Consider the following 143,265-nt stretch of genomic DNA (forward strand, 5'->3'; position numbering starts at 1 on the left):
GGAGTGCGCAGGCACCCATATCAGCTCCACTTGGCGGGGCGGGGGTGCATCGGGCGAGTCCAGTATGCCAAAAGCAGGGACATGAACTCGGCCTCGAGCGAAATTTAGAATCGCAGTTTTAGAGTCAATTAAAATATACCGGGCTTCCGTGCGGGTTATAGCAAGTGCAATGGCGGCTTCCTCTGCAGCCTCTGGGGACGTATCTGGAGGGAGAGGTAGTGTGAGGAGGGTGGATGAAGAGGAGTCCACCGCAGCTGCTGTCGCTTCATCACCCGTGCAGGCAGCGTCCACCCATACGGCGTCCGGCTGGGGGCCGTACGCTCGATGGAGTGCCTTCGCACGGGCTCTGCGGCGCTGCTCATGGTGGGACGGGTGCATATTCCTCGGGAGCGGCCTGATGAGAAGCTCTCGGTGAAGGGATCGTGGGATGGCGAGAAGGGTTGGGTCGTTGGCCGGTATTAAGGCGGAAGCCTTTAATGCCTCATCGTTGTAAGCAGGAGTTGTCGACAGAAAATGTCACGCTTTTCAATTGGTCGAAATGCTCGTGACGTCACAGTGCGCGAATTTCAAATGGGGCCAATTGTACTTTGGCTAGTAACCATGCAACCAATCAAAGGGATCGTATAGTGATGCTCCAGGTAAGTGGGACTGAGTTTAGTTAATTGCTTAATTAATCAATTAGCCTAATTAAGATAGAGGAGAATGAAGAGGTCAGAAGAGAGAGGAAAAGAAAAGAACGACGCGCGTCGCAGCGACAACAGCGTCCGCGGAAGGACACGCTGCTGAAAAAAACAGATAAGCACGATGTTTAGAAAAAATTTATTTACATATGTACACATGCCAAGGTTACAAGATACAATCACATTAACAAAAACACATGACATTAAGCATGTAAGGTGAGCCAATTAAACAGGTACCGTAAACATTTCTAAGTAACTAACAGGAATGGGCAATGTAAAATAAGAATGCACATATACCGATTGACAGAAGAGCGAAAAGTCGATAATTAGTCATTGAAACATTGAAAAGTTGACCTTAGCGCCAGTTTGGCCTAAAAACCAAGACAAGACGACCGTTATTAACAGAAATAAATGGGCATGACCATTGTCGGAGAAACTCTTCCTCACCCAAGAAAAAGAGTTCCTCGGACAAAAAACTAATCAGCTCCCGTCGGAGACGGCCGAGAATTGGCCACACAGCGCGGCGTCGAAAGCCACTAGCGACCGCGGCGCATCGACTGCGCCATAAACTAAAAAGACCTGCAACTAATAACAGGCGAGCAAAACGGCCGCTGGGGAAGCGGCCGCGGGAGACGAAGCACGAAATGCCCTGCCCACGAAATCCCGCATGAACCGCGCGCCAAAAGACACGCGCTACAACACAGGTGACTGTAGCGTGGCGATTAGATTCCGGGAGCGGGCAATTCGGACAGATACTGGAGCGTAACACACCCCACCGCTCTAACCGGTCACAAGTAGGGAGCACTGCCCAGCCAAGTTTCCAGACAAAGTCACGTAGATGATCTGGGAGAGGTGTCGACGCTAAACGCGCCCACTGAACGCGGCGCATAGGTGAGCGGCGAGACGCCGGCACAACAGGTAACAATAGTGTGCCCATAATGTCCACCACACGGTCTGCAACGATGTTGACAGCAGGTGCTACTGCTCTTACATGCCTGTAAAAGGCCACTGATGAAGCGTAGAAAGCGGTAGGTTGCTCTGACTGGGGTCCATGATTAACAGGGGCCGCCGGATCCAAAAAGCGTAAAGAAGGGCCCACAAAGTACCGAGCCAGGATTCGCGCCGGAGACGCGTTTCCTAGCAGGATACGCAAAATACTCTTCAACGCTAACAGCGAGGACGTGACGGACAAATTTGGAAAGGCAAACCCTCCTCTCTCCCGTGGTTGTCCAAGAACAGCACGGGCTACAAGCTCGGTTCCGCCTGACCAAAAGAACGAAAAAACTGTAGTCTGCACTCGCCTTATGACACGGAGGGGTGGTTTAACAGTGTAGCAGAGGTACCAGAAGGCACCAAGTATGACGGACTGAACCAGGTAGCGCCTCTCAAGCAGAGGCAACTCGAATGTCTGCGCCCTTCGCACACGAGCTGTAATGTCTTCGACGACCGAAGACCACACACCATTCCATATTCCAGCGCAGTCGTAGGTCACACCTAAAATGCGCATCTGCGCGCACCACTGCAAAGGTATTGAAGATGTAATACGAGTCTGGGAAGACCCCACAAAAAAGTAACAACTCTTCGAGTAATTAAGAGCAGCCCCAGACAAGGAGGCGTACTCACGGAAAACATTTAAAGTTTCAAGCAGGCTGCGTTCATCAGCTAAGTACAGAGTGATGTCGTCTGCATAAGCAGTGACGCGTACCGCTTCGCTGCCTGGCAAAGCCAGACCTCTAATAAAGGAGTGGCGATTGACTGCCAAGAGGAAAGGCTCTAATGCTAAGACAAACAAAAGGGGGGAGAGCGGACAACCTTGACGGACGCCGCGGCGAACATCAAATGCGGTACTTTCCCGGCCATCGAGGAACAGAGTGCTTGAAATATCTCTGTACACCTCTTTAATGAGAAGCACGAATGAAGGTGGGAAGCCGAAAGCATCCAGCATCCCGTAAAGGTACTCGTGCTCTAAGAAGTCGAACGCCTTTTCCTGATCAAGGGAAACAAGAAGACCCTGTGCGCGCCGTCGTAAAGTATACGCTAGGATGTCTCGCGTTACAGAATATAAACTGTGTATTTCACGGTCTGGGATGGAGCAAACCTGGTGGCAGGAAATAAGTGACGGGAGGAGAGCTCGTAGACGACGAACGAGTAATTTTGCTAATACTTTGTAATCTGAATTTAGCAGGGTGATAGGGCGCCAATCTGCCGGGCATGTCGACATAGGAGACTTTTTAGGAATAAGGACAATGCGGCCTCTTTTGAATGATTCAGGAAATACGTGCTCAGTAAAGCATATTTTTAATACTTCCGAGAAAATAGGGCCCACAATATCCCAAAATTCTAAATAGAACTCCACAGGAAGGCCGTCTGGACCAGGCGCTGAGCCTCGTTTCATGGAGTCCAACGCCTCCTTGATTTCATCTGTTGTTGGCACAGCCATAAGGCCGTCATGGAGTTCAGTTGAAACCTGCGGCAAGCCTGCTAAAAATGGGGCTGCGGAAACGACATTGCGATCAACTAGAATGACCGACTGAGCAATACCCCTGAAATAGCTAAAAAACGCACTGAAATTCCTGCCACCTGGTTGGGACGTAGCCCCGGCGGAAGATGTAAACGCAGGGGCACCTTGAGTGTACAACAGCTCTTGGCGGGCCAACCGAAGCACCTCAGGATGAGCAGTTGGACTGCGTCGACAACGCCATGCAGCCGCTGTCAAAGAGGAGGCACGTAAAAGACGCTGTAGGCGCTCCGAAAGCTCCTCTTTCCATGCGCACATAAGCGACGAAGGCGACGGGGTGCGTTGAGCAATACGTAGCTTCGCCGTCACCACACGCACCTCATCTGACACGCGAGCCCTAAGGGCTCGACCAGATGCGGCGCAATGGTGACGCCACTGCTCCTTCAGACGGTCCCAGTCACCAGGCACCGCCCCAACAACCGAAAAACGCAAGACCCGTGTGAGCCCCTCTTTAGTGCTGGCGTCGTGAAGTATGCGTACATCCAACCGCCATGGTCTATGGGGTGATACTGCAGGCGCCGGAACCGTGAGTGATAGAAGAAAAGGGCGGTGGTCTGATATGTGCACCGGCGAGGATGGCAGCGTAAGTACATTAGCTACACACACTGACCGCGAAAGGCTCGCCGGAACGTACGCCCTGTCTAGCCTACTCGACGATAACCCGCGACGCCAAGTCCACACAAAGACGTTGCCATAGAGGAGCTCATACGCGTCCGTGAGCATGAAATGATTCACTAAGCGGCGCAACTCACGCGCATTCCAGCCTGGCCTACCCCTACCAGGGCCTTGCACATCGGCGACCGTATCGAGCACGCAGTTGAAATCGCCCAACATCACAACATTACGCCCTCCAAGAAAATACACATCTAAATCTTTAAAGAATGCGTTTACCAAATTGGAATGCGCAGGCGCATAAATACAAAAAATTCTCAGGTGAAGTGCGTTAAACGTGCAGTCGAACGCCAACACGCGTCCAAGCGCATCGTAGGTAACATGATGATCGCGCAACAGTGAGCGGTTCAAAACAAGAACGCCAACGCCGCTAGAACGCGTGCTGGCGTACGAAAAGAAGGCATCGACGCCAAACCTACGCTTGAATTTCAACACGTCACTGAGACGAAAAAAATTGGTTTCTTGCAGGCAGACGATATCGCAACCCGAGGAACGAGCGAATGCGACCACCGTTGCCTGCTTCAAAACACTGCGGAACCCCTGCACGTTAAGAGTAATAATTTGAAGGTTAGTCATTTTGGAAATGAAAAATGAAACCTGAACAGTCGTGATGTTTAGGCAATACAAAGCGCGCCGCGAACGGCGCTAAACCACCTCACTTTTTGCGGAGGGTCGGACCAGAGGAGGCACGAGGCCTCCTTGGCCGACCGGCAGAATAGTCCGAGTCCGTAGTCGACGCATGTGGACGCTTTAAGCTCGAACTTAAAGCGACCATCTCAATATCCGACGACTCTTCGCTAGAAGTGCTAGCGCTGATCCTCGATGTTGAAGAGGACGGCGACTGCACAGGGTCAGCGTCTGGAGATGATCTTGGCTCTCGTACAAGCGATGACGAAGACGACGATGGCGGCGTCGGGTCCTCCTCAGGCGTGATGGCAGTCTCGTCAATGACGAGGTTGACTGAAGAGGCCGAGGACGTCAAGCTGCTGTCGTCACCGTCGACCTCAGCTATGTCGGCGTCCCTGCTCAAAACCGCAACGCTGGCCGCGGGCTCTAGCGCGGGCTCCGAGGGTGGCACGTTCTCAGCCTCAGATTTTTCCAGGGACACAGTAGGCTCGGCCCCTGTCTCATCAGGGACGCTCGGAGAGACTGAGGCTGACGCAGCAGGAACCTTTACTGTCTGCTCGCTTGGTGCAGCACTGGACGCATCAACAGCAGACTCCGGCTCTTCCACGCAGCGACGCTGAGACGCAGTGGAAGCACCCGTAACGGCGGCGGTGTTGGATCCGCCGGTCTCCTTGATGGCTTCAACCGCTCCCTGAGCGGCCTGCGGGGGCGCAGGGCGGGCCGCAGCCTCCGAGTACGAGGGCTTGATAGCGCACGCCACAGTAGCGTGCGGATCACCACAACGACGACATGGCAGCACGCAACCCTGGCCTTGGTGCCCAAAGACCCCACAGCGGGCGCAGAAAGGAGCCGTGCACTGTGCCCTGAAGTGCGCAGTGGACCCGCAACGCCGGCAAACGCGCTGCATGCCCTTGTAGTCGCACGTCACGCGGTGGCCCGCGACCTTGATGTAGTTGGGTACGGGTGACTCTGGTTTCATTTCAATCCGCACGTAGCGGGTCCCGGTGGTGACAGTGGGACGCGATCCCATGACGCCGCGACTAATGTGCAGCACCTTGCCAAAAGGGGAGAGAGCCTTGGCAAGGGCGTCACTGGGTACACGTGCGGGCAGAAAAAGAACAGTCACCTGGGTCACCTGCGGGCTCAGGGGAACGATGGCGACGCGTTCCTTGCCGATGGTGAGGCAGGAAGCTTCAACGATTTTAGCCATGGCGGCTTCACTTTTCACAGTGACTTGGTAGTTGCGTCCACCGAAGTGCTGGACGCAGTACACTTCCTCCAATCCAACTACGGAGGCTGTCGCATCGACGACATCCTCCGGACTAGCCCCCTCAGGGACGACAACATCAAAGGCCAGAGCCTTTGTAGGTGGCTGGCTCACCATAATGAGGCGCCCGCCAGCCGAAGGACACCTTAACAAAACACGTCGAAAGGTCACACACCGGCCACCGACGCAAGCCGGCGGCCGGAACACACACCGAAGCGTCCACCAGCACAGCTACTCGGACAACGAAGCCGCGTTCCCTCCACCACCACGCACTAAGCCGCGTTCGCTCCACCACCACGCACTTCCCCACTCAGTTCGACGTTGCTCGTTTCATATACGTTGTGTCGAACATCCTAGACAGTTCCAACATTTGACAGGTGAATGACAGAACAAGATGGATAGAAATACAATAACATAAATATGAAATAGCCTAATTAACCTTTCTAGTTAGACCGCATAAATCAATAAAACCGAGAACGAAATTGGTCGAGTTGGGGAATCGAACCAGGGTCTCCGGAGTGCGATACGAGCACGCTAGCCACTCCGTAATGCCAGCTGAATGGTTTTGGAATGAACAAAGGCGCGTCTAGCTAATACGGCATCTTCGTTCACTCCCATCTTCCCCCTTTCCCTTACGGCGAGGTGCAGGTGTCCACCCAGATATGCGAGAGAGATACATTTCCTTTCCTCAAAAAATAAATTTACCGTCCAGCAAGGCGTACAGCCGAATTGGCGATGGCGTTCTGTGGACTCCCTGGCAGCGTTGCAAGACGCTGTCGCGTTCCACTCTTACAGGCGAAGCTTAACATGTTAACCACACATCAGTAACACACGCAGACAGCCAATGGACGCGTCATTCGCTGGCAGCACTTGAATCATCATTCACAACCACATTCGTGGCAGAATGCTGTACTGAGGCTTTCGCCTTGCACCACTTTAGTCGCCAAAGTGATTCCTAATTTTTTTTTGATTCCCAGGGAGTCCAGGATATACCGACCTGTGGAAGTTTTTGTGAGCCTGATGTATTGGGCCTGTCGGTGGGCCTCCACCAGTTCCCCGATCGTGTTGTGGAGGCCCAGGCCTAGTAATCTGTCTGTGGGTGTGTTGAGGGGAAGATGAAGTGCTACCTTGAATGCCTTGCGAATCAAAGCATCCAAATCACAACATTCTACAAACTCCTCCGCATGACACTGCCACCACCCCACAGTACCTTGTCGCCCTCATCCAGCGCCCCATGGCGACAATTACAGACAGGCTGTTTTATTTCACCCCACCGTCTCTCATGCTTTCACCCCATCTTTCCTCCTGAATGTACCACCTGTGGCGTGCCCAAATCCACACTTTTCCACTACCTTTGGGAATGTCCTTCCCCAAAGGCAGTAACCCCCATCCCACTCATTCTTTCTGGGAGGCTGCTTTACGAACCGCTCAGCGAATACCTCATAGAAAGACTTCTTTTTAGGAGGTATTGGCTCAGCCCGCCGGCCAGAAATGGCTGGTGGATCGGGCTTCACGTGAAGCACGAGACCGTGGACTCCTGGACCAGTAGGGGACCACCCTGGAAGATTTTTTTTTTGTGCGTAATAAAGTTGTTTCCATCCATCCAGCCACCCTGGCAGGTGGCAGTTAATGGTTTATCGCGAGAGTCCGCACACCGCCGTCAGCGCTAATGCATACGGCTAGCCCACATCTCTCCATCATCACCCCACGTACCTATAAGCGCGATTCAGGCGTCCACTGACCCAGCGAGCGCGCTTCCTTTCCTTAAAATGATCGGAGTGTAAAACGTTGCCAGCGCCAATAAACACAACGAACGCCGAAGGGATATGGCTTCAGCGCCGCGTTTCTGGCACAACGTTATCAATGCGAACGCATGCAGCACACATTTGTTACTACCGCCACGCAGCTTAAAGCACAATTGAGGTGTCCACTGTTCCAAGAGGGTAGTTATGCGCCTTCCCTCTGGCTCAGGTGTCCACCGAGATGTGTGAAACAGATAGTGCGCCATTTCCTTTCCTCAAAAACCGATTTACCTAGTTTGCCCTCTGCTTTCCAAGCTCCCGATCCATTGGTTTCGCAGCTTAAAGCGCGACTAAGGTGTCCACTGCTGGTTACAACGGACAACCGCGACGGCGACGGACAACGATGACGGCGACGCCACGAAACGCAGGAACCGGCGCCAAAGAGCATCACTCCAAAAAAAAAAAAAATTGGCGGGGGATTAGCTTTGGTTAAGCCTGGTAGGTTGCGAAAGCAGGTGTTTTATAATACATATGCAGCGCCTCTAGTGGCCAGAACAGCAGCTTGAGCTTGTTGGTGATCCATCTCGAAGTAACAGCGCAAAAACATAGACAGGACACATAGAATACGAAGACACCACGAGCGCTGACTTACAAGTTTATTTCGGGGTAACCATTGCCTGATATACTGCCTACACTCAGCTCGTAACACTGATACGTGACTTCTGCCGCCCGTGTCATCACTTCCCCCTAGTCGTCGCGCGTACAACAGCTCCAGTTCTTTTGTTAAAAGTTCAGATGGCGCCCTAAAATTGGTAACTATTCCCCACCTGAAGCACACTCTTTATGCCGACGATATCAACCTGTGGACCACCCACGGCAGTGACCACACTCACCCAAAATTATGCACGGACCATCGGACTGTCTTGCTCCCCAGAGAAGTCCGAACTGCTCCTCATCCGTCCTAAGAACCACCGCTGTCCCCGCTCCCCCATTGTCATTGAACTGAATGGTGACCCGGTACCTGAGGTTGGCACCCTCCGTGTATTGGGCCTGCACATCCAGAACGATGGCAAAAACACCACCACCCTCAAGAAACTCAAGCAGGTTGTAGGCGCGATATCGCACCTCATCCGAAGGGTTTCGGGACATCACAGAGGCATGAAGGAGCGCGACCTATGTCGCCTCATTCATGCCTTTGTCCTCAGCCGTGTGCTGTACACTACCCCATACTTACAACTATCCAAACATGACATAAATGCTTTGGATGTTTTGACTCGCAAGGGATTCAAGGTAGCACTTAATCTTCCCCTCAACACACCCACAGACAGATTACTAGGCCTGGGCCTCCACAACACGATCGAGGAACTGGTGGAGGCCCACCGACAGGCCCAATACATCAGGCTCACACAAACCTCCACAGGTCGGTATATCCTGGACTCCCTCGGAATCAGAATACCGGCCAACGACCCAACCCTCCTCGCCATCCCACGACCCCTTCACCAGGAGCTCCTCCTCAGGCCGCCCCCGAGGAATATGCACCCGTCCCACCATGAGCAGCGCCGCAGAGCCCGTGCGAAGGCACTCCATCGAGCCTACGGCCCCGAGCCGGACGCCGTATGGGTGGACGCTGCCTGCACGGGTGATGAAGCGACAGCAGCTGTGGTGGACTCCTCTTTATCCGCCCTTCTCACACTACCTCTCCCTCCAAACACCTCCCCAGAAGCTGCAGAGGAAGCCGTCATTGCACTTTCTATCACCCGCACGGAAGCCCGGTACATTTTAAGTAATTCTAAAACTGCGATTCTAAATTTTGCTCGAGGCCGAGTCCATGTCCCTGCTTTTGGCATACTAGACTCGCACCGATGCACCCCCGCCCCGCCAAGTGGAGCTGATATGGGTGCGCGCGCACTCCGGGAATCCCGGAAACGAGGCCGCCAACCTTTTATCCCGAGGTTCTTTAAACCGGGCTCAGGTGCCCTCGGATCGGGGATTCACGAAGGAGCGCATGCACTCATTCAGCGATCTGACGCAGGCCTACAGAGCCTCACACCAGCTCTGACCCCGCCCCACCCCTCCCTAGATAACAAACACGCAACGCTCTGGCGCAGACTACAGACACACTCTCTTCCCTCACCCCTTATCCTAGCCCACTATCATCCCTCCTAGCCCACTATCATCCCTCCTTCCCCACTCCGGCATGCGCCCTATGCCCAGCACCCTTCGCCTCTTCCCTCCACATCCTTTCCCTCTGCCGGGCGGACCCTCCCCCGCGGGACCTAGAGAACCTCAAGACCTGGGAGGACTGGGAGACCCTGCTGCGCTCGGAGGACCCGGCCGTGCAGACCATCGCAACCGGCCGGGCTGCCAGTGTTATGGACCAGGAACATAAACACTTGAGTGCAGTGGGCTCGTGCGGGGACCCTGGGGCGTGCCCCGAATTCCTTGTGCAATAAAGTTTTTTTTCTCTCTCTCTTGCTGATACAGTCGTCTCCAAGCTTCATTATCTCGGCTGCCTCAATTATCTTGCGAACGAGCTGATCGGTGTGCTTTTCTATCACATTGCACTGTGCATACTCAGCCGAGCAGGTTTTTGATGGGCAATCCCTTACATGAATTCGAATGTGCCTGAGTGCTTGTTCGACGTTAATTTAATGTTCTTTCAGCCTATCGTTGGTGCATCTGCCTGTCTGGCCTATGTACTTCTTCGCACATTTCACCGTAAGGGAATAAACAACGCCTTCCGCTCATTCCACGAAGCGGGTCTGGTGGTTTTTGGTGCACCCGCGCAGTTTTTCGGGCTCTTCACCTGCACATGACTGGACAGTTTTCACCGACTCTAAAGCAGCCCTTCAAGGCCTGCAAACTGCACTACGCCGTGGGTCACACGAACAACTCGTTGCCAAAATCCGCAAGCTCTATACCATGACGCCACATTGAAAGGACATAACATAATTTTCCAGTGGCTGCCGGGCCACTGCGGCATTCATGGCAATCACCAGGCTGACGAAGCTGCCCGTTCTGCCCACAATGACGGCATCCCCGTTAAAATCCCTGTAACGAGAGCTGACGCAGCGTGTGGGCTTCGTTCCTTGAGGCTGGAGCTCACACTTTCAGCGTGGAACTCTGGTGAGTTGTGCAACCGTCGCCTCAGGACTTTGGACCCTGGACTGCGCCTCCGTCTTCCGTGTAATGTAGCGCGTCGTGAAGCAACACTACTGTGTCGTCTATGGCTCGGTGTTGCCTTCACGAATAAGTATGCTTTCCGGATCGCGATGGCCGACAGCCCTTCTTGTGTGAACTGCGCCTGTGATGAGACAATCACCCATATCTTGTGTTAGTGCCCTGCCTTTGTAGCCGAAAGACATAAGCTGCGATGTGCTCTGGACCGCCTGGACCCTCGCCCTTTCACAGAGGCCAAGATCCTCGGTCCGTGGCCACAACAGTCAACTGCCATCAATGCTTACAAGGCACTCTTTCGCTTAATTGACTGCCTTAATTGACAGACTGTGATTATTTCCCTTTACTTTTCTCTCTCCTCTTTAATTCCCCTCATTCCCTTCCCCTGTGCAGGGTAGCCAACCGGAATCCTTTCTGGTTAACATCCCTGCCTTTCCCTCTCTCTCTCTCTCTCGCCGCTCACGCGCCGGCAAAGGCTTTTTAGTTTTCTCGGGGCTGTGAGCACGACATTAGCACCAGCTCTTCGGAAAATCTTTTTGAGGTGGTGGGAGATGTTGTGGATGTAAGGGAGGGCCACAATTTTTCGTTTGTTTTTAGGCCTCCTACAGCTATCACGCAGTTTAAGTTTCTTGCTTAATCGTTCCGCGACGGACACCAGTAGGTGTGAGGGGTACCCTGCTACCAAAAGGCGTTCTATGTGACGACGAAAGCACGCTTCCAACGTGTGGATGCACGACTTCTTGAGCGCGTTTAACAAACATAGTTTTGCAATGGCCCTTTTTACCAGCTTGGAGGGCGCCGATTGCAAAGGCAGTGGTGCCTTATCACCTCTTGGTTCATAGGCCCAGCACACGTTCCCCTTGTGAAATGCAGTCTCAGATCAAGGAATCTCAACGACCCTTGTACAGGAAACTCGTGTGTAACTGTTAATGGCTGAAGAGCACGACAAAAGCAGGCTACAGCCTCTGAGGTCACGTCAAGGGTGTTCGTGCTGATGCCATCGCAAAGCACTAAGTAGTCGTCCACATATCTGAACACCTTCTGCACACTGCTTTCCGTGAGGGTGTTGAAAAGATACCTGTCTTTTTGTGCCAGGTATAAATCACTGAGGATAGGAGCGATGTATGACCCAGCGCTCGTGGTGTCTTCTTATTCTATGTGTCCTGTATATGGTTTTTCGCTATTACTTCGAGGCCGAGCCTCTAGTGGGAAGAGCGCGGTGCGCCGTGCCAAGCGGCCGCCGTTACCCGATGAGCCGAGTTGGTAGCCCGTCTCTCGCTCCTGGTATGACGTCACGCCAAACGTCACTAGCGCCTGCCTCTAGCGGGAGGTGGTGGTGGTGGTGAAAACTTTTATTTTGTGAAAAAGAGTTTGGAAGCCACAGAGTGGCCCCGCTACATGGTCGGCGTCCCTATTCCGGGACACCGCATGACGAGGCCCCGTCTCTCGCCCGTTTCACCAGAGCCCTTTGGGACTCAAGCGAGGAGCAGTTGAGGAGGAGCGCGGCGCGCCGTGCCGAGCGGCCGCCGTTACCCGACGAGCCGAGTTGGTAGCCCGTCTTTCGCTCCTGGTATGACATCACGCCATAACGTCACTAGCGCCTCTAGCAGGAGGAGCGCGGCGCGCCCTATCAAGCAGCCGCCGTTACCCGACGAGCCGAGTTGGTAGCCCGTCTTTCGCTCCTGGTATGACGTCACGCCATAACGTCACTAGCGCCTCTAGCAGGAGGAGCGCGGCGCGCCCTATCAAGCAGCCGCCGTTACCCGACGAGCCGAGTTGGAAGCCCGTCTTTCGCTCCTGGTATGACGTCACGCCATAACGTCACTAGCGCCTCTAGCAGGAGGAGCGCGGCGCGCCGTGCCAAGCGGCCGCCGTTACCCGACGAGCCGAGTTGGAAGCCCGTCTTTCGCTCCTGGTATGACGTCACGCCATAACGTCACTAGCGCCTCTAGCGGGAGGAGCGCGGCGCGCCGTGCCAAGCGGCCGCCGTTACCCGACGAGCCGAGTTGGAAGCCCGTCTTTCGCTCCTGGTATGACGTCACGCCATAACGTCACTACCGCCTCTAGCGGGAGGAGCGCGGCGCGCCGTATCAAGCAGCCGCCGTTACCCGACGAGCCGAGTTGGAAGCCCGTCTTTCGCTCCTGGTATGACGTCACGCCATAACGTCACCACCGCCTCCAGGGGGAGGAGCGCGGCGCGCCGTGCCAAGCGGCCGCCGTTACCCGACGAGCGGAGTTGGTAGCCGTCTTTCGCTCCTGATATGACGTCACGCCATAACGTCACTACCGCCTCTAGCGGGAGGAGCCAATCTTTCTAGGAGGTATTGGAGGAGCGCGGCGCGCCGTGCCTAGCAGCCGCCGTTACCCGACGAGCGGAGTTGGTAGCCCGTCTCTCGCTCCTGGTATGACGTCACGCCCTAACGTCACTAGGCATGGTATGACGTCAGGGGTCATTCTAAAGGTGAAACGTGGCAAGTGGCCGCCGCTACGCGAAAAGCCGTTCTTGAGAGTAGTTTTGCTTTCGCAATAAAATTTGATCGTTTATGTCTCGAAAGCAATGAATGGGCTATGAGGGACGACATAAAAAAGGTAAAGTGGTTTTTGAGGAAAGGAAATGGCGTAGTATCTGTCTCACACATCTCGGCAGACACCTGAATCGCGCCGTAAAGGAAGGTCGGAAAGTGGGAGTGAAAGAGGAACGAGAGAAAGAGGTGCCGTAGTGGAGTTTTCCGGAATAATTTCGACCGCCTGGGGATCTTTAACGCGCACTGACAGCGCCCAGCACACGGGCACCTTTCGCGTTTTACGAATTGGAAAAACAGCGCAATCAAAGACGAGACACAAGAGAACGACAAGATTGCGCTGTTTTTCCAATTCGTAAAACATGTACTATCGCGCTCAATATGAGTTGCAACGCGCGGTCATCGACCGGGGCTCGTTCCGTGGTGTGCCTCCTCCAAACAGTCACTCGGAATTCTGGGAGAAACTGCTGTTCCAGGAAACAACAGCACCCCCGCTCAGGAAAAAATTTCTCCCAGAATTCCGAGCGACTGTTTGGAGGAGGCGCACCACGGAACGAACACCGGTCGATGACCGCGCGTTGCAACTCATTGAGCGCGATAGTACCTACCAGCCCGTATTTGCCCTCTTCTGGAATACCTTTCGCGTTCCGCCTCCATCGAAACGCGGCCGCCGCGGTCGGATTCTAACCCGGGTACTGCGGCTCGGTAGACGAGCGCCTTAACCAGTGAGCCACCGCGGTGGGCCGTAAAAGATGGCAGCGGATTAATTTAGACCACTCCGGGTTCTTTTACGTGGAGATTGAACAGCACTCGAGCGCCTTCCGCATTCTGCCTCCATCGAAACGCGGTCGCCGGGTGGAGGACTGATGCGACAATACACGAACTGGATTTGACACGTAGACGTTCATGCAACCAGTAAGCCGAGCCCAGAGACCGAGCTAGATGGCTTAGTAATGGCGCACTGTTACTGAGCCGCAGGATCCAGGTTCGTTTTCCCGGCCGCTGCGGTCGCGTTTCGATGGAGGCGAAAAGCAAGAAAGCGCGTGTAGAGGGCTGCGTTAGCGCCCGGGTACATAACCCCAGGTGGTCTAAATTGATCCGGAGGCCACCACACTGGCGTCCCTCATAGTGCGGCCTCGGGACGTTAAACACAATTTACTATGTTTCGAGTACTGAGGGCAAAAGCCGGCAGACAATATTCACAGGGCAGTTTGACTGCCTGAAGTGCGTAGAGGCGAAAGCGTTTCCCGCACCACTTTGACTGCCTCTGTGGCACTGGTGACGTCACCACTGCATGACGTCACACAATTATTTGGCTAATTACATTTGATTACTAATTAATGTCTAATCACCAAATATTAATGACTACTTACTAATTAATACCGCTTAAGCTTCGCCTTTAGGAGTGGAACGCGACAGCATGTTGCAGCGCTGCCATGGAGTCCACAGAACGCCATCGCCCGTTCGGCGCGATGCCTTGTCGGTACCTTTGAACGCAACGCATATTTTAAGAAAGGAAATGGCGCAGTAATTCTCTGTCATCTCGGTGGACACCCGAACCGCGCCGTAAAGGAAGGGAGGAAGAGGGAATGAAAGAGAAAGAGGTGCCGCAGTGAAGAAAATAATTGTATTTGAGGAAAGGAAATGACGCAGTAACCCCACGCTCACGCAAGAGCAAGCAACCACTCTCAGGTAGCTCCGAACGCACACATTCCCATGCCCCGCAATGCTAGCCAAAATTCATCCAGATATATACTCTGCACAATGCAAAAGCTGCGGAGAGTATGCTAACCACATCACGTGGGCCTGTAGTAAGAACCCTTTCAGCCGAATAACCACAGAGGAGCAGTGGGAGACTGCGCTGCGCAGCTCGGACCTGTGGCAACAAAAGTTGCTCACAGAGAGAGGTGACCAGGTCGCCGAGATTCAAGAAATCAAGGCCACCAAGCGACAGTAGCCGACCTGCGCCAGAAAAGAGCCTTCCTCTTCAAAGACTCAAATGAAGTGTATACTCTCTTCGTCTCACACATCTCGATGGACACCCGTCATCCGTTTGATTGACAGTTATATTGTGACAGAATTTTGGCCGACAGTTTAAGCCATATTAAAGGCTTTCACTTTAGAAGCTTTAAAAAAAACACGGCGTAACGGACGCTGAGTGACAGAAACCGAGGAAAGAACGAACAAGCGAGACCGGGCGCTCTCATCTCCGCGGCTCGTCCAAGTTCAAATGTCTGGCGAAGGCCTGGCACGTGAGGGCGGCCAATGAGCGCGGCCCACGACGGGCTCGGGTCTCTCCTCCTCTTTGGCGCCGCAGGGTTGGCGCCTACTCCTCCTCTCCCGGCTCGCGCAGCCGAGAAGCCAACCAGAGCAAGAAGCGAGCGCCGCCGCCGCCGCCGCCACAACGGTTTTCGCCCGTCGCCTTGTGTTCTTGTGGCTTCCCGCTGACACGGTCGTGGTCGTCTTGTTTGCGCTGTTTGTGGAATACGTGCTGCCGGTCATGGCCTCTGGCACAAAGCTGCACGACGCCGTCCGCCACGACAGGTGCCGACTCATAGCGCGGCTCGTCGCCGAAGGTAAGCAGTCGGGAAGCGCGTGTGTGTCGTTGCTCAGCGCGATCTTTCTTTACTCGGTGACCGTTCGTGTGTGGCTTTGTCTCGCACATTTTTTGCGCTGTTTGAGAGGTCAGTAAGGCATGTTGACGGGCTAGTTGGTTTTGCATCTTGAACTTGGAAAAAACCGAGTGGAACGCTTGCGAAACGCGCAGCGCCTTGTGTTCGCGTGTATGTGTGTGTGTGCGGTCCCAACGTTCGAGTTAACGTTCGCGGTGGTCGTGTTTGTTGGCCAGGTTGGAACTTGCACTGCTGCTTGTCGGCTTAGCTTTTAATGATGCGTTTCATAGTAGTAGCCGGAGTTTCCGCGTCTGGCCGGCCATGCGTTATTATAGCGGTCGTATGCAAACAGCGTAGACTTCGCGTTGAACTCGTGAGGTCGCCGTCGGCCAGGGTTAACGGAACCGCACGTGTGTCCTTTCCTCGGTCACGCTTCACAACTGTGCCTTTGTTTTTGGCCGTCTTTTTCTACTTAGAGTTGCGTCGCTCAGAACAAAAATTGCAAGAATTTTCGCGCCCAGTACTCTGCATTGTTCTCGCTCATATTTAGCAGAAGGTAGGCATTTAATGTAAGTTTGTGTAAATGTTTTGCGTCGGGCTAGTGCGTGCCTGAATTGGTGAAAGTCGATGGAATGTCTGCATCATGTGCGACAATGCGGGACCGAAAATTATGGCTTTGTAACCAACGTTCTAGTAACGTAGTTTGTAACAGCTGTACAGGCAGCGCCAGCTGTTGTCGACGGCAGAAAGACAAAAGCAAACGTCCGCGGGTCGCAAAACGGAAAGTGATTTCGGGGGCGAGAGATGGCGCTGCTGCTAGAACTGTTGAGAGAATGCGGGGCAGTTACAACGGCGATTCGCGTGCTCCTGGTCAAGCGCGCGGTGCCGAGACGTTTCTGCGTGTGAAGCAGCGGCCGATTGCGAGCTTGGAGTTGATGACTAAGGGCACGTTTAGTTGTTTGGTGCTTTTCGCCTCGTGTTTTGTTTCTGTCTAGAAGCAGCGAGCCACATAGCTTATCCGTGCTCGCTCTTTGCTTTGTGGCCTTTGTCCACAGGCAACTTTTCAAGGCTTCACAGGTGTGGAAACTTAGGCAAGCTTCACTTATTGTTTTCACAGATTGCCACCTTACGCAGCCTGACTTATTTCCCGCGCTACGACTCTTTCTGTACTGCTGAGCATCACTGCATGGTTTATTCGCCCCCTTTTGTCAGTAGTGCACTGCCGTCGCTGTTGTAAAGCAGTTGCTTTTTTTTTTTCTCTGGCGTGCGCTGTTAGTTTTTTTCGGAGTGGATGGATCGTGCGTTTGGCCATGGCATGAATTGAAGCGCGAAGGAATCACATAAGCCTGCACGAACAGGCCAAGCACTTGTTTTTTCCCCTGTCCGTGTAGGTGCACAACAAATCGCAGCTGCACGTGTTATTTGTTTTGGGGGACTTTCACGCTGGGGTGTCCAAAGTGGGGCATTCCGTTTGACAAGCTGTGGCCCGCCTTCTGAAGCACTACTGCAACGTTTTCCGGCTCGGTTGTCGCCGTCTTGATACATGTCTTCACGAGTCTATTGAAGCTCGGCCGGGGTGGCGACAGCTTTTTGCGAACGCATCCCGCAACGGAAGCGCCGTCATTGCTTACGGGACATCTTGTGGCAGTACTGTTGCCTCCTACGCCTTGTTGTTGTTGTTTAGGACTTTATTTGTGCGCAAATTTAAGAGGGAAGGGTGATGGGATCAGGCACACGGGAGCCCTTGAGCCCCGGCGGCCTCCGCAGCCCACTCGCATGCCGCCACTTGGACGGCTGGGTCCGAGCTGCGCATCAATGCCTCCCACTGCTCCATATTTCAAATGTTGCTATGTCGTTTGGAAAGCAACCCCACATTATATGCGTGAGGTTGGCTGGCTGAGGCCAGAATTTACCGTGTACTTGCCTGGTTAAATGTGCGAGTAAATTGTGGGGTGAGGGTACGTATTTGTCTGTAAGCGGCGCCAGGTGTTCTCTTGGGCTTTAGTTAGGGTTTTGTGGCCGGCAGGATATGGTTTGCGGACCAGACTACTGCGGAAGAGGCGGCCATAGCCTTGCCCCTCCTACGCCTTTCAACGGGCCTTTCTTTCGTGACGTCAAATGTGTTCGTGACCTCAGTCATGACGATATCAACATGGCCCCTGACGTTCCTCCGCCTCGGCCGAGACGCAAGAACCGCCAGCTACCGAGCAGTCCCTTAATAGTGCATCGTCATTCGTCGGTCCGCCTTTTGTGCCGTGGGCGTCGGGGGTGTCTATGCAGACAAGTTCCCTCCACGCCTCATCCCCGACGGCATTGGGAGCAAAGGACCGAATGAAACGTCACAAAATAGGGGGCCATATTTTATGTATGAGCTGTCCTCTCTCGTCATTGGTCACTGTGGGACATACCCGCGGCCGTGGGAAGCGGCCATTGGGGCAGGGGTAGGTGTCCGGTCGCCTGCTGCTGACACAAGCACTGCGATGCACCTCGCCAACGGGCAATGGTGAGGTCCGGTCGCCGTGCCGCTTCTCACGCACACTTGAAAGCCGCCGCGGGTGATAGAGGACCAGACAGCCCCTTCTCGTTTCCGCTTGGCAGTTGATTATCAAGCGAGTTTTTACGGTCCAAGGGTCCGGCTACCAGGCAGGGACTGCGCTCAGCACCTTCGCAAACGCAACTCGCGACCTGGTGCCCCACAGCACAATCTCATTGTAGCCACCATGGCAGTTTCGTCCCGCCGTTCGACCCCACCACATTTTCCTCGCTCAATTGCTACTGCTCCCGGTTGATTGTGCACTGTTCCTTCTCCTCCCTTTTTCCAGGCGGTATAGATCTGGAAGTTCTCGTTTTCCACTGTCCCGGCCGCGGAGGTCGTATCTCGATGGAGGCGAAGTGCTAGAGACCACCCGTGTGTTGTGCGATGTCAGTGCACGTTAAAGAACCCCAGGTGGTGGAAATTTCCGGAGCCCCCCACTACGGTGCTTCTCACAGCCTGAGTCGCTTCGGGACGTTAAACCCCAATAAACCAACCATTTCCAGCTGATACTGCTGAAGCTTAAACTGGGGACAGCGCACTTAGCTATGCTAAAAATAACGCCACATGTAACATTAAGAAACAGGAAGAGGGCAGAGTGTTACGCGAGTTAATGACATACTAGTTAAAATCAAATGGACAGGGCAAGTTGGTCCCTTAACCCCTAGCGGATTTGGAGAAGCTAGGCTCAGCTATAAGCCGACTGTCATTTCTGGCTGAGCCCGGCTTGTCGTGTGTTTTCTGAGGCTCTGTGTCGTCTTGAGTAGGCCTGGTTCGGAGCATTTCTTTGGTGTGCGGACAAGCGGTAGCACCATTTTCGATAAAGGTGCCCGTTAGGGCTTAAGGTAGAGGAGTGGATTCCAACTGGGAGCGTCAAGGGGGCCGATGAGACTACCGCGGGAATAAGGCAGGGAATAAACAGCCACAAGTCGAGCCTGTACCGATGAAGGTGCATCCGGAACATGAGTACAGGAGGAGGGCTAGAGCTAAAGCAATCCAAAAACACTTCTCTCAACCTAGCGTAGTAAGCGTTGATGCTGCAGCATATTGCAACTTTCTCTAAAGCGCTAGTCGATCACTCAGGAAAACGGGTGAACGACTCCTCAAATAGGAATACGAGCCACCCATCAGAAGCAGAAGGGGCCATAGCTATGCTATTTTGGCAACCGGGTCCAAAATTTTATTATAATGAGCGACTGTAAAACAGGAATACGGAGCTTTGCGAAAAGCTTCATAGGAAGTTTCTGGTTCCAGCTAACCCCAGCAGTAAGAGAAACGAAAAGGTCAAGACCGAGAATTCGTCGGTCTTCTAAAGAAAGAATGGTCTTGTGCACTTCCCACTACAGGAACAGTAGACTTAAATTCCCTCTCCCTCACCTTTCTCTCAACAGAAGGCAAGTATTAGTCTGGAGGCAGTTAAAAGCCGGAACCTTTATTAATCCCTACTTTTATTGCGAATTCGCCCCGGACTAATTCAGACCGGACTGCGCAAGGTGCGGGACGCCCAAAGGCACACTCAAGCACGTTCTTTTATTGCGAAACCAATACTACGCTCATGAACGGCCTTCCGCGTAGCGGCGGCCGGTAGCCACGTTTGACGTTTAGAATGACCTCTGACGTCATACCAGGGCGAGAGAAGGGCTGCGGCTACCAAGTCGAGTCGTCGCGTAGCGGCGGCCGGTAGCCACGCGGGACATTGAGAATGAACTATGACGTCATGCCATGCCTAGTGACGTCATAGCGTGACGTCATGCCAGGGCGAGAGATGGGCTACCAAGTCGAGTCGCGCAGCGGCGGCCGGTAGCCACGCGCGACCTGTAGACGCGGCTGCACTGCGTTCCTTCTGTTGGAGGCGCTGCGCTTTTGCTTTCGCAACCTGCCAGGCTTAACCAATGCTAAGCCCCCGCCAATTTCTACAATTTTCGGCGCTGAGGGAAGATCACCTCAACTTAGTTATGATCCTTGCGAGGGTCGCAGGGTTTCAGGTCAGCGACATGCACCAGACTGGCAGTTGTGCTTTTTTTTTAATGTCCATGCTGACAGACCCCCGGAGAATGTGCGACTCTAGCCTAGTGCATGGGAGACTGCATTGTCCAGCTCGGACACGGGCCGTAGAGGTCGCTCTGCAAGGCTGTGCTGTGCAGGGTGCCTGGGTGCCCGCTCGCCTCTGCTTTCAGGGTGAGGACACCCTTTGCACCACCCCGCGGCGCTGCTTCCTCCTCGAGGGCCAGCGCCGCTTTCAGTGTGAGGACACCGTTCTCGGCGGCGGAGGCATGTTGGGTCCCACTCTCCCGTTCGGGTGCAGTGCGTCGGCAAGAAGTTTCGAACAGAAGACTGCCTCTGCCGCGTGAAATTCAGCAAATTTGGTGTCTTCCCAAGACAGGCTGGTGCCATGGATGGTTTAAAGCGTGAATCAAAGTTAATTACGCATAAATATATCTTTTTCTCGCAGCTAATCTGCCTCGAAACTCGGCGCCTTGTGAACTGCCGTTACATTCTCACAACGGGCGTTGTGAGAATCTGTTAATCCGGAGGAATCCAGTGGAATCTGTTAACCCGGATGGTTTACATTAGTTTACTGTACCTACACGACCTGACAACAAACACGTTCCCCAGTAAGCTTGCCACCCATATTAATTACGCGCGCTCTCGCTGGTAAGCGAGTGTGTGGGCTTTCATCAAGAATTTAGTTCAATTTGTTTATCTTTATGTCACGAAGGCATTCAACCCCCTCCCCCGTCTACTTTGCGCCAGCTCACTACGAATATTCTGGCGGCGTACCGACATTCTGGGCGCCAGTAAGCAAAGAAGTTGCGACTGCGTGACGCCAACGAAAGGAGCCGTTTTTTTTTCTCCATTACAACGAAGAAAGGCTCCTTTCGTTGGCCACGTCAGTAAAATTCGCCACACGTGTTTCTGGGCAGGCGTTTCCTGGAGTTTACGTATTGACGTCCAGTTTGGCAGAGAGCCCACCGTGAACTTTGCGATTCCCTTCGTCGCACTTCGACTTATGTTTGAGGGAGTATTCTCGACGACCTGGTGTTCATACTGGCCTCTCCACGGTGGCGCGATTGTGGTTGATACTCACGGTGTCCCTCCGTGCGCTGGAATCGTGCCCACTGTGGCCTCTCCTCCGCGCAGCGGCGCAACCTCCTCCCCTCCTTAGCAACCGGCGCGCCAGTGGGGGGCGCAGCTGCGCATACCTACCGTGACGTCACACAGTAGCGGTAGAACGAGCGCGCGCGCGTCGGCGGTGGCAGCTGCACAGCCGCTCCTTCGCCAGACGTCTCGTTGCAATGAGACCAGTCATGGGCAGTATCGAAGATACATGTATCTTCGATACTATCTTTCGATACATTTTGTGTATCGGTATTAGGTATCGCGTGCCGAAAACTAGAGTATCGGAGTATCGGTATCGAAAATACATTTTTAGTGTATCGTGTATTTTACGATACTGGATACAAAAAAAAAAAAACCTGTAAAAGCGCTCGCTCAGGCGGTAGTACAAGACGGGCGGCAGCATCTTCGCTGCTTTTTAGCTAACTCCCAAGCTACCACTTCTGGATCATCAGCGTTTCTCGGAGTTAGGAATGGATTCACCCGCAGGTTTGACCATCTTTTGAAGATGAAACCGAGTGCAGAAGAGGCAACAGTTGCTGCTGTTCTACACCCCTATTTCAAGTTGCTGTGGTTGCGAGCAGAAATGGAAGACTTCCGCCGTCATGCTCAGAAGCTTACAGAAGAAGCTTTTGTCGACTATGTCAGCACAACACAAGCCGCGCATTCTTCCGCACGCGAGGCAGTGGGATCATCGGCGCCAGCAGCATCAAATGCGTCAGCTGACGCATTCTTTTCATTTGAAGAGACAAGCGGTATAACCAGCCGTAGCTCTCAGAAGGCGTTAGTGAAGCTTCAGTTTCTCAATTATTTACAAGATCCTCAAGTTGATGTGGCTATGCTTCATTCTTATCCACTGACAAGAGGCGCCTTCGTCAAGTATAATACTGCGACATGCTCTTCTGCTCCTGTAGAGAGGCTTTTTTCATTTTCCTCCCTTATAGCGCGCCCACATCGCGGGACTCTTTCGGACCGGCGGTTCGAGCAAATGTTGTTACTTAAGACCTTCAAGTAAACGTAACGAATATCTTTAGCCTAATAAAAACGTTCAGCCATTTTACTTGTTGTTGTTTTAATTCCAGCTTTTCAAGAATAGTTTCAGCTTCAGAAGTTTGTTATCGCAGTACTGGCAAACTAACTGTTCGGTTCCCAAGCGCACGGAGCTTGCATCATTTAGTTTGATCAAAGGCACAAGCCATCGGGTAATTGCTCTATAGTATCGAACCGAAAACAGAAAACGTTTCAGGTTTATTCATATAGCCAAGTGCTCACAGATTGGTTCGTATGAGGAACTTTGGGTTAAATGATTTTTCGTTAGGCTGCTTACAGAAGCGATCACTTCAACATATACCGGGTGTCCCAGCTAAATGTAACCAAACTTTTAAAAAAGGCGAAGTGTCCTAGTCCAGTGAAACCAACTGAGGGTTGTTCATAGTCGCGTGGCCTAGTCCTTAGTATTTTTCCCCTCTTAAAAGTTAACTAATTAGTTAAGTTCAATTAGCTAACTTTTTAATTATTGACTTCAGGAAAAAAGTGTCAATGAAAAAGTTTTAGATCACTTCGAAAAACCGTTAGTAGTGCTGTTTCCGTCAAGTTACGATTTACGTAGCTTCATTTATTGCCCTTAAAAGAAAGTTGTCACGTGAACAGCTGCTCGCTGACTTCTCTGCCCCAATGTGCACCCAAAGTCTCATCGAGGAGAGGACTTCAGAAAAAAAGGATTTTATTCTCTAAGGCGCGTCTTGGGACGTTGAAGTGGCACAGTTGTCATGTGGAAGCTTTTTCTTATTGTGCGGGTTATGGTTAAAAGCGCGGTAAAAAAACTACTTTACGTAAATATTAATTTGCTGCAAAAGTCTCAGTAACCTGTTTCTCGAAGCGATCTACAACTTTTCCATTGACACTTTGTTCCTACAACTTTTCCATTGGCACTTTGTTCCTGAAGTCAATAAATAAAAAGTTAGTTAATTAAGCTTAACTAATTACTCAACCTTGAAGAATGAAAAAAATACTGCAGACTAGGTCACGGGACTGTAAGCAACCCTCATTTGGTTTCAGATGGCTAGGACACCCCGTGTTTTTTAAAAGCTTGGTTACATTTAGCTGGGACACCTGGTATATGGCTTTAGTCCAAATTAAAGTTCTAACAAGGCCAACTGCGCAGACAGCGGAGCTTCAACAGATCCATGCTGTCGGATTCATTTATAAGTCCTTTCAGGAAAAGTGCTTCATAGATATACACTAAAGGTTACAGAAACCACGCGTACATTTCCTAAGTTCTCCAATTATATTACCGGAATTATTACACAGTGATTTCAGTTATGTAAACTTTGTTAGTCGTAATATAACCTGTATAATATTTGATATTTTAGTGATGTATTGAAGTATCGAAGATACAGTATCGAGTATATGTATCGAAAATTGACTTCGGTACTGTATCTTGTATCGGTATCGGAGATACAATTTTCAAAGGTATCGAGTATCGTATCGAAGATACTATTTGAAGTATCTTGCCCAGCCCTGAATGAGACACACGGCTCCGAAGCGGCCCAGTGATTCCGCGCCAAGCGGTTTGGGGAAGCGGCAGTGGGCTCACCACAAGGCTTTCGACAAGCACACTTGAGACTTTCCAAACTGTCTTGGGTATTTTTTTAGCATTGCCATTGAATAGCGGCGCTTTGCAGTGGATGAAAGCACCCGCCAGTTATTCTGGCTGCTGGGCACGAACTGCTTCAAATTATGAAATATTGCACAGCTAAGTAACGGCGGTGGCCTCCGCCGCTTGAACCCGCACTTGAAGAGTTTCCCCGCATCGGCCTCTTTATTATCGCGTGTCGGTTGCAAGAAGAAGCGATAAGCCACCGTGGGGGCAGCTCTGGGCTGCTCTGTCGGAAATGCGAAAGTGAACTTGACCGCGAGGTGCTGGCGGACCGTAGAAGACTCCACGCCTATGGTCTCCGGCACTGCGCGGTAGTTGCCCAAGCGCCCGAGAGGGGCGCTGCGCGGAGCCTGGTTCAGGCTAGAAGTGGACGACCGTGTTAGTACGTTTGTGGCGCCAGACGCTCGCTAATTTTCTTTGTGTCACTCTTTCGTCCCGTTCTTGCTTCGCTGTGAGCAAAATCATGAATACTTACCAACTCGCCCAAATTTCCGCCTTGCTGAATTCGGGTCTCGTAGCGGTCAATTCGAACGGGCCCCCGAAGGGCGGCTGACGCCGTAGGACGAGGAACGTCAATAAAAACGGACTCGACACACTGCTGTGTGACTCCAGCTCGGACGGCCCGGGTCTTACTGACTGCATTAAGTTGCTTCGACGTATCGCAGCATCGTGTCCGATGACGTTCGGCAAGCGTTGAAAGGCACTCTTCTTGCTTAGAGTAGAATGCGGTGTCGGCCGTCTTCCGTGGCGGCTGCAACCTCAGTGGTGCACTCAGCGACGTCTCAGGGAACCAGACTGCTTTGGTGGAAAGGTACCTCGCGCGGTGGCAGTCCAGCCACTCGTATTGAAAACGGCGCTCTTGTAAGCAAGAAGTAAGAATTCAGGGGGCACTTTGGCTCTCTAAAGTGCTCCAAGGCGAAAGCCTTTCCTAGCCACTGTTTGTTTTTGTTTACTTTTTATTTTTCATATTTTTTTTTTATTTTTTGCTCCTTTTCTTAATTTTATTGTTTTTATTTTTATTTTTCTTATTTTATTTTTTATTTCCTTTTCTTGAATTTACTCCTTTTATTTTATTTATGAAGCCCATGCATTCACTAGATGCGCCTTTATTCATGCTGGCACCTTGAGCCTTTTAAGCAGTGACGCCGAAAGGCGGACGAATCTGCCGACGCGTCTGTCGACATGGCTGCCGACGCGTCTGTCGACACTCCTGCCAACGCGTCTGTCGACACGGCTGCCGACGCGTCTGTCGACACTCCTGCCGACGCGTCTGTCGACACGGCTGCCGACAGCGTCTGCTAACGACAGTATGAGGCATTAAAGGCTTTCGCCTTAATAAAATGCAGGTATCCCCGCCACAGGCCAATCTCACAAGTACAAGCGTTATGATTAAATACGAGAAAAAAATTGGCGGGGGCTTACCTTTCGTTAAGCAAGGCAGAAATTTGGGCGAGTTGGTACGTATTCATGATATTGTTCACAGCGCAACAAGGACGGGAAAAAACGAAAGACGGAAGAGTAACACAAACAAGCGCTGACTATCAACTAGTTTTTATTGAAGAAGGCAAGGGGTATATATAGAAACACTTATCTAGCACACAGACGTTTTTTGGAAGGCACGTGGGAGTTCAGATACCTCAACTCCCTCTCGGATAAGGCAATCGAAGGGCTGCTGATACATAGACTGCCTTTCTGATGAATATAAAGGTAATGGAGGCCTTTTATATTCATTCTGAAAGCAATGAGAGGAGCTTCAAACTTCTCCAGCTGCATCCATCAAAAATGAAGCACTTGAGCCGTGTTGAGTTCGCTGTTCTCGCCGAAGAACTCCAGTGCTTTTACGGCATCGACAACTTCAAGGAAGAGGCCATCTCTTGGTACGAGATGTGGTGCAACAAAACTGGGGACCCATCAGAAATAACTTACTGCGAGCTTCTACATCAGGCCAAGACATTCTTCCCTGGTGTTGCAAAAGCCATTGAGGTGGCTCTGTGTCACAACTATCGCCCACCAACCGGCTGCCTGGTGCAAGCCGTCGAGGCACAGGGGCCGCTTTACGCTCCCCTGTGGCCTAAAAGCGAACGTTGTGCAACATTTATTTTTTTGAGGTCGGTCAGCCCGTGCGTGGTGCACGTGTGTCGGTGCGTCAGTACTCCAAGGGAACTCAAGGGGTTGCGGGTTTAAAACAAATATTTAATCGCATGCAGGGAAACACAAAAACATGTAAAAACAAACAGAGGAGTAGCCGAAAAACTATATAAAACGCGACAAGCAAGAGAGACAGACAATACAAAGAACACACAAATCCAATTACAGAGAACAAGAAGGCGTACAGGGCATGAAAAGAAGTAATATACAAAGAGTTAAATGGGAAAAAGAACAGAAAGTCCGACGGACAATTCACATACGGGGGCTGCGGCGATGACTCTGGTTCGGGTGGTTGTGGATGCGACGATGGCTCGAAGGCGGCGGGCCTTGTGCGATGGAACGCGTGCCTCGGCGCGGTAACTCGGCCCTCCACGCCCGCAAACACACCACCCAACCTCTTCAACTGCCTATCTCCTCCCGACTGTGCCAACCGCTCTCTGCAACCTGGACGGACCGGCAGATAGCATATTTCTTCCCTCTCCCTCATCATCGGGGCGCTTTTGTCAACGCGGTGACGACGGGGCAGAGGGGACGCATTAACCCGCTCAGCTCCCTCAGAGCGCCGCGCGGGAGAGCAGGAGGGAACGCAAAAGGTCAGTCTTCCGTGACAGGCGTCGTCGAGTCGGCTATGCCTGCATTCTCCACTTTAAAAAAAAACAGCGCACCTGTACCACCGCTCTAGAACATTCCATTCCTCCTGGAATTCCAGTCGGCTTCGTTCGCCGATAGCCGAGCCCCGAGAGAATTCCTGCCGAGACACATTCCATTGGTCTGTGACACAGCCCCCCACTAAAGAATATTATACCATAATATTTTGCTAGGCACAGACCAACGCCAAATCACCATCAACAACGAGAACATGGAAAAAAGGTTTTAACCGTTCCGCGTCACAAACACACACAAAAAGCAATGAGCACTCAAAAGTGGCGTACATGTTACAGCCTACAGCCATACAAGCGGCTATTCAATCATTTGACCACCGCACAGTCACGACAACCTCTTCACACACGCAAGAGTATCTGCACTCGAACTCGGGGACGCTTGTCAGTTCACGCGCACCGCACTGCACTCACTGTCGACGTCCTCATGAAGTCCAATTCGGGCATCACATGACACGTGTCACATCGTAACAGCATACAGCTTACATTTATATTACGACACAACGTCATCACAGTGGACACAGTCAAGGGTATACAGAATATCACTGCATGTAATCAAGACAACGGACACACACACAAAAAAAAAACTGACACTAGAAGGGTGTGACAGCAGTCTAAACAACCCGCGTGGGCCCATTAGTCTACCCGACTCATGTAGTCTGCCCCGACGTTATCACTCTCTGAAAGGGGCGTCTCAATGACTGGAACATTCGCACGGGGTGCCTTTCATGTGTGGCCTCTGGGAGTAGTCCGCTGGCAGGAGCCGCAGGACATGACAAAACGTTTCGCGTCGGCCTGCAGTCCCGGCCAGAAAAATTCACTTCGAACTTTGCGCACTGTTTTTCGGGGGCCCTGATGTCCTCCCATTACACCGCTGTGAGCGTTTTCGAGCACAGCTGTCCGAAATTTCGTGGGAACAACTACTTGAATGTAATCCCGTCCAAATCTAGACGTGAATTTGCGTTGGAGAACTCCGCCTTGGAGGAAAAACTGGTAGCTGTCTCCTTTTCTGCTGTGCACCACCCGATTCACTCGGTCAAAGCATGCCCGCAGCGTGGGGTCACGCTTCTGCTCTTGGCATAGGACTTCGCTGCTTACGTTTTCAGAGTTGACCGACACTCTCAGTCCCCTTAGTTTTCGCTTCTCCCGGGCTTGCCTCCTCGTCACCACGGCGTTTGCCTGGTCATCCTCTCTGTCTGCGGAAGCTGCTCTCCCATTTTCCTCGGTGGCGTCCGCCTCCGCAGCGCTACCACTCCCTCGTGGCTCTAACCCTTTTGAGGACGGCATCTTCGCAGCCATTGCTTCTAGGTTCCAACATGGATCTGGGTCGGCGGCATGTCTGGCTCCTTCAACGTTGCCTAATACGAGGTCATAAAGGGGATCCTCCATACACTTCGCACGGAGCCGTCCCTTGATGTATGGGGTGTCAACGTCGACCCAAGCCTCCGGAAGCATGAGAACCGACCGATCGAGGAGGTATACGGGAGATTTGAATCCTGTGAGATCGGCATCTTCGACAAGGCTCCTCCTCACTATCACCGTGTTGCACCCGGTGTCTCTAAGTACGCGAACCTTTTGGTTGCCAACCAAACCGGTGACTACAGGAAGCTTCTCACTCATAGTTAAAGTCTTGTTAGACAGAGCGGCGCCAACAACGGGAACCTTTGTCCCATTTTTCAATTCAAGGTATCCGTCCTCGATACATACTGAAGATGATTCTTCAGCGCCGTCTTTTGGCTTCGTCGAGCTCTTCTGCCAACACTTCCAGCTAGTGTGGCCTGTTCGCCCGCCCTTGAAACACTTCGGAGGTGGTCTGTTGCCCTCCATTCTGCCCACGTGGCAATTTTCGGGTCGGTGTCCGAGGCGTGAGCAAATGAAACATTTCTGGATTTTCAAATCATTCGGCTTCGCAGCCGACTTGCTCTCGTATTTCATTTCGCCCCTTTTATCAGAGCTGGCTCTAACTGACGGCTCTTTCTTTGGCGCTTCAAGTTTTGAAAAATTTTCCCATGCGTGAGCGTCCACGTACTGCTCCGCTCTTTCCACCAGTTCTTCGAGGGTAGGGTCCTTTTTCTCTTTAAGAAAGAGCTCCAGCGGTGTCGCACAGCTTGAAAGGAACTGGTCCTTCACCATCAGCTCAAACAAAGCCGTATACTCCTTCTTGGTGCTGGAAAGCTCTACCCACCGCTCGAGGAAGTTCCTCAGCCGAGTCACAAACTGGGAGCATGTTTCTCCATTCATGGGCGATGCCCCCTTAAACTTCTCTCGGAATCCTTCTTCCGTCAGCCGAAATCGCAGCATCAGAGCTTGCTTCAGCTTGTCGTAGCTCGTACAATCGGGCGCGGACATTCGGCTAAAAACGTTTAGAGCCTCGCCGCTCAAACACAGGCTCAAATAAGTGGCCCACTGATCCCGTGGCCAACCTTGGCTCTCTGCCACGCGCTCAAAACGCCTCAAATAGGCATCGAGGTCATCGCGCTGCTCATTAAAAATAGGCATAACTTTGTGCGGGTTCACTTTGTTCCATTTAACCGCCCCTCTCTCTTCCGAGCCGGACCTGGAGTCCGTTTCAGAGACACTAGCGGGTTCCCGCCTCAACAACAACACCTCCTTTTCCTTTTCCAGCAAAGCCATTCTTATATTGGATTCTTCTCGTTGCCTCTCCAACTCCTCATCTCTCATACGTGCTTCGCGTTCGGTTTCCTCCTTGCGCCAAGTGCGTTCTGCATTTCTCTCCTCTCGGCGCCTAGCACGCTCCTGTTCAATCCACGAGAACAGTTCTTTCCCGTCGAAGCCGAAGCTTCTTCCCTGCTCGACCAATTTGTCAAACTCGACCTCTGCCATCGTGCTCAGGAAACAGTGGATATCTAACCACTAGCACGACCCTCTCCTTAGTCCCTTCGGAGCCTCAGCCCCGACACGCGGCTGACCGGTCCTGTCGCGGACGCCAATTATTGTCACAACTATCGCCCACCAACCGGCTGCCTGGTGCAAGCCGTCGAGGCACAGGGGCCGCTTTACGCTCCCCTGTGGCCTAAAAGCGAACGTTGTGCAACATTTATTTTTTTGAGGTCGGTCAGCCCGTGCGTGGTGCACGTGTGTCGGTGCGTCAGTACTCCAAGGGAACTCAAGGGGTTGCGGGTTTAAAACAAATATTTAATCGCATGCAGGGAAACACAAAAACATGTAAAAACAAACAGAGGAGTAGCCGAAAAACTATATAAAACGCGACAAGCAAGAGAGACAGACAATACAAAGAACACACAAATCCAATTACAGAGAACAAGAAGGCGTACAGGGCATGAAAAGAAGTAATATACAAAGAGTTAAATGGGAAAAAGAACAGAAAGTCCGACGGACAATTCACATACGGGGGCTGCGGCGATGACTCTGGTTCGGGTGGTTGTGGATGCGACGATGGCTCGAAGGCGGCGGGCCTTGTGCGATGGAACGCGTGCCTCGGCGCGGTAACTCGGCCCTCCACGCCCGCAAACACACCACCCAACCTCTTCAACTGCCTATCTCCTCCCGACTGTGCCAACCGCTCTCTGCAACCTGGACGGACCGGCAGATAGCATATTTCTTCCCTCTCCCTCATCATCGGGGCGCTTTTGTCAACGCGGTGACGACGGGGCAGAGGGGACGCATTAACCCGCTCAGCTCCCTCAGAGCGCCGCGCGGGAGAGCAGGAGGGAACGCAAAAGGTCAGTCTTCCGTGACAGGCGTCGTCGAGTCGGCTATGCCTGCATTCTCCACTTTAAAAAAAAACAGCGCACCTGTACCACCGCTCTAGAACATTCCATTCCTCCTGGAATTCCAGTCGGCTTCGTTCGCCGATAGCCGAGCCCCGAGAGAATTCCTGCCGAGACACATTCCATTGGTCTGTGACACTCTGGCTTTGCCAGTTACTACCTGTACGGTCGAACGCTCCTTCAGTACAATGAGGAGAGTGAAAACGTGGCTACGCTCAACGATGACAAACGACAGACTGGACGGCCTTTGTATGATGAGTGTGCACCGAGAGCGTGTAATGAAGCACAGAAATGAATTTATCACCAGTGTCATCACGCAATTCGCCCAGAAAAATCCGAGGCGTCTACAGTTTCTGTTCAAGGAAGACTGACTGAGTGACTGTCGTTGCGTGTTTGTGAACATATTGTGCTGTGTGCTGGTCATCAATCCGGGTGTGTCGAGAACCCGTATGCAGCAAGACTGAGCACTCTTCTCCACGAAGTGATAGTATCTTTTTGCATTTTTATTAATTTTAATTGTTTCTTCGTTGATAAACTCCAATGTATCTCTCCTAGCCTCGCTTTAATTTGCTGTTTGTAATTTTTCTTTCATGTGTGTATTTTACTTATTTATTTTATTTGTATATAAATAAATAAATTTACTCCGCAAATAGTGCCTTTTTGCTACGAACATACCCCCCCCCCCCCCCCCCCTCCGGCGCCAACAACCAATGGGGCCCCCCCCCCCCTGCAAAAAATTCTGCGGACGCCCTTGCTCAGAAGCATCGCACCCTGTGTGGGGTTGAGGTCGCTGAAGTGCAGGTCGCAGTTGTTTGCGTGAACTTGGTTTTCGGAATCGAGAACGGGATCCATCGTATAATGTCGATGCAAACATAAACGAAGCGACGACGGCTGAGAGGCCTCCAACGTCCGGCCGGCGGTAGTTTAGATTTCGGCTGGTGCTATGTGGCAGCGCAGCGTTCGCGTCGGCAGTCACGGAGTCCGCGTTGCCGCCAGTTTACGTCATTTTGAAGCGAAAAGCTTCACTACGCGAGTCAGAGCCGAGCTTCGCGTGAGCCGAACTGGGGAGTTATGTGCATGCTCGGAACCGAGTGACGTCACGCGCCGCGCAGGTGGTCGCTCCTCTCCGCAGCCGACTCCGTCGCCTGACCTTTCGGCGCGGCCCCGCGCTACTGCGCATGTGCGCCGCCTTCTCACCGCCGCTACAACTGCGCGCATCGCCTCCTCGCCCACAGTTTGACCTTTCGTTGCAGCCGCGTGTTGCCCGCGTCGCAGCCGGCAACCCTCCTCTCCGCATTCCTGCGGGCAGTTCTAACCGCGCCGATTTCCGTCTCCTCCTCCGCCTCCGTACAGGCAGTGTGTGGACGGCCGTATCCAGGCTTAACCAGAGCTAAGCCACTGCTTAATTTTTTTATCCTGTTTCGTCATCAGACTTTCAGTTGCAGCGGCGGCAAAAAGTTTCTCAACTTCCAATCCAAATATCTTAGCATTCGCTGACGGACAAGCGGCAAGAAAGGCTCGAAATGCCCAACCATCGGATTTTACCTGCAAAAAAAGTTTAATAGCGCTGTCCTGGGTGGCCCCTTAATGTTGGTTGCCAGTTTGGGGATGGGAACAACTGCATCTACGCCAGAAGGCGTCCGGATTGCAGCGTGAGCCGCGTCGATGACCTGATCCGAATGCTGCGCCAGTTGGGTCAGCCTGCGCAGTCGCATTAAACGTAGTACGTAATGCTACAAATTAGTGTTCTTCTTAATGAAATTGCGACAAAGGATGCGCTAAGATACTACCCCAGCAACCAAGAGCCGCGGGGCTATACCGCCCAGTGTGCACATCTAGCTGCTATCAACTAATGCCATATCTGTGGTTCCTTCTCGCGAATTTCACGAGAGAGATGACCGACGGAATCCAGACCACGTGCCTAGAATAAAATTTCCTTTTGGAGGCTCGAGCAGTGTTGAATGCGGCACCTGCACGTGGGTCGATGTAAGGGCTCGAGAAAGAAGCCATCATCGCCAGCCATGTTGGACTGCAGGAAAGAGCAGAGGCGAGTTGGTGCGTTTGCATGACTAAAAAAAATATAAATCGGCAGTGGTTTAGCTCTGGTTAAACCTGGAGGAGTGCGAAAGCAACGAGGAGAGAGAGAGAGGCGATGGGCAGCGCGGCGGCCCCGGCACGCTAGCTATGCCCCGCTACTGCGCATGCGCAACTGGCGAGCGCGGCGGCGTGATTGGTTCTTGGCGCGCGCAAGCGGGGCGGTTGTGGTCGGTCACATCACGTTGGCGACGCTGCGCCGGGCTAAAATGCGAGCGACAAGCGGCGCGCATGGGCAGAAATCCATTCTTCCGGCTACGAGTAGCGGCTACGTGCTCCGTATACCCGACGCGCGCGGTGCATTCTGGGTTCGCGGCTTCGACGCGCCCGGCGCAGAATAGGCGCATGTTCCGTTTCGACGCCAGCACCGTCAGGGCGCGCCGAAGACGTCGGTGGTCAAGCGGCCGCTTTGGTCAGCGTGACGTGCAGTGCCGCGCGCGTAACGTCGGAGGAGGGAGCAAGCTGACGTCACGCGTCGCCATAGCAACAGAGAGGCTGACGTCACACCATCTGTTACGGCTCCTCGAGGAGCAGGGGGGTACGCGGACCACGCGACGAGCGGTTAGACCTGGCGTAGTATTGCTTACGCAATAATAACTTGAATTACTGCGTGCAATTCCCCTACGCTCTACACTTCTGTAATTGAAATTATTCTTCCATGCAGTTTCGGCTTCAGCAGACGGTTGCGACGTCAGAACTGAGCTCCAGACCACATAAGGCGTAAATAAACTTCAATATAATAGCCCTTTGTTGATTTCCTGCCATTCCGGCTTCTGTAGCAGTTTGGCATGAAAGTTAAAACGACAAAGCAGCGGATTATGTTGCAGTTTGTGCATGCCTCACGTGATCGCATACTCACTCGTGACTTCGCAACCCTCTTCTGGCAGCTGAGAACGAAACTGAAAGGGCAGAGGAAAAAATAAGTCAGTTATAAATGATTTATTGAGCGCTGACGAATTCCACTTAGGCATCTACGTTTACTATAATGTCGTACGCATCATCCGAGACCAAATGCACACACTGCAAAAAATCTGATGTCTCCACTCTTTACAGAGAATTACTGACATCGGCGTTTTTGAACGTTTTAGTCAACATTTGCGTAGGAATTTTTGTGCTAATGTTAACAACAAAAAATTTGCTCATTTATTATAAGTTGGGGCGTATTTTAAAGAATACCGAAATCTGGCCAGGACGGTCGCCCTGCACTCCATAAAGTGCTCTTGGCCATAATTCCCACCACTGCAGGCATCTCTCAGGGTAAAAAAATTCAGGGGCCACTTTGACGATCTGAAGTGGGCGATGCGGAAGCCTTTCCGCGCATCCTTGGCCGCGCGGCCGTGGGCACACACGAGGTGGCTATGGGGCGACTTGGATTGGCTGGCCATGACTGATTGGGTCATGACCCATGACTTACTAGTCATAATTGGTGAATGACTAACTAGTCATGTCTGGTTAATGACTAACCAGCCATGACAAACCAGTCATGGTTAGTCATCACTGGTTTATGACTAACTAGTCATGAGTGGTTAATGACTAGTTCAAATGCCAGATGAGTAGTTAATGACTTCAAATGCCAGTGGCCCTGGTTCGATTCCCAGCCTCGACGCAGTTTTTTTTTTTCAAGCAGTGACGCCGAAACGCGGACAGATCTGCCGACACGGCTGCGACAGTATGAGGCGTTAAAGGCTTTCGCCTCAGTACTTCTTCAGAGAGCCGGACGTGGTGGGAGGCCGGCACACATGCGCTTCCGGCTTTTTCGAGAGGCGCAAACACCTGTGGGCAAAATCTTCTGACTCGGCATAGACAGTGTTGTCTTGCGAGTTTTCCGGACCGCTTGATATGCGAAGTGCAGCATTTCTCTTCAGGCTATACGGTTGCCTGAAATCGTGGCCCCAGGAGGATGTTGAGAAATCAATTACGTCTGCCCTCTTTAATCGCCTCATTGCCTGCTTGTCCTCGCTGACGTCGGCCAACACTCGCTTTGACGTAGTACGGCAGTGCCATATATCTCTGCCCGAGCGTGCTGAAACGCTACCTCATGGCTTTCTCGCCAGGAGCAAGCATGGGCTAGCAAACAGGGAAGTAATATCGAGAGCTCGAGGACAGCTTCACCTGTCAACGACGGCGCGTATACCGATTGCCCTGGAAGGAAGAAGTCATCCCGAGTGAAACGGTTCGAACAAATGGCCATGGTCGCCGACGTTTTTTTTTGTTTTGTTAAAGTGCTGAGGTTTTTATTGCAACATAGTCTCGGGAAAGGAGAAAAATTCAGGGCGCACTTGGACTCTCTAAAGTCCTGCAAGGCAAAAGCGTTTCCTGGCGCACTGCGTGTTTTTTATTTTTCATATTTTTTGTTTCTTTGTTATTTTTATTTTTTCCTTATTTTTATTTTTTATTCATGAAACCCATGCATTCACCAGAGGCGCCTTTATTCGTGCCCAAATCCTGAGCCTTCGTGGCGGAGTGGTAGCGTCTCAACTTCAAATCCCAGATGCCCTGGTTCGATTCCCAGCCTCGACAGAGTTAAGACACATTTGCTAACAATCCTTGGTCACGACAGTATGAGGCATTTAAAAAGGCTTTCGCCTTAAAATCACGGACAGCCAGGAAGACACAAGACTGAACGCAGCAACGTTCGATGTCGTTCGTTTTTTCTTTCTTTTTGCCTTTCACGCGACGGCAGAGCGACGGGTCGAGAACAGAGGTGCCGTTTCACAGCGCGCGAGTAGAGACGCGCGTTACTTTGCTGGAGCATGGCGCAGGCCGCTAGAGGAATGATCTGCAGTTGCTGATTCGCTCCCGCGCCGGCCAGGCACGCCAGTTGGTGAGGGCTCGGAGCGAGCGTTGGTGCTGTTTTTGGCGCAGATAGGTGTAGCGCGCGTCATTCTCGATCGCGGTGTTCTGCGTTTGCGCTCTTCACGCGGACCCTCGCTGCTCGGAGCATTCGCTGTTTCGAGATGGTGGTGGTGGTGAAAACTTTATTTGAAAGGAGTTTGGGACACGTATAGGTCCTTGGGCCCCCGCACGGCCCCACTGCACTCAAACGTTCATATCCTGGAGGCTCGATCGTGACGCTGGCAGCCCGGCCTACGGCGATGGCTTGCTTGGCCGGGTCCTCGGAGCGCAGTATACGGTCTCCTAAGCCGCCCAAGTGCAGGTGCTCCAGGCCCCGCGGGGGAGGATCCGCCGGGCAGAGGAAAAGGGTATGGTCTAGAGTGGCTTTGGGGTGGGTGTGGATTTGGTGATAGCGCGACCGAGGGTAAAGTGCGTGTTTGGAGCCGCCTCCAAAGTGTCTGATGGTCGAGGGAGGGATGGGGTGGAGGGTAGAGCCGACGCTCGGCTTTGCAGGCCTGCGTCATTTCACTCAAGCCTGCAATGCTTTTAGTTAGCTCCCGCTGCCGGCGCGGAGGGAGAACACGGCGGCGAGTCGAAACGAACTTTGGCGTTAACAACAGCGTACGTCTTTCCGGTCCCGCGGAGGCCAAGCTATCACGCGGCGCGAAGTTCTGCCAGGCAAGCTGAAAAGAGCACGTGCAGTCCTGATGGCACTTGATAAGCGAGGCGACGAGGCCGAGTGAGTTGCCGTCGTTTTACGCAACGCCCGCTAACTTTAGAGCGCAGGTGCCGTGACGCCATCTATCAGCACGGCTAGTAACCAGTTCTAATCCTCTCGCACGGCCGCTGGCGTGGGTCGGCGCAGTGGTCAGGGCGCGCAACTTCTGAGGCGGAGTTCCCGGAGTTCCGCGCCCTCGGCCGCCTTTCCATGGGGGCGAAACGCAAAAGGCACCCTTATATGCTATGCATATATCGGTACATTAAGCCTTTAATGCCTCATTGTTGCGGACAGAAGGTTGTCAGCAGAGGTGTCACGCTTTTGTGAGACAGTTACTGCTTAATTTCCTTTCCTCAAATACAATTTTCATTTTATTCATTACGGGCCCTCTTTGTCTTCTTTCACTCCCACTTCCTTAAGCGTCATTAATTAGCAGTTCTTTAGTATTTAGTAAGTATTCAGTAATTAGCCATTAATTAGTAATTTGTCATTCCTTATAATTAGTCATTAATTATCTGTGATCTCATCCAGTGGTGATGTCACCACAGAGGCAGTCAAAGTGGTGCCCAGAAAGCCTTGCACTTTAGACAGTCAAAATGCCCCCTGAATTTTTTTTTCCACTCCTTTGTTCTTTCACTCCCTCCTTTATCCCTTTCCTTATCACATGGGTTCAGGTGTCCATGGAGATGTGAGACAGTCACTGCACCATTTCCTTCAAAAATCCAATTTTCGTCTGTTTTTTTTTTTCACTGTTCGTAAAGAGTTGGCCGTTTGGTAAACCTTTTTCGAACATTCCAGGGGCTGGAGGCCCGACGCATCTGGCAGACTGTAGAGCAAGACCGATGAGTGGTCGTTGGTTGTCCAGGGTAGAGCTGCATAGACGAGTCTCCCGAGTGTGGTATGTGAGTGTAGGGGGTGTATTGCCATCGGCATGCCCAGACGATACGAAAGAGGTCTGCTGAAATGTCATAGTAGTTACATGTCAGGGCATAGCGTTTGGGAAAGATATGAACTCTCTCGTGATTTGGAAAAGTGCCCGTTTGGAGTTGGTGCCAAAGGGGGGCCTGTGTCTTTGTATGCTCTGGGTGTGGACCTGGATAGAGTTGGCGAGAAAGACAATAGTGTTGTAGCAGGTCGTGTGAAGTGATTATGGAGTCCTCCTTCACAGGGCGGGCATGTCGGATTATATAAGCTGCTCATGCGCCCCTGCATTAGGTCCAAGTGAGCCGAAGCAGGAGGGTGAGGTGTTTAGGCGGACACCGGGTCTGGATGGTTTCAGTGCAAATTTTTATAAGATGTTCAGAGCTGATTTAGCCCCATTTTTGTGTCGTTTAGCTGCACTTGCATAGTTTTGATGCCTAAATCAATTGAGGACAGCAAACTCTGCCAGATTAGAAGTTACGGATAATAAATTTAACCACTACTGATCATATGATTAATGAAAATATTTGCATGGTGAATGCGATAGGTAATTAAAGATGTTGCTGGATCCCACCAAACTTGTGGCATTAAAGGGATTTTTGCGAACATACTTGCGAGAACTTTGTTACAACGCTGCGACATTTTTTTACATTCTGCTATGTCGCAAATATATGGATATGTATTTTGGGGCCGTGGTGTCCGCAGCTGGCACAGGACAGGGTTAATTGGAGAGAGACATGGGAGGGGCCTTTACCCTGCAGTGGGCGTAGTCAGGATGATGGTGATGTATATATAAAAGGCTTTTGATGAAGTTTATTTTGTTTTTTAAAGCACATGGAACTTAGGTAATTATTACAGGAGTTGAAATGGCCTGCATGAATGCTGTCGATGCTGTGCATTCTGGGTAAGTCCGCCATCTTTCCGTCCTAGGCAGCAGTCAACGTCGTGCAGCCAGGCTTCATTGAGCTGACCGAGTGCCGCGTTGTCTTCGACAGCCAGCTAGTGCTAAAAAAAATTGGAATTGGGTTTCTAACTGGTTCCATTTGAACCAAATGTATTGCCAACTGGTTCCAATTGGACCATTTGAGTTACCAACTGGTTCCAATTGGCGTGATGTAGTCCAAATGGACCCCCAGTTGAACCAGTTCAGTTTCCAACTGGTGAGTCCAAAATTTCATACTAGTTTTAAGTTCAGCTGTAGAAATATTTCTCATATATATTGTATTTTGTGCAATTTGATATAGTTGTGAATGCTTGCAACATCTGCCTGTTGGGTCCAATAAACAAATAATTGGTTGGTTGGCTGAAAACACTAGCAGACACGTACAAGCGCTAAAAAACACGGACAGAGAAGAGACTTGGACAACACGAGCGCTTACTTTCAACTGAAGGTTTATTGATACACAAGCACAATTTTATACACCTTGCTGCATGACGTCAAACTGATAGCCCTGCCGACATCACGTGGCTGCTCCCAAAAACATTATTTCCTTTTTAGTCAGTGTGACAGATGGTGCGCTGACGCAGGATGGACCGGCTTTTCTAATCAAATCTGCCTCTCTCACATCCTGACAACTATGTTTGGCCACAATCTTGCATGCGCTGAAGACAGGTTTACATGGTTTCTTATTCTTTACAGCACAATCATGACAATGTTCAGAAAGATTACCGTCTCTATAATTGCCTACCTTCCTCCTGTGTTCCAGTAATCTTTCGTTCAGACATCGGCCAGTTTGACCGATGTACCTAGAGCCACACGATAGAGGAATGTCATAGACCACACCAGAAACACATGGTACAAAAGGATCCCGGTGCTTGATACCGCATGGTTCTTTAGGCTTTAGAAAAGGATTAGTCAACTTGACTAGTTTTTCCAACTTCTCAGGCGCCGAGAACACTACTCTGACGTCACTGCGTTTCGCAATCTTCTTTAGGCGATGGGAGGTGTTGTGCAAATAGGGGATGACTACCGTTCTGTTTCCATTTGCTTCGATCTGATTCTTGTCTTTTCTCTTTACGGTTTTTAACATTCCTTCAGATACAGATACAATGAGGCTTGTCGGATACCCAGCTGACTGAAGACGCGTCACTTGCTTTTGGAAACCATGGCTCAGTGAATGGCAACACGATTTTTTTAGTGCATTATTTAGGCATTGCTTAGCGATTGCTCTCTTAACAAGTTTTGTATGAGATGAATGAAACGGTAAGAGGGGTTTGTTAGCTCTTGGATGGTACTCCCAACACGTAGATTTGTCAGTGAAAATTAGCTTCAAATCTAAAAACTGTAAAATACCATCTTTTGGAATTTCATGCGTCAGTACTAAAGGATTAAAACACTCACCAAAAAGGGCTAAAAGCTTACTGACAGTGGTCGAGAAATCACTGCACCCTTGTAATAAAATTAAAAAATCATCGACGTATCTAAAAACAGTCACATTGTTAAAAACCTTCAGGCGGTCAGAAACGACTCTGTCACAATGAGCTAAAATTATATCGCTAAGAGCTGGGGCAATACAAGAACCTATACAAACCCCTTGCTTTTGAATGAAAACCTGGTCATTCCATTCAATGTAAGTTGACCTGAGATAAAATGAAAGCAATTCCAGAAAACCTTCTACGGACAAACCTGCTGCGTTTTGAAAAGCTATTGACCCAAAACAATCAATGCACTCTTCCACACATCTGAGGAGTTTTTCCTGTGGCACGGAGTAGTATAAATCCTTTACGTCAAAAGAGCAGGCCAGAAAACCTTTGTCATGATTCTCCTCCAAGAACTCCAAAACTTTTTCAGAGGACCGAATTTGAAAGGGATCGTCAATCGTTAAAAGATTTAGTTTGCTCTGCAGGAAGACTGCGACTGATTTTTGCCACGTGCCAAACACACAAAGTGGAGTGTCCCCTAAGGGTGATTGTATCGGAAAATGGCACGTGGCAAAAATCAGTCGCAGTCTTCCTGCAGAGCAAACTAAATCTTTTAACGATTGACGATCCCTTTCAAATTCGGTCCTCTGAAAAAGTTTTGGAGTTCTTGGAGGAGAATCATGACAAAGGTTTTCTGGCCTGCTCTTTTGACGTAAAGGATTTATACTACTCCGTGCCACAGGAAAAACTCCTCAGATGTGTGGAAGAGTGCATTGATTGTTTTGGGTCAATAGCTTTTCAAAACGCAGCAGGTTTGTCCGTAGAAGGTTTTCTGGAATTGCTTTCATTTTATCTCAGGTCAACTTACATTGAATGGAATGACCAGGTTTTCATTCAAAAGCAAGGGGTTTGTATAGGTTCTTGTATTGCCCCAGCTCTTAGCGATATAATTTTAGCTCATTGTGACAGAGTCGTTTCTGACCGCCTGAAGGTTTTTAACAATGTGACTGTTTTTAGATACGTCGATGATTTTTTAATTTTATTACAAGGGTGCAGTGATTTCTCGACCACTGTCAGTAAGCTTTTAGCCCTTTTTGGTGAGTGTTTTAATCCTTTAGTACTGACGCATGAAATTCCAAAAGATGGTATTTTACAGTTTTTAGATTTGAAGCTAATTTTCACTGACAAATCTACGTGTTGGGAGTACCATCCAAGAGCTAACAAACCCCTCTTACCGTTTCATTCATCTCATACAAAACTTGTTAAGAGAGCAATCGCTAAGCAATGCCTAAATAATGCACTAAAAAAATCGTGTTGCCATTCACTGAGCCATGGTTTCCAAAAGCAAGTGACGCGTCTTCAGTCAGCTGGGTATCCGACAAGCCTCATTGTATCTGTATCTGAAGGAATGTTAAAAACCGTAAAGAGAAAAGACAAGAATCAGATCGAAGCAAATGGAAACAGAACGGTAGTCATCCCCTATTTGCACAACACCTCCCATCGCCTAAAGAAGATTGCGAAACGCAGTGACGTCAGAGTAGTGTTCTCGGCGCCTGAGAAGTTGGAAAAACTAGTCAAGTTGACTAATCCTTTTCTAAAGCCTAAAGAACTATGCGGTATCAAGCACCGGGATCCTTTTGTACCATGTGTTTCTGGTGTGGTCTATGACATTCCTCTATCGTGTGGCTCTAGGTACATCGGTCAAACTGGCCGATGTCTGAACGAAAGATTACTGGAACACAGGAGGAAGGTAGGCAATTATAGAGACGGTAATCTTTCTGAACATTGTCATGATTGTGCTGTAAAGAATAAGAAACCATGTAAACCTGTCTTCAGCGCATGCAAGATTGTGGCCAAACATAGTTGTCAGGATGTGAGAGAGATAATAGAGGCAGATTTGATTAGAAAAGCCGGTCCATCCTGCGTCAGCGCACCATCTGTCACACTGACTAGAAAGGAAATAATGTTTTTGGGAGCAGCCACGTGATGTCGGCAGGGCTATCAGTTTGACGTCATGCAGCAAGGTGTATAAAATTGTGCTTGTGTATCAATAAACCTTCAGTTGAAAGTAAGCGCTCGTGTTGTCCAAGTCTCTTCTCTGTCCGTGTTTTTTAGCGCTTGTACGTGTCTGCTATGAACCAACCAGCCCAAAAGTCTGTGCTCCTGAAAACACTACTCCAGTTGGTTTGAAATTTCCATTTTTTTATGGGGCTAATGCAGTTGGCTTCCTTGAAAAAAACAAAACAGAACAAAAACATTAGGTTCCAATCAAATTTTCCAGTTGGAAAGTCCATTTGAAGCCAGTGATTCCTTTGGATAGGATCTGCATATTGCTCTTATAAACACAGAACAGTGAACTTCAGATTCTTCTATATAAAGATATTTGTTGGTTAATCTCTTGAATTACTTTCATTATTTCCCCCAACACTGTGGGTGAAATTAAATGAAATGACTTCAATCAAGGGAGAAGTGCCACTATTCCAGCAGGAGGGTCACATGAATGGGTTTTATAAGTTCTGTAAGGATAATATTGAGCCTGTATGTGTTAGTGTGTGATTCTGTTCATTGATGCATGTTTGTTTGGTTTGATTCCACAAAGGTATGGCATTTTCATAATTTATTTCAATTTCCTTCTAAAATATGTTCGAGAAAGGCAGTAGTCTTATTGGTTCCATATTTGGGCTTCATTTGGTTTTTGCCCAATTGGATTGGATTGGATCCCAATCAGTTGTTTCCAGTTGGAAATTTCCCAATTTGACTCTGTTTTTTTTTTTGACTGGGTGGAAGATGTCAGCAGTCTCTTCAGGAATGTATGCAGCGATGCTGTGCCTGGAAGATTGAACGCGCTATGAGGAAAAGGCAAAGCAGTGTGGTGTGTACCCATTCTACATATGCGGACGACCGCACACTATGGATTTGGACATGTGGCCGCCCATGGACATTGTCGGCATTCATGAATTTACAGTTCGGAGAACTAGTTTTGTCGCTCAGCAGCAGCTTGAGGCCAGGGAAGCTTTGGAAGGCCGTAGCATATACACAAGTGGATGCGTACACATGAGAATGGTCACAGACACCATGATCCTTCAAACACTGGCAAGTATACTAATTCAGAGATGCAAATTCCTTTTGTTGCCGTTGTGATTTATGCCCAGGTGAACCACTCACAAAGACTGAACATTCAGCGCACCATGTTGGTCCTCGCGAAAAGCAGCGGCGACATTCCCTATCACACTGCGTATCTTCATGGCTGGCAACGATGCAGCCTGCTCGCATGTTGCTGCCCTGCTGTTTTATGTGGATTGTGTGCATGCATAAGTCAAGAACAGTCGTTCCCTAGACATCCCTGACACCTAGCTGCCGGCCACCGATGGGATCGTGTTTTGTAACGATGGTAGCGCGACTGATTTGGGAATTTCTAGGCATAACGCTGGTGCAGCATTGAGGGCCTGTCGGCGTTGCAGTCGTCAAAAAGTTTCGGTGGTTGACCTGGGAATTGTACACACGTTACCAAGGATGGCTAGCATCAGCAACAATTCTCAACTTTTAAGTACATTCAAGGTGAAAGTGGGGGAAAAACTGCGTAGACTTGTTTCCAGGTCCCTGTCTTGCGAAGCCTTGCGAAAGGCAAGGCAGACCAACTGCAAGTTCTTCAGGACATTGAAGATACGCCTGCACGAATGTGAGAAGGCAAATGCATGCCAGCTCTCAGGGCAACCCGTATGCGAATGGCTAGCACAAATTAATCAGGTGCAAGATGGACGCCAGTCTGGACAAGTACAAAGTCTTCACAACAACTCATGTCAGGTGTGTAAACGATCTGCGACATACGGCAAGTTTGGTATAGTCAGATACAACCTAATAACGCAACAACTTTTCCTTGTCAAAGGACCCCCTTCAAGCCAATGGCGTCGGTCGATTTTCATGACCCTGCTAGCGTGACAATGCTGGGAGTGGTAGATCAAAGGGGATAGTCATCTCCCTCCATAGTTGGAGATAGACGATTCTGACCCTTGTGGGGTCATTCCCTGCATTGTCGCCCTAGCAGGGTCATGAGAATCGGCCGACACCATTGGCTGGAGGGGGTTTTTTGACGGGGAAAAGCCGCTGCCTTTTTAAGTTGTACCCGACTTATCAAACTTGCCGTGTGTCGCTGGTCGTTTACGCACCTGACATGAATTGGTATGAAAGCTTTGTACTTGTCCAAATTGGCGTCCATCTCGTGTCTGAGTAATTTGTGCTAGCCATTCACATAAGCATTGCCCTGAGATCTGGCATGAATTCCTGTCTTTAGTTTCTATGCTTTGCTTTGGGTTCGGCTGTTAAAGCCGGCGACAGAACAGTATACTTTCATGCCAGCACCATTTGCACGCAGTTAGGGACCGTGTAAACTTGACTGTGTAGCACGTGCGGTGGCTGTGTCGACTGCTTCTTAGGACGACAAGATGGCGGACTACCCGGAATGCATAGAGTCGCCAGCATTCTTGCAGACTCCCTTGTGTATTGTGAAATGTCAAACGGCATCAAGGGGAAAACATCGTTATGTCAGACTGCTCTTCCTCTTTCTTTTTGCCCTCTTTTGGAACCTTTGTACATAAATGAGTAGACGGGAGGGGAGGCAGACAGTCATAATTTGGTTACAAGCATATATCAGTAGCGCGTGGATGCTGTTGCTTCTGTCTGTACTGATGAGTGCAGTATTGAGAATGCTATCTCAGTCGCTTGTTTCTGCGAGTTGGCAGGAGCAGAAAGAAGTGTTCTGGCATTTGCACGACAGCCGGTAAACAATCCACTGACTTGTGCAAGATTTTGCTTCGGACACAGTTGAGATATGCATCTATAACCCTTTCAGGCGCCATTTTTGTTTTATTGAAATCAGTTATTTTTTTCACCTAAGTAGTATATTCAGGCCTCAAGAAAGGGAATTTGTTAGTTTTCGAACGTGGAAGACCAGCAGGTAAGTTTTACAACAATGTGCAGAATTCCGTACAGAGTGCCAGATTTGTTAGAAACAGTAACATTGAAATGTTCTCATGTGTCAGATAAGCACCCTAGGGATCGTGGAATCATTTTGCGTTTCGAAGATGCACATTACGCCCGAAGCTGAGCAAAAACGATCAACTTTTTCACTTGCAACAAAATCTGTCTGCACAAAAATGGTGGACAAAGTGCTACGTAGCTCACTGTTAAGTGAAATATTATTTACTACGTTCGCTACATGGCACAAAAACCCAACTTATTTGCAACAAGAAGGGTGCTCAATTCGGCTGAAACAATGAAATCACTTCTAGGTGCTCTAGTCTCTCAGTAACAAGCTGGGAGTTTGCTGCTGTATACGAAATTGTGCACAAAGCACCTGAAAGGGATAATGCCATCCAGGAACGCTTTTTCTTTCGACAAGATTAATTGATGGTGCACCCACTATGCTGGTTTCATGGAATGATCCTCTGTAATCTCACGGGCAGTGACTCCTGCTCCTGTAGCTTTGACTGTGGCTTGGCTGAACAGTGGCTTGCCGGATTTGCTGGTACTCTCAGGTCATACACTGTACAGCTTTCCATAATCCCACAAGATAAAAACTACAGCAGTTGTTTCTTGCCAGTATTCACCTATGAGGCAGAATTGTGTGGGGCTCATGAAAAGGCTTGAAACTAAGCTTAGGACAAGGGCAAAGCGCTGGCTGGTAAGTAGGAACAGCGCGAATTGAGACCGGGATGAAGGAAGATGCACAAGGCATTCGCGCTGTTTCTAATCAGTGGATTACCAACTCACCTAAGATTCTGTTTCATTTTGTTTAGGGTAGCGCAGCTAGCTGCGAAAAGTTAAAAGATAGACGTAATGTGAACGGACAGAAAATTGAGAGCACAGTGAGCCAGGGAGCAAATGCAAGTAAATGACATTCTAGCTGCTATAAAGAAGATGAAATGGGGGCAGAATTAAATATAACTAATAGTAGGTGTAACGTTAAGAGATCAGAAGAGGGTGGAGTTGGGGAGAAAACAAACACGGGTTAATGGCATCCTAGTTGAAATAAAGTGGAAGAAATGGGCTTGGGCAGGGCATATGTGATGCGAAGGCAAGATAACTGCTGGGCCTCAAGGGTAACGGAGTGGATTCCACGAGAAGGCAAACGTAGCAGGGGGCGGCAGAAAGTTAGGTGGGTGGATGAGATTAAGAAGTTTGCGGGGATACAGTGGCCGCAGCTGGCGAGGGACAGGGTTAATTGGAGAGAGACATGGGAGAGGCCTGTGCCCTGCAGTGGGTGTAGTCAGGCTGATGATGATGATGAATAGCTGTCATTATTGGAGGAGCTCACCCCAAGGCTGCGGAGTGCGGTTCTGAGAAAGTGCAAGGGATAAGGTGGCCGTAGCTGTCACAGGGTTGGTTACGGGGACGTGGGAAATGTGGCTAACGTGGTGTTGGTGTTGGTGACTGTCGCAGGCACCCCCGTGGATGCTGTGGACGCGAACGGCAGCACTGCGCTGTTCGCGGCCATCACCGAGGGGGCCCTGGCCGCCGTGCCACACCTGCTGGCGGCGGGCGCCGACCCCAACTTCCGGTGTGGCGGTGGAGCCACAGCTGTGCACGCAGCATGCCGTCGGGGCAGTCGGGCGCTGCTGCAGCAGCTGCTGGAGTGTGGCGGGGACCTGAGACTGCGCGACGCTCAGGGGCGGACACCGCAGGACTGGGCGATGGGGCACGCCGACCCGCAGTGCCGCCGGAAGCTGCTTGCCTTCATCAACACCAGGTGGCCGCTCTTCTAGATCAGTCGATTGTGAAAGGAGAGAGCTGTCTATGGGACTCTCTTCTGCCAACGCTAAACGTGTGGCCCCACTCCACGAGGGTGATGGAAAGCATGATGGAAGCTGAGAGCCAAGGGCGTGGTTGAGTGTAGCCTTAGTTGTAGCAGACTGTCATGCGAAGGTGCACTCAAATTTGGGAAGAAAAAAATGTCGGCCAATGTGGGTAACTAGGTCAAATGCGGACTTGCGCACAAGCATGGATGTGTGCACCAGCTTAAGCTAAAAGCCGCTACCATGGTACTTCTCAGTTTATTTGTGACTAGATTGTCTGAAATATTTATGCTGTGCAGCTAATTCTGCATTTGAGGTAGTTGTTTCCTTCCCAACAGAAACTGCCCAGTGGTCATTCATCATCATCATCATCAGCCCGACTACGCCCACTACAGGGCAAAGGCCTCTCCCATGTCTCTCCTATGCCAGCTGTGCCCACCGTGTCCCCGCAAACTTCCAAATCTCAACCACCCAGCTAACTTTCTGCCGCCCCCTGCTACGCTTGCCTTCTCTTGGAATCCACTCCGTTACCCTTATAAGGACCAGCGGTTATCCTGCTTTTGAACAGAACAGTGGCCAAAAATGCAGTTTCACTAACCTTTTGACTTGTATTGCTTATACAGTTAACACAAAAAAATTAAAAGCATCTAACAATTGAAAAGTGGACAGATGAATGCCATCAGCAATTATTTCATTCACTTCAGGCTTTTGTTTTGGCGTGTTCACTGCATCATGAATAAATGACCTAACATAATTTATTCATGTATTGTGACCATGATTACTGGGTGACACAATGAGGCCGCGGGATAGATTATATTGGGAGGTCCTCCTCCTTGTACCTTGCAATAAAATAGGACCCATGACTTCATCATATGACGTAGTATTCTTGGCCGCAGATCGTGAATAAATGTCACCCACCCACGATATAGAGAACTTGTTAAGTTCAGCAAGTTAGTCATTTCCTGACAGTGTTAGTGTGCTTGATTACTTTATTTAATGGCTTGCTCATGGAGTTTTTTTGCTTGCCTCTTCATACTGTTTACCTTAAAACTTCTTATGATTATCATTGTCTTTGGTTTTAAAGAGCACTTAAAAAGTATCACCTTTAGGCGTTCCTTAGTTATGTGCGGCTTCGGTGCCTTTGAAGCTCGCATCTTTGTTTTGTATGGAAAGCACTCAAAATACAGTGGTTTATAAGTGGAAATAAAAATACCGTAAGCTTCGTCAGCATCAGTTCCCTCATAGATGCTGCTCCAGTTTGCTTGTGACAGTTTATCATGAAATGTTTGTAACATAGTCCGATTTAATTCCTGAATGTGCATAGAATACAACATTTTTGTGGGTTTATTTGTGGCACCAGAGATTCATAATTAAGTAAATTGGCAAGTGATCGCTTAGACCAGCTGCTAGTACACTGGATATTAGTCACTCATCATGTGCATTAGAATAAATGTGTCTAGCAATGTTGATGCTTTGGAATTGTAATGTGTGTTGGCTGATTTATGACACTGACAAATGTGTTGGTCTGTTGTATAGTGTTGTATAACATTTGCTGGAGAATGCTGTATGCTATATGCTGCCATGTAAAGGGCCCAGTAAAGCTGCTTTGTTGGTAGCTTTGCGCAGGTGCCTTTTTCTCTGTGAGCAGTAAATAATGTTTTTAATTGAACTGAATTTCAGTCAGCCTTGTGTCATGCATGCTATATGCCTTTGCTGAGAACAAACTGACGGGCTAATTGGTTACACCTCTCAAAATTTCCGAGCGCATGAGAACGAAATGAAGACTGACAGAAAGGACACACAACACAAAGCGCTGTACTTCAACTCTTGAAGTTGAAGTATGTCGCTGAAGTACGTGCGCTGAAGTACGTACGAGTTGAAGTGTGGCGTTTTGTGGTGTGTTGTTCCCTTTCTGTCAGTCTTCATTTCGTTCTCGTGTGGACAGAATTTTGAGAGGGGATATATGCCCTTGCTCAGGACAAACTGACGGTCTAGTTGGTTACACCTCTCAAAATTTCCGAGCGCACGAGAACGAAACGAAGACTGACAGAAATGACACACACCACAAAGCGCTGTACAGTACGGTCCACTGTTAAAGGGAACATGCAATCGCGTGGCCTCCACACTTCGCAACGCTCTGCCGCCGAGAATTTGTGGGTATTGTCGGCACAAGACGCATGTGCAGTAAGCACAGCGGCTGGTCTTTCCACGCATGTGCCTCATGCCGCATATTATCGCCGCATCTAGGCAGCAGGGCTTTGTGAAGCGCGGAGGTCACGCGATCACATGTTCCCTTTAACAGTGGACTGTACTGTACTTCAACTCCTGAAGTATGTCGCTGAAGTACGTACACTGAAGTACGGCGTTTTGTGGTGTGTTGTTCCCTTTCTGTCAGTCTTCGTTTTGTTCTCGTGCGCTCGGAATTTTGAGAGGTGATATATGCCTTTGCTGCGGGCATTTTCCTAGAAAGGCTTGTGGCCTCCAGGATGAGGAAGGAGGGCTCCCTTTCCCCTTCTCCTCCTTGCAGGCGTGCCCTGGCCTACCGGTTTGGCGATGCGGCCGCCCTGCTGGAGGAGGAGTCTGCGGGTGCCGGCGGCCTGGACGGCACCCCAGGTGGGGGCAGTGCGGCAGCCGCATCGCTGCGCCGCCGCTTCGGTCGCCCCACACCCCCACGGAGGTCCGGCCGCGCTGAGAGGATACGCGCCGACGGGGGATTTGGCGTGGTCAGTCAACACTGCCATCTGTCTTTTCCTTTTCCAACATGTGCATGCCACGGGACTGCCCGTAAACAGCCGTCTCACTCTGGCTGCCTGGTGTGGCCATGGGCCTCCTCCTTGGGGTCACAAAAAATCCGGAGGTTCTGATTCGATTCCCCAACTCAACCAATTTCCTACTTGGTTTTATTTGTTTATCTGGTCTGACTAGAAAGGTTAATTAGGCTGATTGGTTAATCAAGTAAACTCAATCCCACTTGGAGCATCACTATACAATCCCTTTAATTGGTTGCATGGTTACTAGCCAGAGTACAGTTGGCCCCCTTTGAAATGCGCACATTGGGACATCACGACCATTTCGACCAATTGAAAAGCGTGACATTTCTGTCGGCAACTCCTGCTTACAATTATGAGGCATTAAAACACCTGCCAAAGTTTGCTGTCGGGACAGAAGCAGCTGTCGGGGTGCCACCACTAATGGAAGTGCCGTTTGCTGCTCGCACTAATGTGCTTGCACACCCGTGCTGTTGTTATGAGTGCACAAGCTATGTAGATGGTTCATTGAGAAGAAAACCTGGTGTCACCCAAAAAGGGGCATCGTTACAAAATTTGCGATTGGTCAAAATGGTGTGACATCATCAAAGACAGGAGAACACGAAATTCAACCAGTACAGTTGAACCTTGCTATAACAAAAAGGGGCCCGGTGACTACTTCATTATAGCTGTAGCTTTGTTGTAGCTTGTGTTGACCAAGCTTCCAATGGGAATCGTTATTCCTTTGTTATATCCATTCATCATCATCAGCCTGACCACGCCCACTGCAGGGCAAAGGCCTCTCCCATGTCTCTCCAACTAACCCTGTCCTGTGCCAGTTGCGGCCACCGTATTCCCGCAAATTTCTCAATCTCATCCCCCCTCCTAACTTTCTGCCGCCCCCTGCACTCGCTTGCCTTCTCTTGGAATCCACTCCGTTACCCTTGAGGACCAGCGGTTATCTTGCCTTCGCATTACATGCCCTGCCCAAGCCCACTTCTTCCTCTTGATCTCAACTAGGATGTCATTAAAGCGCGTCTGTTCTCTCCATATTTCTTTATAAACCCTTAGGTTATAAACAAGGTTCGACTTTAGTAGTACTACCACTTACAACAGCACTAACTACAAAGGAATGGAATAGAATTAGAATCAAATTAGAATAGAATTGGAATGGAATTGCAGTGCTTTTACATTACTTGTGCCTAAATTTCATAAGTGAATTTTAGTTTTTTTTTACAGTGATGCTGTTAGTGGCTTACTTGTAGTGTAAGCATTAGCCCAACAGATTCCATGACTTACCAGAGCAGCTCGCTTGACCGTGACATCACCAGCATTGAGGAGCCGTCTGAACGGGCTCTGTACTGGGGTGGGTGCAGTCTCCTGATGTAATCACTAAAGCACGAACGGTTTGGTCGGTCAAACACATTAATGAGAGTATATTCATAGAGGCATTCTTTTTTTAGTTTTTTTGTGTACTTGCGCAAAAAAAAAGGTGGTAGCTGTGGTAGCACCTTCATTGCAAACCTGTTTCCTAGCTTCTTGTTCAAAATCTGAATGTATGCAGCGTCTTGGTTTCAAGTAGCTTTTGACATATACAAACACCAAAGCAGATCGGGGTTTTTTAGAGTGCAGCTCTTAAGTGCCCATTCGTGGGTTGAGCGGCATTGCCGTCTCTGTCTTCCTGATCAAAACAGGAGAACAGAGATGGCAACGCCACTCAAGAGGGTTCAGCTTAAGTTAATGACGACGCAGCGAACTATGGAGCGAAAAATGATGGGTGTAACGTTGAGAGATCGGAAGCGGGCAGAGTGGGTGAGGGAACAAACGCGGGTTAATGACATCGTAGTTGAAATCAAGAGGAAGAAGTGGGCTTGGGCAGGGCATGTAACGGGAAGGCAGGATAACCGCTGGTCCTGAAGGGTAACTGAGTGGATTCCAAGAGAAGGCAAGCATCGCAGGGGGCGGCAGAAAATTAGGTGGGCGGATGAGATTGAGAAGTTTGCGGTGGCTGCAACTGGCGAAGGACAGGGTTAATGGGAGAGAGACATGGGGAGAGAGGACTATTGCCCTGCAGTGGGTGTAGTCAGGCTGATGATGAAGATGTCTGTCGCTGTTGGAGGTGTAACCGAGTGAACGAGAGTACCGCTGCTTAATCGTAGATGGCGCCAGAGTGGTGCACATCATAGTGGGCAGTCACTCATCATCGCCAACACATGAGTGGCGGTAGGGTGGCTAGGGGAGGGGAGGCTTGTCTGCCGCAGTGCGCACCCATGCGCTCCCTCCTCGCAGTCGCATCACGCCCCGTTCCATTGGCCGGAGGTGCTGTGAAATGTGCTGCATGCAACAGATTGTCTGCATCGACTGCGCCACTCACAGCGTTGTCTTCCTAGTGTAAACCATCTGCTTACATAATACAGTGCAAGACAGTCTCGGCGAGTTCTTTCTGAAGAATGAGCGACACAACCTGTGAAAGTGCTTCATCTGCTGCTACTCCTAAACGAGCTGTCCGAGCAGGGGCTAAGTGCCGTCGTTCAGAGGACCCTGCTGCTTGTGCTGCTGAAGCATACAGAGGTGCGCTTAAGTCTCGCATCAGAGAATATCGTAATCATCCTTGGAATTTTTTCTGCACAGCAGCCCTGTCCGATATGTCTGCATATGCTGCAACTAAGACTATCCAGGGCCGCGGCTGGTACCTCGCCTGTATGCGTCAGCCTGCTGCATGGATAAAAGCTGCCGTGCTCCACGTGACAGACGAATTGTTGATTGAATGCGGACTGTTCTTTCTTAGCCCCAGTGGACATTTTCAGTAGTGACACGGTAAACCTGTGGGGCTCTTCCATAGCTACTCTCTACAGCCAGCAGTAGACAGAACGACATCCTTATCGAGTGCAGCGAAATGTACTTCCTCTGCTTCATGCTTTCAGCCCAAACAAATTTACTGAGAAAAGGAAACGTTGATTCACTTGATTTGCGTGGTCCGGGGGCAGGGTGGTCATAATCTATGGTGGAGACATGTTTCCCAAGATGCCTAGGCAGTCAGCATTGCTCGAATTCTGCTGTGTCACTTGCCTGCCCCCACTGCATGCTCTGGAGGATCCAAGGGGTCCTGCAACACCTTTTGAGGGCAGTAATAACTCGTTCAATTGCCAGATAGTGTTGTCATAAACATATAAGCCAAGTAAGGCACTTCTATATGCAGCAGAGCACCGCAGTTGCGCTTGTAAGCTTGCGGGCCTTTTCCGGCGGCTTCTTTAGAACTTGTGCCCTCTTTGTGTCTTGCGTGTACAGGCGCGGCCATAAGTAAACGGACCACACTATTGCGTTCAAAGTGCAATCACGCTTTCTCCATTGGTAATGAAGAAGCGTTGTTTGTCTACACGAAAGCCCACCAACTTCCTCTACCAGCATACGTGTACCACTGCTGGAAATTTCAGTTAGATGACGCGTGAAAAACATTTTTGCGTGCTCCATTTACTTTTGTCCACGCCTGTACATATCTAGGTTTAGAAATGGCTGTTGGTGAGATTCGTTCTGACGTCTCGGCTGCCTTGGTCCCGGCTAGTCAGCCACATCGTGCTGGAGTGTCAGGAAGCTCCTCCGCCGAGGGATTGATCCCGTGCACTCTGGCAACCTGGCGATGGGGAGGAGTGTTGGGGGTGCCATCGGAGGAGCAGTTACCTTTCATTGTCATCATCATCAGCCAGACTACGCCCACTGCAGGGCAAAGGCCTCTCCCCCATGTCTCTCCAATTAACCCTGTCCTTCGCCAGTTGCGGCCACCCTATCCCCGCAGTCTTCTTAATCTCATCCGCCCACCTACCTCTCTGCCGTCCCCTGCTACGCTTGCCTTCTCTTGGAATCCACTCTGTTACCCTTAAGGACCAGCGCTTATCCTGCCTTCACATTCAGTTTCCAAGGGCGTCCTGTCCGGAGCCAGAGATTCTTAGCACCCTCCGCTGCGTCACAGGTCTGACCGCCGCCCCGGTCAGTTGCTCTGCAGCCCCTGGGGACTGTGGGCCGAGGGTTAATTGGGTGGTTCATAGAAGGTTGCGGCCAAGTACTAAACCAGGGTGGCCAAGTCCTACTCTGGTAAGGAAGTACGCTGTCGGTTCTAATGCTGAAATTCAACAGGCAGATCAACAGGCACAGACTATGCACATCCCATTTGTTTTTCTCCAGTGCCTTGTCTTCTTTGTACTTTCGTGTTTGAAAATCTGTCATCAACCAGTCTTCCTTGTGCGCTCCGTGAGTTCAGACACCTATGCCTCTACCAAATGCATTAAAAAAATTCTTTGCTGAAGGATATTTGTGCAGTTGTGTCGTTTAACATCCCAGGCATATTGTAACTTTCTCAGATAGTGTTGTAGGTCCCCTTTTATGAAAGATCGCATTGCTACTCTGTACAGCCAGCAGTAGACAAAATGACATCCTTATCGAGTGCATCGAAACGTGCTTCCTCTGGTTCATGTTTGCAGCCCAAACAAATTTACTGAGAAAAGGAAACATTGATTCACTTGATTTGCCTAGTCCGGGGGCAGGGTGGTCGTAATCTATGGTGGAGGCATGTTTCCCAAGATGCCTAGGTCTGAAAACCAGGTGCACTAGAATGCACATCTTGGGCGCCAGAGTCGATGAGTCCGTCGGCCACGCCCCTACGGAAACAGAGGTTCGCAGGGGTCAATGTGCGTACATTGCCAGATAAGGTGACGGGTGCAACATGTACAGAGGACAAAACGCTTGTCTAGAACACGTTTGGGTGTGTTTTGGGCTGAACACCGTCATCTCTACTGAAAACATTTGGTTTAAAATGGCCTGGATGTAAGCATGTACAGTGAAACTCTTAAGATTTCATCGTCATTTTTTGCCTTCCTGGTCACAGCTGCTTTGGGAGCTGCAGAATACAGAATTCCGTCGTTCTAGACATGCGTTTTGCCCTCTGTACATTCGTTGCGCAAGTTGTGAATTCAGTGATAGCTAGCACAATTACTTTACTGAATCCCTTCTGTCCTGGCACAGCCCAGGTGTCCGTGCCATGGAAGGCTTTCACTGCTCCTTTCCTTCTTGTATAACTGCTTAAACCCCTATGATGACTCGCACACTCTGAGGGCCACAGCAGAGTGATGACCCTTCTGCCTTGAACCGGGCTGTGAATGAATAAATGAACTTTTACTGAGGCAGAGGAAAGCCTGTGGCCATGCTTGCGGGTTGAAGAAGTGAAGCAAGAAGTGAAGCAATGCTTTATTTAAAGGGGGGACAGGGGTCTTAAAACTAATTTTTTTATTTATGAATAGAATCTCATGAAATTTTGCACACAGATGTGTTCTTCTCTTCTGATTCCAAATATGTAATCATAACTGAGCTGGTGGTCTTAAATCTGTATTACAAAGTCTAGAATGTAATTAGATAATTTCTTATGCAGCTTTAATGAACTTTCTCACTGCATTTTGTTGCGTTTAACTACATGAATTGACAGCCAGGTAGTTCCCATACCCGATGACATTCGTTTTTTTCTAAAGGGGTGTCATCGTGATATGCTACGTCGAGAGTAAAAGGTCGCAGTATTTGACACTGCAACTCGTTAAGCTAATTGTAAATTGCCATATATACATGGCCTGGACAAAAAATGTAATGTCACCGGGTACGGGAATTAGCTGGCTATCAAGTCATGTAAGTGAAAGCAACAAAATGCAGTAAGAAAGTTCATTAAAGCTGCGTAAAAAATTACCTAATAACACTCTAGAATTGAAGATAAGTTTTGACCTAAGACCACCAGCTCAATTAAACTGCGTTTTTGGAATCGGAAGAGAAAAACTCATCTATGTGCAAAATTTCATGAGACTCTAGCCACAAATAAAAAGGACAGTTTTGAGACCCTCGTGCCCCCTTAACAAAAGCCAGAGCCGTACAGAGCTTGAGCGTCAGAAGCACCCTATGCTAGGCTTCGTGATGAGGGAGCAATTTCCGTCTGCTGTTGGAATGACTTGCGTAGTATCGTGCCTGTGGTCACAAAACCCTGCGTGTGTTGTTCAGGTGTACTGCAGTCCCGCACGGGAGACTGGGGTGAGCACATTCGTTCCCTTCGTGGCGAGCAACTACCTGTACAACTCGGAGGAGAGCAGCATCACCTGGTGTGGGCCCCAGTCCCTGATGCAGACCATGTACTGGGACAAGCTCCGGGTGTCCGTCAAGAAGTCCTCGCTCAGCGGAAGCCACACCAGGGGGCCCTGCTCCGACATCCTCATCACCGAGCTGGAGAAGATTCGGTCAGCCCCTCCCTTACTCTGCTCTCGTATTTATACTGCATTTCATACACAGCAGGCAATGCTGCGGAGGTTGCTGAAGTAGTGCGTCCAGGAAACCACACTACTCCGCCACATATCATTTGTTCTTCTCGAAACTCCGGTCATTGTTTGGACGAATACAAAGAGCGGTATGAATAGTAGCATTGAATATCAAGGTCGAAGCTGTGAGGCGCTCAGTGTTCGGGCTCTCTGGCCATAATTTTCATGGAGTGCGAACTACTTTTTGGGCGTGGATTTAGTAGAGGCGATTTGCCCTACCAACCTCGTATCATACTGCCACCTGTACTTTTTGCTTCTTGAAATTTCGACGAGTGGCAGGACGAAAATGTGGCAAGAGGTAAAACGAATTCCGGGAGGTGCCAGTCACAGCACTTAAGATTTGTCGCTACGAAATATGTTTGTGTTCGCTTTGGTTGTATGGCGAACTACTTTTTGCGTGCGGACTTAGCCTGCATGAACAGGCGCTCTAGCTTTGGCAGTGTTGCCTGCTATGTATGAAATGGAGTATAGTGCCAAAATGCATTCAGGGCACTCTTGCACACCACATTTGCTTGCGGAGCTGTTTTGCATGCATACTGAGGAGCTCATCAGGATTCACTAAAAACTTCCAATCGCTCGAGCAAGGTATGATGCCGGGCGAGTCGGTAGAGCATTCTTTGAAAGCACAGTGCTGGCAGACAGTGGACGAGAATGAAGACACTCAGAAGACACACAATTATGTGTCCTCTGTGTCTTCTTTCTCGTCTGTTGTCTGCCAGCGCTGTGCTTCAAAAGAATGCTTCCAATCGCACACTCTGATTGCAAAATTCTAAATTGTGCCTTTGGAAGCAATTGGAAGTTGTTTCAGTTGCAATGCCTGGAATAATTAAGTGTGACCACTGGGACAGGGAAGGTTGAATTCAAGCCGCTGCCACGGCATAGTGGTTGTGGTGGTCGGCTGCTTATCCAAAAGATGCGGGCTCAATCCCAGTTGTGGCAGTCGCATTTCGATGGAGGCAAAACGCTACAGGCCCCGTGAACTGTGTGATGTCACTGCACGTGAAGTACTCAGGTGGTTGAAATTTTCCAGAGCCCTCCACTACGGCGTACCTCATAACCTGAGTCGCTTTGGGACGTTAAACCCCATTAACTAGGGGTGTGCTAATATTCAGTAACTTCGAATATTTGATTGAATAGCATGGCATTCAGTATTTGCTTTGAACCGAATTTTCAGTATTCGAAATTTCAAAGTATTCGTCTCTCGTGAATAGTGTTTGAGGGACGCTTGTCCGCTTGCTTTATGTGGTTTAGGTTTTGAGTATTGCCAAGGTTAGCAGTTGACTATGCCTCACTTGACCATTCGTTTTGGAAACTGCCAGTGCCAAGCTGTGCTTAAACTGACGCTGCACGCGGGCAGCACTGCCGCTTCGCTTGATGGAACTAGTGCAGCGAGTGGGGCCAAATCAGAGAGACCTTAACTGCCACCTGCCACCTGGGCAGCTTGCTCGCTATCTGGTGGGCAGGTTGGAATGGTGCTGCAAGGTCACATGACCCAGGTAATGCACCTGCCTCCTAGGCTGCTCTCTGGGGGCCACCTGCCAGAGCCATGCCCTTTATTTTTTGCTCACAACGCCATACCAGATTTTCTGGGCAAAGGGGCCTTTAAAGGTGTCGCGTTAAAAATTGATGGCACGGTTACCACTGTGTAGCGTGAGATTGAATGACAGTTGTGGCTTGATTTCTGTATGCAGTCACCGTTCCTCCTCTCCTGGTAAACTCTCCGGTTAAGCTTTTCTATCATCCTGCCTTCCACAGCAGCCATCATCCGGTTGGTGATGGGTCTGCTGTCGCTATACCCTCCTCTCAGGGTAGCTATCCTCTGGGTGGTTCCCATGGCAGCCACCCACCAGTTATGCCCCTTTATAAGCTCTCGCCATACCCTCCTCCTCTCCCAGTAACCGCCCACTCATTGCACATTCCTCCACTCAAGTCGTGCCCTCCTGTTTCTAGGCTGACCACCCTCCCAGTGGTTGTCATGGCAACCACCCAGCAGTTACTCTGATGACTGCAGCATGCAACTGCTGCATGCGAAACCCAGGAACCAGCGCTTTTAACTGCTGTCTCTCTAAAAGTGAGAGATTGCACAGCCCTGTACTGCCTCCATCAGGCGGGGAGAACCGTAGCAAGGCTGTGTGTGGGGTTGAAGGTTTGGAGAGGAGAGGGGCATCAGTCTTGATCGAAGTTGATAGTGGGGTCGAGGAGTGATTCTTGTATAGGAGGACTTGCCTTTTTCGTACAGCTGTTCAGTGCGTGCCTCTCCCACGCCAGCTCCCACTGCAGCAGGCAAAACCATCCACTCGCTTCTGAACCAGTCTTGCTTGGGACGATCGCCCCATTTCTTCTACGATTGGCGACACTTGACTACGCATCGATCTCTTTATTCTCCCGATTATGGCCCCCTTGGGAGAAGGCACATTTTGGCCTTTGGACCAGAAACGCGTGCTCTAAGGACGTAGTAGTCCCGGAGAGGTTGATTCGCAGGTACTTTATGCGTAACGAGACCGTCCCTGCGTCTCTCACGTGTGTTTGTTTTCAACCAGTTTAAAGCCCACTCCCCATAGGGTGCCTCATATTGCTATTGACAGAAGTGGAGCCCGGTACCTCCCTCCTTTTGTAGGGGTCTTGGCTGCGCTAGGCAAGGGAGATGGATGGAAGAGAGAAGCAGGTCAGGCTGGGGAAGGGAGCCAGGCCCACCTTGTGCAAAATTATTATTACTGGTGGGAGGAGGTGAAGGGAGAGGGGAGGAGTGGCAGGTGGGCCTGTAGAGGTATGAGGGGACTGGGCATGCCTGTACGTTGGCTGCTGGACCATGCAATGATGCAGAAAGATCTGAGTGAACCCTGCCCATTTCTCCCGAACGCTGTGCATTGGTGAGTGTCGTAACAGGAGGCAACTCTGGTTTAACTCCCACACCTCTGCCTATTTCCAGTCGTGTTGTCTTTGCGCACACTGTTGCCTGCACAGGCAGCCTGCTCAATCCTGTGAGAGCACGCCTAACAGAGCTGGTAATCTTAGTGGTACCATTAACCACGGGAGAAGTGCAGTGCTCCTCCTTGGAGCTTTTTTGACCGAAGAATTGAGCAAGAGGTGGGGTGTGTATGTTGATATTGGTCCGAAAAGCAAAATGTTGGAAGCAAACACTGGCTCCTTCGTTTATTTCTTCATAACACCTTACAGGGCCCAGAAGGGCATTGAGTAAGGGCGACAAAGAACTGCATATGTACAGGGGAAACAAGCTGATACAACAAGAGGTGCAAGGGACAAAGTAAAAAGAAACTATTGTACACGGCAAGGTGCAAATATACGTAGATTCATGTATTCACAATGCCTTACAGGGCCCCATAGGGCTCCCATGGGAAACATCGTGAGCCGATTCCTCGTTGCAGGCGTCTCACCTTCCACCCGTACCTGCTGTGGCCCCTGGCCGTGAGCCCCGTGCAGAACATGGACGACGTGCTGCTGGTGTTCGAGTGTGTTCACTTCGGCAGCCTCTTTGACGTGCTGCACAACAACAGTGGCCAGGTGAGGCTGCACTGCTCTTTGTCGACGGGTGTGCAGTGATATTTGGATTGAGACGAGACAGGCCTTTTTGCTGCAGTGGGTGTAGTTGACCTAATCGTGATTGTGATTCCCATTTGAATAATGGTACTCTGCTTGGTGCAAAAAAGTCATTTTTTGTTAAAATTTTTATTACCTAGACAAGAAGCTAGCCACCAGACAAAATTCAAGAATTTCTGTGCCTCTGGTTTAACAGCTGTTTCTGTTTACATTTGTAATGGGGCATCGGGGGAGTAACACAGGACGCCCTTGGCCCATTGTTACCAACAGCTCAAGGAGAGGGCTGAGTCGGGCTGGTTGGTTCATGTTGAATGGTACGGCGAAACAGCGCTGACGGACGGGACGGAAGAAGATGAGACCAACACATGCGCATGTGTTTGTCTCATCTTCTTCCGTCCCGTCCGTCAGTGCTGTTTTGCCGTACCATTACCAACAGCTGTCTTTTTAGTGTATAGTGTCACTGCACTACGCATCTGTCCCGTGAGATTCACACCTAACTGTGATAGCCTCGGACAGAGCTTGAAGTGAAATGCTGGACTCGTATGGAGGATTTGTTTTTCCTGTTTTATGCATACGTGTAATGCCCATCATTTCCAGGTTGTGCGCGGAAAATTTTTTAGACTTGTACAATTTGGCGTGGCGTGTTCCCACACAATAGCTTCTGGTGTCTGTTCCTTGTGCGCACACATTTGTTCAGGCCAATACTTAAAGCTGCAATGTGCATTTTAAATGCCGCAATAAAATGGAGAGTTGAGCTATTTCGTGCATGCTGCTGTGGAAAAAAACAGCGCTGAGACGAGGGACAAAGAAAAAAGAAGACAACAGACAATTGTGCGCCATTGCAGATAGAAGGGCCAGGGAAGAGGAAAAGAAAGGAAGAAAAACAAAAGAAGGTTGCCAGATTAAGCATGACCTTAGGTTGGTCCGTTGTGCTGAAGGGGTTGTGTACGAAGTGCCGTTCATGTGTGGGAAGACCTATATAGGTCAAACAGGAAGGTGCTTGAACACCTACCTAAGAGACCACAACTCTTCTTTGAAAGGGGCTCTGTCGTCAAACTTGGCCTTGCATTACAGGAACTGTTCCCAGAATAACCAACCTGATCCTTCTGAAAAATCATGTACCCCCATTTTTAATGAAACTATGATCCTGTACAAACACAAAGATAAACTAACAAGGGAAATCAGTGAAGCTTTTCATATCCACAAAAACAGTGACTCGTGCGTGAGCAGCCCCTCTGTAACAGTTCATGACTGTGAACTAAAGTATCTTGATCCAGGTGATTGATGTATCACTGTAGCTTCTGGTGTTGCCAGGCGCTCTTGGTTGTCATTGGAGTATATATTGCAGGTTGTTTCTAATAAACCTTCAGTTGATAGTCAGTGCTGGTCCTGTTGCCTTCTTCTTTCTTTGTCTCCCGTCTCAGCGCTGTTTTTTTTCCCAGCATTTTAAATGCCACGTTGACCTGTTTCATACTAGGCCAGTTATAAATGGGTACAGCTGCATGGTTTACACCTGTCCATTCATTTCCACTGTAAATGGTGACTCTTTCCATTTGTTCAAAAAAATGAAGGGCTGCACATATGATGCAGAGTTGGTGCAGGCTTTGTGAGCACTCCTGACAAAATTGTCGAAGATGAGCCAGCACAAGGAATGATCATGACTGGCCTAGCTGACAAGGAGACGACCGAGTCTGATGGTTTCCTTTTGAGCGATAAACGAAAAACTGACGAGGTTTCAATGTGGGAGAGATTTAGTAGCTCCTTTTAAGCTTTGTGAATAAATTTGTGAGCTACTACACTTGCGAGTATATGCAGAGTACGGGCTCTTCAACTGGCCATTGTATGAGATATTTCGCATAGGTGTCTCCTCTTCAAGTACACAGTGTAAAACTTATAATTGACGACCTGTCAGGTGTAACCCTTTGCTAATAATGACCAGTTAAAGAAGCCCTGAAACACCTTCTGAGGAGAGTACATAAACTGCTCATTCACTACGGTCATGAAAACTTGGACCCAAACAAATACACGCTGCAGAGAACCCACAGTGAGAGAGCCCTTTCTGGTGTCTTTTAAGGCGAAAGCCTTTAATGCCTCATACTGTCGTAAGCAGCCGTGTCGGCAGATGTGTCCGCGTTTCGACGTCACTACTTTAAAAAAAAACTGTGTCGAGGCTGAGAATCAAACCAGGGCCTTTGGCATTTGAAGCCATTAACTACTCATTTGGTATTTGAACTAGTCATTAACCACTCATGACTAGTTAGTCATGATTAGTTAATGAATAACCAGTCATGGCTGGTTAGTCATTAGTCATTGATCACTCATGACTAACTAGTTGTTATTGATTAGTCATGACTAGTTGGTCATTAACCAGTCATGACTAAGCATGACTAATGACTGGTTAGTCATTAAGCAGTCATGACTAGTTAGTCGTTTACCAGTCATGACTGGTTTGTCATGGCTGGTTAGTCATGACTAGCTAGTCATTAGCCAGACATGACTAGTTTGTCATTAACCAATAATGACTAGCAAGTCAACTAATTAGTCATGACTAGCTAGTCATTAACCAGACATCAATTAACCAATCATGACTAGTTAATCAATAACCAATAATGACTAGTAAGTCATTGTTCATGACTAATTAGTCATGACCCAATTAGTCATGGCTAGACAAACGAAGTCGCCCCATAGCCGCCTCGTGTGTACCAACAGCTGTGTGGCCAAAGTTGCATGGAAAGGCTTTTGCCTTGTGCACTTTAGATCGTCAAAGTGGCCCCTGAATTTTTTTGAAACTCTGTTCTCCGTGTTGCATGTCTGTGTATGTTCTATTCAGTTAGATTATTTCAGACGTCGCACAGCCACCATGGCTGTGGCCAGTCTGCTTTGTCCGTGCAATGGGATTAGTGCAGAATTTTCAGCGCGCAAAAAGTGACGATAGGAAGGAAAGGTAGACAATGAAATTTAACTTTTGTCTGCAGATAACTCAGTTAACTAGGATCTTTGTGAAGCAGTGTCCTTTAACATCACAGGCATACTGCAACTTATCGAGAGCTCCTTTCAGAGTCCCCCTCTTTAAAGATGTAGCATCTCTTTACATCGCACTCAAACTTTTCCAGCCTAAGAGATTAGGGAACAAAAAGCTACATGCTCCAGAGTGCTTCTAAATCAACGTTGCACCAAAGTATGCCAGTCTGGACTGCTCCTAAATGTGCATTGCTCTTCTCCAAATTGAAAATTTTTGTGCTCCGAAAGTTGCTCTGTGTTGCGTTTTAGCAGTTACATCACTGAACCACCCTTTGTGTGCCACCTCTGGAACCGCAGTATGCCACCACGGATGTAATGAACTGTCGTGTGTTACCTCGGATGTAATGAAACTAAGCACCATTTGAACAGCCTCCCTGATGATGCTACTAATACCAGAAATCCCGCTGTGTTTCATGATAAGATAACCGCAATCCTCGCCTAGTGTCTCAGTTCTGTGTGTTTTTGCCAACAATCACTTGTATTGCTGTTTAGTGTGAACTAACTTGTGCACTTTTTAGCCTCACTGTCAAATCGTTTTCCATTTCCATGTTCCCACATTTTGAAACTTATCTAATTACTGTGTATTGTATAACTTCAATCGTATTCTACTCAGTGCCTCTTGCTAACTATTGTATACATTTCTTTTAAGTTTTTTTTTGCGCTGTTCTCTGACTTCTATGTAGGTCAAATGTTTAGGGGAATCCCCCAAGGTGGAGTAGATTTGTAATGAGGGAGTAATTACTCATTGACATCCACCCGAGCGCATCCATATGGCTACAAAGGAAAGCTATACAGCTTTCTCAGATACTTCACAGTTAAAAAAAAATTCATCCTGGTCCGGGGTACGAACCCGGGACCACTGCTTCACCGGAGCAGTCGCTCTACCAACTGAGCTAACCGGGACGGCAAGCTTATGGTAGGGCGAGAGCGAATTGATCAATAACTCGAAGTGGGAACAGTGTTGGTCAAATGTTGAGGGGAATCCGCCAAGGTGGAGTGGATTTGTAATAAGGGAGTAGTTACTCATTGGCATCCACCCGAGCGCAGCCTTGCGGCTACAAAGGAAAGCTATACAGTGGTCCCGGGTTCGAACCCCGGACAAGGACGAATTTTTCTTTAACTACGAAGTTTCTGAGAAAGCTGTATAGCTTTCCTTTGCAGCCGTATGGCTGTGTTTGGGTGGATGCCAATGAGTAATCGCTCCCTTATTACAATTTCTATCTACTGCCCCACTCACACAATGCTCCCATGTAAAGGAGCGTGTGAGTAACTTGAATAACAGACTTTCTTGTCTGGATACCACCGTCTCATGCATAGCAGGCAACGCTGCCAAAGCTAGCGCGCCTGTTCGCGCAGGCTAAGTCTGCACGCAAAAAGTAGTTCGCCAAACTTTATTACAATTTCTATCTACTGCCCCACTCACACAATGCTCCCATGTAAAGGAGCGTGTGAGTAACTTGAATAACAGACTTTCTTGTCTGGATACCACCGTCTCATGCATAGCAGGCAACGCTGCCAAAGCTAGCGCGCCTGTTCGCGCAGGCTAAGTCTGCACGCAAAAAGTAGTTCGCCAAACAAACCAAAGCGAACACAAACTAATTTCGTAGCGACAAATCTTAAGTGCCGTGACTGGCACCTCCCGGACTTTGTCTTACCTCTTGCCACATTTTCGTCCTCCGACTCGTTGAGATTTCGAGAAGCAAAAAGTACCCGTGGCGGTATGACACGCGGTTGGTAGGGCAAATCACTTCTACTAAATCTGCGCCCAAAGAGTAGTTCGCACGCCGTGAAAATTATGGCCAGAGAGCCCGAACACTGAGCGTCTCACAGCTTCGACCGTGATTTCCAATGCTACTACAGTGTTTCATACCACTCTTTGTATTCGTCCAAACAATGACCAGAGAAGAACGAATGATACGTGGCAGAGTAATATGGTTTCCAGGAGGCACTACTTCAGCAACCTTCGTAGTGTTGCCTGCTGTGTATGAAACGGAGTATAAGGATGTGGTGATGTCAGTCTTGGATATGAAACGAATGCTTGGCTGCCCCCACTGCTGGGCCATCCAATCCAATGCAGCTGCTGAACAATGGGGGACCCCTGAGCCGTGGCCGTCTGCTGCTGGTGCTGCAGCAGGCGTGTGAGGCCCTGCTGTTTCTGCACAGCCGCCGGTGGGTGCACGGGTGCGTCTCCTCCCACTGCGTGTACGTGGTCACCCCCTGCCTTGGCAAGCTGGGCAACTTCGAGTGCGTGCAGCGCACCAGGTGATTCCCTCTCCCTCCCTTCTTCTTGGGCCCCCTCCCTCCGGAGAATAGGGCACTCACCTTTGAGTTCATCATGCAACAATAGCGCAACAGGAACACGAGGGACGGAAAGGAAACGACACAGACAAGCGCTGACTGCTTGTCTGTGTCGTTTCCTTTCCGTCCCTCGTGTTCCCTGTGCGCTATTCCTACATCATGAACGTGAACCAACTTGCCCAACTTTCGGCTGTGCTTATCTTTGTGCTCCAAAAGGAAGGAAAATGTCACTCATTTTGAAAACCTTTCCTCGGCTTGACAAGTGTCGATGACGATGGGGATGGTGGACTACGTGCCCCCCCCCCCCCCCACAAAGAAAAAATTTGCAGATAACCCGCACCCCCACTTTTTAAACGTGTTTTCTTTTTTTCACATTTTGGTACGAGTTATACGCGAGTAAATACGGTATTTTAGTTCTGTCTGTTTACCTTGATATCTAGCTGCCTCGTCGAATCACTGGATAGCTGGGGCGTTTGATTCCTCGAGCAGTGTCTACCGGACTAGGCGGCCCACCCACATGTTCTGAAAATACTGAATAAATAAAGATGTTTTCAATCAATCAATCAATCATTACACTTCCAATTCTTTCAGTTGCAACTTAGCGCTTGTCCTGTATCCCTCGGGTGTCTAAGCCCCCTTCAGATCATTCATTTTGGTGCCTTGTCATCATGGTCAGTGCATCTGCGCATGACCACCGTGCATTGCATGGACATACATGGATCACGATTTTTGCCTGCATCATCATTGGTGAGACGGTGCAATCAAGCTACTGAATGGCCCTTGCACTGCCTTCGCAGTCACTGGGCACTGTAGGAGTAGTATTCTATATTCTAGTAGTAACTAGTATTCTGCAAGCATGCAGAATACTAGTCTGGTCGTCTACCTTGTGCAGTTTCGCATTCTCACGTGTAAGCAGTGTTAGGTACCTCTGCCAGATTTTTTACAAGCCAATGCTGTACCTGAAACAGCTCAAGTCTGCAGTCAAGCTCTGCCCACATCCAGGACTGTCGCACAGAATTGCTCCACAACGACAAGGTGGCCCGTTGTAGAAACATTTCTTGGTACCCAAATAAGAAGGCACTCAACCACAAGAAAAAAAGATAGTGAACTCTATAATTTTGATTCGTGGCTTGTTTAAACTCGGGCATTGAAAAGTTGATTTTGTTTACTGTTGTGATTGGCTAGCAGAGTAATACTGGATGCCACGGACCATGGCCCAGTGTTAACAACTGCTGTTTTCTTAAGTTGTCTGCTGCTGTAGTCTCTAGACAATGCATGGATATATAGAATATGTACAATGTACAGATTTATGGCCACATGAGACAAAAGTAAATATATTTGCCAGAGTATTCCGTTGAAATGCGGCCGGAAGCACATAGGCCAGGCCAGACAGGCTGATGCCTCATTGTTAGATCACGAGAACACAACAATGATGTCAGGAATGGTGTCAAAGGGCATCTTGCTGGCCACATCAATGCAAAAGAAAAAAAAGGAAAAACAAAGGAGTGTCCTGGCTGTTATCCGGATTTCAAGAGCTCTGTTGTCATTGATTCACACAAAGATTAGCTTACGAGGCAAATTATAGAGGCGTTCAATATACATTCGCAAAAGGACGATACCTGCGTCAGTGCTGCCTCAGTGTTTCTATCTGAGAAGGAAATGCTTTTCATGTCTGCTAATCCGTAAATGGTGTTTGACGATAACACTGTTTCAGTGCTTCCTTATTTCAAAGGTTATTATCTCCTCCTCTGTGTTAAGAAAGAGGTTAAGAGGGGATGAGGGTCTTAAAAACTTTTTTACTTGTCGACATAACTTGCTGAAACTTGGCACACAGGTGTATCATAGAATGCTGATTTCAAATATCAATTTAGATTTCAAATATCTCACTTGGAAGAAAATTTATTGCAAAATAACATCCAAATTAGGCCATTTCTTACGGGCCTTTATATAGTAATTTATCAGTTAGAAAAAGCTTATCTACAGGCATTTCCAAAGGTCCACCGCACATCCTAAAGCTTTCTTTTTGACTTTAAGCATGATATATTAGCAATTAGGACAAATGTGGACTAATTACTGCCACATAATTTTTTCTTTTTAACTTTGTTATTTATTTATGATCACCAGAATCATTTTATAGACATTTTGTTAGCTTTAGGATGTGCTTTGGGCCTTTTCAAATGTCTGCTTATTCTTAAAAAATTCTTAATTGATAAATTAATATAAAGGCCCGTGAGAAATGACCTAATTAGGATATCTTATTTTGCCATATATTTCCTTCCATCGGAGACATTTGAAATCAGCATTCAGTGATATACCTAGGTGCTAAGTTTCAGAAAGATAAGTTAACAAATAAAAAAAAATTTGAAGACCCTCATTTCTCCTTAAGTTAGTGCCCGTCCTGTGTGTCCCCCTGTGTCCGTGTCTGTTTAGCGCCTGTGGCAAGTAAATGTATGTATAGGAAGGCAACAGAGCACTTAAGTGTGTGGATGATCTCCCTCCCTCACTGTCCAGCAGCGAGGAGGAGTCCGAGGGTGGTGGTGGGGGGGCGTACGCTGCCCCTGGTGAGGAGTTCCTGGACTACTACTACCACTGGATGGCCCCCGAGGTGCTGGCCGGGGGGCGGCCCACGGTGCTGTCCGACCTGTACCAGTTCTGCGCCGTCCTCTGGGAGCTGTTCGCCGGTGAGCAGGGGACCACTCTTGACTGCAGGAGGCTGAAGGTTTTTTAGGGGCACATCTACTTCTCCTTCCAGAAGGGGGCAAATACGGGCTGGTTGGTCCATGTTTGAAGAACTGGATATAACAGCACAACGGAAGACGAGACAGGAGAGGGACACACACCAGCGCTGGTGTGTGTCCTCCTCTTGTCTCATCTTCCGTTGCGCTGTCTTATCCAGTTCTTCTACTTCTCCTTGTGTGCCGCATGTCATCTCTTCAGCGGCCCAGCTGTGCGTTCGTATTGCTTTGTGTGTTGTGTTTGGACTAAAAAGCTCATGCCATTTTAGTGCAGCAGGATTGAGGTTGTCACCTCACAAAAATTTCTGGCTTCTCTGTCACAGAATCCCCTGACTGGTCGAGAGGGCTGGGACCTCATCAGCACTCCCAAATTTGAAAATCTGGGGACGTGTCTCTCATTGCATTATCATATGACATTATCCTAATCCAACCCACTAATCCACCTAATCCATTTTGTTGGGTGGCCCTACTTCCAAACTTTGGACGTTCTTAGAAATTTTTGAGTCCAGTCAACTTGTATCGCATTTTCTTAAAGAAGTATAGGCACCTAATTTTGGTGGCATGCTTTCTTCTCTGCAATGATGCGGAAGACACTACTATGCATGAATTGGCATGTAGTGTATTCACCTCCGAAATAGTTTATAATCAAATATTTCTCTCGTGCTGTTTCGGTTTCTGCAGCCGAACGATGGCTGTGACGTCGAAAGAGAGATTATAGGTCACATGAGGCATGAAAAAACGTCGATAAAATTGCTGCTTCATCTTTTTAATTCACTACAGTGCTGAAGCCAGCCTTCCTCAAGAGACAGGATGACAATGAGTGTAGAAGCGGCATTTATATTGCAGTTTTTTCATGCTTCACGTGTTCTATAACCACACTTTGACATCACTGTCACCGTTCAGCTGTTGAAGCCGATACAGCACGAGCAAAAAAAATTCGATTGTAAATTATTTAGTGGTCTTAGGAGAATATCGGGAGGTAATCCATGTATAGTAATTAATGCCTTACGCATCATTACAAACAAGAAAACAGGCACCCAAAAGTAGGGTGTCTATAGGGACCGGACAGCTGGACAGGTGGCGCTGTTTCTCAGAGCTTCCCTCGTCGCCGGAATGGGCCACAGCACCAGACGGTGCATTGGAGTGGCAGTCTGTCACTGGTTTCTATGGAGTTTGCTTCAGTGCTCTTAATTTCAGTTAATAATTAAATTTAATTTAGGCCGTAGTGGAGGGCTCTGGCAATTTTGACCACCTGGGGTACTTTAACGTGCACTGACATCGCACAGCACACGGGCCTCTGGAATTTTGCCTCCATCGAAATTCGGCCGCCGAGGTTGGGATCGAACCCGCGTCCTTCGGGTCAGCAGCCGAGTGCCGTAACCACTGAACCACTGCGGCGGGTCTAAAAAGCGAAGTCTGGGCAGACGTGTTGTGTTGTTGGCTGCACTAACAGCTACGCAAACTTGTTGGATGCTTCTAACGAATCCATTTTTTCCCCATTTTGGCACCGCATTTTGCGTTCACATCTAAACACAATACAGTAGAACTCCGTTCAAACTTTTTCGCCAGATCGGGAAAAAAAACGTAACAGCCGGGAAAACGCAACAGTGAGGATAGTTCTGAAAATGAATGAAAGCAGTGCAGCTTTGACTTGAAACAATTTATTTCTGCAAAATGATCTTAGGACTCTAAAAAATCGAGAATGGCGGATTGCAGTTTCTTTTGCTCGCTGGACAAACCGCTGAAAGGCCGCATTGCTGTCAGCGTCACTTTGTGGTGCGATGCACATACCTGCGGAGGAGGTCCAAAGCTGCGACAGCTTCTCCAAAAATTGAATCTGCCAACTCCCAGGATTCATGCTCCTCGTCGTCATCGCAGTAAGCAGCTTCACTCGCACCGAATTCACATTTGGCCAAGTTGGGCTAATTCATTCGTTAATTTTTTCCCCTTGCGTGGCTGTTTTTGCGCTTCTTAGTTGACCGCGTGTTGCATACCGTCCCGGGCATGTGAGCGGCAGAGTAGACGACCTTTGCGCCTGCTTTTGTCCAGTGTGGCTGAAAAAGATCACGCCATCTTGCACTTCACTCGATCAGGCTGTACAGGCCCATGGTTTTCCCACCCTGTTAGCTGCTTGACGGTGGAACCACAAGCACCACAGGCAAGCACTCTACCAGAGTTGGCAGCCTGTATTTCCACTGTGCACCTGAGAAGTGCTTCTGTCAGCTGCAAAAAGTGCTTTCTGATCAACATAGGTGCGTGTTTGGCTGATAACATACCCTACCTAGGTTCTGTCAGCGTAGAGCGTGGAAGCTCATGGCTATAAGCATCAGCGGGTGGTGTGGGGAAGCACTACTGGTGAGCCAAGCAACACTTGTTCCCATCCTGTGCGGCGTGTTGTGGTACTCTCTACAAGGTTGCATATACCCCCTCTCTTTCACGTGCGAGCTGAAGCTACTTTGAACAATGTGACCTCCATAGTGGAGTAGTCACTTGAGTCAAAGGAACTTCAGCTCATGGTATTATACTGTATTATACTGTATTGTATAATACAGTATTATTATACAAGGAGAACGCAGCGAGCTATGGAAAGAAAAATGATAGGTGTAACGTCAAGAGATGGGAAGCGGGCGGAGTGGGTGAGGGAACAAACGCGGGTTAATGACATCCTAGTCGAGATCAAGAGGAAGAAGTGGGCTTGGGCAGGGCGTGTGATGCGAACGCAAGATAACCGCTGGTCCTTTAGTGGATGCCAAGAGAAGGCAAGCGTAGCAGGGGGCAGAAAGCTAGGTGGGCGGATGAGATTAAGAAGTTTGCAGGGATACGGTGCCTGCAACTGGCGAGGGACAGGGTTGATTGGCGAGACATGGGAGAGGCCTTTGCCCTGCAGTGGGTGTAGTCAGGCTCATGGTGATGATACCCCCTCTGTTTCACTTGGGAACTGAAGCTGCTTTGAAGAATGCGACCGCACAACCGCCACAGTGGAGTAGCCAGTATACCTGAGCTGGATATGCTGTCTGACCCTTGCGTCGTTCATTGCAGAGCAAGTTCCGTGGGGCTCAGCGGACCGGGCGGCCGTAGAGCGGGCACTGACCCAGGAGCGGCGGGGCCTGTCGCGGCGCTCGGAGCTTCCGCCCCCACTTGACACACTGGTGCACGCAGCTCTGGCACCAGACCCCGCCGACCGGGACGCCGACCTGGAGGATGTCTACCAGGCGCTGGCCGCCGCCGCACATGATGAGGTGAGCAGTGATACATACCAGCGCCATAAGCTAAATGCACTCCCGTCACATGACAAAGCCTACCAAACAAGTGAATTGCTCTCGTGGCTGCATCTTCCATTTTCTTCGCGACCGATAACCCGCTTTCATGTTCCTGCTTTCTGGGCATTTCCGCTGAGTTTGAATTGTCTTGTGCCTATCACTGATGCTATTTTTGCTGTGCCAATGTGCTCCCACACGTGTTGCACTGGCTGGCTATTGTACGCTGGCGCCCTTTCTGCTTTTTAAGGTGATGTATCGTTTCCGAAAAATACAGTTGCAAGTTTGCGCTCGTGTGTGTGTACGTGTTTATCCCTTTGTCTTGTGTTAATCTGCGCATAGTTTTCTTGAATATGTCAGAGAAATTGTTTTGAGGCAAGTGTTGGCAATGAAATAACACTTGAAACAAATGCTCACTGTGTTCTGGGACCGTTGAAATTTCCTTGTAATGTAGGAGTGTTTAAGTTGTCATCGTGCCGTTTGCGGTTTCTTCATAGTGAAATTTCATGATTGGTCAATTGGGGTCACATGACCCTGATGAATGTTATCATGGTCATGTTGCACCCCAAGTGACCAGCCAAAGAGCACCGCCAAATTTGAAATTTCCTGATTGGTCAGTGTTGGAGATGACATGAGATAACAGAAGTTTCCAAAGCTTGAAAAAAAAGAGGGGAGGGGAGGCATCATCTGTAGTAAATATGCTGTGGAGTTGAGTCGGTCTCAACTAGCGATCCGATGAACGCAGCCTTAGCGATGCCCGCATTCGAATGCCAGTAATGTCTGAGCGTGTCAATAGCATCACCCCCTGCCAGGATACATAAGGGGTTCACTGACAATGGATTGAGGTTACTTGGTTTGGAGCTTAGACGATTGTTGTCTGCTGTGTTTTTCCTTCAGTGTGTCTGCCTTGACACGGTGGCAGCGACACGACTTATGGCTGCAACTACTTAATGCAGAGGTTCAAAGATGGCCAGAACACAGGATCTTCCGCAATAGCATGTTGACCTTGCCTTTGTTTAGTTTGTAGCTGGGTTTGCGCCCCAACCTGGCTGGGATTTGTGTATTGACTGACCCCGAACTTTGAAAGAGTGATACAATAAAAAAAAAAGCCATCTATGTGGCAATACTCGAAACCAAAACCACATAAAGCAAGTGGGCAAGCGTCCCGGAAACACTATTCGTGTGAGACGAATACTTTAAAAATTTCAAATACCGAAAATTAGATTCGAAATGTGTGGGCTTATTGTCTGCGGGTTTCTTATAAAGCCTAGCATGTGCTAGGGTGTCTTTCCGGATTGTGTTGCATCTGTATGTTATGTGCGTCAGGAAATCTTTTCTTAAGATGATCATTGGCAATTAAAATAGGGCGGTATTTCCACAGAGTATTGTTATGTTTGGAAGGGTGTTCGAGAGTTATAAGTGAAGGAGGCCACTGAATGTTAGCTTCTGTTCGTTTTTTTTGTTAAGTTGCTCGCCTCGTTGGAAAGAATTGTGAAGGGAGTTCTGAGCCACGCCCTTGATAATTCTTTCAACATAAGCCAGAGGACTTCAGCAACTGCACAAATATTGCAAGAAATGGTCGGTGGCCGTGAAAGTGTGGGACCCCTGCCTTAAGTCTGAATAGCTCTCAAAGCTACTGTCGGGGACAGGTCTCCAGGATGCAGTAGCACTAATTCAAGCAGATAGCCTTGTTATTAATTAGCTGGTGGCCCAAGGTTATACCCAGTTTTATGAAACTGTTGTTGTTCTGTCAACACTGGGATTTGGCCCGCTGAGCACTTCCTGTTTGAAGAATTAGGACGGGTAGTAGCCCCAGGGAAAGAGAGAAGCAGGGAAAGCTGGCGCGTCTGTCTGCACCGGTGCCTTGTCAAAACTGGCGCGACACATGTCTGTCTGCACCGGCGCAAACCTTTTCAAATGCTGTGCCATTGATACCAGAAGTACTTTGGGGTTAGTATCAGCACTTCAATAAAACTTCGGTCGGGGCTAGTTGGTACATGTTGTTGTGAAGTTGCGCATAAAGTTAAGAACAGCACAGACCAAGGGGGCACACCTTGTGTCCCATCTTAGTTCTTGCCGCAATTGCGCACCGTGATTTGACGAGACCGTGATACTAGGAAGAAGCAAAAACGAACACACGCAGCTGGCTTTGGAAGCTTTCCACATAAAGGAGAAAGGAGTAGACTGTATCAGTGATACGTCCGTGGCTCTGCACGTAGCTGAAATCAATTTTTTTGCGTTCGCGTCTGCGTTAACAGCCCTTGGCATGACTATTGTGGTTAAAGATTGCGTTTGAGCTTGCGTGGCCAGGTGTATGAGTATGCATTCCCAAGAAGAAGTAAACAGTTGTTAGTGCACTTGTGAGTGTCTCTGTGTCTTTTCTTTGTGGTTTGTCCCGTGTTTGTGCAACGTACACCTTCACAACAATAGTATCAACACCTTTGTTTGCAAACGTGAAAAGCACGTATACTTGTGAAGGTGGAAGTCAGACTTGCATATACTGTGAAGTCTACTGATCAGCTGAGCTGTCCTCTTCTTCTTTTCCCTGCAGGGTGGTGCAGGGTTCGCGGTGGGCCGGCTGGAGCAGCAGTCCCACCCGCAGCATGCTGGGGACGGGGCCCGCACCAAGTCCACACCCGGCCGACCCTCTCGGCAGGCCTCCGCCACGGAGGTGGACCACGCCACTGCCGCCACGGTCATCCACCGGGCACCACCACCCCCGGCCATACAGCACAGGTGGGGGCTCACTTCCAGAGTGCAGGCCATTGGGCTAATCAGAAAAATGACCAGGTTTTTAGCCCCTAACTTGGTGGCCACTGTGACGCCGGTGAAACTATGCATGTACACCTGCATCAATTTTTTCAAGCTGCTAAAATCCTCAGGTTTTGGACAACTTGCTGGACAGGCGTCCCTTGCTTCGATCATCGCAGCCTCTGTACCAATGGCTTCCTCCCCACAATTCAGGGTCAACCTTGCTCTCTTCAAAGTCCTTGAACCACTGGAAACAAGTTGCATGAGACATGACGTCCCCACCAAATGAACCAGCTAAATCAGGAATGAGTTTCTATGGCCTTTTCGTTAAGCCGCACAAAAAACTTGATTGCATAGGGTTGTTCAGGCAAAGTCACCATGGGTCACACGGGCAGCACGCTTGGATGTGATGAAATACTATCTCATGTTCGAATGATTATTGCTATTGGCGCGTTAAAGTGAGAGTGATGCGGCATCTGGTAGGTATTATTGGAGTCCCATTATTTACCTAAAACACCAAGAGATATCACAGCACACAGGTGCCTCTTGCGTTTCGCCTCCATCGAAACGCGGCCGCCTCGGTCGGGTTTGAACCCGAGTACTCAGGTCTACCGAGCCGGAGTACCCGGGTTCGAACCCAACCACGGCGGCCGAATTTCGATGGAGGCGAAACGCAAGAGGCACCTGTGTGCTGTGCGATGTGAGTGCACGTTAAAGATCCCCAGGTGGTGGAAATTATTCGGGAGACCTCTACTACGGCACCACTTTCTCTCTTTCTTCTTTCACTCCTACCTTCCTCCCTTCCCTTATGGCGTGGCGCCGAGATATGCGAGACATATTGCGCAATTTCCTTTTCTCAAAACCAATTTACCAATTTATATCGCAGTGAACGCGAGCAGAGCATTAGACCCAGTCTCAGTCTTTATTAACAACCCTCGTATATGCACACAGAGGCGCTGATTCCCATAACATCTGTGGCGCAGTGAAGTAGCTGTTTAACATCCTTGCTCAAAACAACTTTCTTCTTGTTTTATTATTCGCACTCCAAATTAACAGCACACAAACCCTTTGCAATCTATCCCTTTGGCTTGTAGCAGTACCTGTAAGGTGAGATTTTGAAATTCTTCTGCGCCAAAATCGCGGGGGGAATAACATGGAGCTGAGGTACTGCGCCGTTCACAGAAGATCGCAGTCGCGCCGTGATAGGAGTCAGCTCTGGTGCCGTTGGAGTGGCCGGGTGTCGCTTTCGCAATGATTCGATGTGAGTGTCGCACAGGCGTCGCGCGGCGTCCACCGTGGCAGACATGTCCGACCTGGAGGAGCTCATCTCCCTCGCGGAGGAGGAGCGCGCCCCTCCACAGCAGTTGCGGAGCACCCCGCCTCCGCGGCGCCCCTACCGCGGAGGAGGCAGCCAGCCACGGGACTCCACCTCAGCGGCCCATCCCCCTCCGCTGGACCTGCTGAGCACACGCTTCGACCAAGTGTCCCTGTCTTCCTCCATGGACCCCATGGACTTCACGTGAGTAGTCCCTCCTGTTTGGCACTCTGCGATTTACCATGCTTGGGCAGCCTGCTGGCTGTAATCATTCAAATCTATATATCTGTTGTATAAATACGCAGGTTCCAAATTAGTTTATTTCTTCCTACATTTTTTCCTTTAATATATTCTATGGTTACCTTATAAGTGCGTTTTTGCTTATGTGCATATATAACCAATCGTGAACAGTGCAACCAACAACTGTGCACCAACTCGCCCCTCAGGCCATTCTTCTGAAGTTCTATTCCCCCCCATGTAATGCCCAAAAGGGCCCTTAGGGTAAATAAATGAAATGAAATGAAGTTCGCCCCTGACAGGAAAGTGCATCATGGTCACGTGGGCTGGCGGCCACCGGAGCCAGCCAGCCTGCAATCACGACGACAAGCAAGTCACAGATCACGGATCAGCATAGCTTCACGTTCTGCTGCGCCTCATTCCTACGCACGTACAGCAGAAATAAGCTGCTTCAGATCGAAAACAATGACCTGAAGTTATTGAGGGCTGCCGCAGACTGCAGAACAAACTGCTGATCGTGCTCACACTCTTATACACCGGCGACGACAACGCGAGCGTGCGCCTTTGGTTCACCGTGTGCTTTGAGAAACCCTCAAAAGCATACAATGAGCAATTGCTGTCTAACGTGTTTCAGTCCACACCTCATCGGAGGGAAAAACTGCCCGTTCGTTGCTTATAAAACCACACGCCATACTCTCGGAATTGTTTACTATGCAGTAAGTATGACTGGTATGACCGCAGACTGTCGACCCTGCATAGTGATTGACTTTGCTGTGGTCTTTGCGATTTCTGTGCTCATGAACTGCTTCCTGTAAGCTGTTATCAGAAAAGAATCAGGACATGTTCCATTCAACTGCAATCTATCGGTCACTGGCTTTTGCTGTGGGCAAGGAATGCATGCACATCTCGACAAAAGCGCATCTCCGCTTGTTGAATGTTCGTCTAGAACAAGCGGGTGTACTGTATAAATTTATCTGCGTATCATATCTATAATGCCACAGCTTTACCGCAGAGAACTGGCACTGGAATGAAAGGCGCTACAATCAAGCACCTCACGTGCAGTTTGTGCTTGCATGATAAGCGCTGGGAGATACTTTGTATCCCTTTAATGAGCCAAACGCATACAGCACTTCTCGGATATTCTAAACATCAGCGGCAGAAGGCCCGTGCACCAACCTGTACAACAGTTGGCGATGACAGAAGCAGCACTCACCTCGGTCGGCTGCCGCAAGTGACAACTGTGTGGCCAAATATATGCCGGCAGAGATGTCTCGAGCAATGTGCTCCTGAGGACTTTTAATAATGGGCATGTGTCAGTCAAGCGTTTCTCAAAGCATATCCGCCTCTGCACTGCGCCGAATGCAATGAAGACCACACGCTCTCGTATCGGGCTCAACTAACACCTTGCCAAAAACGTCTAGCACATGCACATGTGCATGCGTCTGAGCGCGTACTTGCAGCTGGAATCTGTGGCTGCTCTCGTGAAAGGTCTCGAACACCACTGCAATATCAGTCGCGTGCACGAAATTAAAAGCCGAAATATTAATCAGAAGTATGCGATTGTAATATGAAGTGAGCATTTGTGCTTGCAAGGTGGTGACACGATCGGAATGGGATCGCACACACGCACTCTAAAACAAATAAACAGCGAGAATAACCGCGAAAGGAGTCACTACAGGCGACACAGACGATGTGCACCGTGTTTTCTAGTCTAAACAAGCACCTGCATCATGCTAGGGATCGAGCAAAACATCGCTTGAAGAACCGCGGTCCTTCTAGTCCATATAAAAATGGCTGCACGAGCTTCCTGCTACCACACCGCCTCTCCGTAGTCTGCTAATTGCCCGAGCGCTGGCTGCACAAAATCGTCCTGGCAAGTTGGGCTGCCCGCTAGCAGAAACTGTACTGCCAAAGAAAAACGAACGCGTTCTGGGCAGACAAAGGAAGTGCGCGGAGCAGCCTGAGAAAATCGCGCGGAGAAAATCGAGCGCCTGGCTCCGCGCTCTGGCAGCCTGCGGACAGCCAGAGGCGTATAATCGTAGGGGACCACTGCATGCAAGAGAAAATGGTGTTTTCAAAGGTCATCGCACACATTTGTGAGTCTCCGATTACAAGCGTGTCTCAGTCCGAAAATAATGTTCCCTATACGAGCAGGTTGTTTTGCTTACTGTCGTTTTCAAGAGATTTCCGTGAGAAGTTCCAGCAAGAATTTTTCGATAAGCTAAAGCCATTCTTGTTGAGATGTTTGTTTAGGTTTCAGCAGAGAAGTAGCCATAAAACTCGCAGTTTTATGCAAAAACTTCGTTGCCTCTCATATTGGTCATGACACTGCGGTGTATTACTCTCATGATAGAACCGTTATCTCGTTACTTGTTGCCCGAGCTCTGGTATGCACATTCCAACGAGCTTTGACGTGAGGGAACCACGGAAACGGGCACACACACACGGGTGTCTTTGGTTGCTGTGGAGCCCAGCCATGCTCTTTTGAGAACCCATTGGTCAGGCCTCTCACTTCCCACAACCTTAGTCGGCAGCGAACAGCACAAACAGGGATTAAAGCTGCCGCAGCCCAGCAATGTAGAGGCTGTGGGTTGCTGCGCGGCAGAGTCCACAAGGGACGTACAACTGTCTGCTGTTTCTGAATTGCAGGGAGGCACCCAAGACACCCACCTTCTCATCCCGACAGCCGGACAGGCCTTCCTTCGAGGTGCGTGCTTCCTCCATACATCCGTCATCAGCCTGACTACGCCCACTGCAGGGTGGCATAGGCCTCTCCCATGTCGCTCCGATTAACCACCCTGTCCTTCGCCTGTTGCGACCACCGGATCCCCGCAAACTACTTAATCGCATCCGCCCACCTAACTTTCTGCCGCCCCCTGCTACGCTTGCCTTCTCCTGGAATGCTACGTTAAGGACCAGCGGCTATCTTGCCTTCGCATTACATGCCCTGCCCAAGCCCACTTCTTCCTCTTGATTTCAACTAGGATGTCATTAACGCGCATTTGTTCTCTCACCCACTCCGCCCTCTTCCGATCTCTTAACGTTACACCTATCATTTTTCTTCCTATAGCTCGCTGCGTTGATCTTTAACTTAAGCTGAACCCTCTTTGTTAGCCTCCACGTTTGTGCCCCATCGGTGAGTACCGGTAAGGTACACCTGTTGTATACTTTTCTCTTCAGGGATATTGGTAAGCTACCATTCATGATCTGAGAGAATCTGCCGTTTGCGCTCCACCCCATTCTTATTCTTCTAGTTATTTCCCTCTCATGATCCAGATCAGCAGTCACTACCTGCCCTAAGTAAATGTATTCCCCTACCACCTTCAGCACCTCGCTACCAATTGTCAAGTGCTGTTGCGTTGCGAGACTGTTGAACATTAGTTTCATTTTCTGCATGTAAATTTTAAGACCTCCTGTTCTGATCTGCTTGTCTAATTCATTGATCATGCTTTGCAGTTCATGTCCTGAGTGACTTAGCAAGGCAACGTCATCAGTGCATCACAGATCACTTAGGTATTCTCCATTAACTCTTATCCCCAACTGTTCCCATTCCAGTCCCCGGAATACCTCCTGTAAGCAGGCAGTGAAGAGCATTGGCGAGATCGTGTCTCCCTGCCTGACACCTTTCCGTATTGGAATTTTATTGCTGACTTTATAGAGGACTATGGTAGCCATGCAATCGTCATAAATATCTTCCAATATTTTCACATAACACTCTTCCACACCCTGATTCCGCAATGCCTGCATGACAGCTGAGGTTTCTACTGAGTCAAATGCTCTCTCATAATCAATTAATGCCATATATAGGGGCTGGTTATATTCTGTGCATTTCTCTATCTCCTGATTGATAGTGTGAATATGGTCTATTGTCGAGTATTCTTTACGAAAGTCTGCCTGATCATTTGGTTGACCCAGGTCCTGACCCTATTAGCGATTACCTTAGTAAATACCTTGTAGGCAGCGGACAGTAAGCTGATAGGTCTGTGATTCTTAGAATAAAAGAACATTAGCACCTCCCAGCTTCTGATACGCTCAAGGAAGGCATTGCGTATACAGGGTGGCTACTTTTTCTAGCACAATCTCGCCTCCGCACTTCAACAAATCTGCTGTTATGTGACCCTCACCAGGTGCTTTCCCTCTTTGCATTGCTCCCAAGGCTTTCTTTACTTCCTCCTTCGTTACTGGCAGGATGTCCCATTGCTGTGCACTACTGGCTCTCTCAGTAACATTCTGATTGCAATCGCTACTGAATAGATTTGTGTGAAACTCTTTGGCTGCTTTAACTATCTAACAGTACCTTTTGCTGGGCTAGTTGGTGTGACATTGTGTTCAGAAAAGAAAAAACAGCGCTAAATTCTACACACGTTGGAGTCAGCGCCCGTCCTGTCCGTCTTTCTGTGTGGTTTGTGTAGAATTTAGCGCTGTTTTTTCTTTTCTGAACACAATTTAACTATCTCATCCCTATTTTTCATGGCAGTGCCCTCTTTGTCTCTTAGTGCATACATCTGGTGTTTACGTGTGCCTCCATTACCCGGTGCCATTGTGGCCATGGGTGAGAGTGAGGGAAGGAGCGAAGTGGTGGACTCTAAACTGCGTTTGGGCCGCCACACTGTGCAGGCATTCCTGCAAGTTTTGGAAGGCTAGAATTGCCATGAGGTAAGCTGGGGAGAGTGCATGGAGCTATGTGGAAAGTGGTGGAGGTAGCGTCAACAGGTGCCAGGTGGAAGTGGAGAAAGGAGGATACATGGGCACGTAATGCGAAAAAGCAAACAACCATGTGTTTGTAAGGTTAGGCAGTGCCCTCCATGAGGAAGTCAGGTGGGCGGATGAGATTTGGTAGAAATTTTTCGGGGATACGGTGGCTGCAGCTGGCACAGGACAGGGTTGACTGAAGTCCAGGAGAGCAAGCTGCGGGCCTAGTTGGTGATGCATTTTCTGAATAAGATAGCTCAAAAAACGGACAAGGGACTGAAAGAAAGTACCCATAAGACATTCACAAGCGCTACTACCAACTGTTTATTCATGCGGTCGTACATGGCGTATAAAAGGGGAAAAAACGGCGAGCAGGCGCGTAGAGAGGGCAGATAAGGCACAGCACTCTGGCAACAAGATGTGTGAGTGACACATCTGTTCACATGTATTCCGCTGAATGTGCTTTTTTAGACTCGTTTTTTTAGTGACTTGCTGCTAGACTGCTGTGCCTTATCTGCCCTCACTACACGCATGCTCGCTGTTTTTCCCTTTTTATACGCCATGTACGACCGCATGAATAAACAGTTGGTAGTAGCACTCATGAATGTCTTATGTGTCTTTCTGTCTTTTGTCCGTTTTTTGCGCTAACTTCTTCAGAAAAGTTGATTGGAGGTCAGTGGGAAAGCCTTTGCCCTGCAGTAAACTTGGGCTGATGATGTCGCTTCAGTCTCAGGGTGTCTGATTGGCCCCCACCAGTTCCGCCTTGCGCTTCGATGGCAGACGTTCCAGTATCCCAGCTTAGAGCGGCTTAGAAGCGAATAGGTGTGGCCATGTTGGCGATGCATCCTTACATGGAAAACAGCAGCGAAACACGAGAGGGCCAGGACTTGCTTGGTGCTTGGCATTTGAGTGTCGCTGACTAGTCATGAGGGGGAAAAGTATACAACAGCTGTATCTTACCTATTCAACTCGCCTATGGGGCAGAAACGTGGAGGCTAACAACGAGGGTTCAGCTTAAGCTAGGGACAACGCAGCGAGCTATGGAAAGGAAAATGATGATAGGTGTAACGTTAAGAGATTGGAAGCGGGCGGAGTGGGTGAGGGAACAAACGTGGGTTAATGACATCCTAGTCGCAATCAAGAGGAAGAAATGGGCTTGGGCAGGGCATGTAATGCGAAGGCAGGATAACCGCTGGTCCTTAAGGGCAGTGGAGTGGATTCCAAGAGAAAGCAAACGTAGCAGGGGACAGCAGAAAGTTAGGTGGGCGGATGAGATTAAGAAGTTTGCGAGGATACGGTGGCCAGGGCTAGCGAAGGACAGGGTTGGTTGGAGAGACATGGCAGAGGCCCTGCAGTGGGCATAGTCAGGCTGATGTTGATGGTGATGACTAGTGACGCAGCCATTGGCGAGAACGCAGAGCTAACGTATGCCACGCTTGCTTCTCTATCTCCACCTTCATGGCATGTTACAGCAGAGGGAACTCTCTGGCTTCTCGCTCATGGGATGACCTAGCAGGTTAGCTTATGTTTAAGTGCTGTATATTTTTTTACTCCAAATGTTTTTGCATGTTGTAATTTTATTCCAGTTCTGTACACTGGGTTTTTTAGCCTCTTTTAATCTCGTTATGCAAAGCACTTCACATCACTTGACTGCATCTCACTTAATCGCCAAGAACAACACGAGTTAACTAAAAAACTTCGGAGGCTTCTTAACCACATTCTTAGAGGAGAAAATGTGATAGTGTTTAAGTTGCTTGGTATGGTGGCTACAGTGAGTGTCTAATTTCCTTCTCTGCTATTAACTTTTGCCATTTCCACTTGTTTCCACTAAGCTCAGCTACTATCCCCGGCCGCGTGCTGCCACAGCAGGTCTGAGGTGTGGCTGGATGGAGCACTGACCGCATGCACGTTGTTGAAGTTCATAACTCATTCTTTAGTGCTCACAGTACGCATGCAGTTCAGTCATTTCTATGCAGGTGTCTCTGTAGAGGTCAGTTGAAAAATTATGGGTTCCTCTGGAATTTTTAGCGCTAGGCCAACATCCAAATTTTGGGGGTCTTTAGATTTTTAACTTGGCAGTGCCCTCTGATTTATCCACTGGTGATCACATGTTGTTGATGATATCGTGACCTTGTCGACTTTGTTGGGAAATTTCGTGGCCATGAAGCCAGCCTGCGTCCCCCTTGTGCCAGTGAACCCTGAGTGAACTATCGCGACAAGCCCCGAGTGGGGGTCATTGCGTGGGGAGCGTGGTCCTTCAACGGCGTCTGCCTGTCTCCCAGGCGTGCACCCAGACTGAGCCTGAGGTGGCAGCCCCTCCACTGCTGCGGCCCCGCACCCGGGGCTTTGTGCCCTGTGGGTCGTCATCGGCTGGGGCCAGCGTGCGCTCCGCCTTCACCAATACGCTGCTCATCGACACCGAGGCCGCCGCCACCACCACGGTGAGTGACTCTGCACACGAGTGTGCCTGGCAGAAAGGGAGAGTAAGCTGTCCTCTGGCGCACTACCTTCTGTAGAAGCAACTGCCGTACTGCTTAGAGCATAGAGTTTCTTACTATTATCTTAAAAAAAAATACCGCGACACGAAAACAATCACGAGAAAGACAGGATGGCGCACAGTTGTCAGTAGCGCGTCGTCCTGTCTTTCTTTCTCATGACTGTGTTTGTGTTGCACTAATTGTTTTAAGAAGCTATGCACCAACTCCCATCTTATGTAAAAAAGTGCAAATAATCTCCAGGAAGCGATGCTATACTATATTTGTTATTGTGAGAGCCCATTCAAACTTCTGCCTAAACCTAAATGAACTGGCCAGTTAAACGTGCTTTTTCATACTTAGGTATTGGTATTCGTATTTGAAAAACATGGCATATGACAAATGTTCATATTTACAGAACAATAAAAGAAGTAAAAATATTTGTTACACAAAAAAAATAAAAATAGAATACTTGTTTTCGCTAGCTATAGCGAGATGAGGAGAGAGTATGCAACATAGAGCACTTGTTAGCATTGAATGAATTAAAAAGGAACTAACAAGCAAAAACATGTTTCAAGGTTATTTTCTAATGGTGCTTCCAAGAAACAAGCGGCTCCTAAGTTATCTTCTCATAAGCCATTATAACCACTTGCATTCCAATGCATTTGTGGCCTGTCCTCTGTGCATCCTTGGTTTATTGCTTTTTAATTTTTACATACTGCAGCCCCATATGATGCGATGGCAGGAGATTGAAAACGCATGAACTAACCTTAACATTCAGCAGAACAAACTATCGTAGTACAAGAAAAAACAAGCTGTAAATAACTAGAGCATAAAAATTCTTCTCAAAAGGAAAAAAAATGCTGTATTGGAACATGTTGGTAAAGGTGAAATGTTTATACTCCGTTTCATGCATAGCTGGCAACGCTGCCAAAGCTAGTGCACCTGTTCACGCAGGTTAAGTCCGCACTAAGCGTTCGACTTCATTTTACCTCGTGCCACATTTTCGTAATGTGACTCATCGAGATGTTGAGAAGCAAAAAGTACACGTGGCGGTATGATATGCGGTTGGTAGGGCGAATCGCCTCTACTGAATCTGCACCCAAAAAGTAGTTCACATTCCGGGAAAAGTATGGCCAGAGAGCCCGAACACTGAGCGCCTCACAGCTTTGACTGTGATTTTCAATGCTACCACATCGTTTTATACCACCCCTTATTTTCTGTCCAAATACTGACTGTAGTTTCGAGAAGAACGAATGATATGTGGTGGAGTAATATGGTTTCCCAGACACACTACTTCGGCAACCTCCGCAGCGTTGCCTGCTATGTATGAAACGGAGTATAGTCATGATAGCATCTTGATGACGATGACTCTGAAAATTTAAAATTTTTGCAGAGCAATTTTAGTCACGGAGTTCAGTGGTTGTGCCCTGTGTTGCTGATGCACAAGTGGTTTCCTTTTCCACAGGCGCAGTCTGTGGCCCGAGTGAGCCGTCCGGTGGCCACCACGGCGGAGCCCCTGGCCGTAGGGGGGGGCAGCGTCCGGCGGACCGTGCGGCCTTCCAAGCCGGCCGGCCACTCGTACGGCGTGTCACCCTTCGTGCCCACCAACCGCCTGCTGGCCACTTCCGGATCGATACAGCAGCAGCAGCAACAACGGTGAGGGGCAGTCTCCCTCATTGGACACACACACTCCTCCATCACTCTGGAAGATAGAAAGAAAGGTCATCTGAACTTGTCCTTGCAAGAATTACAAGTAAAAAAATCGCTAAAAAGTTTGTCTTCTGTGCCTGCGCAATTATATTTGTCCACTAGGTGTATATACCGTTGGAAAGTAGTGCTTATGTACGTTCTTTCTTGTCCCTGTATGCTGCTGCACTATTTTGTATGTTTATGGAACAAATCAGTCGATTCTGTCCGGTGTTTGCGCCAGAAAAAAAGCACCGCTGCCAAATCCATCTGGGTTTGCTTTGCTGTAGAAACCACTGGGCAACCTTTCCTGTGGAAAAGTAGCTGTCCACTTCGGTGCCGTGCGCACAGCTTGATTCGCTTTTTGTGAGTTTTGGCCATTCCGCAGTTTCTCTTTGAAGAATAGTCACCGTGATGTCAGAGGCACCGCCTGAAAGTGTTGAGCTCCTGGGGAGTTCTAATGTTCAGGGTGAATTGAGGCAAAACGCCGAATACCTGAAATTTTCATGGATAACGATTGTCTTGTTAATTATTGTACTCTATATTTGTTTTAATGATTCTTTGAGGATGTTTACTCACACTGTAATTTAGTCTGTAACCACTGTTGCCTTGCAAGGGCCCCCAGGCACTTTTCAAGCTGTCGTAGAACAGCTTTTTCGTCTGGGGGCCTTGAACCTCAAGTTGAAAATAAATGAATTGAATTGAGTAGTGGGAGGGCTTGTACCATGCTTCTGATGCTCTTGTTTCTTCGGTCGGTGTAGGGCTGGGAACTGTGGAAATGTACAGAAACACAAATACACACACACGGGCGCGCGCGCCCCCATTTCAGCTGTGTTTTAGTCATGCACTGCTCCATAAGGTGTCGCCACTGCTTTTGTGGCATAGTCCACGCGCTACTCAACTGAACAGTATGGTATCAGACCGCTATATTGTAAGAATGTCCCTCAAAATGAAAAGGAAATCACTCATTTGACTGAAGTACTGATGTCGGACAGGTAGTGCAGCTTAAAAAATGAGACGGTTTTTGCAAGGCTTTGTTTAAACTCAGTAGGAATTATAATTCTGCGCAACTGTAACTGTTGCTTACAACCTGGTTTTTTGTCCATCACTTCTGTTTGGAGTAGGGGCGACGACCCATGGCGCTCTTTGCTTAGTCGGATACAGGACGCAGCAAATGCCTTTTAAAGGAAGCATTCCCTGCCAGTGGTGTCCGTGTATATTCATGACATCATGATCGGCAGCCTTGCACCTGCCGAGACTGCTAGAAGGTGCACACTAGCGGATGCAAGGTGTTGATCATGACAGGATGACAGTCGGTCGACACCATTGGCTTTCTTAAGTTGTATTTGGCGGTAGCTGCACAGCTTTGCTGTTAAGTCGGGATGAGGGTGTTAAAACTAACCTTTTTATTTATTGCTAGAATGTCATGAAATTTTGCGCACAGATGCATTTCTGTCTTCTGATTTCAAAAATGTAGCTATAATTGAGCTGATGGTCATACATCAAACATTTTAAATTCTAGAGTGTAATTTGGTAATTTCTTATGCAGCTTTAATGAACTTTATCACTACATTTTGCTGCTTTTAATTACATGAATTGATAGCCAGCGAATTCCTATACAAGATGACATTCTTACTTTTTTGTTTAGGCCACGTATTAATAGCAATTTAGAATTAGCTTAACGAGTTGCAGTGTCAAATACTGCAACCTTTTACTCTCGACATAGTATATCAGGAGGGCATGCCTTTAGAGAAAAACGAAGAATGCCACCGGGTATGGCAACTCTCTGGCTGTCAATTCATATAAATAAAAGCAACAAAATGCAATGGGAAAGCTCATTAAAGCTGCACAAGAAATTACCTAATTGCATTCTAGACTTAGTAAGATTTAGGAGCACTAGCTCAATTATGGCGACATATTTGGAATCAGAAAAGAAAAATGCATCTGTGTGCAAAATTTCATGAGATTCCAGCCATTGGTAAAAAAGTTAGTTTTAAGACCCTCGTCCCGCTCGTAAGATGAGGTCTGGAAGGAACGGAGGATGCTCGCAGAGTTGGAGCTCGGGCTTAGTATCTTGAGCGTGACAGCGCAGTGTGCAGTCCTGGCACCAGTGATGTGTGTGTGTGTCTCGTCTCTCGTTGCAGCACCGTGGCCGACTCGTCTGGGCCGGCGGACGGTTCCCGGGTGTCCACAGTGAGTGGGGGCCAGAAGGAGGGCTTTACAGTGGGGATGGGCGGACAGGCAATGGAATCTGTCACACTCTCTGGTACCACAATAGCGACCAGTGAGTCCGCTGTGTGGCAACCTCGTGAGAGGACTCATTGGTCACCGCGTGGGTATGATGGGTGCACTCTTCGTGATCCCACCGCAATGGGCGGTGACCAGGGTGGCGTGTGGCCACAGCTGTTTTTAAGGCAAAAGCCTTTCTTACGGAAGTTGCAGGCAGAGGCTGTCCGCATGAACTGTCAATCATAAGTTTATGGTAATTAAAATAAAATGTAAAAGTTGATTACGCAACAGTTCATAAGCAACATATATGTAATGGTAGTAGTGGTAGTAAATAAATAGGAAGAGGTAGCGATAATTTTTGCTGTGTTACGTCATTGAGCCTTTTATTTTTGCTGTTGTGTTTTTGTTGCTTATTATTAATTTGTGGCCTTTGTACTTTTTTTTCTTAATATTTGTACTTACCTATATTCTGTATGCTCACCCTGCGAAAATCCCTTCCTGGGATTGCAGTATTAATAAATAAATAAATAAATAAATAATGATAGCTGCTGATAGTGGGAGTTAGTGCTAGAGTTAGTGATAGTGGTAGTGGTGATATAATGATAGCTGCCTGTAGTGATGGCGGTATTGATAGTGAGTGATCGTAGTGATGGTGATGATGATAGCGACTGACGGTGATAGGGATGTGATAGTGATAGTTGGCTATAGTGATGATGATTATAGCGGTTGTGATTGTTGGCGATAGTAAATAGTGATGGTCAGATAGGGATGATGGTAGTAATGATGGTGATAGCTATGGCAAAAAATGTAGTGGGTTCGAGTTCCGCAAAGCAAAAAAAGTGAGAGGACAGGGAAAGGCTATTGCATTTCCGCTCTTAAGCAGACAAGTGCCATCCTGTAGTTTTTTTAACAAAGGCAATCCGCCCCACAGATTGGTTCTCAGCAACATTCTCCCTGAGCAATGGGAGGAAAAGCAGAGTGTCTGTGACTGTGCACCGGATAGGGCAGCTTCCGCAGTGGGAGCACGTTTGGAAGCTTCTTGTAGCCGGACGTGCCCAGAAAATTCGTAATCATCAAACTCATTTTTCCTTGGCACCCTACACTGTTAAGAACTTCCAGCTGTAGTAGTCATATGTCTCAGATAACAAGTATACCAGTACAGTACGTTTTCAGCAGAAACTACGTTAACTGCAATCAGGGACCATATTTTGATGCATCAAATGAGAGCATGTCTCGAATCTGTGTATGTATATTCAGTGTTGCAAATACAGTTACAAGGATAAACAAAAAAAGAAGCACAGCTAACATTAAAGTGCAAAAATTAGGAGTTTGTGAATATTGAAATTTTGTAATACATATATGAAGAAAGAAATGCTTTCAATAGGAAATCAAATATCTGTTCTGTACAAAAAAGAATTGTTCAGAAAATGATAAATAAGCAAATGTGATTGCCCTTATTTTTTTCAAAATAGTGTAGGGTCTTTGAAAATGAAATAAGCAAAACTATACAAACTCATCAGAGTATAAAAAAACATCATGGTCACAGAAATGTTTATTACAGCCTAGCCCGGTTATAGCGAAACCACCTATAGTAAAATAGCGGTTATAACGAAGGGATTTTAATTTCCTGTTCCCATTTTTGCATTGTCAGTGTAATTTTGGTCCGGTTTTAACGAAGTCAGTTAAAGCTTGTCAACGGATACAGAAAGGAGATTTCATGCCAAGTCAAAAATAATCTATCAGTCTGAACGTTCTTACGCCTTTAAGGCAAAATTTTGGGCGAAAATAACGGCAGAACTAGGCCGACGGCAACCTTCACAGTGGCGTCGGCTGTCCCGCGAAACGAAAAGGTGGCTACACTGCACCGCTTAGCTGGACGCCCCAGTGGCGCTCCATCCTGCTTGGAAGAAAAAAAGTAAGGAAGAAAAAGGAAAGGCAGGTCATTGGTGACATTATAGCGCCCGGCGACGCTATAAAGCGCCGGCGCTAAGATCGGCGTTACAGCGCGCGCTAGAAAGAGAATAAAGTCGGACAGCGCGTGCTCGTGGCGCACGCCCGGCACGGGCAGTCCGGAACTAGAAGCCTGCCACGCTGGTCGTCTCTGTCTGGCGCTCCGCTGCGACCCCGCAAAATCCTCAACAGTGGTGACTCCGGCCTAAGACATGACCGACCCCAGCAACCTACCGCCCTCAGGCGGCCTTCCGCCTGACGCTACCTTGCGCCCACGGGACGTCGCAGCTCTCCAGCTCCGCCTACCAACATTCTGGCCCAAGTGTCCGCAGACCTGGTTCGCTCAAGTGGAAGCCGTCTTCCATCTGCACCACGTCACCTCGGAGGCATCTCGGTTTCGTCATTTGCTTTCCAACCTGCCTTCGGAGGTGGCTCAAGGGGTCGTCTCCCTCGACCGACTCAAACCAGCGTACCTCGAGACACCTCCCCAGGAGCTCCCCTCAGATGTTGCCGGCCCACCTGCAGACCTGCTTGCCGCTGTGGCTAATCCATCTCTGCCCCGTCGGCGCGTACATTTCGCCGTTCCGTCTAGGCGGGGGGCCCTATAGCGCCCGGCGACTCTATAAAGCGCCGGCGCTAAGATCGGCGTTGCAGCGCGCGCTAGAAAGAGAATAAAGTCGGACAGCGCGTGCTCGTGGCGCACGCCCGGCACGGGCAGTCCGGAACTAGAAGCCTGCCACGCTGGTCGTCTCTGTCTGGCGCTCCGCTGCGACCCCGCAAAATCCTCAACAACATCATGGACAGCGACTGACTGGGCCAATCTCGGTTCTTGAATTTCTCTCCAGTTGGTTCTTGGTGCTCAAAGCAGGGTTTGGAGAGCTGTGGGTGTTGGAAGCGCTCCTTTGCACCGCTTTTGTGGTCTTTGTTATGCACTTTGAGTGACTCTCCTTCCTGCCTTGTTCCGCTTCTGTCCTACTCCGTGACCGCTGACTTCTCTGGTCGCTGACTGGATTGTCGCCTTTGTCGGGACCGACTCAGTTTCTCTGGCTATGTCTGGTCTTGTGAGCCCCGGCACCTTTACGGGGAAGAGAAAGGTGGTGTCTTTGAAGACAAAGCGCGCCATTCTGGACGAAGTGCACCAAAACGTCAAGAAGAGCGATATCGCACGGAAGTATGAAATCGTGTAGTCCACACTTTCAACAGTAATCAAGAACAGTAGCACGATTGACGACGTTGGCAGCGGGGACCGAAAGAGGATCCGGTGCGCCACGTATGGCGACTTAGAAGCCGCGCTTTACAAGTGATTCCTGGATATGCGGTCAAAGAACATTCTGCTCAGTGGACTGATCATGCTGGCGAAGTCAAAATCTTGGGATTCGCTCTCGGTCACGAAGGCCTCCAGCCAGGAAATGGGTGGCTGCAGCGGTTCAAGGAGAGGCACGGCATCGCATGTGAAAACATTGTCGGGGAGGCTGCGTCTGTTGATAAGGGTTCGCTGCAGCAGTGGATGGCGAAGCACCATGATCGTATCCTTGTGTATTCCGACAAGGACATCTACAATGCAGATGAAACCGGTCTGTTTTTCCAGCTGCTGCCAGCAAAGTCTCTCACGGCGAAAGTGGACAAATGCGTGGGCAGAAAGGACAGCAAGAGCCAGATCTCTGTGCTGATCTGCGCAAACGTGGATGGTTCGGACAGGAGAGACTTGTTGGTCATGGGCAAATCCAAGAAACCGCGTGGCTTTGCGAAGATGCTGTCTGTGCCAGTGACGTACGTAAGCAACAAGAAAGCATGGATGACGTGAGACACTTTTGGCAAGCGGCTCACAGACTTGGACAAAGAGATGGTCCGAAGGAAGCGCAAGGCACTGATGTTGCTTGACAACTGCAGTGCGCATCACATCAACGCACACTTGAGTGCTGTCGAGGTTTCCCCCACATACTACTACCAAAGTGCGGTCCATGGGTCGGGGGGTCATTGCCAATTTCGAGGTCCACTACCTGCGTCGAGTGATCGAAGGCGGTTGACACAGTTGCAACAGCTGATGGTGCCGCCTCCTTGGAGCAGCCCCGGGAGTCCACTAGCAGGTTGGACTTTGTGCCTTCGGGTGTAAGCCTCATGGACTTCATTTTTGCTGACTACCTTGTTGCCAGCGTGGAATTGACTACTGCCAGTGTTGCCGGGAGCATCATGGACAGGCCCACGGTGAACAGCGCCTCAGACAATGACTGCAATGACGCTGGTTTTGCCCCTAAGCCAGTGACCATCGCAGCAGCTGAAACTCTGCGCATGTTCCTCTGGAGTTCAGCGTTCGACCAAAACTTCAGTTCGCTCTTGGATGCCATGGAGACCGCGTTCCTGAAGTCTGCACTCGCAAAATGTGTTCAGGGGACACTGGACCAATTCTTCCAGTGGCAGTAAATCAATTTGCTGATATTTCTGTTTTTTCTTTCATAATTCAGGTGTAACGAAATACTGGATAGAGTGAAGGGATTTCAAATTCCCGCCGACTTCACTGTAGCCGGGCTAGACTGTTTAGTACTTGATTAGACAGCACAACAGTATCCAACCCATAATGTGGTCATGCAAAATGAAATTTATGAAATGACACATAAGTGGCAACTAAAAATAACATGATGGCTGGTAAAACCTCGAATGCCATGGCCATGGGCATTAAGTATGTAACATATATTACGCAATGATAAAAAAAAAAAAAAACTGCGTGCTTTCACGTTGCGATTGCTTGAAGCAGGTCGTCTGCCATCCTGTTTGCAGCACGTGTGATATGTGGGAAAGCCTACTTGCAGAATCTTGCACGAGGTCAAATCTTGCAGCATCAGAATGCTATTGGTCCACACGATAAACGACTGAAGAGAAAGAGAACAGGACCTTTGTATTGTTTTCCTGTAACTTTAAACTCGGTCGGTGGATATTTTGGACTCAATCGTCAGATAATTGGGGCAGATATTTTGTTTTTGTCACGGTCGAATTTATGAAAGTCTGTGCGGTATATGATCACTGGCGAGTATTTGGGAAGTTTCGAATATTCGAAAATCAATTTCTCGGATATGAATACAAACTGAATATCGAGCATATTCAATTCGTATTGGAAATTTTGAATATTCGTACACCCCTAACAAAAATGTGTAGTAAGATGGAAAGTTGGGCGAGTTGAATCTTGTTCATGATGAAGTTAGCGCCAAAAATGAGGACCAGAGTAGGAGAAAAGACACAACACGAGCGCTTTTTCGCAACTAAAACTTTAATGGAAGAACACATGATATATATACCTATCTCGTAAAGTAAATCGAAAGAAACATACATGATAACGTCAAGATAAACCTTAGGAGGCGATACATCTGAAGAGTGCTGGGTAACATAAAAGTTGCAAAAAGCAGGAAACTTCATGGTCACAGTCATGAAGAGCAAAAACCAACAAACACAAAAGAAGCAAAAAAGGAGGGAAGGAATGGATAATAATTCCACGAATGGTCCAAGTATGCCAGTTCCTTTTCTGTTAAAGAAATTGATGGTATGCTTACGCATGTATTTCCCTGTCGTGAAATATAACAAGCCTTCGTGATTTCGCGCTGGAGTCGTTCTTTAAATGTAGGCCACTATGCAAGAAAAAATGCAATCCCCTTTATGCGCAGGCTGAAATTTCAGATCATAAAGAATGACTCCAGTACGAAATCACGACGAAGGCTTTTTATATTTCACGACAGGGAAGTAGTACATGCATAAGTGCACCGCCAACTTCTTTAACAGCAAAGGAACTGGCATACCTGGACCACACGTGGAATTAATATCCATTCCTTCCCTCCTTTTTTCCTTCGTGTTTTTTGGGTTTTGTTCTTCGTGATTGTGACGATGAAGATTCCTGCTTTTGCACCATTTGTTACCCAGCACTCTTCAGATGTATCGCCCCCTAAGGTTTATCTTGACGTTATCATGTATGTTTCTTTCGATTTAATTCACGAGATGGGTGTATATATCATTTGTCCTTCCATTAAAGTTTTAGTTGCAAAAAAGCGCTCATGTTGTGTCTTTTCTCCTACTTTGGTCCTCGTTTTTGGCGCTAACTTCATCGTGAGTAAATGTGTATGGGTAAAAAAGCAGTAGTTCAAAAATAAAGGAATAGAAAGCTTATTCATAGCAGAGAACGAAGATAAAACAATATTACCTTGCATAAGGAACAAGGCATTAACAAGTAGAGCAAGAAAAGCTGGCTAAACATTACGTGGCACGAGTGTATATGACTCAAAAAATAATAGCCCACTAAGCCCGTAGCAAGAGGATATGTCTATTTAGGGTAGGTAGTGACAGCTGATCCGGATCATGAGAGGGAAATAACTAGAAGAATAAGAATGGGGTGGAGCGCATATGGCAGGTTATCTCAGATCATGAATGGTAGCTTGCCAATATCCCTGAAGAGAATAGTATAAAGTAGCTGTATCTTACTGGTACTCACCTATGGGGCAGAAACGTGGAGGCTAACAACGAGGGTTCAGCTTAAGTTAAGAACAACGCAGCGAGCTATGGAAAGGAAAATGATAGGTATAACGTTAAGAGATCGGAAGTGGGTGGAGTGGGTGAGAGAACAAACGCCAGCTAATGACATCCTAGTCGAAATCATAAGGAAGAAATGAGCTTGGGCAGGACATGTAATGCGAGGGCAAGATAACCACTGGTCCTTAAGGTAACGGAGTGGATTCCACGAGAAGGCAAACGTAGCAGGGGGCGGCAGAAAGTTAGGTGGGCGGATGAGATTGAGAAGTTTGCGGGGATACGGTGGCTGCAGCTGACAAGGGACAGGGTTAACTGGAGAGTCGGGGGAGAGGCCTTTGCCCTGCAGTAGGCGTAGTCAGGCTGATGATGATGATGAAGCCCGTGATGCAGTGACTGTCCCCTTGCAGCTGTCCGGGCAGCCATGGCGTGCCCGCTCAGCCGTTGGGGATCCCCGTTACCGACAGCAGCCGCAGGCCTCCACCTTCGCCACCAGGTATGCGCCTGCTGCTTCGAGCGATTTCTGCGCTGCTACCTGATTTCTTTTTCCTGAAAACTGCTGGCACTGAGCCACAGATTCCAAATGTATAACTTTGATGAGTGTGTCGCTGCCTGAGAAAAGGATGTCAGCATGGCTGCTTCTGACGTGTGATCCGTGGGGAATACTAGTCAGTTCTCAGTCCCCTCAGGCAGAAGCTTTTGTTTGCCAAGTGGTGTGGCACATGGCGGCCATTGCCGTGTCCGCTTCATTTGATTGGTACAGAGTCTCAGGCATAGAAAGAGGGGCCATTTGCAGACTTCTTCTTCGACAGAGAGAAGAACATGGTGTGTGCACTCACCCACAAGGCTCTGATAGAGTGACAGGGGCTGTGTGCAGAGCATCTCCCTCCTTTGTGTGCAGGGGCACGAGCGTGTGCCGCGTGGAGGACGCCATCTTGGAGGGCCTGGAGGATGGAGAGCAGTACCATGTGAGCACCTTTTCTCGCCTCATTTTTTGAAGGATGGGACGGTGCGCAAGAGTGGGACTCCCGAGTGTTTGGAACGGAGGATGGCCTTTAGTGTCTGTCACTCTGCAGGTATTGTTGGGAGTTTGTGGCAGTGGTGCACCCACTGGCTCATTCCATCCACAGGGGGTGGCATCCGTGTTTGGCTGAGCGCACGAAGTGCACGATTGATGCTGGCCTGCGGCCATTTCTTTTTGGAGCATTGCAGTGGGATGGAGAGCTCTCGAGACGTGACAGGCTACAGCAATAGCCTAGTGCTCTAGTTCAGTGGCCAGCTCATCTGTTTGCACTGCCATGAGTTCGAATCGCAGTCAGCGCAATATTTATTTTTTTTTATTCATTTATGGTCTGCCCAAGGTCACCCTCAAGGTCAAGCTTCACACAAGACGGAGAGCCGGTTTGACCTCGTGAAGTAGCGCTTTCGCACTAAAAAGCTAGATGATCAGTTTGGCCAGTTTCCAAAACCAATGAGAACTGGCTTTAAATCACACACTGAGGCTTACTCATGTTGGGTATTACGTCATGGGAAGAGGTGGCATCAAACAAACCTGTTGCAAACACACAAAGGTCCAGAATACGAGGAAAGTACAAGTAAGAAAGTGTCACACCAGCACATGTGCACTGCACGTGCGTGGGTTAATCTTTGTCTTGTATATTCCGTAAATCTGACTCATTTGCGGGCTGGTGGCTCCTACCTGTTGAGCTAATCTGTAAATCTGACTCATTTACGGACTGGTGGCTCCTACCCGTTGAGCTAATCCATAAATCTGACTCATTTACGGGCTGGTGGCTCCTTACAGGCTGGTGTCTCCTACCCGTTGAGCTAATGCGTAAATCTGACTCATTTACGGGCTGGTGGCTCCTACCCGTTGAGCTAATCCATAAATCTGACTCATTTACAGGCTGGTGGCTCCTTACAGGCTGGTGTCTCCTACCCGTTGAGCTAATGCGTAAATCTGACTCATTTACGGGCTGGTGGCTCCTACCCGTTGAGCTAATCCATAAATCTGACTCATTTACGGGCTGGTGGCTCCTACCCGTTGAGCTAATCCATAAATCTGACTCATTTACGGGCTGGTGGCTCCTTACAGGCTGGTGTCTCCTACCCGTTGAGCTAATGCGTAAATCTGACTCATTTACGGGGTGGTGGCTCCTGCCCATTGAGCCAAGACACCAGCTTTAATTATGAAGTTGCGATTGTAGAAACTGGTTAGTCTACCTGACTGCGGGATAATGCAGAAATGTTTAATTACAAAACCAGTTTATTCACACAATAGTCTGTCAGTTATCTTTGTAACTTTATTTTATGGCTCAAGAAATGGCTACTAACTGAAGAACATAGGTAGCAAAAAGGTAGGAAGGGGCTACTTTTGCTAACTACCTTGCAGGTCTGGTTTAGTTTGGTTTATGGGGTTTAACTTTTCCAAAGCAACTCGTGCTATGAGGGATGCCATAGTGAAGGTCTCCGTACAAACTTTGACCAACTTTCATGTGCACTGACATCACTCAGTACACATGCCTCTCGCATTTCGTTTCTATTGATATATGACTGCCGTGGTCAGGATCGAACCCGCATCTTTCAGGCTAGCAGTTGAGCACCATAACCACTGAGCCACCGCAGTGGCAACTACCTTCAAGAGGGTAGTAAATATTTAGTAATAAAAAGCAGAGTCAGTAACAGCTGCACTTCCTGTTTTCACTACCTTTTTTTTTTAGTGTACAGCATGCTCATCGCCTGTTATATTGCTTTAGGGACGTTAAACCCTACAATTTACAATTTTACTTCCTGAGTCTTGTTCAAGGCTTTTTGCATGCTGCATTAAGCGAGACGTTTGCTTGAGCGTGACCATGTGAACGAAACTTTAGCATTTTTTCATGCCAAATTTGCAATTAACTTTACGCATCCTTTGATTTCTGCTGTGGTGACAGCTTCACTGATGAACGCCCAAGCCAAACATGCGTTTGGGTTTATTCTCACATTTAGGGAATGAATTTTCCGATGTTTCGCTGCTACAGATAGTGCGCCAGACGGCCTCAAAGAGCAATATTTACTCAAAGAAGTCGGAACTTGACGGTCAGCGTGTTTTACGGGCCTGAAAGGGGTCAGCGAAGGTGTCCATGTTTTTATCTCTGCCCCGTGGCGCCCTCCCCCGTCGGCTGCAGCAACTGCCAGTGTGGCGTTGGGTGTCCCGCACCGAGCGGAGGGTGCACAAGGTGGACTGGCGCTCGCACTGCTACGACGACCTGCTGGTGCGCCCTCCCTGGTGGCACTACACGGTATACCACGCCATCGGGTGTCTCTCGCTCGCCGTGTTGCTGGTGCCGCATGCGCTTGGCTTGGTGTTGTATAACATGCTCCAGTCATAGCCGACCTCGCCCTCACGGAAGGGATGCTTTCCTAGTGGCTGATCACGACTTCCCCTCGCAGTTTCCTACGAGTAGCCCCATAGGTAGCTCGTTGCATGAGACAGTGACATTTGGATGGCTCTTGAAACATACAGTGTGGCAGTGAGAAACTTGAAGAGTCGCTGCTTAAGCTGGTTGCAACTTAGTTTTAAAAGAAAAAATGGCGCGACAAAAACAAATCGTGTTGTGTTTTCTCCCAACATTGTGTTTTTGTCCCACCGTTGCTTCGTGTGAAGGATGCAGGATGGGGCGGCGCTATTGTCTCATGTTGTTAGTCTTCACTGCATGTGTCCTGCTGCGCTGTACGCTTCATGGTGCTCCCGAACCGACTGGCCTTAATCCTTGTTCATCCCCACGCTGTTGGCATTTCGCCGTGCAACTGGAGCCCATTGATGATGCCTTCAGAGGGAGGGTCGGCTGTGGTTGTTGGATGGTGGGCGGGGGTGCACGTGGCTGCTTGAGCCTCGGTGGTGGTTGGTGGTTGGTGCTTGGGCCTGCAGAGGGAGCTCGTGGGACGTGCCGTGTGTGCCGAGACGCTGTCGCAGCCCGGCAGGAAGGTGGAAGAGGACGGTGACGCCACCAGGACGCTGGTGGCCGACTGCTGTGAGCCCACTCTTCTCTGCCTGCATGCCCTGACGCGTAGCCACCCCCTCTCTGCCAGTGGCTTGCAAGGATGGTGGTGCAGTTCATAGCAGGAAGCAGCCACGTGTCGGCTAAAGGGCGAGAAACAGCACTGGAAACGATGCAGCAAACACAAGCTATCCTGACGCTGAAAGTGTACTCCCATAGCTAGTCCTTTTTTTTATCACCTGTTCCGTAGCATGACCTCAGACATGGCAGTTGTGCGAAACACACACACAAACACACAAGACAGGGTACTGGACGAGCACAAACTTACAACTGATCAGTTGTAAGTTTGCGCTCGTCCCGTACCCTGTCTTGTGTGTGTGTTTCGCGCAACTGCCATGTCTGATGTATTGAACCAACTAGCCCGACAACACGTCCTACTTAGTCGTAGCATGACGTTTTGGTGACTGTGTACTAAACCAAGGCTCTTACGACCGCTAGCTTGTGCGCTGCGTGAGGAGTCCCTGACATGCCGCCCAGGTGTCTTAACAGAGGGATGCCATAGTCTGTGCTTGGGAAAGCCGCATGGTTTTCACTCCCGCCGAGCCGCTGCATGACTTCGGTCTCGGATGTTTGCATGGAGACTTCACTGCTCGCTAGCTGCTGAGCCACGCCAGACGCCCGGATGGAGAATGCTCTCAGGGCCATGCAAAAAGCCCTAATGCGAGGTCTGTGAGGAGGAAATGAGACAAAAACGTAGTTATAGGTTGAGAAATGTGAAATATGCATCCGTAGTTAACGAGCCCGTGCCCGCAGAGTGCTTTATGAGGGCATGGTTGCGTAGCAGCTGGCTCACCACAAAGTTCGAGTCACACTCTTGACAAAAATATACCCAAATGGGAGTAAATGGCTTCTCCAGGGCACACCCAAAAGGAGGTTTTATTTACTCTGTGTATGTGGAGTATTTTATTTACTTCCCTATACTAGAGAGGTATTTGGAGTACAAAGGAGTAACTATCCACAGAAATTGGACTAAAAAATAGCTTAATGTCATCCTCATCCAGACTCATTCTTACAGCAGTGTCAGCGGCAAAAACGAACAAGGAGCTGGTGGGGGGCAGTTGACAACCTAGCTTAATCGCATTGCTCTAATCTCGCCGCACTTCACAGCAGCAGAAGCGATGTAGCGACGATGGTAACTAAGGGGACGTCACTCACCGCCATTATTACACGACTGACCAGAAGAAGAGACACTAGGCTGGCGGTGCGCCCATTTGTCGTTTATTACGTCTTTGAGGGACGAGTTGCTTCAGATCAGCTGTTCGTTGTCACATCCTCGCTACATATTAAGTTTTCCGTTCATAAGCTCCCGTCCAAGCTGCCCATCATCGAAGTAGGCTTGGGTGGCCTCATCGTACTGATCCATTTGAGCTTCATTCAAAAGCGTTAGGAGGCGATATTTGATCATCACAGGCCATTGGTGTGCTGTGAGGTGGGATCGGTATTTGGTGGCTCTTGTCGTATGCAGCATTTGTTTTCTCTTTGAAGACGTTATTTTCTGGGTAAGACTTATACCCCAATCACATGGCAAATTTAATGCCATTCTCATCGAATGACATTTGTTCGACTTGTCATTTTTTCTGCGCGCTGCACGCCCAAAACTAATGTCATTTCCAAATGATGGTGATTGCGATCGAAAGAGAGTACAGCATTCAAAAAATTTCGATGTATGCTTCAATAAGTTGCCAAAAGTATTGCTTTGCGAAAGGAAATCGATTTTAAAACCTTAGTCCTCATTTCAATAACGTGTTGATCACTGCCATCCACCACGAGTCCAAGCCAAGCCAAAGCTCAGCCAGCAGCGGCAAGCAAATGACAGAATTCAGTTTTGAAATGTTCTTTATGGTAAAATCGGACAGTATTAGCTGTGCGTCCGCAAAAGCTTTGCGCACGCTACGGCCACTACGGGCGCACCTTACGCGCACTGCCGCCCGTCCTCACAACGGCAGTTTTAGTTGGAGTACGGTGGTTGGGAGTAGCACCCGAGAAGCATAACATACTGTGGCGCCATCGACTGACAGCAAGTGAAAGCTCCTGTGTGCTGATTCTGTTTTATTAATGGCAGCAATGTATGCATTCGAAGGCTTTGTTTTTTTTTTTTTAGTATAAATCAATTGGATCAAATGAAAATGTAGATTCTAGTGCAAAGTTGGAGAAGTACTTCGCCCGGGTTCGTTGGACAGGGTACGCCGTACATCAAGATGGTGTACGTGGCTACATCATCCGCCGTACATCAAGAAATTTTAAATTTACCTTAAAAACGATCAATATTTCCCACTTACATTATTACAGAGGGATGAGAATGCACAAAATAAAAGTGAATACAACCGTTTAGAGCAAGCTATCAAGTCCAAGATGCGGTGGCAGCACAGTACTTGGTCCGAAGCGGGCATGCAGGGCGCCACCATGTTGTCAATGTTAACCACGCAAGACTGGTAGCGAGAGTGAGTTATTTTTTCAATGCTATTTCGCATTTTTGTATATATAAATGAACAACCACACAATTATACGGACACAGAAATATTACAGTGCTTGTGACACTTTTGTAATTTTTTTTGGTGTATATTCTCATCGAGTCTCTGGTGTCGAGGTAACACATTAGCTCGGAGATCGCTAGACAATGAGCTCTGTAAATTCATTCGATATCTAATGTTGTTTTCATTGAATAACATTACATTTTTTCGTGTGGCACCAAAATAATGTCATTTTGAACGAGCATCATTCGATGAGAATGACATTAAATTTTCCATGTGACAGGGGTATTAGTTGGTCTGGGTGGTGTAGTGCAAAGCACTACACCACCCAGCTACACGTGTGTGAACAGGCCTTGAGAAGTATCCTTTTGCTGCGTTGCAGAAGAGCACAGTCAGAAACTTGGTGTGGTATGCCATCCTAGGCGTCAATCAGCGTGTTCCTCGATTCCTGTCGTGATGTTTCTGTCCTGCCTTGCGGAAGATCACGCGCAGTCAAAGCCAGGCTGGTTATGGTCTTCCGCCACGCGTGTAGCGAGCTGCAAAAGACACATGATTTGTGCCACTTTTATAGTGGGTATTTCGTATTCAGCAAATCGCCACAGGTGGTGCCTGAAAACTTCTGACATCACTCGTAGGTGGGACCAGCACTGGTACGGTGCCTTGAACCATTCAATTCGCGGCGTGCTGCGAGGCGTAAGCCCCGTCTCCTCAGGTCCGCGTCAGCTGGCTCCTCTTTTCTGACGACATTTTTCTCAGCCTTGACTGCTGCTGTCCTTGAAAGATTCTCAATCTTTTTCTGTCACGTATACTTTTGTCCTTGAAAGCTGGGCTTGTCGATTGCTTCCTGGAGGCCGCCCTGTGTTTCCAGCTCAACGCGCATGCCATTTCCCAGTGGCAGTGGCCTGGCTGTTCTCTTTAACTCACATTGGTCCACACTCAAAACAGGCTGGGAAAACTCCTGTGCAAGTATTCGTGCATGGTGTCAGTGAAGTTCAGCTGTCGAAGGTGTACAACCGATAACCAACGCGCTATAGCTGGGCGGAGAAAGTAGCGCAATTATGCTTGTTGTTCAGGCAGCGGCAGCCAGGCCACTTCCAATGCTGGCTATGTGGAGGGGCGCAATCGGGCTCTCGGAAAAGCGTCACCTGTTTCTGTGGAAAGCAACTCTGCTGTTCAGTTCCATGCCTTCGCCGACACTACCTCTCTGGCGAATTTCCAGATCATACAAGATGAGAAAACAGCAGTTAATATTGGGCCACCATCCGTGGCGTCCTCTATTACTCTGCTAGCTAGCCAATTACCACTAATTACACACAGTGCTAGCCAATTACAAGTCAACGAAATCATCTTTTTAACATTTGACTTTGTTAATCAAGCCATGTATAAACTTCTTTTTTTTTTTCTGATTAACTTGGCGGTGACGGGCCAGTTGTTACGACATTATAAAAAACAAGAACTGCACAAAAAAGTATGGGACAAAAAGACGAGACGGGACAGCGCTTGTCCCGTGTGATTCTTCTCACCTGTCCCGTCCTTTTTTGCGTAATTCTTGCATTTTATAAGGTTAACTTGTTTAGGTAGCAAGAAAAATTTCTGCAGTGGGCTACTTTTTTGTCATGGAGGAATTCTGGCCGGCGGTCCTGAATGTAGGCGGAGCTGTTGTGTCCAACTCTAGTTGGCCTTGCCTATGTGGACTTCTAATTCGGTAACGCGGTAAGCGCTCTGGAGTGTTCGGCACCACTTCCTGGCTGAACGAGGCTGGGCTCTTGGGCACAACAGGAAAGTGAAGTTGGTGATGGGCCTAGCTCCCTGGGGCATTCTCCATTTACGAAGGATGGTGTCTGCCGTGGCTGCTCGCCTGCAGAGCAAAGCGCCTAGAGGCGCACGTCGCTAGATAATCGAGAGCTTGTGTCGCTGTTGAAGCTCCGTGTGGCCCTTATGGCTGTACAGTGCAGTGGCAGCTAAGGGGCCCTTGTAGTCGGTTTCTGCAATTTTTAAAGATAAGCTGGAAGGGCGACTTTTTCAGCTTAGCATTGTCAGCGGTGTATGGCATTAGAATACACCTAAGGCGGGCGACTACTAGGCTGCTCAACTAAAACTGAAAGTCAACTGTTACCGTTAGTCTCCTTATTTATTGAGATGCATGCAGACCAACTTATAACATATAACCATACTACTTTTATCATTTCAAAAACACTATTTGGGGGGGGGGGTTGCTTTGCCTGCATGTTTGTCTAAAGTATACCGTCTTTGGCAAAAGTAACCTTAGCCAACGGATTTTGTTTCTTAGCCATGTAGCACAGCACTGACGACAGCCCTTAAGCTCTAAATCTGTGTAAGGCAAGGAGAACCCTGGTCCTTACCATTCGGGACCTTTTTGTCCGCAAGAGTGCGTAAGGGCTCCACAATACATCTGAAAGGCAAACCCTGTTTCTCGGTTATTTTTGGCAAGTGTGTGGGGGGGGAAGTATGTGTAGTTTGGCGCGATGTAGGTGAAATTTGTTGGGCCCTAGTGCCAAGGGAAACTCCGTTTTCGAATTTTAAAAAATTGATATTGATATTACTTACAGTGCACTCCACGGTTGTTTATAGGGAGACTAACAGTAGTGTGTATTCACCAACTGCAGTCTGTACAGCCGAGAGGCTTGAAACTGTGTTGACTATAGAGACCCATGAGTATCCTAGGGTCTGACCTACAAGGAACAACACAAAGAATATTATGACGCTGGTAATATGCCAAGCCTAAAACCTAAAAATCATCGACAACTGTGTGACCACTGTGTGCAAGAAAATGGCGCAGATAAAGCTTGCCTCACCGCACTGCAAAAAATTTGCGAGCCCTAAAACATCTCATTACGTAATAAAAAAAGGACTCCCCCCTACCGACCACTGAAAATATTCTCAATAACAAAAGAGATAAGATGGTAGAAAGAGAGACCAGCTTTGCAACAGTTGTTTGTTCTCTCTCCCACCCTTGTCCCCGGTCGTGCTGCAGCTTTGCCGCCCAGCCTGGCGATGATGGAGGGAGACGTCACCGACAACGAGGTAAGAGTCCTGGATGGACCCATGAGCGGTGGCCGGAGTATGTGCGTAATCACCTGCCTCGGCACAGGTCAAGTCAGTGCAGACGGAACCCAACCATGCGTACAAGGTGGAGGTGGTCACCATGACGTGCCCGGTGGTGCAGCACACGCTGACGGTGACCAGCACCAATCTGCTGACAGGAGAGACCACGGTCACCGAGGAGTCCACGGGCGCAGACGTGGTCCAGGTCCAGTGGAACCCCGAGCAGATCAACATCACCACTCCAGACACGAGCCTCAACACGTCGGGGCACAACACCTCAGCCGCAGCACTGCCACAGCCACAGTCCTAGTGCAATAAAACAGCCTCTCTTTTTCCTGTGTGGTGGTGCCTCACAGCCGGGCCTCTCACTGCTCTTTCTTCGGCCAGTCGCCTCTCTCAGCGGTGCACAACTATGCCGAGAGTTGTGTTGACCTTCCTTCTGGAGTGTGAGCTTTTGAAACCGTGATTATGGCTCAGAGGCTACACACATCTAGGGAGGGAGCAGGGTGAATCATTTACGTGCTCTTAATCCGCCTACATGGTACAGTACCGTTTGCGTCCCAGTTAGTCTAGTCTCCAAGCTTCTTAAAATAAGATTCAGGTTTCATCTAAGAAAGAGACCTAAAAGTTAGCATGCACAAACAGGAGATTAGAAGTGATTTCATTCCAACTAGCAGTGTTCATCAGTTACACCACAGAAACAATCTTGGTGACATGGTTGGGCAGTTCTCAAAAAATGTCACCCACGCAAGGTATAGCTGGCAACATAGAGGAGTTCTATAGTATTAACGATAGGGTGGCAGCATATTTAGGCTCTACAAAAAGTACAAGCTGAAGCTACGAGGTGCAGGCCTACGTGCCAGCATCCAGCCATGATGACCAGATCATTGAAAGCTTCTATGAGCACTTGAAATCTACAATGAAGAGAGAGAGAGAAAAGGACGGAAAGGCAGGGAGGTTAACCAGGCGATGCCCAGTTGGCTACCCTACACTGGGGGAGGGGAACAAAGGGGAAAAAAGGAAAAAGAGCGGCAAAGAAGTGAGTCTGTCAAGTGTCCATCGACCACTATGTCACAGGGACAGAGGGCGCGCACAGAAAACTTAGATTATAGGCGGGAATGCAACCCCGAGTCCCTTAGGAAATTAGGAGCGCTTTCACCGCTTTCCGTTGTCTGGAAGGTTGCGTCCAAGGCCCCAGAACGTTAGACTCTGTTAAAGGACGCGAGTCCAAGCGGAGCAGAGAAGCAACTAGGCAACCGCGCTCTCGCTCAAAACGAGGGCAGTCACAGAGGAGGTGGCTGATCGTCTCGTCACAACCACACTGGCCACACGCAGGAGAGTCAGCCATTGAGATGAGATGGGAATAGGCGTTTGTGAACGCCACTCCCAGCCACAGGCGGCACAACAGCGTAGTATCACTGCGGGGGAGGCCGAATGGTACATGATGTTGGAGCAAGAGGTTGAAGTGATGCGAGCGGGGTGTCCAACCTCCAGGGGTAGACCACGACGTTAGTCAGGTTTCGGGCGAGCAGTTGAAGGTGCCTTGCTGCGTCAGCTCTTGTCAGGGGTATGCGGACAGTGTTGGTTGTCTCGTGAGCCGATCGAGCAGCATCGTCAGCTAAGGCGTTACCAACAATGCCGCTATGGCCTGGTACCCACTGGAAGATGATTTCATGGTCTTGTTCGATTGCCTGGTGATGCAGATATCGTATCTCCGCTATAAGTTGCTCATGGTCGCTATGTCTCAAGGCAGATTGAAGACATTGTAGGGCAGCTTTTGAATCACAGAAAACAGCCCATTTTTGAGGTGATTGTTGTGAGATATACTGTACCGCCGCAAGAAGTGCGGCCAACTCTGCTCCAGTAGAGGTAGTCCGATGCGAAATTTGTTGGTGAATTTGAGTCTGTCGCGCAGGAACGACCACAGCGCAAGCAGAACTAGTAGAGGTTACTGATCCATCCGTATAGACGTGAGTACGGTCCCAGTATTCGAAGTGGAGCCTGGACAGTCAGTTGCTTAATGGCTGGCGTCGATAAATTTGACTTCTTCGCTATCCCCGGAATAGCAAGGCGCACACATGGGAGCCGCGTACACCACAGAGGAGTGGGAGGTAATGCTGCCGGGGTGAACTGTTGTGGGATCGACGACTGTTGCGTCATTATCACCTTCGCAAATGCAGAATGTGGTCTCTGCAGTGGCAAGGGCACAAGGTGATGCTGTGGAATCCTTGAGATATGACGTATGTGCATTCGCAAGCAGTCTAGGACAATATAAGTAGAGATCGGGTGGTCTTTGGCGAGAGCAATGCTACCCAGTGTTGATGCGCTCAGAGGGAGACCTAGGCATGTGCGAAGGGCCTGACCCTGCACTGACTGGAGGGCACGCATGTTAGTTTTGCACGTGTTTGAGAGTACAGGTGTACTGTACCGCAAGCATCCCACAAATAGAGCTCTGTACAACTCCAGCATTGACTGGACCGACGAGCCCCATGATTTTCCTCCCAGAAATCGAAGTAAATGAGCGATAGATGTTAGCTTTTTTTTCAGTAGAGTGCAATGCGGGCTCCATGATAAATTGCGGTCGATCAGGATCCCTAGGAAATGATGAGATTTGCTGTAAGAAATGACTTGACCGTCTACACTCTACCACTATGGCATAGGCTCCAGGACAAGTAAAGGGGAGTTGGTATAGTTAGTGGAGAGAAATAATTTACGGATCATGAATACCTCCTTATGGAAACGAAAGAATAGGAAGTGGGCGTGGAAGAACCTCAATGGTGAGTCTGGAAACTAAAGAACAGGAAGTCGACGTGGAAGAACCTCAATGGTGAGTCTGGAGACTAAAGAACAGGAAGTGGACGTGGAAGAACCTCAATGGTGAGTCTGGAAACTAAAGAACAGGAAGTGGACGTGGAAGAACCTCAATGGTGAGTCTGGAAACGAAAGAACAGGAAGTGGACGTGGAAGAACCTCAATGGTGAGTCTGGAAATGAAAGACCATACTATGCACTCGCGCTAGTATCGTGCAGGATGTGGAGGTGCTTGGAAAGGTGTGTTGTATAGCGACCACAGAATGGCAAGGTCTTGAATAAGCTTGGACCTGAACAGGGAACTGAAGAAATTAAAGAAGCGGAGGCCCATTAACAACGTACAGATACAAGGTAAAATATAGGAATTATTCGGCTTTAATTGAGGAAGACGATCTTACTGTTCAAACAATTGACAATCTCTCATTACAGAGTGCACAGTGGAAGTCTCGGTAGGATGCTTTGACAGGATACCGGCAAGCTATCTTGGGACACGAAAAATCTAGAGAGAGCGAGTTTATTGGCGGGAAAGACAGAGGTGTTGGCCGGAAAAATGAACATCTGGCCTGCTATCTTCACTGGGGAACAGAAAGAGGGAAAAAAAAAGTCATGATGGGGGATGATGATGACAAAAGGAGGCAGATGAAAATACAGAACGCACACTTGGTTTGCATTCGGCCACTCTGGGTATTTCTTTGTTGTAAACCCATAATACCCTATGTTTCATTATCCCGGCATCTCTTTGCCCTTTTGTCCTCGGAGACTGTTCATGCTTTTCCATGTATATATCTGAACTTCATTTAGCCATATCCCGAGATATTTTTCGGCCACTCGGAGTATTTCATGGCCTTGTATAGAAAGCAATTAATCAGTTGTATCGTTGAAATTCGTCACACCTGACTTAGTGTCACTGAAACTGAAACCTAGAATGTCTATTTCGTCTCCACAACAATTAACCAAAGTTTGTAAATCTTCCTGGCTATCTGCTAGCAGTAAAATATCGTCTGTATGCATTAAACCCGGGAGCCACTGCTCAACTGCATTTCCGGGTAATCTGACAGATTATAACCAAGATTACTTCCTTGTAGCCTTCTTTCCGTATTTATCACATAAAGCAATTACAGCGAGGTGGTAGAGGAATTGCCTTAATCCTTTGTGTACCCCACAGTTGTGGTACTTTTTATCCCTTCCCGTGTAATTTCAACTCTATTATCTCGGTAGATTTCGTGTAGAAAATCGGTTAACTCATGACCGATACCTTCACCTTTTAATATGTTCCACAGTAGTTCCCTGTTCACGTCGTGTGCACCACTATGTCCAAAAGGCTAAATACAGAGGTCTGTTTTTCGCCTTAGCTATCTCTATGCATTAGGTAAGCACGAACAGGCTATCACCTAAGTGCCTACCCCTTCTGAAGTTCTCCGAGTATCCTATTCCCTTCTACCCATGACTGCATTTTTAATTTCACCGGCTGCCTTGCCAGCCTGTATAGTAAAACGGATGTTATCGTAAGCGGTTGGAAGGATTTTATGTTCATCTTATCTCATTCATTTTATTCGGTCTCCAGCTGTGTGGAATCTGCTTATGACTGTCTCCAATGCTTTTATCAGTGTTTCCTTGCTTCTCAGGCCAAGTTCATTAATCAGCTTAATTGTAAATTCGTCTATCCCTGCGGATGCGGATTTAGGAATACTTGCTTCCACCTTTTTCCAGTTAAGACTAGTCAGTTCCAAGCTGTTGTCTATTGTGCTCTCCTGTGTTGTTCCCTCACTTGGGGAGATTACCCTATTGGCGTTCCTTAATGATGCAGCTATAACACGTAATCTAGTTCACAGCGTTGTCTCTCGAAACATTTTCCCTCAGCATCTTGAATCTGTTCCTGCTTTCTTTGATTTGTTTTACAGAGCCAGCTTATATGGTTCCAGAATTTTCTTGGCCCTGCTTTAGTTGCATCGCAAACTTCATCCAGCCAGTGCTCAGAGGACTGCTTTATTTTAACCTGGACAAGGACCTGAACATGTTATTTCTTTTATCGATAAGATTCCCATTTTTTGTCTATTTCCTCTTCAGATAACTGTGCCCTCTTTGCTTCTCTGTGTTCCCTTGAAGCCAGCCGTCGTTGTTCGATGGCCTTCTTTATATTCATATTCCACCAGCTTCGTGGCTTTTCCTCTCCAGTGGTTTAGTCCTTTTATTTATTTCATTTTTTTTGTGATGAGAAGTTCTTATTATGTTCCCAGTTTTCCATGGGGCGTTTCACTATTGCTTCCTCTATGTAGGCTGCTATTAGCGCTATTTGTTCGTCATTTAATTTTACGTTCTCTGCATTTCTCTTTTGATCAGGGCTCCGAACTGTAGACTAATATGTTTATGATCACTTCCTAGGCTGTTCTTCCCCTCTTCATCTATTTCCACTATTACGAGCTTGCCATAGACCTCCTTCACCCTGCGACGTCACGAAAATGCAGTGGCGCTGATGTCAGTAGTGGCTTTCGCACGGTAGGTGAAACAGGTTCCGCCTGCCCGTGCCTACTGCCGCTGCCAGTGGCTGCATCATGCCTGCGCACTGCATAAGCGGCACGTACTGACTGGTTGTTGTTGTTGCTGTGACTGAGAGAAGGATGAAAAGGAAATTGCACGGGCCTGCTACTGGCTCGAGCCAAGCCACCACCGCTGCCACGTGCAGATAGAGGAGAGTTAAAGAGCAGAAGAAAAAGGAAGCAAAAGACGCGCGTCGCAGCAACAACTGCGTCCGCCGGAGCGGACGCTGCTCAAAAAACAGATAAGCGGCCGAAGCCTGCATCACTGTTTGGTCCGCGTAGCAACATAAAACGGAAAACTAAATTAGCCTTAATTGGTTTTTCGCAAATAAATGCAGCATTAGGAAATAATCAGTGGTAGTAAAGCGTGAAGTCTGGTTGTCGACCGGCGCTGCCAGTCAATGTACTTTATAGCAGGGAAGTTGCGGCGCTCATTCACCTGAGCATCGGCATAGCTCGCTTAAAACAGCGCAAGGAAAAAAAGCACGTATGTAGCTGCGCACGTATTTATCATCTTGAGCCAGTGTGCATGGGTGTCGGCAGGTTCGCTCACCACCAAGGAATGCGCTCTTTTGTTGATAGCAAGGCATGTTTTAACGTGCGTAAAAGTTATATGAACGCATAATGGCGCTTTTTATGGCATTTAATAATACTTGAAACTTTAACGTGACCGACATAACTATTTGCTTCAATAGAAAGAAGTCTGGTAAGTTGTGTAAACCTTGAGCGATCATGTTGACATGCTTGAAATCGCATACTTTAAGTATGGTGAAAGCCACATGCTTTTTTATTGCATCATATATGTGTCATAAGCTGTTTCTTGATGTAGTACATGATTGCTAAGCTTGTTTGGAAAGAAGCATGCCGCAGGCGGGCTAATAACAGTGGCACGTAGCGAGATCGAGACTGGATGAGGCAATGAAGTGTTTTATTCACGAGATGTGTAACCAAATTTGATGCAAATGTGAAACTGTTATGCTAATTTCAGTAATGCATTTTATTTCCATCTATACTTGGCACAGTTCTTGGGTAATTAACATCTTGGCCAAGTCACCCCCAGATTTTGAATAATTAAGTAGAAAGTGGAAATTTTTTATGCCAGCATGCTCACAAAGCCCTGTTCTCTGTGATGGCGCTATTACTCCATTTTTTAGACTCTCGGTACTTATGTATGCATAGTGGCGTTTCTTACAAAAATAACTAACATTCTACTGCACGCGTGGGGAAAAAATCTAAGAATTTACACTCCTCAACTCGTCAAATATTGAGAGCAGGAGGCGCAACGCGGCCGCCAAAACGCGGACCGGACGCCTACAACGGCAGCGCGCGCGGGCGGCTGCCGCTCGGCGTGGGTGAAATCGGCGAGTTGCGTTTCCGGTTTTCCGCGCAAGGAGTCTTGGGAAAATCGTCTGCTAGCTACTTCCGCTTGGAAATTGCTCAACTGATTGAATGTTTCGCCCTATTCACCGCGTATGCTGGCATCGTTTATGAGATTAATAATTTGTGATGCTAATCACTGATTGCACTCAAGCATCGAAAGAGAAACGCTATGTCGTCTTGTGCACAGTCTGCAAGTTGGTACGCCTTAGTTGCCTGCCGAATTTGTCATTTTAGGGTGAAGAAACGAGACTCACCTAACACTCTTTTCTCTCTAATATGGTACGTTGCACAGCGCAGGGCTGTTGGAGTCCTTCTTCCGGAGATAAAAAAAAATGTGTCGTTGTGCATGTCATCCAAAACGCAGAATAAAGTGGGCCTGCGCCGTCAAGCGCTGCGCCGATGTTTGGAAGCTCGGCATCGGAGCCCGAGTGTGCGAACGGCGTTTTTGTTGCGAAAGCAACAACTGCTAGCGGTTTGTGCCTTCAGCGTGGCGCGGCGGTAGTTACCATTGACCTTTAGCTTGACCTCTGTTGTGACGTCACACCAGCTGCGAAAAACCAGGGCCCCAGCTCGCGCCGTCAGTGTGGAGCGGCGATAGCAGTGAGCCTCGCGATCCTCCACTAGGGGCGCTACAGCCGGAGTGATGTCACACCAGCTGCGAAAAACCAGGGCCCCAGCTCGCGTCGTCAGTGGAGCGGCGGTAGCTACCAACAGGGGTGAGCGGCTGTAGCGGCCCCTAGCGGGAGGCTCACCCGGTTACGGTGCGGTTCGAGTGTCCACCGAGATGACAGAGAATATTACTGTTCCATTTCCTTTCCTCAAAAAGCCTTGCGTTCAAAGGGCAAGGCATCGCGCTGAACGGACGTGGTGGCGTTCCTCCCTTCCTGTACGGTGCGGTTCGGGTCCACTGAGAATTACTGCGTAATTTCCTTTCCTGAAAAAGCGTAGCGTTCAAAGGGCAAGGCATCGCGCCGAACGGGTGGTGGCGTTCCGTGGACTGCCCGGCAGCGCTACAACACGCTGTCGCGTTCCACTCCTAAAGGAAAGCTTAAGCGTCATTTTTCTCTTCCGAAGTGAACTGCTACTTGCCGCCAGAGTTACGCGCTGATTTTTCTGTGTTTGTGCAATTGCTCCAAAGAAAGGTCCTCGAAATGTTGATTATGTGCCGGCACTACGACGAGAATTAATTAGGGCGTCTGATGCTGCGCTGAGGACACCGAACAGATTAGCGAGTGCTTCTGCAGGGCTGCATACTACTACACCGCCGCCGCGGTGGCTCAGTGGCTGGTGCTCGGCTGCTGGCCCGAAAGACGCGGGTTCGATCCCGGCCGCGGCGGTTGAATTTCTTTGGAGGAGAAATTTGAGGCCCGTGTACTGTGCGATGTCAGTGCACGTTAAAGAACCCCAGGTGGTCGAAATTTCCGGAGCCCTTCAACGGCGTCTCTCATAGCCTTAATCGCTTTGGGACGTTAAACCCCATAAACAAACAAACAAACAAGCTTACGGTACTGTGCAGTTTTTCGAGCTATAATTGCGACCTTGAGAAGAGGAAAGAGGACCTCATCGCGTCAGTTGGTGGCTGTGATGCCAGCTGACACGGCTATGTCCCGCGATGCCGGCCGGCACGAGCGATGTCAACGCAAACGGGGCCGACCCAGACAACACAACTACATCCTCAGGACGTCCTGAGGATTAATTTTTGAGGACATTGTGTTGTCCTGAGGACGTCCTCTTCTAGTCCTCAAAAGGTCCTCATTAAATCCTGTTGTCCGGCCTCAGTATATGTCCTCAGGACATCCTCAGATTTCCTCTGGAGGACTTTCTCAGTGTTTTCAGGACATCAGATGACAATTTAGCCCAGGGAATGTGGGTCACTGTTTTCTTAATTATTGTAAACAGTGTGCACAGGAGTTGTGAAACAGCTTTCTTTGTGCTTCTTTTGTCTTGGATTTTAGCAAACAAATTTTGCAAAAGTTTCGCATATTCAACAAGTGACTGGTTCGTTCACCATATTTGTTGGCAGTTACAGGTTATTCTCCGTGCTATATTTTTCTACGGCAATGACTATAATAACGCTCTTCTGAGTTGAACTCTGTTGCCTCAATGGAAAAGTCAATCCGACAAATAGCCCGAAAATCTGAACACTCCAACCCCATCAGAAGCATGCAGTACATAAGACCAGGTTTGAAAACCAAAATAACTTAATTAAGATATCTCCTGAACGCACATAATATTTTCAGTCACAATGGTTTCCTACATTACATCTCTATTGTACACAAGTATCTTTTAATAAACCTGCAGTTTTTACGATATGAAAGCCGAGTGCGAGAGATAAAGCTGGTTTTATCTCAGTTCAATGCCACAATATTTTCCTGCGATAGGACGTTTGTAGGACATTTGGGAAATTTTTGTCCTCGAGTCGTTCCGCGAAGTACAAACTGAGGACATCCTCATGAGGACATATTGAAATATATTGAAATATACCTGCGCTTAAAAGACACGGACTGAAAGATAGAGACACACACACATAGCGCTGGACTTACAACTGAATCTTTATTCGGGAAACACTGCTCTTTATGCACACCAGCAGCTGGTAAAAATGGAAGATGGTAACACCCGGATGATAAAAAATCGACAAACTGTCTCGTCACATGTCCAGTCCTACCTTCCCTTTTGCAGAAATGCCCTTTCCTTTGATAGTAGTGAAAGGGACGTGCTACTCACGCATGCATCCACTGTCCGCTATGCTCATGGCTTCAATTATTTCACGCGCCGTTTGGTCACGGTTCCTGCTTACTATCTTCGTCTCGTTATAGGAAGGTACACATTTACACTCTTGACAATGAACCACCAAATTCCCATCGCTTTTCCGTTCCATGTTCTTCCGATGTTCCCGGAGCCGCTCATTCAAACATCGCCCCGTTTGGCCTACATATGCTTTGCCACATGTAAGCGGCAACCTGTATACCACTCCTTCTGCGCATGCGACCATGGGGACTTGGTGTTTCTTTTTACACCCCTTAGTTTTTCCTTCTGGGTACGTTACTATTTTGCATAAGTTTTCCAATTTGTCCGGGGCTGAAAAAACGACCCTAGTTTTTACCTTCGAACCAATTCTTTTAAGATTATGGGACACCCCATGAATGTACGGAATCACCACCGTTTTCTCCTTTTGTTTTTCTCCCTCCTTGCTAGGCACCGTACCCTTTTTGCCAAATTTCTTGAGCATGCTTTTTGCCACCGACACTAAAACCTGATCCGGATAGCCTGCTTCCCTTAGCCTCACCACCTGCTGCTCAAAACTTTCTTTGACTAATTCCGGGCAAGATTTCTTCAACGCATTTTGAAAGCATAACCTCACGATTGCCCTCTTCACTAATTTTGAATGTGCAGAGCTGAACGGAAGCAAACCTTTGTTACCTCTAGGCTGGTACATCCAAAATGTCCCATCAGACGCCAGTGACAGCTTGATATCGAGGAAGCGTATCGTGCCTTCGTTCATTTCTTCATATGTGATTATTAGTGGGTTAAGGGTTTTACTAAAAACAGCAAGTAGCTCTTGCACAGCAGAGTCATAAATACCGTCAAGGTGATTAAAGACCACTAAAAAGTCATCCACAAACCGGAACACTTTAACGCCAACAACTTTGTTTTGATCTCGCAACAGGATAGCCAACTTTCTGTCACACTGGGCAAGGAAAATGTTACTTAGAACTGGCGCGATACACGACCCGATGCAAACACCTTTCTTCTGCCGATAAACCGCATCATTCCAAGTGACGCACGTGGCAGCCAAATAGAAGGACAACATTTCCAGAAAATTGCTCACGCACATTCCCGTTTCATTTTGGAATGCTACACTTCCAAACTGATCAATGCAATCAGCCACGCATTGAAGCAACTCCTGTTTTTTCAGCCCCGGACAAATTGGAAAACTTATGCAAAATAGTAACGTACCCAGAAAGAAAAACTAAGGGGTGTAAAAAGAAACACCAAGTCCCCATGGTCGCATGCGCAGAAGGAGTGGTATACAGGTTGCCGCTTACATGTGGCAAAGCATATGTAGGCCAAACGGGGCGATGTTTGAATGAGCGGCTCCGGGAACATCGGAAGAACATGGAACGGAAAAGCGATGGGAATTTGGTGGTTCATTGTCAACAGTGTAAATGTGTACCTTCCTATAACGAGACGAAGATAGTAAGCAGGAACCGTGACCAAACGGCGCGTGAAATAATTGAAGCCATGAGCATAGCGGACAGTGGGGATGCATGCGTGAGTAGCACGTCCCTTTCACTACTATCAAAGGAAAGGGCATTTCTGCAAAAGGGAAGGTAGGACTGGACATGTGACGAGACAGTTTGTCGATTTTTTATCATCCGGGTGTTACCATCTTCCATTTTTATCAGCTGCTGGTGTGCATAAAGAGCAGTGTTTCCCGAATAAAGATTCAGTTGTAAGTCCAGCGCTATGTGTGTGTGTCTCTATCTTTCAGTCCGTGTCTTTTAAGCGCAGGTATATTTCAATATGGCAAACCAACTCGCCCAACAAACCACTCTGCTCATGAGGACATTTTGCCGTGATGCACTCAAAAAATACTCAGAATGTCGTGTTCGGGATGAGGACGTTTTGAGGACGTCCTCAGGACGTTTGGTGTTGTCTGGGGATGTTAACTGGAGGAGGGGAGGCGATTCGGTTTGCAGCCTGCGTCCGTTCCGGTGGACGTGGTTGTTGCGACGCGCGTCTTTACTCTCTCTTTTCCTCTGTCCTCTCATCTTTCAACTCTCTTCTATCTGCACGTGGCACCGGTGGTGGCTCGGCTTGAGCCAGTTGGCAGGCCCGTGCACTTTTCCTTTTAATCCTTCTCTCAGTCGCAACCAACCAACCAACCGATGTTAACTTGGTGCGTGAGGTAACAGTGGCAGCTAGGTTTTTGTATCAAGACTTTGCTGGTGAATACACCGTGCGCCTGACGAAATCGCGGCCGCCTATTGCAGGGTAGCGTTGCAAGGTGATCGAGCTATATATATATATATATATATATATATATTACAGTATTACGACAAACGCGACTGTTCTAACGTTTAGTTTGCCAACAGTTTCGGGAATGGTATTCCCTTCGTCAGGGCAGGCTTACAATGAATCCGTTTCGTCAATATAAGGACACAGAACAAGCGAGGAGGTATAATCTCCGCCCTCTAAACAAACATGAGAATGAGGGCAGGGGACCGTATAATAGGCAGCATGACAAGTCTCACACGGGCTGCGGCTGAACAACAACCAGAAAAACAAACGGGGAGGTGGAAATGGTAGCAAAGAACGAGCCTGAACAGCACAGCGATAGAAGGGGCAAAAGAGCGTTAAACCCGGCTCTCGGCGCACACGGAAGCCGCTACCCCGCCCCCCCCCCCCCCCCCCCCCCCCAATACGCGCACACCCCCGCAAGACGCCGCCGGGTCCGAGCGGGCGGCCCGTATCAGGTATCCTGAGACGCTTGCAAGGGACGCGTTCGAGAGACGGCCAACACTCACTTGTTAACCGCTGCAGCGGCAACTTGCGACTGTGCCCTCTGCGTATTTTTGCTTCATTTCGTCGCTTTGCTCTCCTGTCGGGCCTTTCTACCAGACAATCTGGCGCCCTTTTCCCATAAATATACTAGGCTGTCCAAACCCGTGTCCCGCAGTGAGCTTCCCGTGAAAAAACAGCGTCCGTCGGGTAAAATACTGAGCTAGCCCGAGCGCGTAATGGGAAGGCAAAGATGAGTTTGGGGGAACAAAACAAAACAAAGCAGAAAAAAAAATTAGCTCTAAAAATGTTTAAAGAAAATATAACACAAAAAATGTTAACGCACACACAGGAAGAGAAAAAGAAAAACTACTGGTTAAATGTGGCGCCAAACAAGTATGACATGGTGAGAGCACTTTGATAAAGTTTGGCGCAGTGCATGTGGTTTCGAGATTTGCATGCACGCGCAGGTTAAATCATTCTGAGATTATCGAGTTGAGTCGATGTTGGTGTAAGTAAATAACAAATGAGAAGGCATATGTAGAAAAATGAAAATAAAAATGGCACGGAGAATAAAAAATTGAGCACAAGAAGTTATACAAAAGTTAACAAATTAAAAATAATAATACATGTGTGCGGAAAACGCGAAAGGTCTGCGGCCCGCGTAGCTGCCGCGTGGTCCCAATGGTCTAGGTGATAGATCAAAGGTGTCTATTTGGAATGGAACGTGGATGCTGGCAGGAGGTTCGACAAAAAAGTACTGAGGAAATAAACTGCTAGATTCCCTGCCATTTCAAAGTGTGTCTGCAGTTGTCAAGAAAAAACAAGTTCCGGCGTATTCTGATGATAACGCTGTCCAAGGCCTATGACCGGCGGAATTTCCTACGTTGGCTCCTTTAAAGGGCCACTGCCCAGGGTCCGGACATTTTTGAAAAACAAGCCCACTGCATAGATGAGGCATCGAAGATAACCTCTGCAAAATACTAGCCATGCGCGCCCCGAAAAGCTGCGAAAATTCAAATCAAAGCCCGCTCGTTCTTCCGCCCCACTACTCTGAACCCCGTTGATGTCATGGGGGGTTACTTTCACTAAAGGCACTCCATTGGTGCATCGTTCTGACTGACCCCAAGCAACCACAGATATCCGTCGGACGTACGAGCTAGATCCGAACGTCCTTTGCCGAGATCGGACGTCCATCGGACGTACGAACACAATCCGATTTCGGATATCCGTATTCGTGCATCCGCTGGACGTACGGACAGTGTCCACTTTTGTATATCCGCATGAGAGACGAGGTGGATGTCCGAAGGATGTAAGGTCGAGTATTTTCCCAGGCCATGAGTATGGACGTTTTTTATTTCACAGAAAATTCGAGTCTTTCGTGTATGTATACTGTTTTATTTGCATCAGTTGGAGGGTTTGACGTGAAGACGTTTGTAAATTGGTACGATTCCAATCCTACCTGCAGTGCAAGAGCCGCCAACGAGCTAAATTTATCTAAGAGAAGCAGGTGTTGCAGAATTTTGCAAGAACTCAATGACTAGTTTTATGTTTATAAAACTTCTCCAAATTAGAGGAGTTGCGCGACATGTCGACTGTTTTGCTAGCTAAACTTGCCATTGAAACCATTCGTAAGCATCAAAACCAATGATCAAAACTCCCGTGCATTCTGCTATCACCATCATCATAGATGTCAGTTCGCGGTCAGACCAATCCAATCAATCCATCAGTACGGCTCCGTAGCGCTGTTGTTGATATGTCGCGTAGTGTTGTCGCGCAGATCTTTATAGCTCTGTTATTATAAAATGTGGCTTTGTTCGGTCTGTGGACGAAAGTTGTATGTAACTTAAGCAATTCGAAAGATACGGGAAGCGCCTGAAGCTCTTCTGGAACACCGGAATCCCGTACTGCGTCGACTTTGGTGTAAAGAAGGCGTAGTGCACATGTGATTGCCTACGAAGGTATGTATCCAGTACACTTCTTGGAACTTTGCTTCTAGGACAGTGCAGCATGCTCATATAACATTCGTTCACAGGACAGTGGGAGCAGTAAGCGCGAGCAGATGGCTTCCCCAAGTGTGTGCTGTTCTCACACTTTCGGGAGCCTACATCACACAGCTGCGGCAGCCCTCAACTCGCGCGACTAATTCCCACTCCTCTTCAAAGTTGTGGGACGGAGTGTTTTCGCATCTTGTTAATTTTTAAGGCATCGCTATGTTCACTGTGCCTATATAAAGAGTGACAACGCGCGAAAGGCAGACCATAGGAAGCACGTGAGGTCGCAGTGGTTCGCAACGGAAGCTTTGCTGCGGCTTTCTGTGCACAGTCGCGTACAGTGCTGCGCAGGTTAGTGCCCTAAGGCCCATGAAAATAAATAAGGAACAGATACATTGTCAAATATGGTGTGGAAAAGTGAGAGCTGTTATTGCCTTATACTTATTGAGGTGTTTGTTAAAGTGCATTGTCTGTTATACTTGCAGCATTAAACACTTCTATTAATTGGTTCCAATGTTTTTACTTTGGCTGCTGCATTGTGCCATTTGTTTCACATGACTGATGTTTGCCGCGTTCTTTTTTATTTCAGAAATCCTGTGGGTGGGAAGATTACGGATGTGTCCCAAGCTTGCCACATTTGAAGAGTCACATTTAAGAAATTTTCCGAATGTAACCCATTGCTCTGCTGATGTATCATCAACCACAATAAAATATGCGTGCTATGCATCAAATTGTTTTTGGTTTTATTGCATTGCGCGTAGTGAAAAAAGCACGCATGCACCATATATGCGAATATTCGAGAAACATCCGCCAATGGACGTACTCAACTGGACGTCCGTCGGCGGGCGAACCGTATACCTTTGGCCACCTTTCGGACGGCCTACGGACGTCTACCGGCTCTTTGCGGATGTTCAGCGGACGTACAGAACATCCGAAATAGACCTCTGTCGGCCGTCCGAAGGATATCGGTGGTTGCTTGGGACGGGAGAAGGTTGGGCGTAGCCTTGGCGTCGCGTCGTCTGCACAACGCTTTCCGCAGCGCCTTCTGTTCTGGCTCATGCCTACAAACCCGCATGAAGGAAAAAAAAAAACTGCGGAGGGAGCGTGCGGCGACAGCCTTGAACCCTAGTCATAAAAAGTAAAAAATAGTAAAACTGAGGGAGTTGGTTCGAGCCGGCGCTTTGATAACCGGCGCTCGCAGAAAGAGGGGGGAGGGGGGCGGCGTGTACACCCAGCGGCAAACGATGGGGGCAGAAGCGCGCGCAGCAAGCGGACAACACGATAAAGGGAGGAGGGAAGAGATAGCAGCGACTGACTGATGCCGCTGACGCCGATAGCGCTGGGGGGATGAAAGGGGGGCGGAGCTGGTTACGAGGCCGACGACAACGCCGCCGCCGACGACGACGACGCGAAACCCAGGAACGGACGCCAAAGAGCTGCGCTCTAAAATGAAAAGGTGGCTCGCTAACTGGGAATGGCAAACAGATGTATGAAAGGATGCAGTCACGACTTTTCTCCCTCTCTGCTCTGTCGTTGTTGATGTTGTTCTCCTTGATGTTGATGCGGAGTCGTAGAGGGCGGGTCTCGTGAGTGACCCGGGGGACGTACTTTGCGACTGGTGAGTTTAGACAGGTGTGCAGGCCTTCGGATGGTGAGGCACTTGGAAGGCTTTCTTCAAGAAATTATTTATTACAAATGTATAGACAACTTATTTACATATGCCGAATGATTTCGGCCTCTCCACTTTAGCTAAAAATAAACCCTCAAAACTTCCACGACTCCGGACCACCGCTGGCCACCACACGGCCAACCCGTCCGGCCGCCGCTCAACTAACTCGCGTCTCCAACTCTACGCTTTCGGCCCCTGGACCACCACCGGCCACACACGACCGGTCTGTCCGGCTGCCACACACCCAACCCCCTTCGCGCGCACCCATCTCGTCACATTCGCGCCAAAAACTCCCTCCTCCTCCGCCAATAAACAATCCTCCCGCCAAAACTTACTTCTTAGCCAATCGACAACTTTCCCGCCGTCGTAAGAGGTCACAAGGCAAAAGACAAGTAAACAATATAAAACACACCTCGCTGTAAGCAGCCATGGCTAACTAGAAGCTATTACAACAAAAGGAAACAAACGCAATTCAAAACACACGCTCCACTGTTAGCCGCTCTGGCCAGCTAGCAAGAACGAAAACAAGAACAGCGCTAGTCCACCCCAGCCGTCCTGTCGTCGTCTCGGGTTTCGGACCGACTTCCTAGAAGAAACCATTCCCCACTCGCTGGGGCCCAGAAGCGCGACCCTCGCACGCTACGCCGTTTTAAGACCTCCTTTTGTCTGCGCATTCCCCTGCTCCCTTTCGGCGCCACTCACACTTTACCACGACGCACGCTAGCTGCGGCGTGACAGATGCGCTCGCTAACAAGTCTAGGTGGTCGAGCCGATCGCGCCTCTCGATCGTTCAGTGTGCGCGCCCGCAGCGCCCCCCCCCCCCTTCCCTCGAACAGACCCAGCAGCAAAAACCAAGAAAAGAATTCTATTGAAGGCGGGGCCATGACGTACCCTGTGACGCACTGCAGACACCACGCCTCCGGCTTACGTCGGAGAAGGAAGGGGTGATTTTGCCTTGCCCAGCCCAAGCAACCACCGATATCCTTCGGACGGCCGACAGAGGTCTATTTCGGATGTTCTGTACGTCCGCTGAACATCCGCAAACAGCCGGTAGACGTCCGTCGGCCGTCCGAAAGGTGGCCAAAGGTATACGGTTCGCCTGCCGACGGACGTCCAGTTGAGTACGTCCATTGGCGGATCTTTCTCGAATATTCGCATATATGGTGCATGCGTGCTTTTTTCACTCCGCGCAATGCAATAAAACCAAAAACAATTTGATGCATAGCACGCATATTTTATTGTGGTTGATGATACATCAGCAGAGCAATGGGTTACATTCGGAAAATTACTTAAATGTGACTCTTCAAATGTGGCAAGCTTGGGACACACATCCGTAACCTTCCCATCCACAGGATTTCTGAAATAAAAAAGAACGCGGCAAACATCAGTCATGTGAAACAAATGGCACAATGCAGTAGCCCAAGTAAAAACATTGGAACCAGTTAATAGAAGTGTTTAATGCTGCAAGTATAACAGACAATGCACTTTAACAAACACCTCAATAAGTATAGGGCAATAACAGCTGGGCCTTAGGGCACTAACCTGCGCAGCACTGTACGCGACTGTGCACAAAAAGCCGCAAACCTTCCGTTGCGCTGCGAACTACACGTGCTTCCTATGGTCTACCTTTCGCGCGTTGTCACTCTTTATATAGGCACAGTGAACATAGCGATGCCCTAAAAATTAACAAGATGCGAAAACACTCCGTCCCGCAACTTTGAAGAGGAGTGGGAATTAGTCGCGCGAGTTGAGGGCTCCCGCAGCTGTGTGATGTAGGCTCCCGAAAGTGTGAGAACAGCACACACTTGTGGAAGCCATCTCCTCGCGCTTACTGCTCCCACTGTCCTGTGAACGAATGTTATATGAGCATGCTGCATTGTCCTAGAAGCAAGTTCCAAGAAGTGTACTGGATACATACCTTCGTAGGCAATCACATGTGCACTAAGCCTTCTTTACACCAAGGTCGACGCAGTACGGGATTCCGGTGTTCCAGAAGAGCTTCAGGCGCTTCCCGTAGCTTTCGGATTGCTTAAGTTACATACAACTTTCGTCCACAGACCGAAGAAAGCCATATTTTATAATAACAGAGCTATAAAGATCTGCGCGACAACACTACGCGACATAACAACAGCGCTACGGACATGGCTACGGAGCCGTACTGATGGATTGGATTGGTCAGACCGCAAACTGACATCTATGATGATGGTGATAGCAGAATGCACGGGAGTTTTGATGCTTACGAATGGTTTCAATGGCAAGTTTAGCTAGCAAAACAGTGGACATGTCGCGCAACTCCTCTAATTTGGAGAAGTTTTATAAATATAAAACTATTCATTGAGTTCTTGCAAAATTCTGCAACACCTGCTTCTCCTCTTAGATAAATTTAGCTCGTTGGCGGCTCTTGCACTGCAGGTAGGAGTGGAATCGTACCAATTTACAAACGTCTTCGCGTCAAACCCTCCAACTGATGCAAATAAAACAGTATACATACACGAAAGACTCGAATTTTCTGTGAAATAAAAAACGTCCATACTCATGGCCTGGGAAAATACTCGACCTTACATCCTTCGGACGTCCACCTCGTCTCTCATGCGGATATACAAAAGTGGACACTGTCCGTACGTCCGGCGGATGTACGAATACGGATATCCGAAATCGGATTGTGTTCGTACGTCCGATGGACGTCCGATCTCGGCAAAGGACGTTCGGATCTAGCTCGTACGTCCGACGGATATCTGTGGTTGCTTGGGAGCCTACTCGACGAGGAGCGGGAGGGAAGAATTTCGAGGAGGGAATGGAAGGAGAGGAGGCTCGCTCAAAGAGAGAGAGAGTGTCTGCTGCCCGGGGGTGGGCAGGGGCCCTTTAAGCAGGAAAGTCTCCAGGGAGAGAGAACGTGCCGAATTTATGAATTGTTCTGTATCAGCCAGTCAGTCTGATAACATTGTAACGGAAATGACGTGTGCCTGACCGGCATGCACGTTGCCTACAAAAGGACGCTGCTGCATCTGTTCTCGCTTCGGCGAGCGCGGCTTCGGCCGCTTATCTGTTTTTTGAGCAGCGTCCGCTCCGGCGGACGCAGTTGTTGCTGCGACGCGCGTCTTTTCTTTCCTTTCTCTCTTTCCTCTGATCTTTTAACTCTCCTCTCTCTGCACGTGGCAGCGGTGGTGGCTCGGCTCGAGCCAGTAGGCAGGCCCGTGCAATTTTCTTTTCATCCTTCTCTCAGTCACAACAACAACAACAATAAAGAGCTTTTTTGCGTTGCTGCCACTGAAGCGTCTGTCTGCTGCTTAGAACAGAACATCTGGCGACGAGGATGGGATCCGGCGCGCAGTAAACCGCCACCGGCCAGCAGCAGTCACGAGGCCGAACCGCCTACGGTGCAAGGCGACACGGCGCCCTTGCAGCCACGATCTCATCGGCGGCCAGGAGTAACGCAAGAACGCCGGAGGAGCGCAGGAACGCAGATAAGTGAAATTTGCTCATTGTGGCAGAACCTGGACATGGTCCTAAGCTCGGCAGGCCTTTCTTCGGATTGAGGGCGAGGAATACCGCCTTTACATGATGGGAACACGGGGTACCCCTCAGGGAGCAGTGTTATCACCGCTCCTGTTCAACATTGCTATGATGCGCCTCCCACGCCAATTGGCCCGGGTGGAAGGCATTCAACACGCGTTATATGCAGATGATATTGCAATTTGGACCACTCAGGGGAGCCTTGGGGACATGGAGGACCGCCTTCAGCAGGCTGCTTCCATATTCGATGCGTATGCTAATGACTGTGGGCTCCAATGTGCTCCAGCGAAATCAGAGCTTCTGCATGTCAGAGCGAACCCAAAGGATAGGACAGCAATACACATCTCTCTGTCAGGAGGTCCTATTAGAGAGGTGGAGGAGCTCCGTATTCTGGGCCTTTTCATTCACCAGAGACTCAGACCGGACTCCACTATTGCGAAACTCAAGAGCGTAGGCGAACAGGTAGGGCGCATGATCCGCCGCGTTTCCAACAAGCGGGGTGGTCTGCGGGGCAGGGACGCGCTTCGGCTCGTCTATGCCTTCGTGACTAGCCGGATCCTCTACGCCGTGCCATATCTCCGCACTACTAAGCAAGACGAGGCGCGAATAGACGCCATCATCCGCAAGGCAACTAAGCGAGCCCTGGATCTCCCGGTGGCTACCTCTAATGCCAAACTCAAGGCATTGGGGGTGCTAAACTCCTACCAGGAGCTGCGGGAGGCCCACCTCGTGAACCAATACACGCGGCTCACGCAGACGGCTCCTGGGCGCCGCCTGCTAAACCGCTTACACATCCAACACGACTGCACTCCAGAGGAGGCGGAGCGTATCCCAGTACTATGGCGCCATATGCTCTGGGTCTCCCCGCTCCCCCGTAACATGGACACCGACATGCATGAAAACAGACGACAAGCGCGGGCTCGGGCTCTTGAGAGACAACACGGCTCCCGACCCGGTGTATATTATGTAGACGTAGCAGGGCCATCGCCCACGGGATTTTACTCGGCCGCTGTCGTTCACCAGGAAATGCACGTTGATGGACTCTCCTTTCGAGCCCCGAATTCAATGCGGGCCGAGGAAGTAGCGATAGCGCTTGCTGCCGCCCACGCCAATTCGAGAATAATCATCACGGACTCCCGAAAAGCATGTGAACATTACTTGGCAGGGGAGATCTCCCCGTTAGCTGCTTGTATTCTACGACGGACTGCCACTGATCCAACACCCAAACGAATCATTTGGGCTCCTGGCCACCAGGGCTTACGAGGTAATGAGGCCGCTGACGCGGCTGCCCGAGCGCTTACTCACCGGGCTCCTCATCCCAGCTCTTCTGGCTCGGAGACTAACCAGCCGCTGCTGCGATTCAGGGAAATATTAACACATTATAGCGACAACCACCGCCTTTTCCCGGCCCCTGCAAAAGGGCTGAGTAAGACGGAGGAGCGAACTTTAAGGCGCCTGCAGACAGGTACTCTACTCTGTCCTGCAATAATAAAACATTACGATCCTAACACGGATGGGCGATGCCCACACTGTGGGGAGACCTGTGATATCTTCCACATGGTGCGGGCATGTACTCAAAATCCCCACCTCCCCCCTTCCCCTACCCCTTCCAGAGAGGCATGGGAGACTGCCCTCCTCAACTGCTCCTCGCTTGAGCCCCAAGGGCTCTGGTGAAACGGGCGAGAGACGGGGCCTCGTCGTGCGGTGTCCCGGACTAGGGACGCCGACCATGTAGCGGGGCCACTCTGTGGCTCCCAAACTCTTTTTCGCAAAATAGAAGTTTTCACCACCACCACCACCACCTAAGCTCGGCAGAATGCCCGAATTCAACCCGAAAATCGACAACATACGCTCGTATTTTGAACGCTTCGAGAACTTCGTAGACATAAATGATGTCTCTGCAGACAAGAAACTGAAGTTGTTTCTGAACGTACTCGGTGCGCAAGCATACGAAGAGCTAAAGAAGATAATTGTGCCTCATTTGCCTTCTCAGAAGACTTTCGAAGAAATTAAACAGCTTCTGGAAGCTCATTTCAGCCCAGCTCATTCAATTATCGCAGAGCGTTGTAAATTTAATCGCCGAATGCAGCAAGAAAATGAAAGCTTCAAAGATTTCATCACTGAACTGAAGCATCTTGCAAGAGATTGCAATTTCGGCACGTTTTTAAATGATGCCTTAAGGGACAGGCTTGTAGCTGGTTTGCGTGACGAGGAAACGCAACGGGCTCTTTTTGCACAGCCTGACTTGACGTTCGAGCTGGCGTGCCAAACGGCGCTAGATAAAGAGCTAGCGGCACAACAGGCGAAGCAAATGCATGAGTTTGACACAAAACCGTGCAGCGTCAACGTCATTCAGGGCGAACGTCGCCGTGATAAGGAAAAGAAATCGAGGACGGTTGCATGGCCAAAAGATAAACGCGAGGAAGAGCGGCGAAGTGCTTGCAAGCATTGCGGAAAGAGTCATGCGGGAGAAAAATGTTGGTATCGCAACCACACCTGCAGAAATTGTAACAAAAAAGGGCATTTGCAAGCCGTCTGCAAAAGCGGAGCCAAAGCAAAAGCTGTCAGATACGTCGACACCACGGACGACGAATTCGAGGACTTGAGTTGTCAGACTGTGTTCTTCTCGGGCAAAAGTTCAAGGGGCTACAGCGTCAACCTGAACATTGAAGGGAAGACTGTTTCGATGATAATTGACACAGGTGCAGTGGTCACGATCGTACCAGAACAGTTATATAAGCAGTGTTTCCCGCATGTTAAATGTGTAGACTCCAATGTGTCGTTGCGCACTTACACCGGAGAAAAGCTGAAGGTAATTGGAAAAGCAAACGTCTTAGTCAAGCAGGACGCAAGCGAAATCTCTTTGCCTGTTGTGGTAGTGAAGGGAAACGGAACGCCGATGCCCGCTCTCATAGGATGAGACTGGCTGGAAAAACTGCAGATAAACTGGAAAGCAGTATACAGCCTGTCCACGGATAAGTCATTGGAGCAGAGGGTAGAAGCCTTACGGAAAAAGTATCCCGAGGTTTTCAAGAGCACCCCGGGAGTCGTCAAAAACTTCGAAGCTCGCATCTTTCCCAAGCAACCACAGATATCCGTCGGACGTACGAGCTAGATCCGAACGTCCTTTGCCGAGATCGGACGTCCATCGGACGTACGAACACAATCCGATTTCGGATATCCGTATTCGTACATCCGCTGGACGTACGGACAGTGTCCACTTTTGTATATCCGCATGAGAGACGAGGTGGACGTCCGAAGGATGTAAGGTCAAGTATATTCCCAGGCCATGAGTATGGTCGTTTTTTATTTCACAGAAAATTCGAGTCTTTCGTGTATATACTGTTTTATTTGCATCAGTTGGAGGGTCTGACGCGAAGAAGTTTGTAAATTGGTACGATACCACTCCTACCTGCAGTGCAAGAGCCGCCAACGAGCTAAATTTATCTAAGAGGAGAAGCAGGTGTTGCAGAATTTTGCAAGAACTCAATGATTAGTTTTATATTTATAAAACTCCAAGTTAGAGGAGTTACGCGACATGTCCACTGTTTTGCTAGCTAAACTTGCCATTGAAACCATTCGTAAGCATCAAAACTTCCGTGCATTCTGCTATCACCATCATCATAGATGTTAGTTCGCGGTCAGACCAATCCAATCCATCAGTACGGCTCCGTAGCGCTTTTGTTGATATGTCGCGTAGTGTTGTCGCGCAGATCTTTATAGCTCTGTTATTATAAAATGTGGCTTTGTTCGGTCTGTGGACGAAAGTTGTATGTAACTTAAGCAATTCGAAAGATACGGGAAGCGCCTGAAGCTCTTCTGGAACACCGGAATCCCGTACTGCGTCGACCTTGGTGTAAAGAAGGCTTAGTGCACATGTGATTGCCTACGAAGGTATGTATCCAGTACACTTCTTGGAACTTTGCTTCTAGGACAATGCAGCACGCTCATATAACATTCGTTCACAGGACAGTGGGAGCAGTAAGCGCGAGGAGATGGCTTCCCCAAGTGTGTGCTGTTCTCACACTTTCGGGAGCCTACATCACACAGCTGCGGGAGCCCTCAACTCGCGCGGCTAATTCCCACTCCTCTTCAAAGTTGCGGGACGGAGTGTTTTCGCATCTTGTTAATTTTTAAGGCATCGCTATGTTCACTGTGCCTATATAAAGAGTGACAACGCGCGAAAGGCAGACCATAGGAAGCACGTGAGGTCGCAGTGGTTCGCAACGGAAGCTTTGCGGCTTTCTGTGCACAGTCGCGTACAGTGCTGCGCAGGTTAGTGCCCTAAGGCCCATGAAAATAAATAAAGAACAGATACATTGTCAAATATGGTGTGGAAAAGTGAGAGCTGTTATTGCCTTATACTTATTGAGGTGTTTGTTAGTGCATTGTCTGTTATACTTGCAGCGTTAAACACTTCTATTAATTGGTTCCAGTGTTTTTACTTGGGCTACTGCATTGTGCCATTTGTTTCACATGACTGATGTTTGCCGCGTTCTTTTTTATTTCAGAAATCCTGTGGGTGGGAAGATTACGGATGTGTGTCCCAAGCTTGCCACATTTGAAGTCACATTTAAGAAATTTTCCGAATGTAACCCATTGCTCTGCTGATGTATCATCAAGCACAATAAAATATGCGTGCTATGCATCAAATTGTTTTTGGTTTTATTGCATTGCGCGGAGTGAAAAAAGCACGCATGCACCATATACGCGAATATTCGAGAAAGATCCGCCAATGGACGTACTCAACTGGACGTCCGTCGGCGGGCGAACCGTATACCTTTGGCCACCTTTCGGACGGCCGACGGACGTCTACCGGCTGTTTGCGGATGTTCAGCGGACGTACAGAACATCCGAAATAGACCTCTGTCGGCCGTCCGAAGGATATCGGTGGTTGCTTGGGTTGTAAAGGAAGGGGCTCAACCAGTGTTCTCAAAAGCACGGCCAATACCATTTGCCATCAAAGAGGAAGTAGCAAAGGAGCTGGAAAAGCTCGAGCAAGCCGGAATACTGAAGAGGGTCACGAAAAGTGACTGGGCAACGTAATGGTCGCGAAGAAAGGCGGCGCAGGATTAAGGTTACGCGGCGACTACAAAGTCACGGTTAATCCTTTTCTAAAAACTGACCATTACCCTTTGCCATTGCCGGAAGATTTGTATTCCATGCTCGCAGGAGGTAAAATCTTTTGCGTTCTGGATCTATCACAAGCCTATCAGCAAGTGCCGCTTGCTGAGGAAAGCAAAGCGCTGTTAACCGTAAACACTCATCTCGGATTATTCCAGTTTCAGCGCCTACCATTCGCCACCTCTAGCGCACCCGCTATCTTTCAGTCGTTAATGGACGAAGTCTTAAAAGGGATTCCAAAAGTGGGTTGCTATATCGACGACGTCATCGTCGTAGGCGACAATATAGACGACTGTGAAGAAACTGTGGAAAAGGTACTTCAACGACTGGCAAAGCACAATATCACTGTAAAAGAACAGGAATGTGAATTTTTCAAGCAGTCCGTCGTTTATCTTGGACACAAAGTGACAGCTGATGGCATTTTTCCAACATCAACAAAGATAAAAGCCATCACGGAAGCACCTCAGCCAAAAAGCAACGTAACTGAGTTACGAGCCTTCTTGGGTCTGCTGAATTTCTACGCCAAATTCATCAAAGATTTAGCCACAGTAGCTGCACCAATGTACGACCTGCTGAAAAAGGACACGAGTTGGGCGTGGACGGACGAATGTTCAAGATCATTCGTGGAAGCCAAGCAGCGTCTTGTAGACAGTCAAGTTCTGACTTTTTACGACGTGAAAAAGCCAATCGGTTTAAGCTGCGACGCGTCGGCCTACGGTCTTGGGGCAGTAATTTTTCACGTCATGCGTGATGGTTCGGAAAGACCAATTTCATTTGCCTCCAGAACATCGAGTGTAGCGGAGCGCAACTATGCGCAAGGCGAGAAGGAAGCCCTAGCATTAATTTTTGGTCTGAGCAGGTTTCATAGATACCTGTACGGGCGCAAATTCACGCTGTATACAGACCACCAACCACTGTTGGGGATCTTGGCATCAGATAAACCAATTCCTTCTTTGGCTGCAGCTAGGATTCAGCGTTGGGCTATCACCTTAGCAGCTTATCAGTACACACTGCGCTACAGGAACGGCAAAAACATGGAAGTTGCCGACGCTCTTTCAAGGCTTCCACTTCTGGTGAAGCATAAAGACGACACTGAAGAATGCCTTGCAGTGTTTGAGTCAACGCCTCTCACTGCGAGCTAGGTTGCTGCTGCGACTAAAAGGGATCGCCTTCTTTCCAAAGTCGTGCAGTTCACCTTATCTGGCTGGCCCGCGCACCACGATGATAAATTTCAGCCCTTTTACGTTCGTCGAAACGAACTATCGTATGAGCAAGGCTGCATCACGTGGGGCCAGCGAGTGATCATTCCGGACGAACTTCGAGAAGCAGTATTAACATTGCTACATGAAGAACACCCTGGAATGCAAAGAATGAAAATGCTTGCTAGGTCGTTTGTTTGGTGGCCGTTTATTGACAAGAACATTGAAGACACTGTCCGTCAATGTACAGTGCGCCAAACGACCATGCCTGCGAAGGCACCAGGGCCATTGCATCCATGGACTTATCCAACTCGTGTTTGGCAGAGAGTCCATGTCGATTTCGCCATGAAGGATGGCTCGAACTTGTTCCTTCTAGTGGACTCTTACTCAAAGTGGATAGAAGTAAAATGCCTCCGCACTACGACGACGTCGAAAACAATCGACTGTCTCATGGAGATATTTGCAGCGTATGGCTACCCGGAGGAACTGATCAGTGATAATGGACCTCAGTTTACTGCGCAGGAGTTCTCCAATTTCACCTCTTCTCACGGGATTCGCCACACGCGTACGCCACCCTACCACGCTTCGTCGAACGGGGCAGCAGAAAGGCTGGTTCAGACGACAAAGGCCACTCTACTCAAGCAAGTGCTTCACGATAACCTAACAGGGCAGAACAGAACTCTGCACCAACGACTTAACGACTTCTTGCTTGCTTACAGGAACACCCCGAACTCCGTAACAGGAAGAACGCCGGCTGAGCTGTTCCTGAAACGACAACCCCGAGTGAAGCTTTCGCTCCTGAAGCCAAGTTTTGTGCAGGACATGCGCAGCCGCCAAGCCAGAGACGCCACTCATCGCAACGAGGGCCGAGGAAGGGACCCGCAGATGGAAGCCGGTTATGCAGTTCTCGTCAAGACTACGAGAGGGGAAACCCTGTCATGGGAGGAAGCGGTCGTAATGCAACGTTTGTAGTCAAAGTGTGACTCTACGTTTGTAGTCAAAGTCGGTGACCAGTTTCGTTTTGTGCATATCGACCACTTGAGACCCAGCTGGATATCGGGTGCAAAGTCATCACTCCATCCCGACGTCGCAAAAGAAGCGCATCCTGAGTCCACTCCAAGTGCCGCTGTTCAGCGAGACTTGCCATCAGCTCCCTCCGTGCCTGCTGGCTCCGTGATTAGTGGTCCCACTGCGGACAAGCTTGAGGATGTTCGCATAGATGACGCCACTTCAAATGAGGAACCGGCATCGCAGCCTGAGGCAAGACACATGGCAGCGCAGTCTTCAAGTTCCACCGCATCAACCATGGCTACACCCGAAGAGGCCCATTTGCGAAGAAGTAATCGAACAAGACGTCCTCCTGATCGCTATCAAGCCTCCAGTTATGAACGCGGAAAGAAATGCGTGTAGCTTTGATTAAGGAGGAAGGAATGTTCTGTATCAGCCAGTCAGTCTGATAACATTCTAACGGAAATGACGTGTGCCTGACCGGCATGCAGCGTTGCCTGTAAAAGGACGCTGCTGCCTCGAATAAAGAGCTTTTTGCGTTGCTGCCACTGAAGCGTCTGTCTGCTGCTTAGAACAGAACATGAATGAAGTACGATTCCCTTTGTTCCCTGTTATATGTGTTAGGGAACCCGGGCTGGAGAAGGATTACACGGATGTTTTCAAAATTGTGCAGGGGCAGACGCAGGTGCCTGGAAAGGGGCAAGTTGGGCAGGGATGACACAAGCTCTTTGTGGTTGTTGAAGCGGAAACGAAATGTTGTCTTGGTCTGACCAATGTACTCCTCCCCACACACCTCGCATTGAAGTTCGTAGATAACATTGCTCGAATCGCAGTCGAGGTCTTCATATATGTGGAACGTAAAGCCATCGGACTTGGATTTTGCCAGTTTGGTGTCGGAAATGTGCGGACACACCTTGCAACGGGGTTTTCCGCATGGGTGGCATCCACCTCAGGCAGCGGTCTTCTTTGTTTTCGCGTTGACAAGCAAGTCTCTCAAGCTCTTGTCCCTGCGGTACACCACTCGTGGTGGTTCCTTGAATATTAGTGACAGCCTATTGCTCTGTCTGATTATATTAAAATGACGGCTTAGTATGTTGTTTACCCTGGGAGCAGTTGCGGAGTAAGTAAGGATTAGGTTTGTTTTGCTGTCTTTTTTCACCTTGTTCTCTGCCAAGATGGAAGAACGGTCTAGGCTGCGAGCGCGTTGAATCGCGTCTTCGACTATTTCACCCGGGTATTTTTGTCGTGACAAAGCGTCCTTGAGAGTCCCCGTATGCTGGTCATGGTGCTCTCACCATGTCATACTTGTTTGGCGCCACATTTAACCAGTAGTTTTTCTTTTTCTCTTTTCTCTTCCTGTGTGTGCGTTAACATTTTTTGTGTTACATTTTCTTTAAACATTTTTAGAGCAAATTTTTTTTTCTGCTCTTCCCTTCTTTTGTTTTGTTCCCCCAAACTCATCTTTGCCTTCCCATTACGCGCTCGGGCTAGCTCAGTATTTTACCCGACGGACGCTGTTTTTTCACGGGAAGCTCACTGCGGGACACGGGTTTGGACAGCCTAGTATATTTATGGGAAAAGGGCGCCAGATTGTCTGGTAGAAAGGCCCGACAGGAGAGCAAAGCGACGAAATGAAGCAAAAATACGCAGAGGGCACAGTCGCAAGTTGCCGCTGCAGCGGTTAACAAGTGAGTGTTGGCCGTCTCTCGAACGCGTCCCTTGCAAGCGTCTCAGGATACCTGATACGGGCCGCCCGCTCGGACCCGGCGGCGTCTTGCGGGGGTGTGCGCGTATTGGGGGGGGGGGGGGGGGGGGTAGCGGCTTCCGTGTGCGCCGAGAGCCGGGTTTAACGCTCTTTTGCCCCTTCTATCGCTGTGCTGTTCAGGCTCGTTCTTTGCTACCATTTCCACCTCCCCGTTTGTTTTTCTGGTTGTTGTTCAGCCGCAGCCCGTGTGAGACTTGTCATGCTGCCTATTATACGGTCCCCTGCCCTCATTCTCATGTTTGTTTAGAGGGCGGAGATTATACCTCCTCGCTTGTTCTGTGTCCTTATATTGACGAAACGGATTCATTGTAAGCCTGCCCTGACGAAGGGAATACCATTCCCGAAACTGTTGGCAAACTAAACGTTAGAACAGTCGCGTTTGTCGTAATACTGTAATATATATATATATATATATATATATATATATATATATATATACGTTTCGACCATTGTCTGGCCTTCGTCAGAGTATATATATATATATATATATATATATATATATATATATATATATATATATAATGCAGCAAAAAAGGGGAAAATCTTGGCACGGTATGTAGTAGCAAAAACGTAGACCAACGTTTGAAACGCTTGAAACAACTGTTACGTTTCGCCTCCTTCGTGAGAAAAAATCGGCGTGGTAGCAGCGGAATGCCGATGAGTCGCGAAAGGCACGCGGGGTCAACGCCTGAATTGGCCACGGCGCTTGCTCACTTTGTTGCCCGCTGAGGCGGCCGACGTAATCGCTCGCCTGAAGAAAGAGGAGGCAGAGGATTTTGATCATGTGAAGTCGAGTCTGCTAAAAAAGTACAGGCTGTCAGCGGAAGCGTTCCGTCGGAACTTTCGCGAAACTGAGAAAGACAAAAATGAGTCGTATCCGGATTTCGCCTACAAACTTATGTCAAACATGCAGGAATGGCTCAAAGAGGAGAGGGCCTTTGGTAATCACGAGAAGGTTCTGCAGTGTTTCGGGCTGGAACAGTTTTATAGACGGTTACCGGAGAACGTTCGGTACTGGGTCTTGGACAGGCCAGACGTCAGTACGGTGGCGAGAGCCGCCGAGCTAGCAGAGGAGTTTGTGACTCGTCGGGCTCGCGGAGCTAAGGACGGTCAAAAGAGTGAATTCGGCTCGAAGTTCGAGAGGCCGAAGTTCACGCCCATTAGAATAAAGGAGGGCAAACGTGGTGCGGACCAGAGTGAAAACGGTCCGTCCGAGCGCAAAGAGACGGCGGAAGCCGAACGCAGAAAGAGGTTCGAGGCAAGGCAGCCGCGCGCGTGTTATACTTGCCAGAAGCCGGGACACTTTTCGGCGCAGTGTCCCGAAGCGAAAACAAAGCTCGTGCTTTTGTCAGTATGCAGTGGCGACGAGAACATGAAGCTTCTCGAGCCGTACATACGAGACCTCGTTGTGAACGGGAAAGAGTGCCGAGTTCTTCGGGATTCTGCGGCGACGATGGATGTGGTTCACCCCTCGTACGTAGAACCCGATATGTTCACGGGCGAGTGCGCGTGGATCAAACAAGCCGTAGAAGCACACAGCGTGTGTTTGCCCGTAGCAAAAGTGCGTATTGAAGGACCTTTCGGCGCACTTGAGACAGAGGCCGCGGTGTCATCTATGCTCCCCCCTCAGTACCCGTACCTATTCTCAAACAGGTCCGATCAACTCTTGCGCGAAAAGGGACTTTTGTTTGGTGAGGCTAGTGTTCAGGCCTTAACTAGATCGAGAGCTCTGGAGCTAGCTGCAAAGGCGGTAGTTGCGGAGGCGACGCTGCCGAACAGTGGAAAAGGGTCGGAGATACAGCACACTGAGATTGAGAGCATATCTGCACTGTGTAGAAAGGAGCCTGAAACGTTGAAGGCATCGGATGTGCCAGAGAGAATGCCGGACACCGAAAAATTAGAGGAACTACCTGCAGACCTGCTCATCGCGCCTACGTCAGAGGGACTTAATAGGTTACTAGAAGTCCGCAGTTGTGATCTGATTGCAGAGCAAAAAAAGGACCGCAGCCTAGAGAATATCCGCTGTAATGTGAAAGAAGGGATCGCCCAGAAAAATATCCGTTTTGTAGAAAGAAGGGGGATCCTGTACCGCAAGTATCTCGACCGCAGGGGAGTTGAGTTCGATCAGCTCGTCGTGCCTCAGCGCTATCGTCAGGATTTGTTGCGCATGTCTCATGGAGGTTCGTGGTCCGGGCACCTAGGAGTTAAAAAGACTAAGGACCGTCTTTTGCAAGAATATTATTGGCCGGGGTGTTTTCGTGACGCAGAACTGTTCGTAAGGACATGTGACACCTGTCAGCGTGTGGGCAAACCTGGGGACAAAGCGCGAGCGCCGTTGAAGTTGGTGCCTATCATTACGGAGCCCTTTAGACGACTCGTTATTGACACAGTAGGACCACTGCCGGTAACGACCTCAGGCTACAAACACATTTTGACTGTGATCTGCCCAGCAACAAAGTTCCCCGAGGCCGTACCGCTTAAAGAACTCAGCTCGGTTGAGATTGTTAATGCACTACTGTCCATATTCGCGCGGGTTGGTTTTCCTGCGGAAATCCAGTCAGACCAGGGCACGGTGTTTACAAGCGCTTTGACCACGGCCTTTCTAAAAAGGTGTGGAATAAAGCTTTTACATAGCTCCGTGTACCATCCACAATCGAACTCCGTTGAGAAGCTCCACTCCGTCATGAAGCGGGTATTGAGAGCGTTGTGTTTTGAAAAGAAAACAGACTGGGAGCTATGCTTGCCTGCAGCGATGTTTGCATTGAGAACCGCGCCCCATGAGGCTACGGGGTTTTCGCCAGCTGAGCTTGTGTATGGTCGCACGCTGCGGTCTCCGCTGCGCATGCTTCGAGAATCGTGGGAAGGCCAGGGCGACGACCCAGTCGTGGTGGAGTACGTGCTGGGGCTACTCGAACGTTTAAAAAGGGCACAGGAGTTGTCAGGTGAAGCACTGAGAAAAGCCCAGCAGAGGGCCAAAGTTTATTATGATCGGACAGCAAGGGCCCGTCGTTTTGAGGTGGGCGACGACGTAATGATTTTACGGACATCGCTGAAAAACAGGCTCGAGGTGCAGTGGGAGGGTCCGGCACGGATTGTGCAAAAACTGTCGGACGTTAACTACGTAGTGAACCTACCAGGAAAACGTAAAGTACAGCAGGTTTACCACTGTAATCTGCTCAAACCATATAGACAACGGGAAGCAGTGGTGTGTATGATGGTAAACGCTCCCGAAGAGCTTCCGGTCGAGCTTCCGGGATTGTGTTCAGTGACGAACAGGGAAGGCACTGAACAAGTAATTAGTGACTTGGTATTGAAAGCACCGCTGTCGCCTGAGCGGAAAACCGAGCTGCACGAGCTCTTGCAGGAGTTTCGAGGTCAGTTCTCTGATAGGCCAGGTAGGACTTCCGTGCTTACTCATGACATAGAACTTAACTCGGCAGAGCCGGTACGGTCCAAGGCGTACCGGGTGCCGCCGCGCCAGCGCGATATTATGGAAGCTGAGGTAAAGAAAATGCTTGAGCTGGATGTTATTGAGGCTTGTGAGAGTGATTATACCTCCCCTTTGATTTTAGTGGAGGTACCGGGCAAGGACCCTCGTCCTTGCGTCGATTACCGCAAGCTTAATTCCATCACTAAGGATCAAATTTATCCGATTCCGAACATCGAGGAGCGCATCGAGAAAGTTAGTAACGCTCAGTTTATCTCCACACTAGACCTAGTCAGGGGTTACTGGCAGGTTCCCCTTACAGAGCAGGCTAGTAGATATGCGGCGTTCATTTCACCAATGGGAACATTCCGTCCTAAAGTTTTGAGTTTTGGTTTAAAGAATGCGCCGTACTGCTTTTCTAGCCTCATGGACAAAGTGTTGCGGGGACAGGAAGAGTTCGCTTTGCCGTATTTAGACGATGTAGCAATATTTTCCGCATCGTGGCCTGAGCATAAGGCACACTTGCGGGCAGTTTTAACCCGCCTGCGCGACGCGAGCTTGACGGTCAAGGCTCCTAAGTGCCAGTTGGCACAGGCCGAGGTTGTTTACCTCGGTCACGTGATTGGCCAGGGCCGTCGCCGCCCTTCGGAACTAAAGGTAGCCGCGATACGAGACTTCCCGCAGCCGCGCACAAAGACTGATATCCGGTCTTTCTTGGGTGTCGCCGGCTACTATCAGAGGTACATCCCCAGGTATTCTGATATCGCGAGTCCCTTGACGGATGCTCTCAGGAAAACAGCCACAAACAGTCGCCTGGGACAAAAAAATGGAAACAGCCTTTAGCACCCTAAAGAGCGCTCTAACGAGTCAGCCTGTGCTACGATCGCCCGACTACTCTAAAGGTTTCGTGGTTCAGTGCGATGCTAGTGAGCGGGGCATGGGCGTTGTGTTGTGCCAGAAGGAAAATGGAGAAGAGGAGCACCCTGTCCTGTATGCTAGTCGTAAGCTGACCAGCCGTGAGCAGGCGTACAGCGCCACCGAGAAAGAATGCGCGTGTCTCGTATGGGCCGTTCAGAAATTGTCGTGCTACCTTGCCGGCTCGAGGTTTATCATAGAGACGGATCATTGCCCTCTCCAATGGCTGCAGATAACCTCTTCCAAAAATGGCCGCCTCCTGCGCTGGAGCCTCGTATTGCAACAATATTCTTTTGAGGTGCGTTACAAAAAGGGGAGTCTCAACGGTAACGCCGATGGCTTGAGTCGAAGTCCCTAGCGCAAGAATCAGCCTCGAAGTTGCTGCTTACTGGTGTTTTTTTTCTTGATATAGGCTTTTGAACATATCGTTTTTTTGCTTTTTTGTTTCAAAGTGAGACGGGTTTTGCAGTGTAATGTTCGGATTTGTGGACACTGAGTGCTGCTGGACTACTCCCAGGGATTAAAGGATTAAATGACTGAATAAGAGGGAAAGAGGCTGGCATTGCTTAGTGTGGATTGTGTCGTGCTTGCTGACTGACCGGTTGGGTTTTCGGCGTAGTTCTAACGCTAGCAGGGAACCGGTCATTTTGAAGTCACGTTGCAGTGCCCTTTGTGAACCTGAACGTGCGAAGGAAGCCTTCGAGGTGCGCTGGGCTCAAGAAGCAACGAGAGATGACCGACTCCAGTTAAAAGCAGCCTCGAGCGACATCCCTCCAGACAGCGGATGCAGTCCCCTGTCCATCGGGATCTCCTTCTCCCGGCGGGGCAGTCTGTTACGTTTCGCCTCCTTCGTGAGAAAAAATCGGCGTGGTAGCAGCGGAATGCCGATGAGTCGCGAAAGGCACGCGGGGTCAACGCCTGAATTAGCCACGGAAGCGGCGTCAGTCATCCACCCCGCATTTGGCCAGCCAGCTCTGCAGTACAGAAAGAAGTTAGCTGCCACGGTTCGCATTACTAGACATTCCAAGGGGCACATCAAGTTGACAGCAGCAACCATCTTCCAGGAATAAGTGGTCAGCGACCCGCGCACGTGCGACCACATGAAAAGCGCGGGAATGCTCTTCGAGAACCTTCCCGAATCTGCGCGACTGGCATCCGTCTCTCTCCCAACACGTGACGGGGGCGTGTTCCCTATTGACAGTGTGTGTGTGTGGGTGCCACAGTGGACTTTCAGGACCCTCCTTTCCCGACAAGCCCGGCCCCCATCTAGGGAGCCCAGGGAAATGAAAGGATATAAAACTCGGCGCCTTGGACGGCCGAGTAGCTCCTGACCATCTGAGCTCATCGTCTTGTAGCTTTGCTCCTTGTTTTGAGACTCTCTTACTGAGACGTTCTCTCAGTCGCTGTTTGTATTTATGTAAATTCCCTTGTATAAAGTTCTTCTTCTTGTCTTTCCCTTAAACCTCGTCTCCGACCTTCCTCATCCCCTCTCCGGCACGACCATGCTACCTAATCTTTAATACAACCGTGGAACGGCCTTCGTCAGTACGAAGGCCGTTCCACGGTCGAAACGTCAATAAATTGTTTCAAGCGTTTCAAACGTTGGTCTACGTTTTTACTATATATATATATATATATATATATATATATATATATATATATAGCAAACAAGGGAAGGGGGAGGGGCTCGTTATAAATATGAAAGAAGCCAACAGCCACAGAAACCAAGGGGCAAAGGGGATTTTTTTTATTATTATTGATTTATTTTGTGGTGTTGATCAATTTAGAATATTACTGAATATGTTATCGCTTAAAGCTAATTGATTAGAAAAGCAGAAGAAAAAACAACCACATGCCGCCGGTGGGATCCGAACCCACGACCTCCGAATTACGCGTCCGGTGCTCTACCTCTGAGCTACGGCGACGGCTGTCAAATCTGTTTTCGGGGGTATTTATGTTTACAAGTAACCTAACCTTGAGAGTGTTCATCAGCGCCACCCACGTATATATATATATATATATATATATATATATATATATATATATATATATATATATATATATATATATATATATATCCAGCTCGATCACCTTGCAACGCTACCCTGCAATAGGCACACAACGATATATATATATATATATATATATATATATATATATATATACCAGCGCAAAGCAGCAAGACACATGACGAAGAAGGACACACAAGCGCTGACCTCTCAGTGATAACCTCTAGGTGACCTCTTTAACGAGACAAACCGCACTGGGCTAAAGAGGGTAAAGATGAAGGCTAAGAAGCTGTGAGAGGGAGAGAGAGAGAAAGGAGTCTTTAATGAGAGGAAAGGAGGAGAGGTCGGGCGGTGGTAACATATGTGCTACCGCTCACTGAGGAAAGGGAAGGGGAGGAAAGGGAAAGTGCGAATGAAGGATGATTATGGCATATAATACAACGAGTTTCATGGATGATGTCCACTCACACCACACATATTGGCTGGCACTCGCATCGCGGTGAGTGGATGCTCGTGAAACTCAGGTCTTGAACACACTCACCGACACATGTCGTTACACATACTGGAGTAGGGGCTCTATGAAGACAAATGTAAACCATGTAAACGAAGTAGATAGTGCACAGGCAGTCACAGACTGCAGGTATCCCTGCTCCGTTGCATCGAGAACAGTGAGTGGTCAGCGCCTGTGTGTCCTCGTTCTTGCTAGTTTGTGCTGGTATTTATGTGTAATGAATCACCTACCTCTTGCCCTACTGAATTTCATCTCTTGCACTTCGGGCGCCTTTAATTGTTCTCTGGATCCCATGCATGTGGTTTTTTTTGGCTGCCCAAGCAGTCTGCAGAGCAAGGACCTTGCCATTTTGCGTCCGGAAATTCTCTTGGAACAGCTTGCCTTCGGTGGAATGCTGCCGTCGGTTGGCCATGGGAACTGGCTTGATTGCGAAAGCACTACTGCCAGGCACGCCTTTTGAAGGACTGGCTCCATGTTCGCCTTTCCGGGCTGCTGAAGCCGCAACGCAGTGCACCTGAAACATGGCGGGAAGCTCTTCGCCTTATAGACAGCAGAACAGAGCATCTCTGGAACCTGTCGTTGGCAAGACTGCGGGAAGGATGCCCAGAGCCTCTCAAGTCTCCTTCGGGTACCTTCCACACTATCGAAGTCGATTCTTTGCCAGATCAGGTGAGCGAAGTGCTCATCCAAGGACCTAAGTTCGCCGTTCAACCAGGGGTTTCGCAGGCAGAGCTCTTGTCGCTCGTGCACCAGGTTGCAAGGTCAGCTCCCGAGGCTGAGAGAAGCAAATGCATAGCAGAAGGTGTAGACGTTGTCTCCCGCCACAAGCCGCAAGCCCGGAAGATGCCTTTAGGAGGTATTGTTTCTTGCCTGAAAGGCAGATCTCTAACCCTTTTGACAGCAGATAAAGAGGGTAGATTCATTGTACTTCCGAAAAATCTGCTGTTGTCAAAGGCATTCGCAGCTCTTGATGACCTTTTAACGAGACAAACCGCACTGGGCTAGAGAGGGTAGAGATAAAGGCTAAAAAGCTGCGTAAAGAAATGAACTTAGAGACCCTGCTTCGTTCCCTTGAGAACAGTGAGAGGTCAGCCCTTGTGTGTCCTCGTTCTCCTTGCTGATCTGCGCTGGTATTTATATGTAATGGATCACCAACTAGCCCGCACTCTTCCCTACTGGCTATAGTTGGTGGTTCATATTTGGGAAGAAAGACAGCGCACTCTTAAGATACGGACTGAACAAGATAGGACGGCACAGCGCTGTAGAAATGCAAGGGTAATCAGCTAGTTGCTCGTTCATATTTGAAAAAAAGAAAGCAGCGATCGAGTAAACAGGTGGCGCGACGAAAGTTGGTCAGAGGTTTTGTTCACTTCGTTGTAGCAGCCACAGATTGGTAAGGTCTCCTATCAGCTTAGATTTGAAAAGGGAACGGAGGAAATTAGTAAAGCGGAAGTCTATTAACGAAAGTAGAGGAACTCAAGGTTTTGCTGCCGAACAGATTTTCCTTTTTTTAACTGAAGATGACGATCCTAACGTTGAAACAATGAACGATCGTCTCACAGATATCATCGCGGAGTGCACTGTAGAACTAGGCGGTAGGATCGCTAAAGCATGAGGGCGTCTACCTCCATAGACAGAATAGAACTAGCAGAGCTGTCGAAGTTAATAAATAAGCGCTAAGTAGCCGACATCAGGAAGTTTAACATGGAGAGAATCGAGCATGCTCTAAAGAGCGGAGGTAGCCTAAAAGCAGTGAAGAGAAAACTAGGCACAGGTAGAAACCTCATGTATGCGATAAGAGACAAAGAGGGCAAAGTCATTAGCAATATGGATAAGATAGTTACAGTACCCGAAGAGTTAGCGATTGTAATCAGAATGTTACTGAGAGAGGCAGTAGAGCACAGCAATGGTACATCCCGCCAGTAACGAGGGAGGAAGTAAAGAAAGCCTTAGAAGCAATGCAAAGGGGGAAAACAGCTGGTGAGGATCAGATAACAGCAGATTTGTTGAAGGATGGAGGAGAGATTGTGCTCGAAAAAGTAGCCACCCTGTATACGCAATGCCTTGTGTCCTCGAGCGTACCTAGAGCAGGGTGTCGAACCGGTATTTTTTCGGGTTCGGTTCGGGTTCGGGTTCACGCCTTTCGGGTTTAGTTCCGGGTTCGGCTCCAGATGACCATTCCGTTCCGGTTCGAACCGGTTCGGACCGTCTCGAACCGGTTCAAACGGGTTCAGGACAAAAATATTAGAACTCAGATGGGTTTCAGCCAACCTTTGTATGTGTTTCATTTTTGCTGGCACATTGGTATGCAAAATAAAAAATGTGAAGGTTTGTTTACTAGAACATAAAACTGGGCTAGTTGGTAGTTCACGCTTAAGCAGCGCAGTAAACAGGACAAAATGAAGACGAGACGACACAGACGCTGACTAACAACTGGCTATTGCATTCTCAGAAAAGTATATGAAGGCGCTGAACGCAGTGAACAATCCTAAAAACAGAAGAACAAAGATTAAAACTAAAAAATCATACTGCGAATGCGCATCATAGTCGAGTCATGACATCTTTTTCAACGAAATTCAAAGACTATATTCCGTAGTAGACGCCACTTCCCTATCTTCTGGACCTCACACGGTTGCCAAGAAAGTTTGACTCTTTATCTACGAAATTGATGGATGGTGAAGCACCACGCTCATCTGCTTCCTTCCTGATCATAAAGGCCTCTACCATCTCCCTACAAATTCGATCAGGGTGATTAAAGAGGAGACTTGCCGTTCTAAGTGGGGAAGCAATGAGCATTTGTTCGAACATCACTGATGGGTGAAAAAAGTAGCGGTGTCGTACAACTTGGCTTTGCATTGCAGCGAGTGCAGCTATCGAGTACAGGGATCAATTATTCACGTACAACGAGCTCACTAAGCACTTTTATCTAGGCAGACGAGCGTTTCCCCTCCCGGGTAAGAAATTAACCCGCAGCCAGTCGGTCACGTTACGCTTACTCCAAACGAAGTCATACCCCAACCCCTGGCGCTTGAAGCACATCGACCCAGACTACGACGGACAACATGTGTGTGACCAGTGCAGTGAACGTGTAGACTTGACCCATATGCTGTGCGGTTGTGCATCAAGTGACGCCTACGCCCAGAACAAGGAACATTGGGACAAAGTACTAAAAAGTGCTTCACTTCACGACCAGCTTCGGGCTGTCCAGGAGGCCCGCGCGGCGGCGGAGAGCTTCGGGCTCTCTGTGCCTACGTGGGAGCTGCCCTCTACACCCAGCGCCTAGCCGAGTGTCCTTCAGGACCCCTACTATGGGAAAGAAAGTTTTACCACCACCACCACCAATGATTGCTTCCCCCAGTAGATAAGACAAGTGTCCTGTTTAGTAACCCTGTTTGCATCTGTAGGGAGTTGGTCGAGGCCTATGTGATCAGGAAGGAAGTATATGAGTGTGTTGCTTCACCATCTATCAATTTGGTAGTTAAGGAGTCAGGCTTTTTTGGCAATTGTGTGAGGTCCAGGAGATAGGGGAGTGCCGTCTACTGTGAAAGACAGCCTTCGAATTTCGTTGAAAAAGACGTAATGACTCGACTGTGAAGTGCATGCGCAGTATGGTTTTTAAGTTTTAACCTTTGTTCTTCTGTTTTTTGGCATTGTTTCCTGTGTCGTGCGCCTTTATGTACTTTTCCCGGAATAAGATAACCAGTTGTTAGTCAGCGCTCGTGTCGTCTCCCGTCTTCCTTTTGTCGTGCTTACTGCTTTACTTAAGCATGAAAAAAAAATGTTTAATGCGAGATGTTCTCACTTTAACCATTTTATTTATTGTCGCAGCAAAAAGACGAATTTGCGGCAAGATCCGCAAAATGAAATGAAGTCGAAATTAATGAAAATCGGTTATGTATACGCCATAATCCACCTTATGAGGTGTAAGGCGAAAAGCCGGTGGATTTTGCATCTACAAGACCCTTCTGCTTGAGCAGTTTGGAAGGCCCCGTCGAGCGAGTAATAGGTCTCCCTTGAAGCTTGAGTCAGTTGGGACTTTCTCGTACGTAGTGTACTTACGGGGCCTCAAAATTGACGCAGCACGCGCCCTCTACGTTCCTGCGCCCTACTGAGAAACTAAACTGTCAAGTATCGGCACCTACCTACAGACGCCTTCCCGCCGCTCCGAAACCGACTTGCCATCCCCCCCCCCCCCCCCCCTTCCTTTACTACATGGTAAGAAAATGTGCGAAAATCCCTCCACCGCCCATCCGCCGCCCAACGACTGCCTCGTGGGAGCACTGGCTCTCCTTAACATCCAGAACTTACGAAACATATTTTATTTAAATCACCTATTCGACATCGACTTTGTGACTCAAGTTATATATCCCGGACCCTATAATTCAAAAACACAGCTAATCGTCGCTTCTCACTATAGTGCAGTAAGAAATTACGACATTGGCTTATTATGATGACGTCAACCTCTTTTCTTCTGATAAAAAGAGTACGATAAAAAACACACGCTTGGATGAGTTGAGAATGCTTTGTTTTTGCACGGACACAAATTCGCAACTTCTTCGTTGCGACATTGAGCTGGAACATTTTTGCAACTGTAGCATTGTGCAAGGAAGAAGATATACTTGGACTACATAGAGTGTTTGCGAATTTTCCTGGGGCGCTATCAAAGGCAACCTTTGCGTCAATAGAATTCTTTGCGCCCTTGATAGAGTGATAAAAAGTGGTTAATCTGGTGTGCACCATTTGTCCACCAACTTGTTTCAGGCATTTATTTTCAAAACTACAACCAACCCCTTTCTGGCAGCTGTGCTTAATAGGCGACGAACTGATCGCCTGTCTTTTCTGGACGTGCTCGCGAGAAAACTTTGTGCTGATTCATTCGTTTTTCTCACTCTTCGCTTTTACTTACCTGTACGGCCTCTCCACAAGGCAGATGACAAATTTTGCGATCGGTCATTACTTCCTCTACCCATACATCTACAGCCTTACCTAGACTTACTTCATACTAGTGTATTAAAGCGAAGTCAGCGGATGTACAGTGCAGCCCACTTTAATGGCCGCAGATATAACAAACGTTCGCTTATTACGAGCGGGTGTAGTGCTACCGTGAAAATTTGCATAAGGGCAACGGAAATTCTTGTCAGATACAGCGAAGAACTCTGGCCACACCACTCGGTTATAAAGAACGAGATGGCGCGGTGAACTACGCCGAGGTTTTAGAGGTCGTTCTTCCGCTAAGAAGCAGATGAAATAGCGCCTCTCAACCTTCACGACACCGCCCCGGAAAGAACACGTCAACCCAGAAATTGAATTAAAGGGCGGCACTGCCGTGCGCAGCGCTACAGGCCGATTCAAACGACGGTCCGTTCGCCCGCGGCCCGCGCATCACGTGTTCATGCGTTAGCACATTGAGAGGCGCGCTGACCAGGCAGCGGGCCGACAGCGCTCCTCTCAATATGGTGGCACATGAACACGTAGTGCGCGGGCCGCGGGCGAACGGACCGTCGTGTGAACCGGCCTTAATCGGAAAGTCCGGCGTCCGGTAACACTGTCAACGGTAAAATAAACATGGTAACGATATACTATAACTGTCTATTGAAATAGTAAGTAACCGCCGGCCAAATCCGCGTCGATGGCCTACGAGGGCAATCATTGCCTACGCGTTCGCCGTCTCGGCAAAGCATTCCGAATGGAAGAAGCGCGGTGCGCGTGAGAAAGGGGCATCGTCAAAAGCGAAGCTACTGGCCATGGTCGCGGATCAACTAACAGCAGTAATTTCATAATTCTGAAATCCTTGCTGGCCATGCCGGTCACGTGGTATGCATAGCCTGCCCATTCGTCTCCATCCTTTGCACCGCTACCATGTGCAGGCATTGTCATATAGCGGACAGTGCAACGGATGCATTCTGCGTCACAAGCACTGCGCTACTTTGCCGCTGCATCAGCTCAAGAACGACAGAAGAAGCTCGAAAACACGCGTGACCAGACGCATGCAAATTTCTGGCAATGCTTCGTTAATCCATAGCCGATCAGATGTTTCCTCGGATAACTACGTTCCTGCGGACCACAAAATCGCAGAAGCACCTGCTCTGACGGAGACGTTGAACACCAAGTGCGAGCTCT

At 48.9% G+C, this 143,265-nt stretch overlaps 4 protein-coding genes across 7 annotated transcripts; all 4 read left to right on the forward strand.

The window, feature by feature from the left end:
• Positions 1-15,378: 15,378 nt before the first annotated feature.
• Positions 15,379-102,137, forward strand: LOC149334628 (uncharacterized). 4 transcript variants are annotated; one of them, XM_089555271.1, is made up of 20 exons: positions 15,379-15,781; positions 46,053-46,359; positions 48,933-49,128; positions 55,183-55,415; positions 58,880-59,015; positions 64,150-64,334; positions 66,885-67,051; positions 70,145-70,344; positions 72,914-73,098; positions 74,390-74,632; positions 77,315-77,372; positions 81,640-81,798; positions 83,300-83,490; positions 85,665-85,713; positions 92,616-92,701; positions 93,107-93,173; positions 95,373-95,486; positions 96,116-96,218; positions 101,712-101,761; positions 101,829-102,137. In XM_089555271.1, exons 1-20 carry the CDS (start codon positions 15,706-15,708, stop codon positions 102,090-102,092), a joined length of 3,069 nt encoding a protein of 1,022 aa, XP_089411397.1. In that variant the 5' UTR covers positions 15,379-15,705; the 3' UTR covers positions 102,093-102,137. The 4 variants fall into 4 exon arrangements, with proteins under 4 accessions (XP_089411397.1, XP_089411396.1, XP_089411399.1 ...); XM_089555270.1 differs by having other exon boundaries at positions 15,382-15,781; positions 66,882-67,051; XM_089555273.1 differs by lacking the exon at positions 95,373-95,486 and having other exon boundaries at positions 15,392-15,781.
• Positions 37,508-41,970, forward strand: LOC149334629 (uncharacterized). Its single transcript, XM_089555854.1, has 3 exons — positions 37,508-37,571; positions 40,100-40,759; positions 41,963-41,970. The coding sequence occupies exons 1-3, from the start codon at positions 37,508-37,510 to the stop codon at positions 41,968-41,970; spliced, it is 732 nt and encodes a 243-aa protein (XP_089411980.1).
• A 19,069-nt stretch (positions 102,138-121,206) lies between the features above and the next one.
• Positions 121,207-125,908, forward strand: LOC149334630 (uncharacterized). Its single transcript, XM_089555274.1, has 2 exons — positions 121,207-125,081; positions 125,699-125,908. The coding sequence occupies exon 1, from the start codon at positions 121,233-121,235 to the stop codon at positions 122,859-122,861; it is 1,629 nt and encodes a 542-aa protein (XP_089411400.1). The 5' UTR covers positions 121,207-121,232; the 3' UTR covers positions 122,862-125,081; positions 125,699-125,908.
• Positions 125,909-131,181: 5,273 nt separating this feature from the next.
• LOC149334631 (uncharacterized) lies at positions 131,182-134,553 on the forward strand. Its single transcript, XM_089557968.1, has 3 exons — positions 131,182-132,463; positions 133,085-133,225; positions 134,243-134,553. Exons 1-3 carry the CDS (start codon positions 131,182-131,184, stop codon positions 134,551-134,553), a joined length of 1,734 nt encoding a protein of 577 aa, XP_089414094.1.
• Positions 134,554-143,265: the final 8,712 nt, after the last annotated feature.

This window comes from Amblyomma mixtum, chromosome 8, assembly GCF_055824585.1.
Source record: "Amblyomma mixtum isolate Tamu chromosome 8, ASM5582458v1, whole genome shotgun sequence".
Taxonomy (NCBI): domain Eukaryota; kingdom Metazoa; phylum Arthropoda; class Arachnida; order Ixodida; family Ixodidae; genus Amblyomma; species Amblyomma mixtum.

Excerpts from the sequence above, each read along its gene's own strand:
- LOC149334628 (XM_089555270.1), top strand. The coding sequence starts at position 15,706 with ATGGCCTCTGGCACAAAGCTGCACGACGCCGTCCGCCACGACAGGTGC. Across the intron at positions 55,416-58,879 it reads ACCGAGCTGGAGAAGATTCG|GCGTCTCACCTTCCACCCGT; the intron begins GTCAGCCCCTCC and ends TCCTCGTTGCAG. Across the intron at positions 67,052-70,144 it reads CCTCTGGGAGCTGTTCGCCG|AGCAAGTTCCGTGGGGCTCA; the intron begins GTGAGCAGGGGA and ends CGTTCATTGCAG.
- LOC149334629 (XM_089555854.1), top strand. The coding sequence starts at position 37,508 with ATGTCGGATTATATAAGCTGCTCATGCGCCCCTGCATTAGGTCCAAGT. Across the intron at positions 37,572-40,099 it reads AAGTGAGCCGAAGCAGGAGG|GAAGACTGCGACTGATTTTT; the intron begins GTGAGGTGTTTA and ends TTTGCTCTGCAG.
- LOC149334630 (XM_089555274.1), top strand. The coding sequence starts at position 121,233 with ATGATGGGAACACGGGGTACCCCTCAGGGAGCAGTGTTATCACCGCTC.
- LOC149334631 (XM_089557968.1), top strand. The coding sequence starts at position 131,182 with ATGTCAAACATGCAGGAATGGCTCAAAGAGGAGAGGGCCTTTGGTAAT. Across the intron at positions 132,464-133,084 it reads GTTGCGCATGTCTCATGGAG|CTGAGCTTGTGTATGGTCGC; the intron begins GTTCGTGGTCCG and ends GGTTTTCGCCAG. Across the intron at positions 133,226-134,242 it reads AAGGGCACAGGAGTTGTCAG|TTTTAACCCGCCTGCGCGAC; the intron begins GTGAAGCACTGA and ends ACTTGCGGGCAG.